Here is a 140,414-nt window from a genome sequence, read left to right on the forward strand (position 1 = left end):
TCCTCAAATGTCTATATCATTACTTGGTCAGATCATGCGCCCATTGCAATTGAAATAGCAGAACAGTACACTTCTGCACATCACTCCATATGGAGGCTTAATAATTTTATCCTGCAGAGTCCGCGTCACTCACCTGAACCCATTGAGTGTTTGCACAATTATTTTAAGGAAAACGATACTGGTGAAATCTCTGAAGGTATTCTGTGGTGTGCTATGAAAGCAACTCTCAGAGGTCATTTTATTAAGCAATCTTCCTATGATAAAAAATGCAGAACTCAGTTGTCACTCCCAATTACAATCCAGGCTAGCTGAACTGCACCGATTAAATAAGTCTTCCTACTTGCCTCTTAGAGCAGCAGAAATGACGTTAATTCAATCCCGTCTGCATGAACTAAATTCTTATCAGTACAACTTGATGCTAAGGAAGCTTAAGCTTCAACATTACTGGCAGGGTAATAAAGGGGGGGGCATTACTTGCTAAACAATTGAAGTCGCGCAGTGCCAAAAACAGAATTTCTTACTTATCCTGCTCTGATGGGTCTAGGGTGCTTGATCCGCAGGGCATTGCTGATGAGTTTGCTAAGTACTATGCATCATTGTACAACCTTTCAACTGACACGTCCACGCCTCAACCTTCTTTGCCCTCTATACAAACATTTCTAGACCATCTAAATTTACCCTCATTGACAGACAGTCAAAAGCTAGACACATCCTCTGTTTTTTCTCCGGAGGAAATTTCTGTAGCAATTAAAACCCTGAAAACTGGCAAGTCACCTGGGCCGGATGGTCTCACCAATGAATTGTATAAGGCTCATAGAGACCTACTAGTTCCTTACATAACAAGGCTATTTAATGATGCTGCATCCTCAGGCTCTCTACCTGAAGAAATGCTAAATGCATTGATAGTCACCCTGCCGAAGCCTGGGAAATCCCCAGATGTTCCCTCTAACTTTAGGCCAATATCACTTCTTAACGTGGACCTAAAAATCTACGTTAAGGTGATCGCGACCCGCTTGACAAGTATTCTCCCAACGTTAATTGATGCTGATCAAGTCTGGTTTGTTAAGGACCGACAGACAGTGGATGGCACCCGCAGGTTTTTGAATATTATGTCGGTGGTGGCTGAACGTCGGGCGCCTTCTCTGCTCCTATCATTGGATGCCGAGAAGGCGTTCGACCGGATCCACTGGGGCTACCTTGAAGCGGTACTGGGCAAATTTGGTTTTACACCAAGGCTTCTATCCTCCATTTTAGTGTTATATTCCAAACCCTCGGCCAGAGTATATTCCTCGGGAGCCCTCTCCTCGCCCTTTGGGATCACTAATGGCACAAGACGGGTGCCCCCTTTCTCCCCTCCTATTTGCACTAATGATGGAACCTCTAGCTCACCAAATCAGGTTATCACTGAACATTAAAGGTATTACTATTGGTGAAACAAAACACAAAATAGGCCTTTTCGCGGACAATGTCATTATTTCAGTTAAAGACCCCTTAACCTCCTTAACAGCTGTCTCAGATATCATTGATCAGCTTAGTCGGGTGAGTTAATATAAAATTAATTCTCATAAATCGCTTATACTAGGAATGTGGCTCTCGCTAGATACCAAAAGTGCCATCTCAGCCAAATTCCCCTTCAAATGGGCCGAAGGAAGTATTCCTTACTTAGGTATATCCCTCACATTCCCCCTAAGTAACCTCCAGTCTGTTAACTACAACGCTATCATTGCACAAATTAAAAATGACATAGTGGCCTATTCGCAATACCCTCTCTCCTGGTTCGGCCGAATTGCTGCATCCAAAATGTTTCTTTTGCCAAAGATTTTGTACTTATTTAGAAACTTGCCTGTCATTGTGCCCCGCACATATATTGCCTCGCTCCAAGCCCTTATATTACAATTTATATGGAAAAAACAGAGGGCAAGAGTAGCGGCTGATATCCTATACAAGCCTGTTAAACTGGGGGGACTGGGATGTCCATGCCTTCTTACCTATTACCAAGCTACTGTGCTCGACCAACTCAAAAGCTGGTGGATTAATGACACCGCGAAAAAATGGGTACAAATGGAAACTAGCTTAACTCGTGCACCCTCATTGCAGCACTTACTTTGGCAAGGATTACTTTCCAAAACGCCCCCTCGATCTCCATCTATCACTAGTCAAGCTGAAATGTCGTTGTGGACCAAGTGTCCCCTTATCCTGAAAATCCTTCCACTCAGGATTATGGATGCTCCGTTGTCAGCTTTCAGTGCCTGCTTGCCGGATACTGATTTCTCACAATGGGAATCTAAAGGAATCCTTTCAGTGTCCTGAATTTTAACCAATGGGGCCCTTATATCATTCACAGACTTAAGAGAGCGGTATCAAATCCAGTGGTCTGATTTTTATAAGTACCTTCAATTACACACCTCCTAGCATCCAAGAACATTAACACTCTAGACATTACGTCTATGTATGAGGCATATTTCAAGAACAAGAGAATACGGAAGGGAGGTATTTCTGAGGCCTATAGGGGGTTGCAGCTCTCAGTTACTATATCAAAATTCCCGTTCCAGACTAAATGGGAGAAAGATTTAAATAAAACTTTTGCGCCAGCACATTGGGCCTTTGTTTTCTCCCTGAGCTCTAAAACCTCGAAGTGTGTCGACCACCTGGAGGCCTCAAGAAAACTCCTTTATAGGTGGTATTATACCCCTTATCGCCTATCCATTATATACCCAACCACCTCAAATGTTTGCTGGTGATGCCTATCAGCAGTTGGCAACTTAATGCATATCTGGTGGACCTGCCCTGCTGTCAACCGTTTCTGGTCCAACATATTATCACTTATAGGTGCTGTAATAGGGAAGGTACTCCCCATATCCCCGGAAATAGCATTGCTCTCCTTGGAGCTGGAATGTTTAGATTTAGCAAACCTCACTATTGCTTTTCATATACTAACAGTAACGAGAGTCGCAATAGCTAAAAGGTGGAAGAGTAGGGACATCCCAACCATACCAGAAATCATTGCTAAAGTCCACTATAATTATGGCATGGAACTACTGATTGCAAAACAGCTTTGCCGGTTATCAAGTTTTTAGCGCCAGGTGGCGAAAATGGGCGTCTTATATATCCAAACACTATCCATCTTTGCCAGATCTACCAGTGTAGAAGATACATACCTCAATTCTACTGCTTGATTTTAAATGTGGCGCTGTGTTTATTATTGTTTGTTTGTTGGTCGTCCTTTCTCGGCCTTGTTTCTTTCTTTAATATAAATGAAAACTTTTCATCAGATGTCTTCTATCCTGAATACTTGTACTCTGATGAGCAAATTATACTGTAATTTACGGTAATATGCAATGTGGAAGATGTTGTATGCTCTAATTTTCTAATAAAAGATTTGTGAAATAAAAGGAAATGTACGTACGACCTATTAGCCGTTCAGCGGTGAATTGTGATTGTTATATTTCTTTTTGTGGGGTGTATTAAAAGGAAAAAGAATATGTCTTAAGTGTCGTTCTGCAGTGAACTTACATTGTACTACAGCCATTTAGGAGGTGTATTGTTCTGCTGTGAATTTTGATTGTTATTTTTTTTGAGGGGGTTTATTAATCGGAAAAGATATATATCTTAATTGTCGTTCTGCTGTAAAGTTACATTGTACTACAGCCATTTATGGGGTGTATTGAAAGGAAATCAACAAACGTCCTATTAGGCGTTTTGCAGTGAATTGTGATTTTTTTTTTGGGGGGGGTTTATTAATCGGAAAAAATATATGTCTTAATTGCCATTGTATTGCCATACAAGTTACATTGTACTACAGCCTTTTTTTCTGGTGTATTATTTTAATTTAATTATTTTATTATACAGTATGTCAGACAGACAAGTGACAAAAGGGGCAAAATGTTTCTGTCGCAGGCAGAAGTAGCAGCGAGAGGTCGTCCCATGACCAGCAACCCAGCGGTGCTTGAATGGTTAACTCTGTCTTTGACTTTCTCGCAAGTGACATCAGACACCCCCAGCCAAGAGTCAGTGGGTTCCTCTGACACGACGCTTAGTTGGCATGGCCCGGGAGTAGGCCCTGTACCCCCAACTGTCCTCAACCTGCCTCTGTCATTTTCTGTTCCCACAGTGTGAGAAGTATTATATGCTGTAGGCTCGGCTCCACTTTTCAGCAAGGACGAGCTACTAGAGGACAGTCAGCAGCAACTGCCCTCCAAGATCTGGAGGAGACATCCGCCGCTTCCTCTGGTAGGCGGGCAATTAGTGATGATGAGAGTTGCGTGGGAGCAGGTGTTGCGAGCGTTCAGACTCCTGGCCCCTGAGACCGTTGAGGGGGACATCAGTGAGGTGCAGACAGTAGCAGAAGATGATGATGTAGCCAATCGCACTTGGGAGCCGGGTGAAGAAGAGGCTTTATCATCATCAGGAGAATAGGGTGAGTCAGCAGGGTGGCAGCAGTGGGAGGTCAGTAGCCAAACGGGCCCAGGGTAGAACCTCCACATCTCAGGAGCCTACCTGCCCGGAAAGTAGCGGTCCAGGGGTTCACAGAGGCAGCGGCAGCAGGCAGTCAGCGCGGATTATTGGGGGGAAAATGCCATACTCAGTGGTGTGACAATTTTTTGTTAGGCAGCCGGAGGAGGTGAACATTTGCAGAATTTGTGGGCAGAAGGTGAAGTGTGGCCAGGGTGCCAATGTTGCCACCACGGCCCTACGTCAACACATGCAGCGTCACCATCAAGTGGCCTTGGAGAACCGTGGCTCTAATGTGGCGGTCCAGCCTGCCGTAGCAACCTCTGCATCACCCAGTGGCACTCACCCAATTTAATGCAGTTAAAGCTACACCACCTCAGCCGAAGGGAGCTGTCTGTCCTTCCCATCATCTGCTAGTCCTAATACTCCTGCTCCTCCTCCTCCTACTCCTCATCAGTCATTCTGTCAGCAATCGATCACCAAAGCTAAAAGTGCTCCTAGCCAAGTTGCTGGTGCTGCAGTCTCTCCCTTTCCAAGTGGTGGACTTTGCACCTTTCAGAGAACTGATGGCTTGTGCCAAGCCTAGGTGGAAAGTCCCAAGCTGTCATTTCTTTGTGAAAAATGCAGTACCAGCCCTGCACACATATGTAGAACAGAAGGTGGGCCAGTCCTTGAGCTTGTCAGTGCCTGCCAAAGTGCGCCGATGTGCGGAGATGAACTATGGTCAAGGACAATATATGTCCTTTACGGCCCACTGGGTAACTGTGGTTCCTGCCTAGCCACAGCAGCAACTTGGCCAGGTGACACAGCTTCTGCCTCCACGTTCTCACAACGTTCGTCCTGCGACAATGTCCACCTCTGCCTCCTCATCCTCCATTGTGTCCACTGCAGGGACAATTTACAGTGCTCCTACAGCATACACATGTGCAGGGCACGGCGGTGTCCCACTTTTCTGCACTTAGTTTGCCTGGGCGAACGGCGTCTCACAGGGGAGGAACTTCTCCTCATCCTTCATCAAGAAATCGAATCCTCAACAACTTAAAATTGGAAACATGGTGACCGACAACGGGAAGAATATGGTGTCGGCACTGCATCAAGTAGGGCTGAGCCATGGCCCATATGTTCAATCTGGTTGTAAAGCAGTTACTAAAGTATTCACCCTATTTGCAAGACATTCTGAAAATGGCCAGGAAACTTTGCATGCACTTCAGCCACTCGTACACCACAAAGCACACCCTCCTTGAGCTGCAAAGGCAGAACAGCGTCCCCCAACATAGGCTGATATACGATGTTTTCAGCCGTTGGAATTCCACCCTCCATTTGTTGGACCGATTATATGAACAGAGAAAGGCCATAAACGATTTCTTGATGATACAGGCGGACAGAGGTACTCCCATGTGCAACTTCGATGTTAGCCAGTGGCAGCTCATGTTAGCCAGTGGCAACTCATGCTCAACCTGCCGTTTGCTCGGGCCCTTTGAGGAGGCCACTTTATTTGTCAGTCGCCAGGACTACGAGATGAACAACATTATTACACCGATTCATGTCTTTGTACAGATGTTGCTAAATCTGGCTGGGCAGGGGACAGGAGACGTGGCGACTATATCTCACGGTCACATGAGCTCTGTGGGGGCTAAACTAGAGGAGGAGTAGGACATTTGAGCACAAGCAATTCATAGAGAAATGGATGTTTCTTCTACACAGATGACAGGAGAGGAGGAGCAGGAGCAGCCAGAGGAGCTACAGGGCGATGAGGAAGATGAGGCAGATGACCAAGACACACAGTGGCAGTATGCAGTGGAGATGGAGGCAGGGAGTCCCTCCGAATAACTTGCGCAAATGGCCCGATGCATGCTCAGTTGCTTGTGTAGTAACAGCTGAATTGTCACTATTTGGCAGAGGGATGGCTATTGGCTTTCCACCATGTTAGACCCTCGCTACCGGTCTAAAATGGGGGCGTTTGGTTGGCTGCTGCCTATGTGCTCCATTACCCATCCTCACGCAGGTCTGACTGGGGGGGCCTTTGCGCTCATGTTCCACTGCCATGGCTGCTGAGGAGGATGGGGGGCAGGAGCAGTACCAGCTCCATCAGCAGCAACTTTAGTCTAGAGTCGTTGATGAGCAGTTTTCTTCACCTGCCTACTGAAGAAACTACTTAGCAGCAGCAGCTAGATATAGAGTAGAACCGGAACCAGCAGGTTGTGGCATACTTGGGGTGCACCCTGCCACGCCACATCAAAGATCCCCTGGGCTACTGGGCAGCCAAACTGGATTTGTAGCCACAACTGGCGGAGTTGCCCTGGACAAGCTTTCCTGCTCGTCCAGCATTGTGGCATCAGAGAGGGTGTTTAGTGCAGCACTGCAACAGTTACCCAAAGGAGAACTCGCCTGTCCACCCAAAATGTGGAGAAACTGACCTTTGTAAAGATGAATCAGGCGTGGATCAGCCAGGATTTTCAAACACCAGTGACTAATGCATCAGACTAGATCATCCATGGTGCCACACCTAAACTTTGCCAAAAGAGACCTGTTTTTTCTGGCTACCTGCTTCAGCTACTATTCTGATGCTGCCACCCGCCTGATGCCACACCTGCTTCCATGTGCTCCTACTGCCACCCACCATCTTCAGCTGGTACTGGTATTTATTACCCCCCACCTCCCCACTCTCTCACTGGGCAACTCTGTGATCTCATGCTGCCGCCACCTCACCATTATGTCACTGGTCCACTCTGTGGTCTCCTCATGTTGTTGCCACCTCACCACTCTGTGGTCTACTCATGCTGCTGCTACCTCACCACTCTGTCACTGGGCCACTCTGTGGTCTCCACCTTCCTGCTGCCACCTCTCCATTATGTCACTGGGCCACTATGTGGTCTCCTCATGCTGCTGCCACCTCATCACTATATCACTGAACCACCCTCTGGTCTCCTCATGCTGCTGCCAACTCGCCACTCTGTGGTCTATTCATGCTGCTGCCACCTCACCACTCTGTGGTCTTCTCATGCTGCTGCCACATCACCACTCTGTGGTCTTCTCGTGCTACTGCCACCTCACCACTCTGTGGTCTCCTCATGCCGCTGCCACATCACCAATCTGTGGTCTCCTCATGCTGCTGCCACATCACCAATCTGTGGTCTCCTCATGCTGCTGCAAGCTCACCACTATGTCAATGGGCCACTCTCTAGTTTCCTCATGCTGCTGCCACCTCACCACCAGTGTTCCCTCTAAGCCTTGGCAGCTGCTGAGCGGGGTCTGCTTAGAGATGGGCAATGCTTAGTCAAAGGTTGGTAATGGGAAAATCAAACAAGAGATAATCGTCAACATATTGGCCAAACATTGTATCTAGTGTACTAGGTATCTCCTGTATATACAGTAATAATATATATACATGTACAGCCAGTATAAGTCATACATCTAAGTTATACATCTTCTTGTATATAATGATATGGAGAATGCTGGTATAACCTGGGCATCTCCTGTATATAATTATATATGTGCAGCTGGTATAAGTTACACATCTTCTTGTGTAAAGTGGTATGGACCATGCTGGTATAACCTGGGAAAGTGGGCATATTCTGTATAATACAGGCAATACCTAGGTTATACCAGCATGGTCCATATAACTACAAGATGTATAACTTGTACCAGCTATACATATATAATTATATACAGGAGATGAGATGCCCAGGTTATACCATCATAGCCCATATCACTATATACAATGAGTGGGCCATCATTCTAGTGCTAGCAGGGAGGAACAATGCGGCCGGTGTAGTGCTGCTGAGTGCATTCTAACTCTTATTGCTGATGCTGAGCTGACAGCCTGGCTGACATTTCCTCATACGTTTAACCTGAGCTGAAGGGAGAAGAAAAACACCACAAGTCTTTAGAGACTCACTCTAGCCTCTAATATGGAAGCGCCGCCTTTTCCTTGTTACCTTGCACTGCTGCTGCGTGCTCTGCTCAGTTCTCCTCTTCTGGTCGGAAAAAGGAGGAGGATGCAGCAGCAGCGCGGCAGTATGGGGTAGGCAGCGCCCCTCTGAGCAGCACACAGAACATCCTGTAGGACGTAGGAGAAATTCAAATGTGTAGACATTTTGCCAGCAGCCTGTCAGCGGACATTAAAAACTTGTAAGCGGGGGCACCATAATTGCTGCGCGGCCGCACTCCCGCCCAGCTTAGAGGGAACAGTGATCACCACTTTGTGGTTTCCTCATGCTGCGGCCACATTACCACTCTGCGGTCTCCTCATGCTGCTGCCACATCACCACTATGTCACTGAGCCACTCTGTTGTCTCCTCATGTTGCTGCCACCTCTCCAATATGTCACTGAGCCACTCTGTGGCCTCCTCATGCTGCATCCAGCTCACCACTCTGTCACTGGGCCACTCTGTGGTCTCGTCATGCTGCTGCCACCACACCACTATGTGACTGTGCCTTTCTGTTATTTCCTCATGCCGCTGCCACTTAACCACTCTGTCACTGGGCCACTCTGTGGACTTCTCATTTTGTTCCCAGCCTCCCCACTCCATAACTGAGCCACTATTTTTCCTTTTTGGCCTGGTTGACATCATCATTTATTTGACCCTTCTTATGATCTGTCAAAAGAATGAGACGCACAATGGATCCTGTCTATGTAGCTGCTGTAAGGCCTATGTGACATGGTCCGTATTGCATCAGAATTAGCTTATGATTAGTTAGCCAAAAGCAGGAGTGGGTACAAAACACAGAAGACATGCAAATATTCTATTCACGTGTTATCTCTTTTTTGTCTTTAGTAATACTGATGGATTACTGACCAAATGCTGACCGAGTGAAGACAAATGCCTAACAGACAGGATCCATTTTTGTGGGGTTATTGTTCTGACGGATCAGAGGAAGGGTAAAATAATCAGTGAAATCAACACAAACTTACTGCTGACACCCTCTCCACTCTGTCAGGGGGACTCTAAATGTATAAGCGTTAAATAGAACAGGTTCTGTAGAAATCTACATGAAATCAGCTGACGACGGTGTAAAAAGAGTGCGCTCTTTATAGTAGGATCTCGGTCCTCTGCACGGTTCTATATAGCTGGCGCTAATATTGACCTGTAAGTTCAAACTTTAGTTATTGGGTCAGTTTTGGCCCCATAACTGCCCAAATAAGTGAAGTGTGCAGTGATTCTTAGGCCCCTTTCACACGGGCGTTGCGGGAAAATGTGCGTGTGCGTTACGGGAACACCCGCGATTTTTCTGCGCAAGTGCAAAACATTGTCATGCGTTTTGCACTCGAGTGAAAAAAATCGTGCATGTTTGGCACACAAACCCGAACTTCTTCACAAAAGTTCGGGCTTGGGATCGGTGTTCTGTAGATTGTATTATTTGCCCTTATAACATGGTTATAAGGGAAAATAATAGCATTCTGAATACAGAATGCATAGTCAAAGCGCTGGAGGGGTTAAAAAAATAATAAAATTTAACTCACCTTAGTCCACTTGTTCGCGTAGCTGGCATCTCCTTCTGTCTCCTTTGCTGAAAAGGACCTGGGGTGAGCATTAATTACATCAACAGGACCTGTGATGACGTCACTCCGGTCATCACATGGTAAGTCACATGATCTTTTACCATGGTGATGGATCATGTGATGACTGTGACGTCACCAAAGGTCCTTGTTGTTACACAAAGCTAAGATGAAGACAGAAGGAGATGCCGGGCTACGCGAACAAGTGGACTAAGGTTAGTTAAATTTTTATTTTATTTTTTTAACCCCTCCAGCGTTATTTTACTATGCATTCTGTATTCAGAATGCATTTATTTTCCCTTATAACCATGTTATAAGGGAAAATAATAATGATCGGGTCTCCATCCCGATCGTCTCCTAGCAACCGTGCGTGAAAATCGCATAGCAGATGCTATGCGATTTTCACGCACCCCATTCACTTCTACACATGCACAATATAGAGCATACTGCGATTTTCACTCAACGCACAAGTGATGTGTGAAAATCACCGCTCATGTGCACAGCCCCATAGAAATGAATGGGTCGGTATTCAGTGCAGGTGCAATGCGTTCAACTCATGCATCGCATCCGCACGGAATACTCGTCCGTGTGAAAGGGGCCTTAGGCCCCTTTCACACGAGCGAGTTTTCAGCGCAAGTGCCATGCGTGACATGAACGCATAGCACCCGCACTGAATCCTGACCCATTCATTTCAATGGGTTTGTGTACATGAGTGTTTTTTTTCACGCATCAGTTCTGCGTTGCGTGAAAAACGCAGCATGTTCTATATTCTGTGTTTTTTGCACACCCCTGGCCCAATAGAAGTGAATAGGACCTTTGTTGAGCATTAATTACAGGAACAGGACCTTTGATGACGTCACTCCGGTCATCACATGGTACGTCACATGATCTTTTACCATGGTCAGATCAAATCAAATCTTTTCGAAAAATTCGGCGAACCGACCGAATCTAATTTTTGAGAAATTCGCTCATCTCTAATAGTGATCAATCACTAATAAATTACATATAATACCTATATACAAATTGGTTGAACAAGAAGATGCAAGACAACAAATGAAACTATTTATCTCTACTCAGATTTCTTTTACTGAAATTATACTGATATTACAGTTCACAGGAGGTGGATATATTTACTTACCCTTAAATGCTACATTGTTATCTTTTCCCTGTGCGATATCACCTACACTTCCTGTTGAGATACATTGTAATTATCAACATTATCAGTTTTTTCTTTTACTTTTGGTTTCTTCATTCATGGGTAAATTGAGGTGAAGGTATTGGATTGTAAAGGTGATTAAAACCTTGCTGCCAGGGGCATAGCTAGAAGTGACTGGGCCCCACAGCAAACTTTTGTATGGGCTCCGCCTCCCCCTCCCTGCGGTTCACAACGCCCTACTCCTGTGTAAACCTCACTCCTTTGGCTAGTCACGATCTAGACCAGACCAGGCTGCCACGATAATATATATATATATATATATATATACACACACACACACTGTCTGTCATGGTTTTTTCACACGAGCGGATCCTGTGCGCGGAATCCGCTGCGTGAAAGAGAGCCAAGCCCCATTCCGGACAGCAGAGACACGTAGCATTAACATGATTGATAATTAGTGATGATCGTCAGGGGTCATATTCGAATTCGCAATATTTTGTGAATATTTTGTAGAATATTTGCAAATTCGAATATTTGTTATATTCTATGAATTTTTTACTCGAAAAATCGGCAAGGTAATGATCGAAAAAGCAAAGTTATAGCAATATAGCGAATATTCGGCCTAAAAAACGGTATTAAATAATAACTTGACTGACACGCTGCCGGGCCCCTTGTCAGCCGGGGCTCTGAAGCCGCCGCTTCCCCTGCTTCCCCAGTAGTTACGCCACTGCTTGCTGCTACGGATGAGCGAACCCATGGAAGTGCAGGTTCGCGAGGTTTGGGGGAACTTCAAGTCAAAGTTCGGGTGTGTATTAGTGGCACAAAAAAAAGTATTTGCTGTTGTGTGGTAAAGAGAGAAAATTACAGCCCTTTTTTGCATGTATTAGAGGCAAAAAATATATATATTATTTGCCTTTCAGTGGTGCAGTTATATGTTTTAAAGCCTTTTGTGGCGTGTAAGTGGAAAAAAGGGCAGTTATAAGTTCTAAAGCCTTCTTTTGCGTGTATTAGTTGGAAAAAGGGCTTATTAGCTGTTGTGTGGTGAAGTGAGAAAATTACAGACTTTTTTCAGGTGTTTTAATTTCCTTTTTATTTATTTATTTGATCTAACAGTATGTCAGACTGAGAAGTGCCAGGCCCTGCACAGGGGAGTAGCAGAAGCCTAAATGTTTCTGGCGCAAGCACAGGTCGCAGCAGAGTAAGGAAGCATGGCAGCAGGAGTCGCAGCGAGAGGCTGAGCTCCCAGTGTCATCTAGCGGTCAAGTGACATCAGACACCCCCAGCCAAGAGTCGGTGAGTTCATCAGACACAACCCTTAGTTGACAGGGCCCGGGAGCAGGCCCTGTGCCCTCACCTGTCCTCAAACTGCCTCTGTCCTTTTCTGTTCCCTCAGCCAGACAAGTATTATATGCTGTGGACTCAGCTCCACAATACAGTGAGGACAAGTTACTAGAGGACAGGCAGACCTGTGTGAAGTTGGCACCCCATGTTCTTAAATTTAAAAAAGAAACACACCATTCGTTTGTGCTGCTTTTGTGCTGGTTTGTGCCGCAAAAATGAACGTGCCGGTTCGGTTCCTGAGATATTGCGTGTTAGATTTTTATGAAACCCCGCCCATTTTCCACCCCATGTTCTTAAATTTTAAAAAGAAATACACCATTCGTTTGTGCTGCGTTTGTGCTGGTTTGTGGCGCAAAAATTAACGCTTGCGCTGCTTTGGTTTCCGAGATATTGCGCTCGATTTGCTGAAACCCCGCCCATTTTCCACCCCATGTTCTTAAATAAATAAAAAAAATACACCATTCGGTTGTGCTGCATTTGTGCTGGTTTGTGCCGCAAAAATTAACCTTTGCGCCGCTTTGGTTTCCGAAATATTGCGCTTGATTTGCTGAAACCCCGCCCATTTTCCACCCCATGTTCTTAAATTTCAAAAAGAAATACACCATTCGTTTGTGCTGGTTTGTGCCGCAAAAATGAACGTTTGCGCCGCTTTGGTTTCCAAAATATTGCGCTTGATTTGCTGAAACCCCACCCATTTTCCACCCCATGTTCTTAAATTTCAAAAAGAAATACACCATTCGTTTGTGCTGGTTTGTGCCGCAAAAATGAACGTTTGCGCCGCTTTGGTTTCCGAGATATTGCGCGCTTGATTTGCTGAAACCCCGCCCATTTTCCACCCCATGTTCTTAAATTTCAAAAAGAAATACACCATTTGTTTGTGCTGCACAAATGAACGTTTGCGCCGCTTTGGTTTCCGAGATATTGCGTGCTTGATTTGATGAAACCCCTGACTCTAGACCCCCCAGGTGTGCTGCAGCTTGCCCCCCTCCCACCCCGCCCCACAACTATTTTGGGGGCACAAGGATATTATTTTATTTTTTTCTGCGTACGCTGACTGTGGCCGGGACTCTTAGCGTCCGGCAACTGTTAGTGCATCGTACACCCCACCGCTGATCAACTTTGGACGGTTGATCATCAACTTTGGACGGTTGATCAGCGAGTTTAAATTAAAAAAAAAAATTTTTTGTCTGTTAGGTTTAGGGTAAGTTCGCGAACACCCGTACCCCAACACACACGAACACCAAATAAAGTTTGGTCACGCACACACACACTCCCCTATGGCCCGCCGGATGTTCTTGGCTAAGGAGGCATATGCCCAGCTTGCCTCCGAGTCTGAGAGCCCCAGTGAGGACGAGGATGACCTGACTTTCCTTTTGTCATCCGCGTCCTCCTCATCATCTAGCAATGATTATGAGACCCCAAGGCGGCGGAGACCGCCATGCTAGGGACCCCAGTACGAGCAGCTCGGGGGCTCGTACTAGTTTTCCAGCCCACCAGTTAAGTCCACCGGAGCCCCCTACCGGTGAACTTGTCTGGTATACCCCAGAGCGTTTTGAGCCCGTGATTCCTGATTTTGTAGGCCAACCAGGAATCCAGATTTCCATAGTGGGCTTCACTGAATACGACTACTTTAGTCTTTTTTTCAGTGACCACTTTGTGAATCTGATGTTGGAGCAGACGAACCTGTACGCCCAACAGTTCATTGCTCAACACCCGGGCTCCTTTTTGGCTAGGCCCGGTGGCTGGACTCCGGTCTGTGCAGCCAAGATGAGGACATTTTGGGGCCTCGTGCTGCATATGGGCCTAGACAAGAAACCTAGGGCCAGATTTATCATTAGCTCAGGTCAGAATAAAAGAGTGAAAAAGTCCCAAAAAAAGTCCCAAACGCTAAAACTGCGCACAAACTTGCACTTTTTTCTGCTCTGCACTATGCCTGCCAGTTTTCTGAAAGTGGGCGTGTTTTCTTATGTAAATTAATCTCTAGACAGATTTACTATTGGGACTATTTAAAAAGTCGCAAAAAAGTCGCAATTTCACTCTAGTGAGGACCATGCTTATCTTATGAGACTTTTTAATAGAACATGCGACTTTTTCATAAAAAACGTGCAACTTTTTCATAAAGATGTGCGACTTTTGTAAAGATGCTTACTGACGGATAGACTGCTACCGGCAAACCACATTTATTACAGTCTTAAAGGGCCGATCATAAATCTGACTTGGCTAAAACTGATTTTAGCCATATGTGAAAGTGGAGTGAGCTGTCAGAGTCATGATAAATCTGGCCCCTAGTGTCAGCCAATACTGGAGTGGGGACGTCCTCTACCAAACCCCACTTTACAGTACGGCCATGACACGTACCCGGTTTAAGGCCACCCGGAAATGCCTGCATTACGCAGATACAAAATCCGGTCAGTCATCGATCAGTTTGGGGCCAAATTTGTGCAGGCCTCTGTGACTGGAAGAGAGGTCGCGGTTGATGAGTCTCTCATGTCTTTCAAGGAGAGACTAATTTTCCGCCAGTATGTTCCCTCTAAGCAGGGGAGGTATGGCGTGAAGCTGTACAAACTTTGTGAGAGTACCTTAGGGTGCACTTACAAGTTTTGTGTGTACGAGGGGGCGAGATTGCCGTATTCAACCGCCAGAATGTTCCCCCACTCTGGGTGTTAGCGGGAAACTTGTGTGGGACCTTATGCACCCACTGCTAGATAAGGCTTACCACCTGTACCTGGATAACTTTTATACTAGTATCCCCTTGTTCCAGTCCCTCGCCGCCAGATCCACGTCCACTTTTGGGACCATGCGGAAAAATCAACGGAGCCTCCCTACCCACCCCTTCCAGGTACCTATCCCCAGGGGTGCGACCCGTGCCCTTACCAGTGGAATCCTGTTGCTGGTCAGATATAAGGACAAGAGGGATGTCCTTGTACTGTCCACAATTCACGGTAACAGCATCACCCCTGTCCCTGTGCGAGGTACCACGGCAACGGTCCTCAAGCCCACATGCATCGTCGACTGCAATTTGTATATTGGAGGAGTTGATCTATCTGATCAAGTCCTCAAGCCATATAAAGCCATGGGGAAAACCCGGGCATGGTACAAAAAAGTTGCGGTCTACTTGGTGCAGGTTGCCTTGTACAACTCTTTTGTGCTGTCCCGGAGCGCTGGCAACACAGGGACATTCCTTCAGTTCTATGAGGCAGTCCTCAAGGACCTGATCTTTTCTGACCGGGAAAGAGCAGGCCGGAGTACCTCGGGAACTGGAGGCGCCCGGATCGTCCCTGGCCACCACTTTCCAAGTGTGGTCCCACATACTGGAAAGAAGGGACGGACCCAAAAAAGGTGTTTACCACCTGTACGTGGATAACTTTTATACTAGTATCCCCTTGTTCCAGTCCCTCGCCGCCAGATCCACATCCACTTTTGGGACCATGCGGAAAAATCAACGGAGCCTCCCTACCCACCCCTTCCAGGTACCTATCCCCAGGGGTGCGACCTGTGCCCTTACCAGTTGAATCCTGTTGCTGGTCAGATATAAGGACAAGAGGGATGTCCTGGTACTGTCCACAATTCACGGTAACAGCATCACCCCTGTCCCTGTGCGAGGTACCGCGGCAACGGTCCTCAAGCCAATTGCATCGTCGACTGCAATTTGTATATTGGAGGAGTTGATCTATCTGATCAAGTCCTCAAGCCATATAAAGCCATGGAGAAAACCCGGGTATGGTACAAAAAAGTTGCGGTCTACTTGGTGTAGGTTGCCTTGTACAACTCTTTTGTGCTGTCCCGGAGCGCTGGCAACACAGGGAAATTCCTTCAGTTCTATGAGGCAGTCCTCAAGGACCTGATCTTTTCTGACCGGGAAAGAGCAGGCCGGAGTACCTCGGGAACTGGAGGCGCCCGGATCGTCCCTGGCCAACACTTTCCAGGTGTGGTCCCACATACTGGAAAGAAGGGACGGACCCAAAAAGGTGCAGAGTGTGTCACACGAAGGGGATACGGAAGGACACCACTACTCAGTGTTATTGGTTGCTTTAGGGAGTACCAGACTTCCATGGAGTACTAAATTTATGTTACCCTTCCCCAATTTAGCCACTGACAATTGGATAAAAAACTATGGTTCTCAGACTTGAGACCCTAAAACCAAAAAATATTTTTTCAAAAATATTTAGTAAAACTAAAATAAATTTAAAAAGTTGACATATTAGGTATCGCCGCGTCCGTAAGAATCTGCTCTATAAAAATACCCCATGACCTAACCCCTCAGATGAACATGGTCAAAAAATAAAATAAAAACGGTGCAACGGTGATGTAAGGTGACAAAAAAAAGTTTTTTTGCACCGTTTTAATTTTATTTTTTGACCATGTTCATCTGAGCGGTTAGGTCATGGGGTATTTTTATAGAGAAGATTCTTACAGATGCGGCGATACCTAATTTGTAAATTTTTTCATTTATTTTAGTTTTACAAATTATTTTCGTTTTTTTTCACAAACCAGCACAGACGAAGCACAAACGAATGGTGTATTTCTTTTTGAAATTTAAGAACATGGGGTGGAAAATGGGCGGGGTTTCAGAAAATCAAGCGCGCAATATCTCGGAAACCAAAGCGGCGCAAACGTTCATTTTTGCAGCACAAACGAATGGTGTATTTCTTTTTGAAATTTAAGAACATGGGTGGAAAATGGGCGGGGCTTCATAAAAATCTAACACGCAATATCTCAGGAACCGAACCGGCACAAACGTTCATTTTTGCAGCACAAACCAGCACAAACGCAGCACAAACGAATGGTGTATTTCTTTTTGAAATTTAAGAACATGGGGTGCCAACTTCTCACGGTAGGCAGGCAAGTAGTGATGAGAGTGGTGTGGGAGCTGGTGTTGTGAGATCAGAGAGCGTTGAGGAGAACATCAGTGATGTGCAGACAGTACTCGTTGATGATGATGTAGCTGATCGTACTTGGGAGCCAGGGTGAATTAGGGGCTTCATCATCATCGGGAGAAGAGGGTGGTAGCTTGCCCGTGCAGCAGCGGAGCCAGAAAGTTGCTAGCGTAGCCGGGAGTCAGCAGGGTGGCAGCAGTGGGAGATCGGGAGCCAAACATGCCCGGGTAGATCACCCGCTTTGCAGGAGCCTACCTGCCCGGAAAGTAGTGGTGTAGGGGTTCACAGAAGCATTGGAGGTAGTAGTCAGTGCGGAGTGTTGGGTGTAAAATCACCTACTCGGCAGTGTGGCAGTTTTTTGTTAAGCCGTCGGAGGGGGTGAACAGGGCCATTTGTAGAATCTGTGGGCAGAAAGTGAAGCGTGGCCAGGGTGCCAATGTTGGCACCACCGCCCTGCGTCAACATAAGCAGCATCACCATAAAGTGGCCTGGGAGAATCGTGGCTCCGATGTGGTGGTCCAGTCTGCTGCCGCAACCGCTGCATCACCCAGTGGCATGCACCCCATTGCAGGCAGTTAAGGCTCCACCACCTCAGCTGAAGGGAGCTGTTGGTCCTTCCCATCATCTGCTGGTCCTGATGCTCCTCCTCCTACTCCTCATCACTCATTCCGTCAGCAATCGATCACCGAAGCGATTACTAAGAGACAACAGTATGTGTGCACTCATCCAACAGCGCAAAATCTGAATGTGCTCCTGGCCAAGTTGCTGGTGCAGCAGTCCCTCCCTTTCCAAGTGGTGGAGTCTGCACCTTTCAGAGAACTGATGGCTTGTGCCGAGTCGAGGTGGAGAGTCCCAAGCAGTCATTTCTTTGCCAAAAAGGCAGTACCCAAGTGCACACGTATGTAGAACAGAAGGTGGGCCAGTCCTTGAGCCTGTCAGTGTCTGCCAAAGTGCACGGCAGCGCCAACGTGTGGAGCTGTAACTACGGTCAGGGACAATACATGTCCTTTATGGCCCTCTGGGTAAATGTGGTTCCTGCACAGACACACTAGCAACTTTCACGAATATTTGTGTGAATATTCGTCGTAAATTTGAGAATTCGAGATTATTTTCTTGATTGCGAAAATCGGCAATGTAATATGCGCGTATTGCGCGCGCAATACTGGCGTGGCTCACTATTGCTACATTTTTCAAGCTGCTAGAAGTTTCCTGAGACTGGAGAAAATAGTAGGCATGGTAGAACATTACAATAGCTTTATATGCAGATAAAGTGCTCCAATATATTCGCGATTGCTCAAATCGGCAATTAATGATGCGCAATACATTCAAATTCACATTTTAGCAGGTCTGACTACATATTAGTGATTGGTGCACTAAGTATTGGACAGCAGAACCTATCACACTACCTAACACCCTGCCACTGGAACCTATCAGCTACACTATATCACAAGCTAACCTACACTAACTATCTCCCACTAACTATCTGTATTATATATATAAGCTAACTAACTAACTATCTAATGTAATGACACAGCAAAGCACAGAGCACAGCAATGGCACTGCTGTCTCTCTCAGAACTGAAAAAAAAAATTGCTAGTGATGTTGCTAACCTCAGACAAAGACATTGCAGCCTTCTAATTGGCCCACAAGCATGAAGCAGGGAGGGATCATGGGTTCAGAGGGAAAAAAAAATCTAGAATCTTCGTGAATACGAATACATAGCACTATATTCTAAATCTTTGCAAATTCTCGAAGTGGCAATATTCGCAATTAAAATTCGTGATTCGAATATTCGCGTCCAACACTATCATCCATCCTGTCACAGGTCTGACCGGGCGGACCCTCTGCGCTCACGTTCCTCTGCCATGGCTGCTGTTGCTGAGTGACTGATGAGCAGCTTTCTTCACCCGCCTAGTGAAGAAACTACTCACCAGCAGCAGCAGCTAGACCTGGAGCAGAACCTGAACCAGCAGGTAGTGGCATACTTGGACAGCACCCTGCCTCCCCACATTGAAGATCCGCTGGACTACTGGGCAGCCAAACTGGATTTGTGGCCGCAACTGACAGAGTTTGCCCTGGAAAAGCTGTCCTGCCCGGCTAGTAGTGTGGCACCAGAGCGGGTGTTTAGTGCGGCGAGGGTCATAGTTACCCCAAGAAGATCAGCCAGGATTTCCACCCACTAATGCCTGATGCATCAGACTAGATCATCCATGGTGCCACACCAACACTTTGACAAAAGAGACCGGTTTCTTCTGGCTATCCACCTCAGCTACTATTCTGATGCTGCTACCCGCCTAATGCCACACATCTGATGCCAAGTGGTCCTTTTTTCACCCACCATCTTCAGCTGGTACTGGTATTGCCACCCACCTTCCCACTCTGTCAACGGGTCACTCTGTGGTCTCCTGATGTTGCTGCCACCTCACCACTCAGGTCTCCTGATGCTGCTGCCACCTCCATACTGTCATTGTGCCACCCTGTGGCCTCCTCCTGATGCTGCTGCTGCCGCCACCTCCACACTCTGTCATTGTGCAACTCTGTGGCCTCCTCCTGATGCTGCTGCCGCCACCTCCACACTCTGTCATTGTGCCACTGCGTGGCCTCCTGATGCTGCCACCTCTACACTGTCATTGTGCCACCCTGTGGCCTCCTCCTAATGCTGCTGCTGCCGCCACCTCCACTCTGTCATTGGGCCACTCTGTGGTCTCCTCATGCTGCTTCCACCTCACTACTATGTCATAAGGCCACTCTATGTACTTCTCTTTCTGTTTTCACCCTCACCACTTCATGACTGGGCCACTAGTGTGCCTTTCGGCCTGGCTGACATTATCATTTATTTTACCCTTCTTCTGATCTGTCAGAAGAAAAGAAAAATGAGACGCACAACATCCTGTCTATATAACAGCTGTAAGGCCTGCATGACATGGTCCCTATTTTGCATCAGAATTGGCTTATGATTTGGTAGCCAAAAGCAGAAATGGGTACAAAACACAGAAGACATGCAAAAATTCCATTCATGTGTCATCTCTGTTTTGGATCTGATGGATTACTGACCAAATGCTGACCGAGTGAAGGCGGATGCGCCACAGACAGGATCTGTTTTTTGGGGGTTATTGTTCTGATGGATCAGAGTAAGGGAAAAACAAGTGACCTCAACACAAACTTACTGCTGACACCCACTCCACTCTGTTGGGGGGGGGGGGGGGAGCGAGGCTCTACTTGTATAAGCATTTAATAGAACAGGTTATGTAGAAATCTATGTGGAATCAGTGAATTGATGTAAAAGGAGTGCACTCTTTCACACTATAGTAGGATCTTGGGCCTCTGCACGGTTCTTTATACCTGGAAATAACATTGTTCACACTTGAGTTATTTGGTCAGTTTTGGCCCCGTAACTGCCCAAATAAGTGAAATGCGCAGTGATTCTAAGAACAATGCCTGTCATCTACATTTCACTATTACAGCAGACTCCCTATGTGTGTTACTGCAAGGCACAGTGTTCTGTGTAAAGGCTCTCTGCAGCCAGAAAATAGCAGTTTTCAACGGCTTACATTTTTGAGAAATGTTCTCATCTCTAATTGTTATATTGGAAAATAATAGCATTCTTAAGACAGAATGCAAAACAATGTGGCCATTTAGGGGTTAAAAAACAACTCACCTCATCCACTGATTGCACTGCAGCAGTTTCTTCTATCTTCGCTGAACAGGACTTGCCAAAGGACCTGGGATATGCGTGATGACATCACCGTGTGGGACAGTAAAAAAATTAAATCACCCAAACCCCGAACCCGGAGTTCAGTGAAAAATGTCCGGATTCGGGTCCGGGTTCCCGAACTCGCAAAGTTCGGTACGAACCCAAACTTTGCAGTTACTTGCTGCAATCTTGTTTAATATATTGTCTTGCCCCTTCTCTCATATGCAAGCCCATGAAAGCTGTAGGAAAATTGTGAGACCAAATAAATGACCAAATAAATTATGTAGTTTTATGTAAAAAAAAAAAATTCAGTGGGCAAAATATGGGATGTTTTGCCCTTTGGGTAATTTGTACAGGATTAGTAAAAAATTGCAGGACACCCTTATGTTTCTGAAATAAAAAAGGAAAAGGAAATATCTGAATACTCAGCAGTTAATGGGTGAAAGGCCTATCTTTTAGGCCATGTCCGGAAACATCTTGAAAGCTGCCATATTGGATTAAGGGGAAATTTTTCCAACTGAAAGACGGTCATGTAGCATATGAAAGCAGACCAAAAGTTTCTCAGAAATCAATTGCCGCAGTCAGATTTGAAATATCTCTTGTTCAAAAGTTATCAACAACCGGGAATGTTCCCTTTGATGCACAGCTATTTGACATGTTTAGTGTGTTGTCTCTGGTGCTGACCAAAGAGCTGAAGGCTCAAAAGTTTTGAACTTTCTGTGTTGATAACAAAAACACTCAATATCTCCCAGCAACATTTAGTGAAAAGCACATTTTATCTGGATGCTTCCGCTTTTTACACAAGCCTCATTCACATCTATGGAGCCAGAGCTGCCCTTAGATTGGCTGGCCTGGGCATTGTTCGTATGAGTAGGAAGTGTCTTGGACTACCAATCCACAGCATTGAGAAGAGGTGCAGACTTTTTGGATGGCAATAAAAGAAGCCCAAGAATTAGCGAATCTACAACTAAAAATATGAAAAGAAGGGCACCAGGTAAGTATTCTGTTCATTCCCCAGTTAATGTGAATATTTTTTCTCGAACCAGAGGGTCACTTTAACTCTTCAGTGGCAATAGCGGGGTGGGATGTCCGGTCATCTCACTGTATTTTAAGTCAATATTTTTATACTGAATTGGTGTCTTCCTTTAAAAACTTAGGGTTCTCCAAATCCACACCAGAGAGACAAGGAACAAAAAAAGGAAAAAAAGTGCTGTTCTGCAGGATTCAAATGTAAGATTTGTTTTCTGGCTTTTAGATTTACATTGTGTTATCGCATTTTTATTATATCTTAACTTATGACTTGGCAACAGATACATTTCTACTAGGCCCATACTCTTGATGAAGGAGTATTTCTGTACATCTGGAACAAAATAAGGCAGATTAACTATGCATGTCTATTTTCTGGCGTATGTAGTCACTGCACCACTTTTACCAGCACATACATATATCAGAAATAAATGGTGGGATTCAACTGTTGTTTCAAAATTAACTTATTTTTAAAAACCTGGAATTGTTTTTAGCCTGCATTGTAATACTATATGTTCTGTTGATGAATGTGCTGCACTGGCGGAGAGACGGAGGTACTGTTTGTATATTACACCAGAATTAATACATCATCACATCATACACAGTGTAGGAAGGTGCAAGGGACCGTCATTGACGGAAGGTATGTGTCACCGAGGTTCCTGGCCTCGGTGAAGTAAGAGACGGTATTTGATATGTCAGCAGTAGCTATTGCTGTTTGACACCTTGCTATTTAGTATAGCTGTAATAGCTGATCCGGGATGGCTCTTACTGGGAGTAGTCAAAGTGCTGGGTGGGTGACTACTCCCCACATTCTAGGCCAGGTTTTGACTGGCCTAGATAAAACCCAGCCAGCAGTGTCAGCTGTTGGTGATGAATTGATTACCTCTCTTTCTGACAGAGGAGCTCTGGCAATCACTGGACTGGGATCTGAGCCGTGTGCTAGGGTGGAGGCCTGAGTTTGGGAGGTCTGCTCTGTCCTGAGCAATGCTGATCGGGTGTGAACTAACACCTAGGATAACAGGTCACTGTTTTGCTGTATGAACTGTCTAGGTGTGAACGAACACCAAAACGGCAAATGGACTGTCGTACTGTTTTGTTGCCATAAGTGTGAACAAAACACTGAAGATTTTGAGTTACAAACTGGTCTTTGCCTCTATACTGCGTCTGCTTGTCCTGTCTACCAGAGCGAATCCCCACAACAGTTAGAGACATCTTGTACTATGTGACCAGACACACAGGCTGGTGATTAATGGACTAATCCTCACCCCTACATTGTAAGTGTACAGCAGCTGTTGTACCTCATGTGTGGGCTCTCAAATTGATTGGGTCTTGATTGGCTCTTGAATTTAATTTAAAGGGACACTTCTATCAAAATTATTTATTGCATTAACAATCTATATGTTAATATTCTATTTTTATTTTTTTTATAAAAAAGGGTGGATTGTTTTTGATATATAATTTTTTGCCATCAATATATGTATTCTACTTCCTGTCCTGGCTCTTTAAAGGGAGTCTGTCACCTCCATATGGCCATATACAGTGCTTACATGGCTCTGTAGCACACCTATATAGGATTGTAATGGTACCTTTGTTCTTTTCTTTAGACTTGCACCAAAGTTTAATTCATATGCAAATGAGCCCTCGCAAGTGCCCAGGGGCGGTGTTCAGTGTGTAAGGGCCCAGGCTGCTCTGCCTTCTTTTCACTTTACTCCTCCCCAGCCTCTGCCTTTGCCCACCCTCCGAACCTATCGATGAGGCAAGAAACTTGGAGGGCGGGCAAAAGCAGAGACTGGGGAGGAGTAAAGTGAAAAGAAGGCAAAGCAGCCTGGGCACTTACACACTAAACTCCTCCCCTGGGCACTTGCGAGGGCTCATTTGCATATGAATTAAACTTCGTTTTTCCTGCTGGTGCAAGTCTAAAGAAAAGAACAAATGTACCATTACAATCCTGTATAGGTTTGCTACAGAGCCATGTAAGCACTGTATATGACCATATGGAGGCGACAGACTCCCTTTAACTTCCTCTTTGTTTGATGTTTTAGAATGGTAAACGGTCTCCCTCAGTCAGGCCATCGCAGTGATCAGAGTGGGGTGAAAGCGTGTAACTTAATCAGACATTACACCGATAAGTGAAAGGCTCTTCTGGAGGCCTCTTTTTCTAAGCCTATCAAGAGAACAATACAGCTGTCATACTGTTTGTTGTTCCAATTCTACACCTACTATTATAATATATGAAGATTATATTATACAATGAAGATTACATTGTAGATAACATGTTTACCCCACAGTTGCAGTAAACTGACAATAGGTTGGCTATCTTTGTAGGAGTTCTATATCTCTCTGTGTTAACTGCTACAGAAGGAAAGTATTTTGTATTTCATTTTCAATGGCTTAGCACTGCCAAAATAAAAAAAAAGGAAAACTGGCAAAAATTCAGAAAAATTTGTTTCATTTATGAATTTGTTTAAAATACACCCATTTCCGATACAACGGTGCTATGGTGTTTTAGTAAGGGCTCATTCAGACGGCCGTATTTTGTCTGCAAAAATGCAGATCCATTTTTTTTGCGGACAGTTCAGCATGTCTGCAAAAAAACGGATAGCATTTTTGCAGACCTATAGACTTCAATGGGGCCATGATTTTCTGCCAAGTGTAGGACATGTTTTATTTATTTTTCGTAGCCGTAGAATAGAAGAAAAGAGTCCCATAGAAGTGAATAGGTCTGCATCTAATCCGCAAAAAAATTTATCTGCATTTTTGCAGACAGCATACAGCCATCTGAATGAGCCCTAAATGGGAAGAAAGAGATTTCACTTTCTACCTTTCCTATTTAAAGTAGAGAAAAAAGACAATGCAACAACACTCTGCAAACCAAATAAAGTACATTCATGCCATAGTTATAAAAAAAATATTCAGGTGCTAATACTACGCTTATTTTATAAAGTGAGATGCTTGGCAAATGCATTTTGTACAAAACCATTTGGCCCGTCTGCCAAACGTCAAGGCGATCTCTGTAAGACGGGAACCTAACACTAAATACTACCTGTTATGCGCCATAATGATTTTAAGTAGTTTAAGTATAAAGCTGTGGCCTGCTCTCACTGCATTCATTGGAAGCCGTCTGGCACCAGGAGAGGTATGGAGTGGGTTCGGCATGCATGTTGGTACCTGCATCCCCTGGAAGTAATGGAGGCCATTTTGGCACCAAAAATTGTAAAAGGCAGAGTGGACCCAGCATGCATGTGGAACCAACACTTCCTGAACGTTATGGCGGCTATAATGGCGCATAACAGGTAGTATTTAGTGTTAGGTTCCCATCTTACAGAGATTGCCTTGACGTTTGGCAGACGGGCCGAAATGGTTTTGTACAAAATGCATTTGCCAAGCATCTCACTTTATAAAATAAGCGTAGCATTAGCACCTGAATATTTTTTATAACTATGGCATTATTCTACTTTATTTGGTTTGCAGAGTGCTGTTGCATTGTCTTTTTTCTCTATGTTTCTAGCCATGGCAGCGTGCACCTGTGCATTGGGATGTGCTGACTGCCCCCCCCCCTTTTTTTTTTTTTTTTATTATGCAGGTTTCCTGTTTTTTTTGCATGGGCTAGACTTCCCAAAGTCCACAGCATGGACTGATAGCCCGGATACAGCTCGTTATGTACATGTATGGGGTTATTCTATATGAAATGTCTCCTCTGAAGTGACTAATAGCTTGCAATCTATTGTTGACATGGCAATCTATGTTGTCACATAATGTTAATCAAGGACTGCCAGATCTCAAAGTTTGTTTGGCTGGCATAGTGTTATGGACCTGCCCATGGGGTGTATCTCAGTCCAATCATTGCTCCTCTTCCTATAAATGTCTGTGTGAATGGGAGTGTTTTTACATCAGAACTAAGGAGGTAAGTGATGCTCAGTATCTGCTACAATGACCGATCAATGAAAGGCTTGCATATTCATACTTTGTGTATCTTACCAGGTGTCTCACAATGAATCTTCTACATATTTGTGCTGTGTTAATACTAGCAAGTGTATTAACACAGACTAATGCTACTCCCAGCCAAGGTAATTCTCCTCCTTTTATTACTTCCAGCATTACACTGCTCTGTAGATGAAATGCAATGTATTTGTATGATCCCATTATTGAAGTCATTTTCTTTGTGTAATATATATATATATATATATATATATATATATTAATAATAATTTTAAAAAAAGGAACAGTACCTGCACAGATAATTGCAGGTGCAAGCTACCATAGCAACTATGTATAAAAACAAATAAGTAGCAGCACACCACTAAATGCACAAAGGGTGGGTAAATAGGTGCATGTGTGAACAGGGTCAAATACATGACTATCATACTTACTATTAGGTGGAGTAGTAGCTCTTAGCGCATATAATTGATCAAAAATATATCGGGCCCATTTGCCAAACGTCAAGTTGGCTTCTCATCAGATGGGACCTACTCTAACACGGAGTGTCCAGCTCCATTGTTACTCTGATTAAATGGGTTTTCTCATCTCAGACAATGGGGGCATATCGTTAGGATATGCCCCCATTGTCTTATAGGTGCAGGTCCCACCGCTGGGACCCACACCTATATCGAGAACGGAGCCCCAAAAGTGAAGGAGAGCGCACTGCGCATGCACAGCATTTATTTAAATGGGGCTAAGCCCATTGCCAGCTATTGCCGTCTGCCCCATAGAAACGATTGGGAGCATGTGCAGCGCATGCGCGGCACGCTCCCATTAACTTCTATGGGAGATGTGGGGATAAGCGCTTGGTGGTGGACGGACCCCGGGAAATCTGGAGTCCTCCAGCCACAGCGCTCCCCACTCTATTCTCGATATAAGTGCGGGTCCCAGTGGTGGGACCCGCACCTATCAGACAATTGGGGCATATCCTAGTGATATGCCCCTATTGTCTAAGATGGGAATACCCCTTTAAAAGCACCAGGCAGGTGGGCGGGAGTGCTAAGTTCCACAGAGGATGCCTACTCCTCTACTATATATACATAATAAAAAAAAGGAACAGCACCTCCACAGATAATTGCAGGTGCAAGCTACCATAGCAGCTATGTAGAAAAACAAATAAGTAGCAGCACACCACTAAATGCACAAAGGGTGGGTAAACGGGTGAATATGTGAACAGGGTCAAATACATGACTACCATACTTACTATTAAGCGGAGTAGAAGCTCTTAGCGCATATAATTGATCAAAAATATGTCGGGCCCATTTGCCAAACGTCAAGTTGGCTTACTAATACTCTGCTTAATAATAAGTATGGTAGTCATGTATTTGACCCTGTTCACACATTCACCCGTTTACCCACCCTTTGTGCATTTAGTGGTGTGATGCTACTTATTTGTTTTATATATATATATATATATATATATATATATTTACCGGATTCCCAAAAAGTTGGGACACTAAACAAATTGTGAATAAAAACTGAATGCAATGATGTGGAGATGGCAAATGTCAATATTTTATTTGTAATAGAACGTAGATGACAGATCAAACGTTTAATCTGAGTAAATGTATCATTTTAAAGGAAAAATACGTTGATTCAAATTTTCACGGTGTCAACAAATCCCCAAAAAGTTGGGACAAGTAGCAATAAGAGGCTGGAAAAAGTAAATTTGAGCATAACGAAGAGCTGGAAGACCAGTTAACACTAATTAGGTCAATTGGCAACATGATTGGGTATAAAAAGAGCTTCTCAGAGTGGCAGTGTCTCTCAGAAGCCAAGATGGGTAGAGGATCACCAATTCCCACAATGTTGCGCAGAAAGATAGTGGAGCAATATCAGAAAGGTGTTACCCAGCGAAAAATTGCAAAGACTTTGCATCTATCATCATCAACTGTGCATAAGATCATCCGAAGATTCAGAGAATCTGGAACAATCTCTGTGCGTAAGGGTCAAGGCCGTAAAACCATACTGGATGCCCGTGATCTCCGGGCCCTTAAACGACACTGCACCACAAACAGGAATGCTACTGTAAAGGAAATCACAGAATGGGCTCAGGAATACTTCCAGAAACCATTGTCAGTGAACACAATCCACCGTGCCATCCGCCGTTGCCACCTGAAACTCTACAGTGCAAAGAAGAAGCCATTTCTAAGCAAGATCCACAAGCTCAGGCGTTTTCACTGTGCCAGGGATCATTTAAAATGGAGTGTGGCAAAATGGAAGACTGTTCTGTGGTCAGACGAGTCACGATTCAAAGTTCTTTTTGGAAATCTGGGACGCCATGTCATCCGGACCAAAGAGGACAAGGATAACCCAAGTTGTTATCAACGCTCAGTTCAGAAGCCTGCATCTCTGATGGTATGGGGTTGCATGAGTGCGTGTGGCATGGGCAGCTTGCATGTCTGGAAAGGCACCATCAATGCAGAAAAATATATTCAGGTTCTAGAACAACATATGCTCCCATCCAGACGTCATCTCTTTCAGGGAAGACCCTGCATTTTTCAACAAGATAATGCCAGACCACATTCTGCATCAATCACAACATCATGGCTGCGTAGGAGAAGGATCCGGGTACTGAAATGGCCAGTCTGCAGTCCAGATCTTTCACCGATAGAGAACATTTGGCGCATCATAGAAACATAGAATGTGTCGGCAGAGAAGAACCATTTGGCCCATCTAGTCTGCCCAATATACTGAATACTATGGATAGCCCCTGGCCCTATCTTATATGAAGGATGGCCTTATGCCTATCCCATGCATGCTTAAACTCCTTCACTGTATTTGCAGCTACCACTTCTGCAGGAAGGATATTCCATGCATCCACTACTCTCTCAGTAAAGTAATACTTCCTGATATTACTTTTAAACCTTTGCCCCTCTAATTTAAAACTATGTCCTCTTGTAGCAGTTTTTCTTCTTTTAAATATTCTCTCCTCTTTTACTTTGTTGATTCCCTTTATGTATTTAAAAGTTTCTATCATATCCCCTCTGTCTCGTCTTTCTTCCAAGCTATACATGTTAAGGTCCTTTAATCTTTCCTGGTAAGTTTTATCCTGCAATCCATGTACCAGTTTAGTAGCTCTTCTCTGAACTCTCTCCAAAGTATCAATATCCTTCTGGAGATATGGTCTCCAGTACTGAGCACAATACTCCAAATGAGGTCTCACTAGTGCTCTGTAGAGCGGCATGAGCACCTCCCTCTTTCTACTGGTAATTCCTCTTGCTATACACCCAAGCATCATAAAGAGGAAGGTGCAGCAAAGGAGGCCCAAGACGATTGAACAGTTAGAGGCCTGTATTAGACAAGAATGGGAGAGCATTCCTATTTCTAAACTTGAGAAACTGGTCTCCTCGGTCCCCAGACGTCTGTTGAGTGTTGCAAGAAGAAGGGGAGATTCCACACAGTGGTGAAAATGGCCTTGTCCCAACTTTTTTGGGATTTGTTGACACCATGAAATTCTGATTCAACATATTTTTCCCTTAAAATGGTACATTTTCTCAGTTTAAACTTTTGTTCTGTGATTTATGTTCTATTCTGAATAGAATATTAGAAGTTGGCACCTCCACATCATTGCATTCAGTTTTTATTCACGATTTGTATAGTGTCCCAACTTTTTTAGAATCCGGTTTGTATATATTACAGATATATATACATGATTCTGTAATTTCAATGGATTATTTTAAACTATTATTAATCACAGAGGACTATAACAATTATCCCTCCCCAACAACTGCAGTCCTTAAAGGATTTGTCCACTGTAGGAAAAAATGTCTGCTCTCTTTCACTAGCCATGCCACTCAGGAATTCAGTTCCCTTGAAGTGAAGGTGTTGAAGTATGTCATTTTTTTTTTTTTTTACAGAAAGCAGCCATGTTTTTTTCTTACTTTGGACAGTTGTAGGTGGATGAGTGATATTGAGTTTCTCATGCTGTGTATTGTTGATAGATGTGAGGCGTAGCCACAGAGCCCCTCTCTGACTTGTCCTAAAACCTATTGTAACTCAAATTAAAAAAATAATAATACTTCAAATATAATTCTGATTGGATTTGAGCTTAGTTCAGCATCAGGAAAGGTAAGCAGTGGTTGATGTTACAGAGGTCATCTGACAGATTTAGCATAGCACAGGACTGAGAAATCTGCACGGTACTGTGTTACATGGCAGCTCTACAATTAAATTATAGAAAATGTTTTTTTAAAAAATCCAGACGCAAATCTCTTGTACTTGAGTATATGGAGTACATGGAGTATAGGAGAATATAAGACACTTTAGGAAGAATACTTCTCTCTCCTCTTTATCAGATTCTGCCCACTTTTCCCCTTCACTAACTCTCATTCACTGCTCTAATCTGTCTTCACTAAAGATGGGCTGCCTGCTCACTGAAGGATCAGGTAACATAGAAGTCTATGGAGAGGGAAAAGACAGAGGCAAAAAGACTGACACAGAGACTGTTGCTGATTTCATTTCACTGTTGGATATGCCTCTAAACTGCTTAGCACTGCCATATAATGTCTTCCATTACTGCTGCTGCTTCCAAGTGATCGAAAGCAGAATCTCCTGTTTCTCCATGTCCTGTGCATGGGCAGTCATGATGAGCAGCTAGTCTCCATCCACCAGCTCAGAGAAAATGTAGAATTACAGATAGAGATTCGACAGGGAAACTGCTAAAAGGAAATGCCACATAAAGTCATATGATGGCCAGAAGTCATATAATGAAAATAAAAAAAACCGGCATGCAGAAGTATTCGTCCAGCCAAAAGCCAGCATTTATGCAAGAAAATAATCGGATCCCTGTCGGATCTCATTATAGAATACTTAAAAGGATCTAAAAAGTAAACAATACTGGCGTCTTTCCTGATTCAGCCAAAGGCTCGTTACGTGTCCAAATGAATACAAATAGTAAAGTAAACTTGTGGTTACATGACCTGCACTTCACTTTTAATAACGTAACACCAATCCCGTTAATCAGGATTCCACACTTTAATAGTGTTTACGTTATGTACCTTGACTGCACTGCTACGCTGTATGCTGTACTGAATATTGTATTGCAGTATATTGGATACTGTATTGCTGTATGTTGCATTGAAATGACTTAATTTTTTCTTTACCAGGAGAATTTATTTTGCACAACGATGTTATTCTGAGTTCCACCAGAGAAGCAAAGAAGCTGGTAGACGACGCATACTTCCAGACTAGGACTAAGTAAGATTAATACAGAAAGAAGAAACTAAAAACTACACTTGTGTGCAGAGGGGAGGGTTATGCCAAGGGGCAATAACTGAAATCTTATAGCCATAGGAGCACATTTATTAACAGGTTTATGCCACAAAAGTAGAGTAAAAAAAAGTTGCAAATTATGGCGCACATCATATTTGTAGAAAAGTAGTGAGAAAAGTGGATGCAGATTAGCGATAACACACCTCATATTTACTATAATCTACATCAGAAACTCACATAAATCATAGTTAAAATCTACATCAACTCATAGCATATGTAACACTAGTATTAGTATATCTGCCGGTAAACCTGACTGTCTTAGATTTCAGGTATTGGAGGTGGGGCGTCAGTCACCAAGGAAAGGGGATTGGGACAGACGCATTTTACAGAAAGAGGCCCAGTGGATTCACAGGTTAAAGACTGTGAACCCACTGGGCCTAAATGAAAAACTGACCTTTGGCTGCTTCATATAGGCAAAATTGAGGGTTGGGGACATTGGGTAGAAAATTACCCACTAGAGTGATCTAGAAGGGATGATCCTGAGTCACTAATGAATGTTGACATGGACCCATCCTGGATACTACATTTTGGCCATAGACTTGAGATTAGAACCCCTCTGATGGTGGTGTGTTGACTCCTGGGTTCCCTTCTCTGGCTTGTGTTGCTCCCCTCCACTTCCAGGCACTCCTAATATTGTTATAAAATGACCTATCAATCCTGATCCCCATCTGAAAATTATTGGTTTCCCTCTGTGTATTAACTGTACATTCATTATTAATTTTTGATTTTTTTTAAATATATATATATTTGCACTTCTCCCACCTTATATCTGATCCACCTTTAGGTGCATTCCCCCGTTCCTCTATGGATGTGTATCCCATTTGGGAACACATCTGCAATAGTATTTCTCCTATGATGGAGCGGAGGTCCTTGCGTTCCACTGTGGAGCACAGGACATGGGTAGTTTATACTTGCTCCAACCGAGAAGCAGTGGTAGTAGGCTGGATGCTGGGCCTCTCTAGTGCGTGTCAGGCTGCAACGTACAAGGCCTTCACTTGCTTCCGCCTAGCAGGGCTGTGATTCTACCTCCGGTGGGCGTGCCATGCTGGAACGCATGGGTTGTGGCGCGCTCCCGGTGTAATGGAGGCTAAATACTGTGACACACAAAATGGTAGAAACTTAATGCACAACAATACCAATTTCATACATGCGACTTAGCCATCACTATAGAAACTGAAGATATCACTGTACAATATCCAGAGTTGCAATGCATCAATTGCATGTGCCTGAAGAATGTACTAGTGACAATATAGATTTATATGAATTCTCATTAATATCATTGAGTCAATCTCTATGAGTCAGAAAGTACAATGGGGGGAATTTATCATCCCTTTTATGCCTGGTGTAAAAAAGTTGTGACTTTTTAAATGCCATTGCTCCTAAATCTAGGGCCAGTGGCATTTTTACACCACTTTCGTAAAAGAGGACATGGTGGGGGCAGAGTTTGGAAGGGGCCATTGGCTCTGGCACATTTATCATCATTTACATCAGTTTTGGTGTGAACGATGACTTAAATCTTCACCAGCTACGGGTAGTATTTTTCAGTTTAGGCGCATGCACTACTAGAACATGCCCCTAATTAATGTCAAGGCTCATCATAACAACTTTCGGTGGTGCAGGGAATATCAAAGACCAGTGTACAATGCCAGTCTTTTATAAATCCAACTCCCACATATTTTGCATATTTTGCGTCAAACATTTTTGCAACCAATATATCTTCAACATAATTTTAGGTTAAAGACACGATCGAAAAGGGAAACTGCAAGATTTCAAGATGTAATGGCATTCTTCAAGCAACCTGTGGGAACAACCAGAAATGTTATCCGATCTGCAGATTACTTGGATGTGACGCTCCAGCTAATAACTGAAAAATTGAAAACTACCCAACCTGGCCCCTTCAATGTTTCAGGTATGTAAACATATTGTACAGTGGCAATAGAATAGAAGTCACACCCGGGCACTGGTTCCAGAGGTGGCACACAGGTTCATCTGGCACATAGGAATACATCGTAAATGGCACAGGGTAGGTGGCAGGTGCTTTTTTATTTGGACCGAGGAGCTTCTCGTTATGCCTCTGATACAATAGAACTAAAATCTACTTATAGAAAGTAAGAACTGCCTGCCTGTTGCTATATTCAATTCAACTATAGTGAAATATACTATAAGGAAGATTTATTCAAAGCAACCAGTCAAAAATACTGTCCAAGACTAATAAAGAGTGGCCAACCCGCGGTGGAGATCATACTTACCTGGTCCCTGCCTCTGGGGTCGGTGTCTATCACTCCCAGGCCTGGATCTTCCTCTCCCTACAGCGCTGAAAACAATATCCGTCGACGGGGGAACACAGTCTGCTATAGTAACCTTCTCCCCTTGCCTGATGTCACCAGTTGTCGTGACACAAGGGGAGCAGGTCACAGGTTTTCAGTGCTGCAGGGAGAGGAAGCTGGGAGCGACAGACACTGAATGTGTAGAGGGCTTTACAGTATTCATTTATTGCTGACCTAACCCCAGAATAGGCCGTCATTATCTGAATGAGGGGAGTCACACACCCTGTACTTTCTCCCATAAGATGCTGGGAAGTAGCCCAAGCGCTGGATGGAGGCACCAAAACTAGACAGGGTCGTCCATTGTGTATTAGACAGAGCTGTTTCCTTTAGTGCTGCTCCCATTCTCTGAATGGAACCAGTGTTGTAGTAAATAGCTCCATTCTCTACACAATGAATGGAGCAGTGTAGTCCCAGTGCCTATTTCTAGCCATAGGCAAAGCTACTCTCGAACAGATGATCAGTGGGGGTGCCAGGTATTTGACCCCTGCCAATTTGATATTGGTGGCCTATCCTGAAGATAGGTCATTAAATATTATGTAAAAATACTGGAAAACTCCATTCATTTTCATTTTATTTTTTTTTTAAACCTTTCCAACTAGTGTTGGACAGCTCCAAATTAAATGAATTGACTTTGATCCAAATTTAAGGAAAAATTTGATTTGCCACGAATCTGAATTTCCCTGCGCTTTATGGTAACGAATCGTTTTTTGTTTTTTTCCCTAAAATGGCTGCTGCATATGTTTCAAAGTGAAAGTAAGGAGCCCGGGAACACAATATGAGCCATAATGGCATGCAGCCAGCCAATCAACAGATAGCTATCCCCTGTGATGTCAGAGCTCTATGAATGCCTCATTCCATGCAGTCATCTCCATTTCACTGTGGACTGAGCATAGGGAGAGACGTGGCAAGCGCTAGGGACAGTATTGTAGAAAACTTTTAATTGTACAAAATTGGGAGAGTTTTTAGACACTGTAGGGAGACTGCAGGGACAGTGTAATCGACCTGTGCATCTGGTTCAACTGCTGCACCATTCATTCTTAATCTGTTCTGTTATGCAAAGACTTGTTATACACAGACTCAGTGTCAATCGGTGGTCTAATATATAGGTGTGGTTCTCTAGTACACTTGCTGCGCAATTAATACTTAAAGGGAACCTGTCACCGGGATTTTGTGTATAAGGCTGAGGACGTGGGTTGCTAGATCGCCCAGTCCCCATAGCTCTGTGTGCTTTTATTGTGTAAAAAAAACAATTTGATACATATGCAAATTACCTGAGATGAGTCCTGTCCCTGACTCATCTCAGGGACAGGACTCATCTAAGTTTAATTTGCATATGTATCAAAATGTTTTTTTTTACAGACTAAAAGCACACAGAGCTATGGGGACTGGGTATTGCGGATGTGCTAACGGCGATCTAGCAACCCATGTCCTCAGCTCTATACCCAAAATCCAGGTGACAGGTTCCCTTTAATCTGTTCTGTTATACATAGACTTACTGTGCATCAGACTTAGTCTCAACAATTGGTCTAATAGATAGGAGTGTTTATCTAGTACACTTGCTGCGCTATTAATACTTAATCTGTTGTATTAGGGTCCATTCACACATCCGCAGAAGGGTCTGCACTCGTTCCGCAATTTTGCAGAACGGGTGCGGACCCATTCATTCTCTATGGGCCCGGACATGAAGCGGAGAGCACACTATCTGCTCTCCGCTTCCGCATTTGAGGAGCGTGGCCCTGAACTTCTGGGTTTCGGCCCCGAACTTCCGGTCCGCAGCTCTGCAAAAGATAGAACATGTCCTATTCTTGTCCGCAGCTGCGGACAAGAATAGGCATTTCTATAGCGGGTGTTGGCCGGGTGTGTTGCGGATCCGCAATTTGCAGGTCCGCAACACACCACGGACATGTGAATGGACCCTTATACAGTCCTGATCAAAAGTTTAAGACCACTTGAAAAATGTTGGATCTTAACAAGGTTCCAAGTAGAGCTTCAACATGCAACAAGAAGAAATGAGAGTGAGACAAAACATTTTTTGAGCATTCAATTAATTGAAAATAACGATTAAACTGAAACAGGCTGTTTTTCAGCTGATCCAAATTTTAGGACCACATGCCTTTAAAAGGCCAAATCTATGCAAAAATGTGGATTCATTGACATTCTCTGTCAGGTAGTCACACGTTGTGATGGCAAAGGCAAAAAATCTCTCCCTTTTTGAACGTGGTCGGGTTGTTTAACTGCATAAGCAGGGTTTCTCACAGAGCGCCATCGCTGCTGAGGTTGGACACAGTAAGACAGTCATTTGGAATTTCTTAAATGATCCTGAGGGTTATGGAACAAAAAAGTCAAGTGGAAGACCCCAAAAAATTTCATCAGCACTGAGCCGGAGGATCCAATTGGCTGTCCGTCAAGACACTGGACGATTCTCGACCCAAATTAAGGCCCTTACTGGTGCTGACTGCAGCCCCATAACCATTAGACGGCATCAGACCTCGTCTCCTTAAACGAAACAGAACTGCTCGTTTGGACTTGGCAAGAGAGCACCAAACGTGGGACATTCAAAGGTGGAAGAAAGTTTTATTCTCTGATGAGAAAAAATTTAGCCTTGATGGTCCTGATGGTTTCCAACATTACTGGCATGACAAGCAGATCCCACCTAAGATGTTTTCTACGTGCCACAGTGGAGGGGGCACCATAATGGACTGGGTGCATTTTCCTTCAGTGGAACAAGTGCAGGGGCGTCAAATGGCCGCTGGCTATGTTCAGATGTTGCAGAGAGCATTCCTCATGACTGAGGGCCCTCGTCTGTGTGGTAATGACTGGGTTTTTCAACAGGACAACGCTACAGTACACAATGCCCGCAGGACAAGGGACTTCTTTTTCTAGGAGAATAACATCACTCTTTTGGCCCATCCTGCGTGTTCCCCTGATCTAAATCCAAATGAGAACCTTTGGGGATGGATGGCAAGGGAAGTTTACAAAAATGAACAACAGTTCCAGACAGTAGATGGCCTTCGTGCGGCCGTCTTCACCACTTGGAGAAATGTTCCCACTCACCTCATGGAAACGCTTGCATCAAGCATGCCGAAACAAATTTTTTAAGTAATAAACAATAATGGGGGAGCTACTCATTACTGAGTTTATGTTTGGAAGTTGGATTTCTGTTTTGGGGGGGTTTAGTTTTTTTTTTAGGTGTGGTCCTAAACTTTTGATCAGCTGAAAAACAGCCTGTTTCAGTTTATTCGTTGTTTTCATTAAATTGAATGCTCAAATTTTTTTTGGTCTCACTCCCATTTCTTTTTGTTGCATGTTGAAGCTCTACTTGGAACCTTGTTAAGATCCAGCCATGCTAAATATGATTTTTTGACATTTTTCAAGTGGTTTTAAACTTTTGACCAGGACTGCACATGTAGACTTACTGTGCATCAGACTTAGCATTAACAGGCGGTATAATATATATCAGTGTTTATCTAGCTCACCTGCTGCACCATTCTTATTACTAAGGGCTCTTTCACACTTGCGTTGTCCGGATCCGTTGTGTACTCCATTTGCCGGAATTACACGCCGGATCCGGAAAAACGCAAGTGAACTGAAAGCATTTGAAGACGGATCCGTCTTCAAAATGCTTTCAGTGTTACTATGGCAGCCAGGACGCTATTTAAGTCCTGGTTGCCAAAGTAGTAGTGGGGAGTGGGGGAGCAGTATACTTACCGTCCATGCGGCTCCCTGGGCGCTCCAGAATGACGCCAGAACGCCCCATGCGCATGGATGACGTGTCCATGCGATCACGTCATCCATGCGCATGGGGCGCCCTGACGTCACTCTGAAGCGCCCCGGGAGCCGCACGGACGGTAATTATACTGCTCCCCACTACACTTTACCATGGCAAACAGGACCTTAGCGTCCTGGCAGCCATGGTAACCACTCAGAAAAAGCTAAACGTCGGATCTGGTTATGCGCCGAAACGATGTTTAGCTTAAGGCCGGATCCGGATTAATGCCTTTCAATGGGCATTCATTCCGGATCCGGCCTTGCGGCAAGTGTTCAGGTATTTTGGCCGGAGCAAAAAGCGCAGCATGCTGCGGTATTTTGTCCGGCCAAAAAACATTCCGGTCCGGAACTGAAGACATCCTGATGCATCCTGAACGGATTTCTCTCCATTCAGAATGCATGGGGATAATGCTGATCAGGATTCTTCCGGCATAGAGCACCGACGACGGAACTCTATGCCAAAACAGAACAACGCAAGTGTGAAAGAGCCCTTATATAGTTACATTACTGATTCAGTTACTGTACATTATGGCCAACATACAGTCGCCTGGGCCCTCAAAACAAATGGGCAGCAGCAAAAATTTTGCTGTAGCGGCACAAGTAGCAGCAGAAGAAGGGGTGGTAGCAGCCGCAGTAACAGGCCAGGCCTGTCACTAACAATTGATCTGTACTGGAATGGTTGACTCACTTCAATATTATCTCAGGTGACAACAAATACACACAGGAATCGGTGGGTTCCCCTGACACCACCCATAGTTGTCATGGCTCAGGAACAATCTCTGTGCCGTCACCTATCCGGCAACTGCCTCTTTCTTTGCTGCTCTTTCTGCTCGGGAAGTAATGCATGCTGCCGGCTCTGCTCTGATTTTCAGTGAAGACGAGCTTAGTGAGGACACTAAGCAGCTACAAGCCAGCAAAGACTTAGACGAGCAGCTGAAAGTGCAGCTGTCCAAGTTGCTAGTACTACAGTCCCTTCTTTGAATATTGTGGACTCTGAACATTTAAGAGAACTGATGGCTTTTTCCCACCCAAGGTGGTGATTCCCAAGCTGTCATTACTTCTCTATAAAGCTGTACTAGTCCTGCTCTCATATGTTCAGCAGAAGGAGGATGAAGACTAGGAGGAGGACATAAACACCCAGGAACTTTTTACAGAACTAGGTGGTTTATCTGCCAAGTGACAGTGGAGATGCAGGAGGAGTATGAGATGCTAGAGGAGGATGATGCACATTACCCCGACAGACCGTGGAAGTATGCAGTGGAGATGGAGGCCAGGAGTCCCTTCGAGTTCCTTGCACAAATGGCCAGATGCAAGCTCAATTGCTTAAAGGGGTTGTCCAAGTTATATTTATTGATGACCTATCCTCAGGATAAGTCATCAATATCAGATCGGTGGGGGTCCGACACCCGGCACCCCCTCCGATCAGCTGTTTGAAGAGAAGGCGTGCGCGGTGTCAGCGCTGCCTCCTCTTCACTGTTTACCTTCTAGCCGTTGCATCTGCAGTGGTGAGCAGGTGTAGTTACACCCAAGCCTTCCTATTGAAATGAATGGGACGGTTTGGGTGTAATTACACCTGCTCACCACTGCAGATGCAACGGCTAGAAGGTAAACAGTGAAGAGCAGGCAGCGCTGACACCGCGCACGCCTTCTCTTCAAACAGCTGATCGGAGGGGGTGCCGAGTGTCAGACCCCACCAATCTGATATTGATGACCTATCCTGAGGATAGGTCAGGTCATCAATAAATATAACTTGGACAACCCCTTTAACCACTTCAGCCCCGCTAGCTGAAACCCCCTTAATGACCAGGCCACTTTTTACACTTCTGCACTACACTACTTTCACTGTTTATTGCTCGGTCATGCAACTTACCACCTAAATGAATTTTACCTCCTTTTCTTCTCACTAATAGAGCTTTCATTTGGTGGTATTTCATTGCTGATGAAATTTTTACTTTTTTTGTTATTAATCAAAATTTAATGATTTTTTTGCAAAAAAATGACATTTTTCACTTTCAGTTGTAACATTTTGCAAAAAAAAACGACATCCATATATAAATTTTTCGCTAAATTTATTGTTATACATGTCTTTGATAAAAAAAAATGTTTGGGGAAAAAAAATGGTTTGGGTAAAAGTTATAGCGTTTACAAACTATGGTACAAAAATGTGAATTTCCGCTTTTTGAAGCAGCTCTGACTTTCTGAGCACCTGTTATGTTTCCTGAGGTTCTACAATGCCCAAACAGTAGAAAACCCCCACAAATGACCCCATTTCGGAAAGTAGACACCCTAAGGTATTCGCTGATGGGCATAGTGAGTTCATAGAACTTTTTATTTTTTGCCACAAGTTAGCGGAAAATGATGATTTTTTTTATTTATTTTTTCTTACAAAGTCTCATATTCCACTAACTTGTGACAAAAAATAAAAAATTCTAGGAACTCGCCATGCCCCTCACGGAATACCTTGGGGTGTCTTCTTTCCAAAATGGGGTCACTTGTGGGGTAGTTATACTGCCCTGGCATTCTAGGGGCCCTAATGTGTGGTAAGTAGTTTGAAATCAAAATGTGTAAAAAATGACCTGTGAAATCTTAAAGGTGCTCTTTGGAATGTGTGCCCCTTTGCCCACCTAGGCGGCAAAAAAGTGTCACACATCTGGTTTCACCGTACTCAGGAGAAGTTGGGGAATGTGTTTTGGGGTGTCATTTTACATATACCCATGCTGGGTGAGAGAAATATCTTGGCAAAAGACAACTTTTCCCATTTTTTTATACAAAGTTGGCTTTGACCAAGATATTATCTCACCCAGCATGGGTATATGTAAAATGACACCCCAAAACACATTGCCCAACTTCTCCTGAGTACGGCGATACCACATGTGTGACACTTTTTTGCAGCCTAGATGCGCAAAGCGGCCCAAATTCCTTTTAGGAGGGCATTTTTAGACATTTGGATCCCAGACTTCTTCTCACACTTTCGGGCCCCTAAAAAGCCAGGGCAGTATAAATACCCCATATGTGACCCCATTTTGGAAAGAAGACACCCCAAGGTATTCAATGAGGGGCATGGCGAGTTCATAGAATTTTTTTTTTGGGCACAAGTTAGCGGAAATTGATTTATTTATTTTTTTCTCACAAAGTCTCCCTTTCCGCTAACTTGGGACAAAAATTTCAATCTTTCATGGACTCAATATGCCCCTCACGGAATACCTTGGGGTGTCTTCTTTCCGAAATGGGGTCACATGTGGGGTATTTATACTGCCCTGGCATTTTAGGGGCCCTAAAGCGTCAGAAGAAGTCTGGAATATAAATGTCTAAAAAATGTTACGCATTTGGATTCCGTGAGGGGTATGGTGAGTTCATGTGAGATTTTATTTTTTGACACAAGTTAGTGGAATATGAGACTTTGTAAGAAAAAACTAACAAAAAAAATAATAATAATTTCCGCTAACTTGGGCCAAAAAAAATGTCTGAATGGAGCCTTACAGGGGGTGATCAATGACAGGGAGATGATCAGGGAGTCTACATGGGGTGATCACCCCCCTGTCATTGATCCCCCCCCTGTAAGGCTCCATTCAGACATCTGTATGATTTTTATGGATCCACGGATACATGGATCGTATCCGCAAAACGCATACGGACGTCTGAATGGAGCCTTACAGGGGGGGGATCAATGACAAAGGGGTAATCAATGACAGGGGGGTGATCAGGGAATCTATATGGGTGATCACCCGCCTGTCATTGATCACCCCCCTGTAAGGCTCCATTCAGACGTCCGTATGTGTTTGGCGGATCCGATCCATGTATCCGTGGATCCGTAAAAATCATACGGACATCTGAATGGAGCCTTACAGGGGGGTGATCAATGACAGGGGGTGATCAGGGAATCTATGTGGGTGATCACCCGCCTGTCATTGATCACCCCCCTGTAAGGCTCCATTCAGACGTCCGTATGTGTTTTGCGGATCCGATCCATGTATCCGTGGATCTGTAAAAATCATACGGACATCTGAATGGAGCCTTACAGGGGGTGATCAATGACAGGGGGTTGATCAGGGAATCTATATGGGTGATCACGCGCCTGTCATTGTTCACCCCCCTGTAAGGCTCCATTCAGACGTCCGTATGTGTTTTGCGGATCTGATCCATGTATCCGTGGATCCGTAAAAATCATACGGACGTCTGAACGGAGCCTGACAGGGGGGTGATCAATGACAGGGGGGTGATCAATGACAGGGGGGTGATCAGGGAGTCTATATGGGGTGATCATGGGTGATCAGGGGTTCATAAGGGGTTAATAAGTGACAGGGGGGGGTGTAGTGTAGTGGTGTTTGGTGCTACTTTGCACAGCTACCTGTGTCCTCTGGTGGTCGATCCAAACAAAAGGGACCACCAGAGGACCAGGTAGCAGGTATATTAGACGCTGTTATCAAAACAGCGTCTAATATACCTGTTAGGGGTTAAAAAAATCACATCTCCAGCCTGCCAGCGAACGATCGCCACTGGAAGGCTGGAGATCCACTCGCTTACCTTCCGTTCCTGTGAGCGCGCGTGCCTGTGTGCGCGCGTTCACAGGAAATCACGGCTCTCGCGAGATGACGCATATATGCGTGACTCTGCGCAGAGCTGCCGCCTCTGGACCGCAGATCTGCGTTAGGCGGTCCAGAGGCAGTTAAGTAATGACAGCCGCATTATGACCATTCAGCAGAGGGATAACTACTGGCTCTCCACAATGTTAGACCCTCGCTACTGGTCCAAAATGGGGACCTATTTCACACCTTCTGACAGGGATGAAAAACTCAACTACTTTAAAGACATCCTTTGTAGTCAGTTTGTCACTGCCTATGTGTGCCATTGCCTGTCCTGTGAAGGTCTAAACAGGGGGGCCCTTTGAGCTCATGCTCAACTGCCATGACTGCTGGAGGGTGGTGGGGGGCAGGAACAGCACCAGGTATATAGGCAGCATCTTAAGTCTTGAGTCTCTGATGAGCACTTTTCTTCAGCTGCCTACAGAAGAAACCACTTAACAGCAGCAGGACATGGAGCAGAACCTGAACTAGCAGGTGACAGAATACTTGGACTGCACCCTGCCATCCCAGATCCAAGATCCCCTGGATTACTGGGTAGCCAAACTTGAATTGTGGCCACAACTGTCCGAGTTTGTCCTGGGCAAACTTTCCTGCCCAGCTAGTAGTGTGGCGGGTGGCATAGTTACCCCCAAAGAGAAATCACCTTTTAACACAAAATGTTGAGAGACTAACCTTTATAAAGATGAATCAGGCGGTGCCTAATGCAACGGACTAGATCATTTTGGCAGTAATGATCTGATTGTAGTGTGCTGCCACACCGGAACATTGTGACAAATGGCCTGTTACTTCTGCACACTTGTTGCTGCCACTATTCTGATGCTGTCACGCTCCTGCTGCCTCTACTGCCATCTGCTACTACTGTGATCTGCCACTAACTATTGCTGTTACTGCCACTGCTGTTGTACTCCCCCTTCCCACTCTGTTCCGGGGCCTCTATTGTGACTCTTCATGCTATCTTTACCCTCACCACTCTGTTCCGGGGCCTCTATTGTGACTCTTCATGCTATCTTTACCCTCACCACTCTGTTCCGGGGCCTCTATTGTGACTCTTCATGCTATCTTTACCCTCACCACTCTGTTCCGGGGCCTCTATTGTGACTCTTCATGCTGTCTTTACCCTCACCACTTTGTCCCGGGGCCCCTATTGTGTCTCTTCATGCTGTTGCCACCCTCACAACTCTGTTTTGGTGCCACTTCAGGCTGTTTTTACCCTCACCACTCTGTTCTGGGGCTACTATTGTGACATTTCACCAGAACACAGAACAGTTGAAAATATTTCCATCACATGGACCCACTCCTGTTTTGGCCTTACAAATAGTGATCACACACTGACCAAATACTAATGGTTTAAAGGTGGATGCTCAAAATACAGGATCTGCTTTTTTTGAGCTGTTCTTCTGATGGGTCAGAAGAATGGAAAAATAAACAGTGATGTGAACACAGCCTTACTGTTGACACCCTCCCCACTGTCATTCTAATGCACAGTACAGTAATAGTTTTGCTGCCAGAAAGGGCTAGCTATGCATGTTGCTGCCATGCACAGTTATGTACACCGAGATACATTCTCCCAAAAGTTTAACTGCAGGCCAGGATAGACCTGATTTAAAGTGCTTCATGACAAATTAATTCGGTAACAAAGAAAATTTATTGGAGATATTCAGCAAAGCGACCGAATCGAATGTTTTAAAGCTCCACTCATCTCTGCAACAATTGCACTAAAGCTTTAAAAAAAAAAAAAAAGAGTAATTCTTAATTAACAATATCTCAGCAAATATGTTAGCAATAGGTAGGAGTGACTGCGGGAACAAACCACATAATCACACAATGTATTTTTAATTAAGATTGTTTAAAAAGTTGCTTTATTTTTTTAGTTTAGAGACATATTGGAGCAAAATTTGCTTTGTATTAAAGTGGTTTTCCGGGATTTTGAAACTGATATCCTATCCTCAGGATAGGTGATCAGTACCTGATCGGTGGGCGTCTGACAACCAGGACCCCTACCAATCAAAGGTTTTAAAAGACACTGGCGCTCCTGTAAGTGCCACAGCCTTCTCCGTGCTTACCAAGCACAGCGCCATACATTGTATAGCGGCTGTGCTTGGTGTCGGACCACCACCGTTCAGATACTGATGATCTATCCTGAGGATAGGTTATCAGTATCAAAATCCTGGAAAACCCCTTTAAGTAGCAAGATTTTGGATCACAGGACACAAGTGCTGTACTGAAATATCTACCTAGCCTTGAAATAGATCATCTATGATGTGTTAACATTTTACCTATGTTGCTTATAGTATATTGACCATCACCACTTAGAAATTATACGTATGCACATTGTACTCAACAGATGTTCTAACAGAGGAGCAAAAACAAATTATTTCTCAGCTGACTGGATGTGCCTATCAGTACCTGCCAAAAGTGTGTGACCCTTCACCCTACAGTAGCATCACTGGACAGTGTAACAATAGGTAAGGAATCTCTCAATAGATACATGTAAACAGCCATACGAAACACTGATATCAGGTTGTGAGAAGTGTTTGATATTATAGTTGTCAAATGAGCAACTGCTTGATAAGTAAGGGGACAGTTACTTTTTCATTTAGGTGTTATCATAGCTCAGGCTTCTTTTTGTCTAATATTGCATTTTGTTTAAAAGACATACGGAAAAAAGGAACATGTGACAACACAAAAAACAGATTACAGCATGGGCAAAAAGGTCAATTACCCCTGTGACTCCTTCATCATCCATCCAACATGAATTTGAATTTAAGAATTTCAGGCTGAGGCAACAACTGGTTCACCCCAAAGACCCAACGCCTAAACATAAGATGGACAACATTGTGTACGCGGTCCAGTGCAATGAGGAATGCTCAGAACTGTATATCGGCGAAACAAAACAACAACTACATCAGCGTATGGCCCAGCATAGAAGAGCCAAAACCTCTGGTCAAGATTCAGCCGTGTACTTACATCTAAAAGGAACAGGTCACACCTTTGAAGACAGTCAAGTACGTGTTTTGGATAAGGAGGCCGATTGGTACAAACGAGGCGTGAAGGAGGCCATCTACGTAAAAATGGAGAAGCCAAGCTTGAATAGAGGTGGGGGGGTTAGACATCTATTGTCTGCCACGTATAATGCTGTCTTGACACCTTTTTCTGGGAAGTCTTTATCACCTACTGACTCCAATTAGGATAATGGAATCAACACCTTTGACCCAATGCTGGGTCTAATTACCAGATGTGGATTCAGTTACATATTTATTCCCAGAATTTTTTGTACAATCACTCAGAATTGAGAAAGCTCATTGGAAGAACGAGTGAAACGTTTTCAAGAAATCTACAGTACGTCCAGTTGCCTTGATGTATTCTTTACAGATATATGTACTTGTAAGTGTAGTGAACATTTAGAAGATGGCATACAATTAAAAAAAAAACATAAAATACCTTCAAATTTTTGTGTCATGGTGGTCATCTAATTTCCTATCTCTGTTGATCTGTCTGCTTATGATCTTGTGACATTTAGGCCCTATGCACATGACCATATCTGTTTTGTAGCCCTCAAATCGCAGATCCTCAAAACGCAAATGCCCTGTGTTGCATCGCATTTTTTTTTTTTACCTATTGACTTCAATGGGTCTGCAAACCACATTTTTCAGACAAATATAGGACAAGTTCTATCATTTTGAGGCATGCTTGAGGCCGATTGGTACAAACGAGGTGTGAAGGAGGTCATTTACGTAACAATGGAGAAGCCAAGCTTGAATAGAGGCGGGGGGGGGGGGGGTTAGACATCTATTGTCTGCCACATACAATGCTGTCTTGACACCTTTTTCTGGGAGGTCATTATCACCTACTGACTCCAATTAGGAAAATGAAATCAACAACTTTGACCCCATGCTGGGTATAATGAACTCTGACCCCATGTTGGGTATAATTACCAGATGTTGATTCAGTTGCATATTTATTCCCAGAGAATTCTTGTACAGTCACTCAGAATTGAGAAAGCTTGTTGGAAGAATGAGTAAAACGTTTTCAAGAAATCTACAGTACGTCCAGTTGCCTTGATTTATTCTTTACAGATATACCATGACCTGGAAATGAGAACCTTCACAGACACTTTGAGGCATAGACATATAAATTCGGAAAACACACAGATCATCCATGTGCTTCCATACATATGTCTGTTCTACAAAATGCAGACCACGGATTCATTAAAAAACAATGGGTCCACAAATAAAATGTGGACAGCACATAAACCTCATCTGTATTTTGACGAATCGCAATTTGTTGACTGCAAAACGGGTATGATCCTGTACATGGGGCCTTATGACTATATTGTTGTTCTGTAGAAGGATAAAGTATTTTTATTACAATTTTTGCAGAAAGAAGCCTATTCTTGGTGCATCCAACACTGGTTACAAACATCTTCTCAAGCCAGAATACGAGGATGGTATATCACTGCCACGAGGCTGGACTAAAAGCCGTCCCATTAATGGGTTTACTCTACCATTGGTAAATATATATATATATATATCCTTGCAAGAAGATATTTGCTTTCTAATAACTGCCAGTAGCTTGCAAGATAATTTGTATTCTGATAGTGATGTGAATTTCTATACTGTACCTCTCCCAGGGGGCTGTCCTCTTTGGGCAATACCTTTTTGTTAGAAGGGTCACCTGACAATAAGTTGATCACAAGGTCTACTGTTGCTGGGGAAAACCAATAATTATCTGTGTGTGAGTGACTGAGCAGCAAGTGTTCAAAATCCCTGCGGTTCTCCCAGAGGATAAATGTAGCATTACACGATTCACCTGTTGATAACTGTACTACAACCAATGCATTACTGAGTATATATATATATATATATATATATATATATACAGTGCCTTGCAAAAGTATTCACCCCCCTTGACTTGTTTTGCATTTTGGTGCCTCCCAACCTGGAATTAACATGGATTGTTTGAGGATTTGCATAATTTAATTTACAGAACATGCCCACAACTTTGAAGATGTTTTTCTTTTTATTATTATTATTATTGTGAAGCAAACAACAAATAGGACAAAATAACAGAAAAAGTCAATGTGCATAATTATTCAGCCCCCCCCCCCCCCCCTTGGGATTGCCACATCTTACCACTGGGATTTTCTGCCCATTCCACCTTGCAAAACTGCTCCAGCTCCTTCAAGTTGGATGGTTTGCGCTTGTAAACATCAATCTTTAAGTCTGACCACAGATTTTCGGTTGGATTGAGATCTGGGCTTTCAGTAGGCCATTCAAACAAATTTACATATTTCCCCTTAAACCGCTCAAGTGTTGCTTTAGCAGTGTGTTTGGGGTCATTGTCCTGCTGGAAGGTGAACCTCCGTCCTAGCCTCAAATCACGCACAGAGTAGTGCAGGTTTTGCTCAAGAATATCACTGTATTTAGCACCATCCATCTTTCCCTCATCTCTGACCAGTTTCCCAGTCCTGGCTGCTGGAAAACATCCCCACAGCATGATTCTGCCACCACATTTCACTGTGGGGATGGTGTTCTTTGGGTGATGTGATGTGTTGGGTTTGTACCAAACATAGAGTTTTCTTTGATGGCCGAAAAGTTTAATTTTTGTCTCATCAGACCAGAGCACCTTCCTCCATACATTTTGGGAGTCTCCCACGTGCCTTTTTGCAAACTCACAAAGTGCCTTTTTGTTTTTAGATGAAAGTAATGGCTTTCTCCTGGCCACTCTGCCATAAAGCCCAACTCTATGGAGCGTACGGCTTATTGTTGTCCTATGTACAGATACTCCAATCTCTGCTGTAGAACGCTGCATCTCCACCAGGGTTACCTTACGTCTCTGTGCTGCCTCTCTGCCTCTCTGATTAATGCCCTCCTTACCCGGTCTGTGAGTTTTGGTTTGTGGCCCTCTCTTGGCGGGTTTGCTGTTGTGCCATTATCTTTCCATTTGGTTATGATAGATTTGATGGTGATCCCGGGGATCATCAAAGATTTGGATATTTTTTTATAACCTAACCCTGACTTGTACTTCTCAACAACATTGTCCCTTACTTGTTTGGAGAGTTCCTTGGTCTTCATAGCAGTGTTTGGTTAGTGATGACTCTTGCTTACGTGTTGCAGCCTCTGGGGCCTTTAAAAAAAGGTGTGTATATGTAATAACAGATCTTGTGACACTTAGATTGCACATAGGTCGACATCATTTCATGTGACTTCTGAAGGTAATTGGTTGCACCAGAGATTTTTATGGGCTTCCTAACAAAGGGGGTGAATACATACGCACATGCCAATTTTCTGTTTTCTATTTCTAAACAATAGTTTTATTTATATATTTTTATCATTTCACTTCACCAACTTAGACTATTGTGTTCTGATCCATCACATCAAATTCAGATTAACAAAACATTGAACTTAAGGCTGTAATGTACCAAAATACGAAAAAAGTCAAGGGGAGTGAATACTTTTGCAAGGCACTGTATAACAAAAGTGGTGGGTACCCCCACAAAAAAATTTCAATGTCTCAATAACTTGTCATGTGGCTGTAAGTATCAATTACAACTTGACAACTACATCTCATGCTGTTCACAAGTCGAATTTCTGTATGCTGAGATATGGATCCCACTCTTCTTGAATTGCATCCAAGTAATTGAGGTTCTGGGGTATAGAGTTATGAGCCTCTACACGGTGACTCAGATGATCCCATAGGTTTTCAATGGGATTCAGGGCTGGAGAAAGTGCAGGCCACTCCATTTGAGGTACCCCAGTCTCCAGCAGCAATTCCCTATTGATGCTACTTCGATGAGCTGGTGCATTGTTGTCCATGAAGATGGAATTAGGCCTGTGTTGTCCATGCAGAGGCACAATGACTGGATTAATGATATTATTCAAGTAGTATGGGCTTGTCACTGTACCATTCTCAAAGTGTAGGCCAGCATCGTTGGCAGCTCTCATTTTTGATCATCGTTAATCAACTTTCATCAGTGAACAGCACTGAGACCTACTGATCCTTCGTCCAGTGTAGATGCTCCCTGGTCCATGCAAGACGGTGATGTCTGTGTCCGGTGGTGTGGTCAGGTACCCTTGCAGGTCGTCTAGCAGTGCACACAGACCACGCTGATGTAAACCGTTTCAAATGGCCTGACATGACACTTGGGTGCCTCTCATCTACCTTAAATGTGCCGGGCGTTGTGTGGTATTCATCATCCGGTTCCGCGGGTCATTATTCACAATAAAGTGGTCATCAGTGTGGGATGTGGCCAAAGGACATCCACTTCTATGCCTTTCAGTGACTCTCTTCATCTCTGTTGCATATATATACATGTTTAATGACAAAGAATTGGACTGAAAGATATAACAAATTCCCATGATTTACCATAAACGAACAAATTCTTCAACAGGCACGTGATGTGTCAAATGAAGTAGTGAAGTTCCACACTGAGTCATTGACATTGGATGAAGGTAGATCGCTCATGTTCATGCAGTGGGGTCAGTGGCTAGACCATGATACTGACCTTGCTCCCGACACCCCTGTAAGATCAACATTCTTTGAAGGCGTTGATTGTGAAAAGAGCTGCATGCAGGCACACCCTTGTTTCCCATTAATGGTAAGATTTTTATTTATGTTCTGGCCATATTATAATATATGTGGATTTGAATTGTTTGTAACCAAATTCATCAGTATGAAAGAAGTAACAACAGAACAACAACATTACACATATCACAACTGAAATTTAATTTTTTTATTTAAAATTATTTCAAACTCAATGACAACTTTTATGTTTGGGTGGATGTCATCTTTTGGAAAACTAAATTCTGAAGTTTAAATTAGTTTACTACAACATCGAATCATTTTCTGTAAAACATATGCACTATATCAGATCTACATTCACATTATTTTGCACGATGGAAGGTACACATCTAAAAAGTCTTGAAACTAATTAAGTATAATATTTTTATATTTTAGATCCCGCCAAATGATCATCGATATGTTAATGGGTGTGAATGTATCCCCATGTTTCGCTCAGCCCCAGTGTGCAGTTTGGTAACTCCAGTTCGTAGACAGATTAATGCCCTGACCTCATATGTTGATGGAAGCCAGGTGTATGGTAGTGACATCAAACTAGCCACCATGCTTCGTAACAACACTAACCAACTAGGTTTATTGGCAGTTAATCAGCAGTTTACTGACAATGACTTCCCCTTCCTGCCTTTTAATGGAAATACAGAAGACCAGTGTGCCAAGACAAACCAATCATTAGGAGTTCCTTGTTTTCTGGCAGGTGAGGTTAAGATAGATCCTTTGATGTGCTTGATGGAAATGAATGTGTAATCATTTATGTGTTAGTGACGGTGTAAATGGCTATTAAACTACTGGGATGATGTTTACAGATGGCTGCTTCAGCTTAAAGAGGACCTTTCACTAGAATAAAACTTCTAAACTAACTGTACAGACATGTAGAGCGGCGCCCAGGGAGCCCCCTGCACTTACTGTTATACCTGGGCGCCGCTCCATTCTCCCGGTATAGCCTCGGGTATCTTCATAGTTAGGCTCCCGGCAGGACCCCCTGGGTGGAGCCTAACTATGAAGATATCGGAGCCTATACCGGGAGAACGGAGCGGCGCCCAGGTATAACAGTAAGTGCAGGTGGATCCCTGGGCGCCGCTCTACATGTCTGTATAGTTAGTTTAGAAGTGTCATTCTAGTGAAAGGTCCTCTTTAAATACAAGGCCTTCTCATCTACTCTAGTAAGCCAATTAGTTAACTTGAGGGTGTTTAAGGTTCCCCTTTAGTTACAACGTGTGCTACTGGGGAATAAATGACACGTCTGTGCCTCAATCTGTAGTAATTGTCCCCAGAAATTGTCCTCATTGACATACTGTATGTCTGTAAGAAACTCTTCCACCAGAACAGAGTATTTTTTAAAATCAACTATGAGTTTTTGGCTGTTTTTCTTTTTCATTTTGGCAGTATTATGCCATTAAACATGTAATATAAAATACTGTCCTTCTGTAACAATTAATGTAATTGATTAAACCTTCTACATTGATAAGTCCTCTATTTTCAGTTTACTGCTGCTGTGAGTGATAAGATAAGGATAAAATAAAAGTATGTTAGCTGTATTCTTTTGATAGGCTTAGATAGAGATGTCAACTTTGATTAGTGCAATGGCTGATGACCTAAATCGAGTAACACCCCCTCTCTCTGGCCGCAGTGAATGGCCAGACTGAAATAGTTAAGCAAAGAAGAGGAAATTAAAGAACCAGCACAGGAAGCAGTATACATGGAGTGACTACAAAACATAATATCTAGAAAACCGTCCAACGTTTTTATACAGGAAATGTTACATAGTTTATTCACATAAAAGGCTGATAGGTGTCCCTTTAACACCCTTTTATATCAAGGTTCATTCAATTGCTCTGAAATGATTTATTCCACTCAATGTGCTGTTTCAATTTTCAAAATGAGCTTGGCTGAGCTGCAGTGCCCGTCCATGGGTAGGATTGGCGCTGTTTTGGGTGAAAAAAAGGTGAATATTTTTTTCTAATCATGGGCAACTAATTTAAGATGCTTCTAGACATATGATGCCACCAGGCTAGCACGGCTTCATTCACCTAAATAGTAGGTGAAGCCAGGGTCAGAAAATCTGCATTGAAGGTGGCTTGTGATGACAGACTTGTGATGACAGACTTGGACAGTGGGGGCACTTCTCTGAATAGCAGCTCAACCAACTGTAACTCTATACAGACATGGGAATGCAGCATTCAAAGCTAATTTTCTGCACGATGGCGAACCTTCAAGCGCATAGAAAAACATTATTGGAAACCTGTTCCCATCCTATATAATAGGTTGGTGTCCATTTCGGGGCCTAAATTGAGCTACAAAATTCTCTTTAAGGTCATCTTCACAAATACATATTATTTCAAAATTGTTTTTATTTTTAACTTCAGTAGGTCAAAGACAAGAGGTTAATCCTTCCATGTACACAATAGCCACAAAGGAGTAATCAAATATTATCCCACAATGTATGAGAGAACAATCTTGGTACAGTTTGGTGATGACTTAAATTTCTTTCAGGGGACAGTCGAGTTAATGAACAACCAGGAATGACAGCATTCCATACCCTCTTCTTGCGAGAACATAACCGTATTGCGACTGAGCTGCATGAGTTAAACCCAAGTTGGTCAGGAGAAATATTATATCAAGAAACCCGAAAGATAATGGGAAGCATCCAGCAGGTGTAGTGTATATATATAATGCTGCTGTTCTCTCGTGTGGCACTGGGGTCCTCCCAGGAGTGGAGGTCCAGTTGTGAATGCAGAACATGCTTCACCTATAGCTACACTACTGTCTAATCTATCTTTCTAAATATGTATATGACACTTTTCTTTTTGGTTGACAGAAAATAACATACAAAGATTGGCTGCCAATGCTGTTGGGCAGTGAGATGTCAAAAGTTCTTCGCAGATATAAATCTTACAATGAGGATGAAGACCCTTCAATATCAAATGTGTTTACCATTGCCTTCAGAATGGGCCATACCCTAATACAGCCATTTATCTACAGATTAGCAGATGGTTACAGACCCTATAATCCAGAACCAAAAGTCCTGCTCCATAAAACCTTCTTTACCACATGGAGGGTGGTCAGAGAAGGTGAATTATTCTAAATTTGCTTCTCAATACTCATAATTCTATATTTTTTCATTGTTATTGTTATTGTTCATGGACCTGTATCAAGTCATTCAGCACCATACTCTGTTAATGTATATTATACCGTTCATGCAGGTGGAATTGATCCTCTACTCCGTGGAATGATAGCCAATAAAGCCAAGCTAAACTGCCAGGATAAGATGGTGGTTGATGAACTAAGGGAGCGTCTCTTCGAGATGATCAATCACACTGGTCTTGATCTAGCTGCTCTTAATATACAGAGAGGACGAGATCATGGTTTACCAGGTAGAGTAAGAAATTTGCAGTAGCATTCTTAGTTTAGAAAAAGGCTAGACAATTACAGAGAAGATGGTAGAAAGATTAATAAGAATCAAAACCCCCAGTTCACCCTAATTTCACACCAGAATCCCATATTTGTAACCGTTGTAGCCAATAACTGGCATTAACAGTTAATTGCCCAGAGCGGCAAGTTACCGCTTTGCCTCTGCTGTCATGTGCTGTTCTTGTACAAAGTATCGATAAGACTAGTGATTGGCTGCAGTGATCTCATAAGTAGGAGATCTGGTATGATGGGGACAAAAATGGCAGAGATGGACGCCAAGATGCTGCAACTGTGGCACAAAGGTGATTAGTGTTTTTTTTTTGGTTTTTTTACATAACCTTTTTCCAGTAATTAATTTTAAATTTTAAGCCCAACCATAAATCAATGACAGTATACATTCATCCTTACAAAGCAAGGGGCCGGATCAATATTTTGTATATTTTTTTATATTTTGTATATTAAGTATTGTGGAGATATATGGATGGGATTTGGCTTAGGGAGGGCAGGTTAAAAAATCAGAACCCCTTTAATGAAATTTTGCCCAGTATCTTCTCGTCCAGTCCTGGCAAGGTATGAGTGTCATCACTGATGTTATATACATTGTTGTCAGGAAGCTTTGGAAGGAGGAGAGGCCAGCCTTCGGCCGGGTTTGGTTTGATAACTGCATCTGGAAAAAGCAGAAACTGAAACTATGACTTGTTAACATCCGGGGCTGCAGTGGTGATTGCAATAGGAGAGGACACAGTAAAACAAAATCAAATATTCTGGGGATATCTAGATGTAGTTTTGCTTAGAGTGGGCAGTTTAAATGAATAAGGGTCCCAGATATATTCCCTTTAATGTAACTCAATACCCTCCTAGCCTTTTTTATCTACTGTATTAGCTATTTTGATGTCTTGTGGTCAGACAGATTTACTATATTGTTACTATAGTGAACCTATTCCTATATTTCCTTTTCTTTACCACACAAGGATACAATGCATGGAGAAGGTTCTGTGGCCTTTCTGCTCCACGAAACGTAGATGAATTATGTACTGTACTGAAAAATAAGAAGCTTGCCGAAAACCTAATAAAATTATATGGGACGCCTGAAAATATTGATGTCTGGGTTGGAGGAGTTTCTGAACCTTTGGTTCCCAGAGGAAAGACTGGAAAGTTGCTTAGTTGTTTAATTGGAGAACAGTTCCGTAGAACTAGAGATGGAGATCGGTATGTATCAATTCTCAGTAAAAAAACAATACAATAATGCCTCATTCTCACGTAAGTGTCATGGTCAGTGATTTCCATTGATTATTGTGATCCCAAACCAGGTGCGGCTCTAAACACAGAACAGGTGCAGATCTTTCCCTTATACCTCATGTCTGTGGAGGCTCCAATCCTGGTTTTGGCTCCCAGTCACTGATGGGAATCAAAACCACTGATGTGTAATTTAGGCTTCATCAGATCAGTAAGATCCAGTCACTGGTATCTTATTGGTTTGGATGTCAGGGTAGATAAAGGCTTTGGTTAGTATTCCAAAAATGTACATGGCTTGCTGTCTCAAAGTCAAAATACTCGAGAATAAATTATTACACAGACTATCAATATGGCACCCATAAGAATCTATGGGCCAATACATTACCAATGCACAGCCGTATAAAACGTATCTAATCATAATGCAGAACAAAAAAAAAAAGGAAAAGTAAATTGGGCTAAACATTTAAAGGGGTTCTCCGGGAAAGATAAAAATGAAAATAGCGAAAAAACATGTTCCTATAAATAAACTCTTAAAGGTAGTCTGTCACCACATTTGAGCATATTAGACCGATCAAATAGCGTTATATGTGCCACCTAGAACTTAATATACCTTTGTTGTATATAATGGAGTTTTCTTTCAGCCAAAAATGAACTTTTAAGATTCTGTAAATGCTCCCTCTCAAGTGCCATGGGCGGTGTCTCAATCGTCCGAGCCCCAGGCAGCACCTCCTCAATGGCTCATATCTGCCCGCCCGTTTACTCTCCTCCTCTCTCTTTTTCCACTGCGCCCGCTACAAATTTGACCGCGCAGCCGCAGTGGAAAAGGAGAGAGGAGAAGAGTAAACAGGCGGGCAGAGGCACATGGAGGGCGGGGTTATGAGCCGTTGAGGAGGTGCTGCCTGGGGCTCGGACCATTGAGACGCCGCCCTGGGCACTTGAGAGGGCGCAGAATCTTAAAAGTTCATCTTTGGCTGAAAGAAAACTCCATTAGATACAACAAAGGTACCGTTTTTAAGTTCTCGGTGGCACATATAACGCTATTTGATCAGTCTAATATGCTCAAATGTGGTGACAGATTCCCTTTAAATGTTTTTAATTGTTTATAATGGCTCCTTTAGTCTAGGGAACAATCAGTCAAGTAGCTAAAATGACGGCTCTTGGATCTATGATCATAAAATCCATCCTTCACGTGACACTGCAGGATGGCCGGTGTGAGAAAGCAGAGCACATAGCCCTATGTAAGGTCTGCCGGTATCGGCACTGTTACGCTGTATATTATGTGCAGGTGACAGCTGAGATAACTGCTCTGTAGAGATGTCCCGAACTATTCACCGGCGAATAGTTCCCGGCGAACACAGCTTGTTCGCGTTTGCAGCTGCGGGCGAACATATGCGATGTTCGGTCCGCCTCCTATACGTCATCATTGAGCAAACTTTGACCCTGTACCTCACAGTCAGCAGACACATTCCAGACAATCAGCATACCCTCCCTCCCACCGCCTATCAAAAAGCAAGGACAGCATCCATCTTAGATTAATTGCAAAGCTGCAGTGTCACAAAGTTGTAATCGCAATGCGAGCAATGCAGGTTATATTAATTGCATTGCGATTACAACTTAGAGCCGGGATCCTAATGGTTATATTGATAGAATATAACGAAGATTGAGAATATAGTGCTATATTCGTTGTCAATTCTAGCAATACAACCATTAGGAACTCAGATCTAAGTTGTAATCGCATTGCGAATAATGCAGGTTATATTAATCGCATTGCGAATGCAAGCTCAGTTCCTAATGGTTGTATTGCTAGAATTGACGAATATAACGAATATAGCACTATATTCCCCAATCTTCATTATATTCTAGCAATACAACCAGCAGCTCTAAGTTGAATTTGCAATGCGATTAATATAACCTGCATTAATCGCATTGCGATTACAACTTTCTCAAATCCGACAGTACATTCTAGCATGGAGCCGTTCCCATGGTGATGGGGACGCTCCATGAGCACGGAAGTCGGCAGAAGCTCTAAGTTGAAATCGCAATGCGATTAATTCAAGTTCTATAAATCGCATTGCGATTTCAACAGAACTTCTGCTGACTTCAGTGCTCATGGAGCGTCCCCTATCACCATGGGAACGACTCCATGCTAGAATGTACTGTCGGATTTGAGAAAGTTGAAATCGCAATGCGATTAATTCAAGTTCTATAAATCGCATTGCGATTTCAACTTACCACACTCTGCGTCAACTACGTAATTTTCCATGGGAGTTTTGCCATGGATCCCCCTCCGGCATGCCACAGTCCAGGTGTTAGTCCCCTTGAAACAACTTTTCAATCACTATTGTGGCCACAAAGAGTACCTGTGGGTTTTCAAATTCGCCTTCCTATTGATGTCTATTGTGGTTCGCCCGGTTCGCACGTTCGCGAACATTTGCGGAAATTCGCGTTCGCTGTTCGCGAACGGAAAATTTTATGTTCGCGACATCACTGCTGCCCTGCTGTGTGTCTGTGCTTCAGAAAGGACCTCATGCCATACTCGGAGACTGAAGGGTAGGAATGAGGAGCTGATGCGCTGCTGTTGGACAGGAGCATCTCTAGAAAAAACCTCAGCCTGCCAGTACGGGATGAGGAAACTTTGCTTTCTCACACCGGCCGTCCTGCAGTGTCACGTGAAGGACGGATTTTATGATCATAAATCCAAGAGTCGCCATTTTAGCTACTTGACTGATTGTTCCCTAGACTAAAGGAGCCATTATAAACAATTAAAAACATTTAAGAGTTTATTTATAAACATATTTTTTCACTATTTTCATTTTTATCTTTTCCGGAGAACCCCTTTAAAGATGTTGTAAAGCTGTTGCCATACTGTGAGGCATGTTACCAGTTGATACTGTAGAACAGGGGTGGCCAACCTTACAGACACAAAGAGCCAAATAAAAAAACTATCAGGAGCCATAAGCTATACATTTACACACATATTTTTCACCCTACAAGATGCACCCAGGTTTTAACAAATAAAAATAAGAGGAAAATTTTTTTTCATCTGATCTGAGGTCTGATAAAAATATTATTTTCTTATTTTTCATTAGCAGAGAAAAAAAAGAAAAAAATGATTTTTCATCAGACCTCAGATCAGACTCCTAAATCAGATCCCAAATCCTCATCTGATCTAAAATAAGATCCCCAAACCTCATCAGACCTCCAAATCAGACCCACAAAATATGACTCCCAATGCTCGGATCAGACAACACAAATCAGACTCCCAGTGTCAGACCCCCAATGCTCAGATCTCCCCTTCATGCTCAGATCTCCCCCTTCTCAGATCTGACCCCATGCTCAGACCTGGCCAACACATGCTCAAACAAGACCCCCCCATGCTCAGATCTGCCCCCCATTCTCAGATCCCACCCATGCTCAGATCAGACCCCCATGCTCAGATCAGACCCCCATTGCTCAGATCAGGACACACACCCCCATGCTCAGATCAGAATCTCCCATGCTTAGATCAGACCACCATGCTCAGTTCTATCATTTTAAAAAATCTCTTCCCTCTCCTGATCAGGCACTGGGCTCCTGCTACTCTGCAGCTCTGACACGTCAGGTCATAGTGCATGTCTCCACGTACTAGGTTCTCACACTGTGTGTATCATGACGTAGTAAAAGGTGACAGCTAGAGCCGCACTTGAAGAAGCAAAGAGCCTCATGCGGCTCAAGAGCCACAGGTTGGCCACCCCTGCTGTAGAATAAAATAGCATTTTAAGAAGTTGCTTCAAAGAGCTGAAAACTAAATGTCTGACTGTTCCATCCTTGTTTTTCTAGGTTTTACTATGAAAATCCTTCCGTATTCAGTGAAGCCCAAAGAACATCAATAGAGAGAGTGACTCTTGCACATATCATATGTGCTAATACCAATATAAAAAAGGTCCCTCGAAATGTCTTTATGGGCAATCAGTACCCAATCGGTTTCATTCCATGTTCCTCTTTAACTAAGCTGGACCTGCGACCTTGGAAAGGTGTGGTCACAAATAGTAAGTAGACATGCAGACAAATGTTTTAGATTACCTGTCAACTCTCTGGGCATGTGTTTCATATAGAACTGTATTCTCCATAAAACCCCAATTCTAGAACACCTTTTCTTATGATTCTGTGTTGTGCTATACTTTGTTAGCAGGGGTGCACTACCATTACGGCCAGGCGAGGTGATCGGTAGGGGCAAGAGGGGGGGAGGGGCAGCCGAAGGGCCATGGGTTAAAGGGTAGGGGTTAGGTTAAACAATTGGCATTTGGGAGGGAGGGGCGCTGATTTAGTTTTCTAGTTTTCACCTCAGGCAGTAGAAAGGCTAGGTGCACCTCTGTTTGTTAGGATCTAATCATACAAAGAGATCTGTTTCAGAAATTTCTCTGACTATACATTTGGATGGGGTTTGTAAAATTCCATGTACAGAAACAACTCCACTCAAATATATAGAACAGATTTTCACTTTGTGAAACATCTGCTACAGATGCCTGAATATGTCCTTATTCCTTCTGGAAGTATATGAATAAATGGACAAACTGGATGTTACCATTCTCCTGCCAGGCAGTGCTGACAGTGTCAGAATGTGCAGGGAATAAATCACAAACAATAGAGGTGCTGCACTCTCCACATCACAGTGGAAGGATATTAGGATGGGACACTCCTTTTCCGATATTCCAAAGATGTAAAACGCAACAGCACGTGCAGCGACCCCTGAGGAGCTGATGCAGAGGATGGGAGTGGTAGTGGCCCTGAGGTCGTTGCTCCCTGGGGATCAGTGCATTGGAAATGTTGTTTGAATAATCAGGCCAGAAGTAACCATATAACAGTCTGTCTTTACTTGTGGCACATCCAGCAGCAGTAAATATAAAGTGTAGTTTCTTTGGCACCAATAAGGATGTATGGTGGCATGTTGGATGGCAATTGATTGGCATGAAAAGGCATTTATAGGCATAAGTGTCCACCATAAGATTCAGACTCAAGCTTTGTATAGTCTACTGATTGTTTAGGTGATGGGTGTCTGACCTGTAGTCCCTCACCATGTAGCAGTGTCTGTAAAGCAGTATTTCACTGAACGCTGTATCTCTGATGCTTTCTGGAAGCAGAATTTACTGATCTCCCTGGAGTGTTGGTCTCCCAGGAGACGAATATCAGATTCCTAGGAGCAGGAGCTCTGGCATGTGCTTCTTATTCTCTCTCTAGCGAGACTGGAACTTCCCCTCCTGGCAGGAAGTAGGACCATCCCACTCCTACCAAGAGGGGAGGAAGAGGATGGTTAGCCCTGTTCCTGTCAACCTTTGCCAAACTTACCCTCCCCTGCTGGAACGCATGGCCAATTCATGAAAAATACGTAACGCTACATAACTTCTCATAACTTTCTCAGATACCCCCAGATAAGGGCACTGCTCACTCAGCCTTCTCTTTAAAAGGAAATGAGCCGGTTTATCCACCACATGTGCTCACACGATGTTTCGTCTCACAGCAGAACCTTTCTCAAACAATTATAGGGGGCCATGTGTCACATAGAAATAGCAATGCACCACAATAAACATATTGATAGAGATGATCGAATCAATTCGAAATTAATCGAATTTGACACAAAATTTACAAATATTCAGGTCAAATCCTCAGTTAAATTTTTAATGATTCAATTCAGATGAATTTTTCCAAATAACATCACCAATTTTACAGATCAGAAGACAGGAAAGGTGTAGAAGTATAATTACATGACCCAGGCGATGCATGTGTATACACAGTGGCAGGCTGTTTCTGTCAAAAAGCGAACATTTTTGGACCACTTCCAAATCCCACAGGCTCAGGCTGTTTGTTACCACCATCAGCCATGCCCTTACCCATAGCCATATAGGTCATTGGCGCATAGTAATAATAAATTTATAGTGCAATGTGGTTCCACCTACTTCAGTTAAAGTACCCCTAGGAGACATCTGGCATGGAGCTGTGCCTTTTTAAAAAGTCGTATGTGACACAAAAGTAATCTGAAATTATTACCAAATTTTCACTTCAAATCTGTGGGTGGCGTTGGAAGACGCAGTGCTCAAACAGTCACAGAATTGTAATCCGAAGAAAGTAAAGAAAATACCCTACTTGCGACTTTTTGAAGCCAGAATTCTGGTATACAGAGCTTTTTCAATGGGTTGTGATGTTGATGACTAGAGATGAGCGAATTTCTTAAAAGTTCTATTCGGCTGATTCGCTGAATTTCGAAAATAAAATTGGCTTTGTGACTAAAAACTTTGTCACGAAGCGCACTTTTTTGTAAGTACCGGGTGCAATGAAAGCTGCAATAGGGCCCCCCCCCTATTGTACCCCTCAGATGCCGCGTTCATACATGATCGCAGCATCTGAGTGTAAAATTAACAATAAAAAAAAATTCTATCAAACTTTACTCGCAATGGGCCGGCCGCGGCCATCTTGCTTGAAGATCTCGACCAAAATCCTGTGCGGATCATCAAGTGTTTGACTCTTTCATCAGGTGATCTGCGGCACCTTTAGATGGGTAGATAATCAGGAAAAAGCATTAAGGAGTGAACTGCCATAGTCCCTACAGAGAAATTTCCCAGCGGGCTGATACCCAGGGGGTCGAACCAAGCCCTCCTCATGGCCGCTGGCTGGGTACATAATTAATTATTTAATGCTGGGAGTATCATGTACTTATACACCTGGCCAACAGCTACAGCTCCTGAACTCAAAAGTATCACCATCCTCAGGAGAGTGATACAGTAGAATACTGTGGCGAGGGCGCCAGTATTTTATGCTGCACTTGTCATATTTGGATCCTCTGGGGCTGTATTCTGTGCTTCACTATGGTATTACAGGTCCCGCCTACTTTTGTATTTCCGTTCTACTTCTGTTGCCCTTCTTCTATAAATTTGGACCTGTCTACAATATGGTGCCACTTTTAGGTTTATTCCAGGGCCACTTTAAGTTCCCAGTCCACCCGTGCGGGCTGGCATACAAATGTTCATCCCCGATAATCTGCCTGAGAATCGGGCAGTGAACATCCACCTTAAGAAAGGGAGTCCCCCTATCAACCCCTTCTTCACGCATCTTTGTGCGTTGGTGTTGGCAGGAGTAAAGTAGAACCCCTTTCATGTGGTGCATGGACAATTAACCCCTTAGTGACCACCCATACGTGTTTTTACGGCGGTCACTAAGGGGCCTTAGGCTGGGCCGCCGCGTTTTTACGGCGGCCTGGTCTAAGCGCTGCACGGATCCCCCGTGCAACGGGGAGTGCGGACCCGGCTCTCACATGAGAGCCGGGACCCTGCTCTAACAGCCCGGACTGGCAGAAGTGCCAATCCGGGCTGTTTAACCCTTTACATGCCTGGCGCAATGGCGCCTGCTGCATGTAAAGTGGTGACAGAGGGAGCGGACTCCCTCTGTCTCCCATCAGCACCCCGAAAATAAGATTGCGGGGTGCTGATGTGTTCGGAAGCTTACCTCACTTCCGATTAGGGCCCCGAGCCTGTCTTCAGTTCTCTCCAGCAGGCTGTGCCTCTCTGGCGCAGCCTGCTGGTCAATGTTTGAAATGCATTGCTATTGAAATGTAATGCTTTATAGAGATAATGCATTACATTTTAAAAGCAATCAAAATACTGTATATTATAGTCCCCTTGTGGGACTTTTAAGTAGTAAAAAAAATAGAAAAAAAATATACATTTATTAAATAAAAAAATTGCCATAAAATAAAAAAATATGCTTTTTTTTCCATTGAAAATACGCTTTTCAATGAAAAAAATTGCAAAAAGTAAATATCCCCCATATGTTTGGTATTGCCGCGTCCGTAACGACCCGGACTACATAAATATTACATAAATTATCCCCTATGGTGAACGCCGTAAAAAATAAAAAAAAGACAGAATTTCTAATTTATTCTTAGTTTCCACCGAAAAAAACGTAATAAAAAGCGCCATTTACTCCAAAATTATACCAATGAAAAATACAAGTTGTCCCTCAAAAATCAAGCCCTCACACAACTCCATAGAAAAAGAAAAAAAAAGTTATGGGTCTTGTGAAGTGGCAATGCAAAATCATTTTTTTGGTTAATAAAAGGGGTTTTATTGGAAAAAAAAAGTTGTAAAACGTAAAAAAAATTATAAGTATTTAGTATCACTGTAATCGTACTGACCCAGAGAATAAAGATATTATGTTATTTGTACCGAAAAATGAACGCCGTAAAATTTATCATGTAAAAACGCAGTGGCAGTATTGCTATTTTCCCCCATCTCCCTCCCAGAAAGTTAATAAAAGTTAATCAAAAAGTTATGTGTACCCCAAAATGGTGCCATTAAAAACAATAACTTGTCCCGTAAAAAACAAGCCCTCATAAAGCTATATAGACGAAAAAATAAAAAAGTTATAGCTCTTGGAACGAGACCATGAAAAAAGGAAGAAAATTGCTTGGTCATAAAGGCCCAAACAGGCTTGGTCACTAAGGGGTTAATCTATATGTTGAAGTTGTAGGTGGGTACACAGGTTTTGCTGTAAAGAGTCAATACAGCAAAACTCATGCCCCCACCTGTAAATTTATATGAGGTGCAGGTAATATCTGTTAAAGTCGCGGGCAGGTGAGTGCCTGGGTTTCTTGGGGTTGGGTCCAGCAGTGTGGATAGTATAGCTTATACTATTGCTTGAGACACCCTTACTAACCTGGTGGCAGCATAAGGTCAAAAAATGTAGGGAGGGGATCAGACGCACATTTAGGACGGGGAGCTTAAAGGTATACTGTACATGCTGCTGTTCCCTAGCATGAAGGACTTTGCTGGTGCATATCCCTAGGGCTGCGCAGTGTATTCCCAGTTGTACACATACCGTACATTGAAAAAAACAGTAGAGTTGTCAAAGTATAAAGCCAGTTCCTTCACCTGTTTCCTTCAAATACAGTTTGTCAATACTGACATCACATTCAGGACTCTGGATTAAAATCTAGTTCTATGCTGTTTTTTTTTTTGCATTGGGGGTAAACTGGACCGTTTTGAACCATTTGTGAGATCCCTGAAACGGATCTCACAAACAGAATTCAAAACGCCAGTGTGAAAGTAGCCTTAGTTGAATGACAGATTACAGTTACATCCATTATAATTGACTATGATCTCAGAAACTAGAATACAATTCCTCTACACAGTGTCGGACTGGGGTACCTAGGACCCACCAGTAAAATGTATTTTGGGGGCCCATCGTAGCGATATATTCAAATATAATAAATAATCTAACAAGTTTCTTATATGAACATATGCTGGTTGAGGTTCTGTACATTGAATATATGTATGTAGTGTACTAAATCTAATGTGTTATGTGCCACTTGTGCAGGGGGTGGGAGACTAGGGGCCCACCTTGCTCTAGGGCCCACCGGGGGATTCCCCTGTACCCCTGTGGGCCAGTTAGAGCCTGCCTCTACATACACACTGCTGATTTTTTTTGTCTTTTTATCTAAGCTGCTTCAAAATTTCTTGATGTATCTTTAGAGCAGTAAGACCTTTGTTTTTCTGATACAGAGCTACAAATCTCCTGCCTAGCTTTCTGACTACCTGCAGGTACCATTAGAGGGCGCATGGGAGTTTACATATGGAACCAACAAGGAGCAGCAGACAGCTCTCACACTCCCTCTGGTGGTGACTTCAGAGAATGTCATGTTCACTTTTGTAATAATAAATACAAATATTTTGTTTTCTCCTCTCATTTCAAACTCTGCACATAAAACAGTATATACATTACAATAAAAAGACAAATTATTTGCAACAACCTTCCTGCCTCCAAGATATAACATTTGATGGTACTGCAAAAAAGAAAAAAAAAAAAAAGAGCCATTTGCAACAGCAAAAATGTTAAACACCTTGTCCGGCCTCTACTAAGTGATGGTTTATCCTCAAGAAAAGACATCGCTAGCCAGAACTGCACAACTTTGTCAACCTTGTAGTGAACAGTGTTTGTCACTGCAGCACTGCTTCCACTTAACTTCATTGATTTCAATGGGAGCGGCGCTGCAATGATGAGCATTCTCCACTGCGAGGTTGGAGGAGCTGTGTAGTTCCTGCGCTGACTTTTGACGGAGTTACACCCGAACAGCTGATTGTTGGGGTGCAGGACATCCCTTTAAAGAACTGCGTTAAAAATGCCCCTACTACAGAACTGACTGATTACATTCTAATAAGGTTTTATCATTGGACTTTATTTACTGCATTGATGTTTTTATGAATTATTATTTCTTTCAGGTAAAACAAATGAATAATCTAAGAATTTTCATGCCATTCAAGTGACTTGTGGATTTGGCGGTTCTCCTCCTCTGCTATTACAGTTTCTACATATTTTCCTACTTTGACTAGAAAGCTATTTAAATATATACAGTATTAATACATAAATCCCCTTACACAAAATGTTTCCTTGACTTTTAGACACGTACAGTATGCATAAATACAGTATATTCTGTAATTGTGCCGATTTCACAGAATATACAACTTATTAGGGACTGTCTCGGTCTAATAAACACTGCTGTACACGTGTATGTGCTTTATTAATGCTTTACATGTCTGGGAAAACATTGTATTACTTTCATTTACTATTAAGCATACGCACAATTCTTGAAACCTTAGGTTGTTGACAGGGTTTGTTGTACCCCCATTCAGTGCATGTACAGAGGTATATGGAAAGTTTTTTTTTTGTCAGATTCTGTGAGAATCCAGGAGAACAAAGACTATTGTATGTTCCATCAGATGCCACGTGATGGGAGGGATTCTCCGCAAGACGCTTTTTTGATGATTCTATGAATCTAGCACTGTGTGGTGCACCATATGAATTATTCAATTTTTAAATCTTGTGTATTTGTGGAATATAAATAAACATGATTGTATGTAAGTAATTTCCTATGAATAATTTAGTGCGGTTTGCCACACTATGAATACCCAGATGCCCCAACACTCATCATAATACACCCACCCTTTTAAGCTCTTATGGATATACATGGATATGTGCTTATTCAGTAGCATGGACATGTGCAGCTGATGTAGTTAGGTTGTAGAAGAACAGAAGAATGTGAGAGGCATAGAGCACCACAACAATATTCCAATTCTTCTGTGCCTGAACCACCTCATAGCATACGGTATATACAGTACTAGAACCAAGCTCATTACATATAGACAGCACCAGAACCAAGCTGAATTGATGTGAATTGCTAAATCAGGTTAGTATTTGCCATATAAGTTTATACACTTCACAGTATGATATTAAAGGGGTTGTCCCCTTGAAAGAGGACCTGTCACCTCTCCCGACATGTCTGTTTTAGTAACTACTTGTATTTACTCTGTGATATCAATTCTTATGACTCTAGATGTGCCATTCCTTTATTATCGCTTCTTGAAGATTCGAATGAGGGTCCACATGGGTGTTACCAGTTAGAGGTGTGTCCCTGCACAGTCTGACACTGGCAGCACTGATTGGATAGAGTCAGACTGTGCATGGACACAACTTGAAACACTCATCTGGACCTTCATTGAAAACTGCTAGTAATTAATTCATAACTTCAAGAAGAAATTATAGAAATGCTACAACAGAAAGTCATTGCAATAGATGCTTCAGAATTATTACAAGGAGGATGCAAGTAGTTCCTAAAACAGATCTGACATTAGAGGTTACAGTTCCTCTTTAAGGCCATGACTATCTGATCGTCAGGGGTTTGACGCCCTGCACCCCTGCCAATCAGCTGTTTCAGAGTAGCTCTGTAGAGGACGGAGCTGGTTGCTGCTCTAATTGAAAGGATGAAGCTGTGTAGGTACGGTGCTGGTGCTACATTAAAACAGGGGTGCTGGACCTCTGCTGATCAAACAGTGCTGGTCTATCATGAGGCTAGGTCATCACTTGTAAAAAGCTGGATAACCCCTTAACCTCTTCAGGACACATGACGTACCGGTACGTATTGTTGTCCTGGTACTTAAGGACATATGACGTACCGGTATGTCATGTATGGTTCCGATCACTGCCACCCGGCGGGTGGTGATCGGAACCCGGTGCCTGCTCAAATCATTGAGCAGGCACCTTGGCTAGATGCACTGGGGGGTCCTGTGACCCCCCCCCCATGTCGGTGATCGCAGCAAACCGCAGGTAAATTCAGACCTGCGGTTTGCTGCGCTTTCTGCAGTTTCTGATCCCCGCGGTCCCTGACGGCGGGGATCAGAAACTTTAAAATGTTGAAAATATATATTTTTCGCACCCCTGAATCATTATTATGCCAACGGGTAGTGCAGGGGGGGTGTTGCAGGCAGTGCGGGAGGTGGGCGGTGCGCAATCACCCGCCCACCTCCTCTTGAATATTCATTGGTGTCCAGTGGTTATACCAGAGTGTCAGCACACTCTGGTATAAACGGCTGACATCTGTGCTACCGGACCGCGGTATGGAAAGGGTTAACAGTCAGGGAGCTCCCTCCCTCCCCTGTGCCTTTGCAGCCCCCAGACAGGATGGGGTGACAGAGGGAGGGAGCTCCCCTCCTTCCCCTTCCGCATCTGCTCAGTTGTGGCAGACCGGGAAGGTTCCCATGGCAACAGGACGCCTTCTCAGGCATTCTGCTGTCCATGGTGCTGAACAGATCTGTGCTAAAGGCATAGATCTGTTCAGACAAAGTGTAAGTAAAATACAGTACAATACACTATATAGTGTACTGTACTGTATTATACAGACCCACTGGATCTTCAAGAACCAAGTGGGTCTGGACAAAAAAAAAGTGAAAAAAAGTGAAAAAAGTAAAAATCAAAAAACATTTATCACTGATTAAAAATGAAAAACATAAAATTCCCTACACATGTTTGATATCACCGCGTAACGAACTGATCTATAAAACGGTCATGTTACTTTACCCGAACGGTGAACGCCATAAAAATAAAAAACTATGATGAAATTGAAATTTTGCCCACCTTACTTCCCAAAAAAGGTAATAAAAGTGATCAAAAAAGTCGTATGTACGCCAAAATAGTACCAATCAAACAGTCACCTAATCCCGCAAAAAAATGAGACCCTACCTAAGATAATCGCCCAAAAACTGAAAAAACTATGGCTCTCAGAATATGGAGACACTAAAACTTTTTTTTTTTTATGTTTCAAAAATGAATTAATTGTGTAAAACTTACATAAATAAAAAAAGTATACATATTAGGTATCGCTGCGTCTGTAATAACCTGCTCTATAAAAATCACATGACCTAACCCCTTAGGTGAATACCATAAAAAAACACGGTGTAAAAAAAGCTATTTTTTGTCAACTTACATCACAAAAAGTCATACGCACGATCAAAAAGTCATACGCACCCCAAAATAGTGCCAATCAAACCGTCATCTCATCCCGCAAAAATCATACCTACCAAACATATTTGCCCAAAAACTGAAGAAAACTATGGCTCTCAGACTATGGAGACACTAAAACATGATTTTTTTTGTTTAAAAAATGAAATCATTGTGCAAAACTTACATAAATAAAAAAAACACAGTATACATATTAGGTATCGCTGCGTCCGTGACAACCTGCTCTATATAAATATTACATGATCTAACCGGTCAGATAAATGTTGAAAATAACAAAAAATAAAAACTGTGCCAAAACAGCTATTTCTTGTTACCTTGCCTCACAAAAAGTGCAATATAGAGCAACCAAAAATCATATGTACCCTAAACTAGTTCCAACAATACTGCCACCCTATCCCGTAGTTTCTAAAATGGGGTCACTTTTTTGGAGTTTCTACTCTAGGGGTGCATCAGGGGGTCTTCAAATGGGACATTGTGTCAAAAAAAATGGTCCAGCAATATCTGCCTTCCAAAACAGTATGGCATTCCTTTCCTTCTGCACCCTGCCGTGTGCCCGTACAGCGGTTTACGACCACATATGGGGTGTTTATGTAAACTACAGAATCAGAGCCATAAATATTGAGTTTTGTTTGGCTGTTAACCCTTGCTTTGTAACTGGAAAAAAATTATTAAAATGGAAAATCTGCCCAAAAAGTTAAATTTTTAAATTGTATCTCTATTTTCCATTACATCTTGTGGAACACCTAAAGGGTTAACAGAGTTTGTAAAATCAGTTTTGAATACCTTGAGGGGTGTAGTTTTTTAGATGGGGTCACTTTTATGGAGTTTCTACTCTAGGGGTGCATCAGGGGGGCTTCAAATGGGACATGGTATAAAAAAAAACAGTCCAGCAAAACCTGCCTTCCAAAAACCATATGGCGCACCGTTCCCTCTACGCCCTACTGTGTGCCCGTACAGTAGTTTACGGCCACATATGGGGTGTTTGTGCAAACTACAGAATCGAGGCAATAAATATAGCATTTTGTTTGGCTGTTAACCCTTGCTTTGTTACTGGAAAAATGGATTAAAATTGAAAATTTGCCCAAAAATTTTAATTCTCAAATTTCATCTCTATTTGCCAATAACTCTTGTGCAACACCTAAAGGGTTAACAAAGTTTGTAAAATCAGTTTTGAATACCTTGAGGGGTGTAGTTTCTTAGATGTGTCACTGTTATGGAGTTTCTACTCTAAGGGTGCATCAGGGGGGCTGTAAATGGGACATTGTGTAAAAAAGAAAAACAGTCCAGCAAAATCTGCCTTCCACCTTTCCCTCTACGCCCTACTGTGTGCTCATATAGTAGTTTACAACCACATATGGGGTATTTCTGCAAAGTACAGAATCAGGGCAATAAATATAGCATTTTTTTGGGCTGTTAACCCTTGCTTTGTTACTGGAAAAAATTGAAAAATTTGCCCAAAAATCAAAATTCAGATATTTTATCACCATTTGCCATTAACTCTTGTGGAAAACCTAAAGGGTTAACGACGTTTGTAAAATCAGCTTTGAATACCTTGAAGGGTGTAGTTTCTAGAATGGGGTCATTTTTGGGTGGTTTCTGTGACGAACTGCGACCGCCGCGGCCGCAATACGTCACGAAACCGTCACAGCGCCCCTAGTGGTCAATCCGCAAACAGGCCTCCCAGCCACTTTCAGCACACCGACAGTCTAACTTGAGTCTGTACAGTCGATAGGCTGAAAGCGCAGGGAGTGGACCGCCGACCGACCGCAAGTAAGCGTGTGACGAACTGGACCGGAACCACACACAGGGTAGTTTAACTGCCACCACCTTGCAATTTATGGGAGCAAGGACCCCACTATCTAAATAACACAACCGAGTAGCTTTCCCTTCGGAGAGGCTAGGGTAAGTTTTTGCAGTGTTTGAAAACAGGCATATGGCTAGAGAAATGACTTGGAGTTCATTTATGATATATCTATATACAATACAAATTATCAAGATGCACAGTAATTATTAACACAATAATAAAGGAAAGTATAGTCCAATAAACAAAAGGGAGAAAAGAAAGAAAATACTTAGTTTCCGCAGAAAAGATGTCTGTTGGTGAAATAGTCCGTTGCAGGGGTAAAGTCCAAGAAGCCTTTGTCCAGTGTAATATGCCTACAGCCCACAGGTTCTCTGGCTGAGGTACTTTTCAGGTGTTGTTAAAGTGGAGAACACCTTTAGCAGATTCTAGGTCTTTGTTATAAAGGCTCCCAGAATCAAGGCGGGGAATTGAGAGTCCGCCTGCTGGGCAGGCTGTATTCCTGAGGTGAATGTCAGTTCTGAAATATGGCATGTGCCATATCGTGGGATGTCTCCGCTGTACACAAGTAAAAAGCACATATTCACATTCCCCACAAAATATGGAGTTCAGGGATACCAAATATTACTATTATAACTGGTTCTATGATGGGGTAACACCATAACTTTACCTGGGTACATCTTAGAGTTATGTTTGTCCTATGTAAACGTCCAGTGACTTCTGAGTGACACGATGATGTAATTTTTACGTCCGTAAGATGCATGGTCTCTCTTAAAAAGGTAAAAATCATATCTCAGATTCATGTGTCAATCTGGGAACCTTGGTGCCGGCCTGTCTGAATCAAGTTATCTTACAGACCCTTATGGCAGCGACACCAATCGGCTCCCCCCAGGTGCAGTCTTCACACCTAGCTGTGATATCTCTTCAGAAAGGGAAGTTCTTTTGTCAACCTGAGGAAGCCAGCTGTAATTGCGTTATCTGCTGGGCATCTATTGACTGACTTGAACAAAAAGACTATGTTGTTCTCTGGGTACAACAGAAGAAGACGCTCTGAATAATCAAATTGTAGGTTCTGGGGCCTAGGGAAATAATTACTGTGTAATAGACCTACTGATCAATAAGGCAGAGTAATATTGATAATATTGGGAGGACAGTTCAATATTCTCGCGGATCATCCGTGACAGTTTCTATTATGTAAGTCTCACAAAGTGACTTCAGACTTGAACTGGTCCCTAAAAAGTGGGTTTTTGAAAATTTCTGAAAAATTTCAAGATTTGCTTCTAAACTTCTAAGCCTTGTAACATCCCCCAAAAATAAAATATAATACCAAATTGATCCAAACATGAAGTAGACATATGGGGAATGTAAAGTATTAACTGTTTTTGTAGGTATTACTGTGTATTATAGAAGTAGAGAAATTAAAACTTGGAAATTTGCAATTTTTTAAAAAAAAATTGGTAAATTAGATTTTTTTTATAAATAAAAATGATTTTTTTTTTACTTCATTTTACCAGTGTCATGAAGTACAATATGTGATGAAAAAACTGTCTCAGAATGGCCTGGATAAGTCAAAGCGTTTTAAAGTTATCAGCACTGAAAGTGACATTGGTCAGATTTGCAAAAAATGGCCTGGTCCTTAAGGTGAAATATGGCTGTGTCCTAAAGGGGTTAAGGACCTCTGCTGTACATGTACGGCCGAGGTCCGGTCCCCGAACATGGTGCCCACTCACACGTGCATTGGGCGCCATAGCCGGGTTTCTGCTATTTTAAATAGCAGAGACCCGCGGCACATTTATGCGATCAGCCATAAGGCTTATCCCTACATTTTCCCTTTTAGATGCCATGGTCAAATGTGACCATGGCATCTGCTCAGTCCAGAAGTGGAAGTTGCACACTTCCGCTCTGGTAACAACATTACCCTGTTGAGATCGGGGAACCTGTTACCCTGCTCTAATAGGCTTAAGCCTCAAGCAGGCTTCAGAGCCTATTAGATTACTATACCAATACAGGCCAAAGGTGGCAGCATTGTATTGGTATAGTGCAAATGAAGTCTTCAATGATGGCTACATAGACATCAATGAAGACAATGGGCAATCTAATGATTGCAAAATATCAGATTGCTCCCACTTGTATAAAACAACTGACTTCAAGTCTCACTCCGACTCTGTGTCAATCCTCTCAATACAATTCAGTTGTTGTAATGATTGCCAGTTATTGTCACCCAAGGTGACTTAAAAAAAGTTTAAAAAAAAGTTAAAAAAAGGTTTTACTAATATAAAAAAAAGTTCAAATCACCCTCCTTTCATTAAAATAAAAATAAAACTACTTAAATAATACACAAAATAAACATCATGGGCATCGCCGCATGCGAAAATGTCCATACAATTAAAATATAACAATATTAAATAGAATGGAAATATTCTCCTTTCTTCTCGACGTGATCTAAGCCATTATTAGGATTTCACCTGGGCACTACTCATCTCTGCAGAGTTTTCAGTCAAGATGTTAGAAAACATTAGGGATGAGCGAATCGACTTCGGATTAAGCATTCAAAGTCGATTGGCATACAACTTTGTTCTAATACTGTAAGGAGCAGGAGCTCCGTACAGTATTAGAATGTATTGGCTCCCATGAGCCGAAGTTATTGCTTCACGAAGTCTCGCGGGACTTCGTGTAATAACTTCATAAATTTAATTGTACTGTAAAAAAAAAACATTTCCCGAACTCGGGTTTGGTTTCAGGGTACCACTTGGAACTGAACTCGAATTCGGGAAATGGTTATTTACAGTACAAATTAATTTATGAAGTTTTTACACAAAGTCTCGCAAGACTTTTTGAAGCAATAACTTCGGCTCATGGGAGCCATTACATTCTAATATTGTATGGAGCGCCTGCTCCGTACAGTATTAGAACGAAGGTTTATGCAAATTGACTTTGAATGTTTCATCTGAAGTCGATTTGCTTATCCCTAGAAAACATTCTCCAACTGTACCCCCTTGCATATAATAGTGTCACACACTTTGGACCCTAAATATAATATTGCTACACACTGTGGCTTCCTGAATATAATGCTCAGAAAGGCCACGCCTTGCCTGAACAATCAGGTTCTTAGACCCTGTTCTTTTATGAAGCTGTTTGCTATGTTATATTTACCAGGACTGTTCCCTGACTCTGTCTTTAGATTGCTGACAGTCACTGTCTGCCATCACTTAAATCTGTCTTGTGATGTTGTAATCACGCAGGAAGTGCCAAGTAAGTGTCATGTCAGGACCTAGATAAATAGCAACAAAATATCTTTCTCTGTTCTTACAGGGTTTACTTACAGGGGGACCTGTGAAGGAGGTAGGTATGCTTGCCTTTACAGGTGTCGCAGGGAGGAGGGGATTTCAAATAGAAGGGAATCCTGGACAATCCCTTTAAAGCACATTTCAGTGTCTGTGCCTTCCTAGACACTTTCCAATAGTGTCTACTGTAGAAAATGGGTCACGATTCGTCGAGTTTTAAAATGCACCATATTTCTTACTGGCTTGCGCCAGTTTTATGGCCTTTAATAATGGTCCAATATAAGCCAACAATGAATTGGTGTATGTACAAGGGCATAAACAGATCTTATTAAGCTCCATAACAAATCTTAGTATGCCCCCCACTATACGTGTGCCAAACATTCCTAGGAAATGCAGAATACAAAGTAAAATTCCTCAGATTTCTGACGCATTTAAAAAATTATTATCTTAAAGAAATTGTAGTAATAAAAAAAAATCACCCTTTACCATATTCCAACTTTTAGATTGGAATAAATTGTAACAGGTGCTTGATCAGAGGAAGACTAGTAACCTTTAGTGGCCCTGGAAAAAAAAAACTAAAAAGTGGCCCCATGTTGCAGGAGGGTGCAAACCGACAGAAGGAGGCACAACACGCTAGTGCAAAATACCATCCCAGCAGAACCAAATACCATAGTGCAGCACAATATATTTCCCCAAAAGCTGTCCTTCTGTTGTGGCCATCAATAGCTGACATTTTGTTGTGTGTCTGAATAAGATATGGAGCAGGGGGCTTAGGAGATGAGATGCGGGCCACAACAGTTGAATTCAGAGGGCATGTGTGGTTGGGCATCACCCACCGGGAAATTTCCATGTAGGGTCTATGGCCAATGAGTCCATGTGCTTGATAAATATGGGGCTCATTCTGAACACCATACTGTAATTCTCAATACATTGATACCAGACAACTGGCATAAATACATTGATGAAATCCACAGCCAATCTTGAAAACCAAGAGGAACTGAAAGCCCAGAAAGCAACAAACCTTTGGAAGCCCCGACAGTGTCAAGTCCCAATTATGATATAAAAATGCACAATCTGCTAATCAATGTTTCAATAATTTATTAAAGACCATTAACACAGCATTACTGACTTTTAAAAAGAAAACTGCACATTATATCAATAAAATTAAATTAGGTTCACACATCGATTTTTGGTGATGTTTTACTGCAGTTTTGCATGTTAGTGCCATCTTATGTACCTGGGTTTTTTGCAGTACAAACGCCAGTTCCAGATGTCAACTGAAGTTCTATGGGAAATATGAAACGCAGTGCACACATTGGGTTTTTTTTGTTAGTTTTTTTTGCTTCTGATGTTTTTGTTCATTATGTGACATTTTTAGTGTTTCTGCCTTCTTTTCAAAAACACAGCATGCTGGAGCGCTTGGCATTTTTTTTTCCACAAGTGGAGGTGTAGAAGAGGGTAGGGCCAGTGGCCCAGCACATTTATATTCTTTTATGCCAGTTTTCAGAAGACTAAAATCTTCGCTATCTAGGGGCTGGCATAGATTTCAGTTTAGGCACACATACTGCCAGAGGTTGTGCCTAATTTATGATGAGCCATACGTCTCGTCTTAAATTAGGCGAGCCACAAAAAGACACCATAAAACTGCATGTAGGATCGAAAAAAACTTTTTGGGTGAGAAAAAAAAAAAGACACTGCAAATTTGTGTGTGAAAGTGCAATACGACTTCCTTCACCTGACCAAATAGCAACTTCACAAAATACGGATGTGGTCCGTGTGCATCCTGTAATTTTTGTGGGACCCACTGTAAAAAAGCCCATTCTTGTCCACAAAACAGACAAGAATAGGACAGGTTCTATAATTTGTGTGGTTTTTTGTACCTCTTCTGTGTTTTTGACAGACAAGAATAGGACAGGTTCTATAATTTGCGTGGTTTTTTGTACCTCTTCTGTGTTTTTGACAGACAAGAATAGGACAGGTTCTATAATTTGCGTGGTTTTTTTGTACCTCTTCTGGGTTTTTGACCCACACTTGGTTTTGGCTCACAATCACTAATGCAGTCATTGAACAAATCACTGAAGTGTGAACTAGGCCTTAGCGGTATTTTTTTCTAAGTCACAAAAATACCGGAGTCAATGCTTGTGTGCTCTGTGTTTCAAATTTCCCATAAACCTTCAGCTAACATCTAGAGCTGCGGTTTTTCCCCAAAAAAATGCAGGTGTAAAAATCACCACTAAAACAGCAAAAGAGAAAAAAAATGCTGCTAAAAGCCTATGTAGGAACCCACCCTAATGGAAATATTTCATCCATATATTTTATAGGCAGTAAGAAAACCCAAAAGTCATTAGGACATATTTTTGACAAGTGTTTTAAAGCATGGAGGTTGTATGGGATTCTATGTGCTGCCGTACAATGCTTCATCGGGTGCCATATGTAGGATGCTATTTACCCCTAAATGCAATTTTCCTGAGGGAAAAACGTCATACATATGGGAACATGCCACAATTTCTTTGTATGAATATGGAGGTACAGTATGTCCCAATGTACTTCAATGGGTGCTCTATTGCCTATTATGTATGTAATACCACCATGTGCATGAGGCCTTACTGAAAGAATTGGTGCATCACTTGAAAACCCAGCCAATGATAATCTACAACAATGAGAGGACATGAAATATGGACAAAATATCAGCCTTCATATTCACAGATTCGATTCTGCCAGTGATCTCCACCTTCGAGCAGCCGTCTTAGTACTCCCGAGGCAGTAAGCAACAGACGTCCCATTCCATTCAGAGCTGCTGACAGAAGCCGCATTAGTTCCCTGTTAGAGAAAATATCCCATAAATACATGAAGTCCAACAAATAAGGCCTCATGCACATAACCGGATTTTGCAGTCTGCAAATTGTGGATCTGCAAAATACGGATACCGTACATGTTGCATCTGCATTTTTTGCGGACCCATCGACTTCAATGGGTATGTGGTCCCTATTTTTTCCAGCCACCATTTAGGAAAAAAACATTTGCAACCATGAAGTGCGAGGAAATTTGGCTTCGTGGCAAATAAAATGTTTCCTACAATTTGGATCAAAGTCCACTAAGGATACTTCGATTCGCTCAACACTAATCATTACATTCACATAGATAAAGTTTCATTCGATTCCAACAATTCCTTCTTGGTACGTTATATATCTTTGTCAGTGAGTGTATATTTATCTTTGTACTCACCTGACCACTTTCTTTGGTCCTAAGAACTGGAAGTCACAGCTCATAGAATACAAGCCATAGAAGGTGGCCTTTATATTAAGACTGCCAAACACATCACGGGGGTTTAGCTTGTATACATCAAATGTGATTCGTGCAATATCCCGGCTGTTCTTTGGTTTCTCTTGTTGCAAGGAATAAGACAACACGCCCTGTAGGAAAGACAAAAGTATAAGAATTATTATTAATACAAGTTATCATTTTTGCTAGTATATGAATTCAATTTATAGTTGGCTGTCAAGGCACATAAGTTATGATAGAAGAAAGATTAATATTTTACAGATATATAACATAAGATCCAAATTCTTATAATGCAATCAATGCTTTCATATTAATAATACATATTTTAATATTACATTATCTATTAGGTATATATTTTTATGGTGTTTTGTTTTGTATTTTTCATTGATTTATTGCATCATTAAGATTTGTTTTTATTTTATTGTGTATTTATGTAAATCTATTAAATATTTATCTTTCTCCTAAATGCCAGAGGCTTGAGAGCCAACTATAAATTGCATTAATATATATACAGTTTTTTTACCCCAATAGTACAAGAAACTCATAATGGTAATTGTAGACGCTAAAAAGAAAACTAAAAAGTCTTTATTTCACATTACATGAACTAAAATGGGCAAGAGAAAGGAACCCACTTGTTTGAAAAAATAGCAAATGCTGATGCCTCGTTTGAACCAGCTATGTCCGGAGCCCCTCTTATTATATTTACATTAATTACTTTATATTACCCTCATGTATCTTATTTCACCAAAGGTATAGGCGGGGAAAGCAATTACTGGGATAACTGAGATCACTCATAATAAAACTGTTTGAGGGAGTAGATAGTCAGACTGGGCATCAGAAATGCATAAATAGGATATAGATGCTTGCCCCCCCTTTACTAGTTAGCAGCGTCCCATCCAGCAATTAACAAAATATGAAAACGAGAGGCACTGATTGAAACTAAGTAACAGCTCCCTCCTCATTAGGCCTCTTGCACACGACCGTATGTATTTTGCTGGTGCAAAAAATGGATCCACAAAAAATGCAGATGACATAGTAACATAGTTAGGCCTCTTTCACACTGGCGTGTGCGGCCCGTTGTCGTATTGCGGGCCGCAATACACGGTCGCCGTTCCGTGGGCATTCCGCAGCACGGATGCGAACCTATTTACTTGAATGGGTCAGCAAATCCGGAGATGCGGAATGGTGCGGAACGGAACCACGGAACGGAACCCTACAAAAGCGTTACGGAGTCCCATACTTCCGTTCCGCAAAAAGATAGAACATGTCCTATCTTTTTGCGTAATGGGTCTGCGATCCGCTGCGGCTGCCCCACGGACTGTGCTCGTGCATTGCGGCCCGCATTTTGCAGGCCGCAACACGACTACGGGCCGCACACGTCAGTGTAAAAGAGGCCTAACATAGTATATAAGGCCGAAAAAAGACATTTGTCCATCCAGTTCGGCCTGTTATCCTGCAAGTTGATCCAGAGGAAGGCAAAAAAAAAAACTGTGAGGTAGAAGCCAATTTTCCCCACTTAAGGGGAATAAAAAATTCCTTCCCGACTCCAATCAGGCAATCAGAATAACTCCCTCAACGATCCCACTCTAGAAGCTATAACCTGTAATATTATTACGCTCCAGAAATACATCCAGGCCCCTCCTGAATTCCTTTATTGTACTCGCCATCACCACCTCCTCAGGCAGAGAGTTCCATAGTCTCACTGCTCTTACCGTAAAGAATCCTCTTCTATGTTTGTGTACAAACCTTCTTTCCTCCAGACGCAGAGGATGTCCCCTCGTCACAGTCACCGTCCTGGGGATAAATAGCTGATGAGAGAGATCTCTGTACTGACCCCTGATATATTTATACATGGTAATTAGATCTCCCCTCAGTCGCCTTTTTTCTAAAGTGAATAACCCTAATTTTGATAATCTTTCAGGGTACTGTAGTTGCCCCATTCCAGTTATTACTTTAGTTGCCCTCCTCTGGACCCTCTCCAGCTCTGCTATGTCTGCCTTGTTTACAGGAGCCCAGAACTGTACACAGTACTCCATGTGTGGTCTGACTAGTGATTTGTAAAGTGGTAGGACTATGTTCCCATCACGAGCATCTAAGCCCCTTTTGATGCAACCCATTATCTTATTGGCCTTGGCAGCAGCTGCCTGACACTGGTTTTTGCAGCTTAGTTTTTCATGTCAGTGTTACCGAGTGTTTTACCATTTAGTATGTACAGGTGACTTGCATTATTCCTTCCCATGTGCATAACTTTACATTTGTCAGTGTTTAACCTCATCTGCCACTTATCTGCCCAAGCCTCTAATCTATCCAGATCCCTCTGTAGTAGTATACTGTCCTCTTCAGTGTTAATTACTTTACACAGTTTAGTGTCATCTGTGAAAATTTATATTTTACTGTGCAAGCCTTCTACAAGATCATTAATAAATATATTGAAGAGAATAGGGCCCAGTACTGACCCCTGAGGTACCCCACTAGTGACAGTGACTCAAGAGTGTGTACCGTTAATAACCACCCGCTGTTTTCTATCATTGAGCCAGTTACTTACCCACATACAGACGTTTTGTCCCAGTCCGAGCATTCTCATTTTATATACTAACCTTTTATGTGGTACAGTGTCAAATGCTTTGGAGAAGTCCAGATATACGACATCTATTGATTCGCCGCTGTCGAGTCTAGAACTTACCTCCTCATAGAAACTGATTAAATTAGTTTGCCATGACCGATCCCTCACGAAGTCATGCTGATATGGCGTTATTTGCTTATTTCCATTGAGATGCTCTAAGATAGCATCTCTCAGAAAACCTTCAAACAGTTTACCCACAACAGATGTTAAACTTACTGGCCTATAGTTTTTAAGCTCTGTTTTTGGACCCATTTTGAATATTCGCACCACATTTGCCATGCGCCAATCCTGTGGGACATTCCCTGTCAGTATAGAGTCCGCAAATATCAGAAATAAGGGTCTGGCTATGACATTACTTATTTCCCTTAGGATACGGGGGTGTATGCCATCCGGTCCTGGCGATTTGTCTATGTTAATCTTTTTAAGTCGCTGTTCTACTTCTTTCTGGGTCAGACAGGACACTTTTAATGGGGAATTTATTTTTACATTCAGCATTTCATCTGACAGTTTATTTTCCTCAGTGAATACAGTGGAGAAAAAAATATTTAACAGCTTTGCTTTCTCCTCGTCGCTCTCTGCGACTCCCCTCTCATTACTCTTTAAAGGGCCGACACCTTCAGATTTATACTTTTTAACATTTATATACCGTATTTTTCGCCGTATAAGACGCACCGGCCTATAAGACGCACCTAGGTTTTTGAGGAGGAAAATAAGAAAAAAAATATTTTGAACCAAAAGGTGCACTTTTGGTGGGTTTTGAACTAATTGTGGTCTGTGGGTGACGCACTGTTATGGGGGATCTGTGGGTGACACTTATGGGGGATCTGTGGGTGACTGTTATGGGGGATCTGTGGGTGACACTTATGGGGGATCTGTGGGTGACACTTATGGGGGATCTGTGGGTGACACTTATGGGGGATCTGTGGGTGACACTTATGGGGGATCTGTGGGTGACACTTATGGGGGATCTGTGGGTGACACTTATGGGGGATCTGTGGGTGACACTTATGGGGGATCCTCTCTGGATGGCACTGTTATGAGGATGAGGATCTGTGAATGACAGTTATGGGGGGGATCTGTGGATGACACATATATAGCATCTTATGCTGTCATCCACAGATCCCCTCCATAAGTGTCCCTGTAGTGAATGGGGGTCGCATCTGCTTTAATAATGACAGCGGGGCCCGTGCAGTGACTATTCTACTACACGGGCCCCGCTTACTGTATAATCATATCTCTCTAATAGTTAATTGTTGTATGCATGTAATCGCATAATGAGCGCTAATGAGCGCTGTGTATTACCGTACTTAAAACTAGCAGCGCTCGCCGTTCGGAGCAGAGAGGAGGCAGGAGGCAGGCCGGGAGGACGGGCGCTTGCAACGTGAGTCATACGTCACGCGCCTGCGCCGCCTGCTTCATTCATAAGTGGGCGGTGCAGGCGCGTGACGTATGACTCACGCTGCAAGTGCCCGTCCTCCTGGCCTGCCTCCTGCCTCCTCTCTGCTCCGAACGGCGAGCGCTGCTAGTTTTAAGTACGGTAATACACACTATTAGAGAGATATGATTATACAGTGAGCGGGGCCCGTGTAGTAGAACAGTCACTGCACGGGCCCCGCTGTCATTATTAATGCAGATGCCGCCCCCAGCCCCTCCTCCCTCACAGCTGATACACCCGCCGCGCGGCATCGCGGCGGGTGTATCATTGAAAACTGGGCAAAATCAGCTACATTCGACGTATAAGACGCACTGCTATTTTCCCCCCACTTTTGGGGGGAAAAAAGTGCGTCTTATACGGCGAAAAATACGGTAATTGAAGAACATTTTAGGGTTAGTTTTACTCTCTTTGGCAATTAATCTCTCGGTCTCTAGTTTAGCCGCTTTTATGTTTTTTACATGTTCTATTTTTTCCTTATAGTTTTTCAGTGCTTCCGTACTACCCTCCTGTTTTAGTGATTTATATGCTTTCTTTTTTTCATTTATTGCTTTCTTTACAGTTCTATTTATCAACATTGGTTTATTTTTGTTCCTTAACCTTTTATTCCCATACAGTATGTACCTCTCACAATGAGATTTTAGGATGCTTTAAAGATATCCCATTTTGTGGCTGTATTTTTATTTTTGAGGACTTTGTCCCAGTTAGTAAGGCCTATGGCTTCTCTTAGTTGGCTAAATTTTGCTATTTTGAAGTTTGGTATTTTTGTTCCTTCCTGTAGAAACGCTCTTTTTAATGATAATTGGAAAGGTCTTACTTTATTGTCACTATTTCCCAGGTGTCCCCCAACCTAAACTTCTGTTGTTCTGTCAGGCCTATTGATTAATACTAAGTCCAGTATGGCCGTCCCTCTAGTCGGGTCCTGAACCAGTTGGGAGAGGTAATTGTCTTTGGTTATTGCCAAGAACCAGTTTCCTTTATGAGATGTACAGCTTTCAGTTTCCCAGTCTATATCTGGGTAGTTGAAGTCCCCCATAATAACCACCTCATTATGATTTGCCGCCTCATCTATCTCGTTTAGTAGTAGATTTTCTGTGGACTCTGGTATATTAGGTGGTTTATAGCAAACTCCTATTAGTAATTTATTATTGTTTTTAGCTCCATGTATCTCTACCCACAGTGACTCCACATGTTCATGTCTCTCACTTATATCTTCCCGGAGTGTGGGCTTTAGACAAGACTTTACATAAAGGCAGACCCCTCCCCCTCTCCGGTTTTGACATTCCTTTCTAAACAGGCTGTAACCCTGTACATTAACTGCCCAGTCATGGCTATCATCCAGCCATGTCTAAGTTATTCCCACTAGGTCATAGTCCTCCTCACACATCACTAATTCAAGTCCCCCAGTTTTATTAGTCAGGCTTCTGGCATTAGTATACATACATTTGAGAGGTTTATGTATATTTTTTACCCTACACCTTTCTTTCTGAACTGAACTGTTCTAGTCCCTCCTTCCGTTCCTCCCCCAGTCTCACTACCTTGCCCCCGGTCTCTATCTGCACTATCTTTCCCTTCTATAATGTAATTTCCCTCCCCCCCAGTTCCTAGTTTAAGCACTCCTCCAACCTTCCAGCCATCTTCTCCCCGAACATAGCTGCCTCTTCCCCATTAAGGTGCAGCCCATCCCTACGATAGAGCCTGTAGCCGATAGTGAAGTCGGCCCAGTTCTCCAGGAACCCAAACCCCTCCTTTCTACACCAGTTCTTGAGCCACTTGTTAATCTCCCTAATCTCCCGCTGCCTTTCTTGTGTGGCCCGTGGTACAGGCAGAATTTTGGAAAATACTACCTTTGAGGTCCTTGCCCTAAGCTTTTGACCTAAATCCCTGAAATAATTTTTAAGGACTCTCCACCTACCTCTAACTTTGTCATTGGTTCCGATATGGACCACGACCGCTGGATCTTCTCCTGCCCCTCCCAGTAATCTGTCATCCGTGTGCATTCCGTATTTTGCGGAACAGATAACTTTTTTTTGCGGACCCATTAAAGTGAATGGTTCCGCATACAGTCCCCCAAAAACCCAGATCGGACATGGAAAGAAAATACGTTCGTGTGCGAGAGGCCTTACTTGGAGTCATTACACACACTTCCCTCACTCCTGCTGTAAGTCGAGCAGCTAAGGAATGTGACTAAATGCACATGTCTCTCAGGGTCACATTATAGAGACACAGTTGCTAAAGCACTCCGCTAATGAATTAGTTATTTATCTCCCTACACTACACAGGCTCGACGCGTTTCTCCATCACACGATGTGTCATCAGGAGCCGTGACATATGGTAATATAAGATACATAATGGTAATATAAGTCAATTAATGTAGATATATCAATAGGGGCCCTGGACATGTTTTAAACAAGGCATCAGAATTTGCTATTTTTTCAAACAGTGGGTTCTCTTGCCCATTTTAGTTCATGTAATGTGAAATAAAGACTTTTTTGTTTTCTTTTTAGCGTCTACAATTACCACTGTGAGTTTGATTATTATCTTTTGTGACGCGAACTCACACAGTATCCCGAGCTGTGAAGTGCCCGATAGTACAAGACCCTAGATATAAGTATTTGCCTTCAAAGTCAGCTACAAATGAGGTTGTTTTCTACTGGACCTTTTTAGCCCTATTGTATTAAAGAGGACCTTTTTATTCTAGATGCCACCCTGAATGTTTTTTAAAATATCGCTACTGTGCCCTGCTGTGCCCTGCTGTATTTTTCCCGCTAAGTATGTTAATAACATACTGAAAACTACAGGGGGGCACAGCGGGACACAGGAGCGATATTAAAAAAACAGGCAGGGTGGCAGGTGGGGGTACCACACAAGTTAAGGTATTTATCTAGAATAAAACAAAACCGTGAAAGGTCCTCTTTAAAGGGCTAAAGGATTTTCTTTTGTCCCTGAGCATGCAGTACCTTTGAAGAGATCCATACTCAACTGCTCCTCGGCGCTCCAATCCAGCCCTGCGGCTCCTGGGCTGTGGTTACTGGACTTCCAGTCCCCGTATGTTATCTTCCGCAAATAACTGGACACAGCCATGGCATGTCCTCAAGCAGCATACGGCTTGGCTTACTTTGCACAATTTTAAGCAAAACGTATCCCTCTAAGCTTGTCTAGTGAGGTGTAAAAAGTGTCTAAAACAAATAATAAAAGTTCTACAGGTATGAAGGCCAGTTGTACCTTCAGCCAGAACTATTGCTCATTTAGCTTAGTAAACTACATTATTTATAAGAAGTAAATGAAAATTTAAACTGTTGGTAATGTTTAAAAAAATAAACAAAAAAAACACCTTTCTTGGATTCCATTTTTGTTGTTTTTCCAAAACCATGACCACTGAACCATCTTCCAGGGTGTCAAAGTATTCTTCTGTATCCAATAATGTCCCATCTTCCTCCAGTACTAAAGTTACAATACCTGTTAGAAAGAGCGCATCCATAGCCTGGAAGACAGAGAAATAATGTAATCGATATGTGAAAAGTAATTTGTGAAAGCCATAATTATTTTATGTGCTTTAGGGCTCATGCACATAATCCGCATTTTCTGCGGATCGGATACAGGCCCATTCATTAAAAAAAAATAGAACATGTCCAATTCTTGCCGTTTTAGGCAGTTATAACATAGGGCATGATGCAAAATGCGGAACGCACGCGGCCAGTATCTGTGTTTTGCGGATCTGCAATTTGCGGACTACAAAATGCGGCAATGGCCGTGTGCATGAGGCCTTATTCAGTAGATACTGTCACCATTCGAGGTCCCTCTTTAGCATGAAACAACAGTTTTCATGTGCCCTCTATGAATCCATAGTCAGTTCATGGCTCCTTGCTCTTTGTTATTTTTGGATTTTGTACCCACTGCAAGGTGAAGGCGCAGGTGCGGGATTTCGGCAGCGATGCGGCATACCGTGCCATCAATCAAGATGAGTGGGGTGGGCAGAACGGAGGACCTGGGTGGGACAAAGGGTGAGTAGACGGAGCCTCTAGGTGCTGAATCTACGCCCACATAGCACCTAGAGGCTCATTAGCATATTATAAAAGTGTGTATTTTATCAGAACGGCTGCAGGGAGAAAGGTAAAAAACATACTGTTATGTAGTGCTGACATTAGCACATCACTAATGTCAGTCAGCTACATAACAGTAATTCTGATGGTAGAAACCCTTTAAAGGATATGAACACCTTTGTAAAATGTATTTATTTTGTAGAGAAAATAATTTCTCCAATTGGTTGAGTTTATTTATTTATTTTTTTCGTTTTTGTTCTGCAGCCTGCTGTGCTTCCTATGCACAGCAGACTGCTCTCAGTGAGTTTACAGAGAATTCTTCAGGGTGGCTGAGCGGTAGCGGGGCAGAGTGTTAGCTGTAACATACAGCTGACACTCTGCTTGAAATAACTGTTTAACCCCTTTTATGCCGCGGTCCTTAGTGACCACTGTCTGGAAGGGGCTAACCATCGTACTGCTGCTCTGCCCTGGCAGCGGCCCGATGCTTGAAGGGTTAATGTCCCCCCTCCTTTATAGATGGGCGAGCGGTGGCGATGCCACCCCCCACTTCCCCAATTCAGGATGGTAGAGCGCACACAACATGCCCACCCCCCATTTCAAGATGCAGAGCAATCAGGTTCGCATTATGTAAGAATTCCGTTATGGATTCTGCTACCACGGACCATAACTAATAATCCATTCACATGTCCGCATAATGGGTCTGCATCCGTTCCGCAATTTTGCGGAAGGGGTGCAGACCCATTCATTTTCAATTGGGCCGCAAAAGATGTGGACAGCACACCATGTGCTGTCCACATCCACACTTCTGTTCCGCAGCCCCGAAAAGGAAATAGAGCATGTCCTATTCTTGTCTGCAGCCACGGACAAAAATAGGCATTTCTATCATATTGCTGGCCACGTGGGATCTGAAAAATGCAGCACGCACATGGCCGGTGTCTGTGTTTTGCGAATACGCAATTTGCGGACGTGTGAATGCACCCTATGGTTCATGGTAGCGGAATCCATAACGGAATTCTAAGGTAACCTAAACCTTGTACGCCGAACTTGAGACACAAGTTCACTCAACACTAGTTGCAACGTTTTAGCTCATAGCTTGAAAAGAGACTCTGTGAATGAGCTAAAAACAGTGCGACCACAGGGGTGAATAAAGTGTTTAAGAGTGCTGTCATTTATTTATCTCTGTCTCTCTCTCTGTCTCTCTCTCTTTATATTTATATATATATATATATATATATATACTAGCAGAGAGGTCCGGCTTCGCACGGGTATATTTCATCTATTTCATTTAATGTTTCTGTGTGTCGTTAAAAGATAGATATACCCATGCTGGGTGAGAGAAATATCTCGGCAAAAGACAACTTTTCCCATTTTTTTTATACAAAGTTGGCATTTGACCAAGATATTTCTCTCACCCAGCATGGGTATATGTAAAATGACACCCCAAAACACATTGCCCAACTTCTCCTGAGTACGGCGATACCACATGTGTGACACTTTTTTGCAGCCTAGGTGGGCAAAGGGGCTCACATTCCAAAGAGCACCTTTAGGATTTCACAGGGCATTTTTTACACATTTTGATTTCAAACTACTTCTCACGCATTAGGGCCCCTAAAATGCCAGGGCAGTATAACTACCCCACAAGTGACCCCATTTTGGAAAGAAGACACTCCAAGGTATTTTGTGATGGGCATAGTGAGTTCATGGAAGTTTTTATTTTTTGTCACAAGTTAGTGGAATATGAGATTTTGTAAGAAAAAAAAAATCATAATTTTCCGCTAACTTGTGACAAAAAAGAAAAAATTCTAGGAACTCGCCATGCCCCTCATTGAATATCTTTGGGTGTCTTCTTTCCAAAATGGGGTCACTTGTGGGATAGTTATACTGCCCTGGCATTTTAGGGGCCCTAATGCGTGAGAAGTAGTTTGAAATCAAAATGTGTAAAAAATGCCCTGTGAAATCCTAAAGGTGCTCTTTGGAATGTGAGCCCCTTTGCCCACCTAGGCTGCAAAAAAGTGTCACACATGTGGTATTGCCGTACTCAGGAGAAGTTGGGCAATGTGTTTTGGGGTGTCTTTTTACATATACCCATGCTGGGTGAGAGAAATATCTCGGCAAAAGACAACTTTTCCCATTTTTTTATACAAAGTTGGCATTTGACCAAGATATTTATCTCACCCAGCATAAGTATATGTAAAATGACACCCCAAAACACATTGCCCAAATTCTCCTGAGTACAGCGATACCACATGTGTGATACTTTTTTGCAGCCTAGATGCGCAAAGGGGCCCAAATTCCTTTTAGGAGGGCATTTTTAGACATTTGGATCCCAGACTTCTTCTCACGCTTTAGGGCCCCTAAAATGCCAGGGCAGTATAAATACCCCACATGTGACCCTATTTTGGAAAGAAGACACCCCAAGGTATTCAATGAGCGGCATGGCGAGTTCATAGAAAAATATAATTTTTGCCACAAGTTAGCGGAAATTTTTTCTCACAAAGTCTCCCTTTCCGCTAACTTGGGACAAAAATTTAAATCTTTCATGGACTCAATATGCCCCTCAGCGAATACCTTGGGGTGTCTTCTTTCCAAAATGGGGTCATTTGTGGGGTGTTTGTACTGCCCTGGCATTTGAGGGTCTCCGCAATCATTACATGTATGGCCAGCATTTGGAGTTTCTGCTATTCTCCTTATATTGAGCATACGGGGCTGAAAGAAAAAATGAACAGCACAGATTTCTTCATTCGCATCGATCAATGTGGATAAAAAAAAACTCTGCCCCCCCAAAAAAAGGAGGGGAAAGGCGTCTGCCAGGACATAGGAGCTCCGCCCAACATCCAAACCCACTTAGCTCAATCGATGTGGATGAATAAATCATTGCTTGGATTTTTTATTTTATTTTTATATACAAAGTGTTTGCCAAAGCATATGAACACCGCCGCCCCCTCAGCTCATATGCCTCGGCAAACGTATCTTTTACTGCAGAGGAGAAATCTCGTCTTGCAGCGCCGCATACACCAACTTTTGTGTAATCTGACAGCAGCGCAATGCTTCTGTCAGAATGCACATCAGTGCTGCAGCTAGTCGATCGGTTGGTCCACCTGGAAGGTAAAAAAAACAAAAAAGAAAAAACCAGGCCGCAACGCAATAAATTTATTAACTTTATAATAACATTTGAACGGAACATATAAACTTTATTTAACTTTTTGAACAGAACGTTAACTTTTTTGCTTACCGGTCGACCAAAGATGTGGCGAAGTACATTATGCACTTTGTCCCAGGTGAAAGGAGAGGTTTGCAGCAGCTCTGTGTGAAAGGGCCCTGTGTGCCTATCCTGTGAGATGCAATCCCTATGCTGAGTGTACCTGTGTGTGGTACTTTCAGAAACACTCCCCAAAGCATAGGGCAGGGTGGTCAGGGCAGTCAGGACAGAAATAGCGGGTGTCACGCCTTATTCCACTCCTGCTACAGACACGACATCTTTTTTGGGGTGACGGTTGGGTTGAGGTACCAGCAACGACATTGGGGAAATGTCGCTCATGTAGACGGCTCACTACACTGGTGGTTGGGGCCACGGAACCTCCTGGATACAGGAGGTTCTCGATGATCTCTTCCTGAAATTTGAGGAAGGATCCTGTTCTCCCAGCCTTACTATAGAGAACAAAACTATTATATACAGCCAATTGTATCAAATATACAGACACCTTCTTATACCAGCGTCTGGTGCGTCGGGAAACTAAATAAGGAGCCAACATCTAGTCATTGAAGTCCACCCCTCCCATGAGCGAATTATAGTCGTGGACACAGAGGGGCTTTTCAATTACATTGGTTGCTCGTTCTATTTGTATTGTCGTGTATGTGTGTGAGGAGGAGAGCATGTAAACGTCATGCTTGTTTCTCCATTTCACCGCGAGCAGTTCTTCGTTACACAAGGCAGCCCTCTCCCCTCTTGCAAGACGGGTGGTAACAAGCCGTTGGGGGAAGCCCCGGCGACTAGGTCACGCGGTGCCACAGCAGCCAATCTGTTCTAGGAACAAATGCCTGAAGAGGGGCACACTTGTGTAGAAATTGTCCACATAAAGATGGTACCCCTTGCCAAATAAGGGTGACACCAAGTCCCAGACTGTCTTCCCACTGCTCCCCAAGTAGTCAGGGCAACCGACCGGCTCCAGGGTCTGATCTTTACCCTCATAGATCCGAAATTTGTGGGTATAGCCTGTGGGCCTTTCACAGAGCTTATACAATTTGACCCCATACCGGGCGCGCTTGCTTGGGATGTATTGTTTGAAGCCAAGGCGCCCGGTAAAATGTATAAGGGACTCATCTACGCAGATGTTTTGCTCAGGGGTATACAAATCTGCAAATTTGTTGTTGAAGTGGTCTATGCGGGGCCGAATTTTGTGGAGCCGCCGGTCAAAAGCTGGGTGGCCTCTGGGACGAGAGGTGCTGTTGTTGCTAAAGTGCAGGAAACGCAGGATGGCCTCAAATCGTGCCCTGGACATGGCAGCAGAGAACATGGGCATGTGATGTATTGGGTTCGTGGACCAATATGACCGCAATTCATGCTTTTTGGTTAGACCCATGTTGAGGAGAAGGCCCAGAAATTTTTTTAATTTGGAAACTTGGACGGGTTTCCACCGGAAAGGCTGGGCATAATAGCTTCCCAGGATGGCAGCTATAAATTGAGTGGCATACCGATTTGTTTCTGCCACGACTATGTCCAAGAGCTCCGCAGTCAAGAACAGCTCAAAAAATCCAAGTGCCGAACCGATCTGAGCTGTCTCAACCCGAACTCCAGACTGGGCGTTGAAAGGAGGAACTAATGGTGCGGCTGAAGTTGGGGACTGCCAATCAGGGTTTGCCAGCACCTCAGGGACTCTAGGGGCTCTACGGGCCTGTTTGTGTTGTGGCTGCGACGGGGTAACTACTGCACGTGCCACCGTACCAGCTTCAACTGCCCTTCTGGTGCTCGCCACTTCACCATGTTGTACAGCAGTGCTGGTACTAGGTCCAGGGTGGGCTGCGCTGCTGGTTTATGCCTCACCACGTAATCTGTCAGCTCCAGCCCCACTCTGCTGCCCTTGAAGCGGATCCTGCGCAACCTGTGGTGTAGAAACACGGGGCCAGGTACGCCTGGTGGTATCAGGGACCTCGACCTCCTCGTCTGAACTTTGGGTCAGACTGCCTCTGCTTTCTACAGGTTCATATTCTGACCCGCTGGATTCGCCAGATGAGGGTTCCCATTCCTCATCCGACTGGGTCAGAAGCCTGTAGGCCTCTTCAGAAGAATACCTCTTGTTTGCCATTTGGTCAACAAAATTTAGGGGGTATTCCCTGAGACTTCCCAAGAAAAAAAGCAAGCCTGTCTTACAAATGGGAGGCTAGCAAAGTACCGGAGGCCGCTGCGATTGATAAAAAATATCAAAACTGATTTTTTTTATCGCCGCAGCGCTTGTGATGTGATTGTGCAGTGATAAAAAAAAATAAAAAATTTTGTCACTGCGGCAGGGCGGGCGTGGGTGAACGCACGTGTGGGCGACCGATCAGGCTTGGGTGGAGGGCGAACTAAGGTGACACTAATACTATTATAGATCTGACTGTGATCAGTTTTGATCACTTACAGATACTATAAAAGTACAAATGCTGATTAGCGATACGCTAATCAGCGAATCAGTGACTGCGGTGCGGTGGGCTGGGCACTAAACGATCGCTAACTACCTAACCAAAGGGCCTAAACTATCCTAAAACCTATCGGTCAATACCAGTGAAAAAAAAATGTGACAGTTTACACTGATAACTTTTTTCCCTTTCTCTAGGTGATTGACAGGGGCGATCAAGGGGTGATCAAGGGGTTAATTGGGGTGATGGGTGGTGATCTGGGGCTATGTGTGGTGTTTGGTGTGTACTCACTGTGATGTCTCCTCCTCTGTTGGTACCAACTGATGTAAAGGACCAGCAGAGGAGCAGAGAAGCCATTTAACACCTTATATTTATAAATATAAGGTGTTATATGGCTTCTGATTAGATTTTTTAAAAATCATCAGCCTGCCAGCAACGATCATTGGCTGGCAGGCTGATGATGAAATACTCCTCTAACTTTTGCTGGCCCGCGATGCGCATGCGCGGGCCAGCTGTGAGCGTAATCTTGCGTCTTGCGAGATGATGCATAGCTGTGTGACTCTGCCTGAGACAGCCGCCTCCGGACCGCGATCCTGCGTTAGGCGGTCCGGAGGCGGTTAATTTCTCTCCACTGAAATAAATAATTTTTGCCATCACTAGGGGGAGCTCTTTAATAGGAGCATTTAATAGGAGCTGTATATTATTCCTATGCAGTGAGTTCCATCTAGTTGGAGCTGTAGGCCCAAATAATTATATAATTCAAATGGGTGCTCCCATTTTTTGCGGATCAGATGCAGACCCATTTATGCAGACTTACATCCATAAGTCTGTTCCACGGCCCTAAAAATAAATTGATCATGTCCTGTTCTTGCCCATTTTGTGGACAAGTATAGGACATTTGTAAAGGAGTAAAAAAAATGGCAGCAGGTTCTCAGGCAGTATCTATGTTTTGCAGATTTGCGGACCGGAAAAAAATGATACACACGTTTGCATGAGCCCTTAGACATCCATAGGATAAGCCTAAGTGTCTCCTTGATGTGGGTACCACCTCTGGGCATCTAACTCAAGAACAGGGATGTTGGGACTCCCTTCCCGCCTAAGGGCCCCAGAAGTGGGCAATACTTCCTATGTTGATCACCAGACACTCCCATTTCAATGGTTCCCAGATCCCCTGCCTGCCTTTTCTTCCTGGGCCCTCTTGATGCAGGAAATGGCCACTCAGTCAACCACTACTCATACCAATGACATGCCTCAGGCAGTCATTGGTCAAGTCATCATTTTTTGAGTGCCTGAAGGAACCAGGGAGAAGAGACGAGTGAGAGGAACCCAGAAGTGTTGGGATTTGATTGGTAGGGGATTGGTGAAGTGAGTTCTGCTTCTTTTATTTTTTTTAACCGATTCTCAGCCTTCTACAGAAATTTTTTACCATTGGGACAACCCGACCACTAAACCAACGTAGACCTCCAGGCAGGCATGAGATTCAGCCAGTTCCCTCCAGTTCTCCAGACCCGGTTGTTAAAATTACAACCGTGTTACTGGCTGAGTCCCTATACGGATAGCTGGAGATGTTCGCTTCCATTGCTTTGGGGGCCGCTGATAGTTTAGCTCTTTAGTTGGGTGGTATGTGTGTGTAGTGTATATTTGGTGTATTTATGTGTATGTGTGTTGCATATAAATGGTGTATGCATATATAAATGTGTCATGAAGCCATGTGTCCACTGTTGAGTAGGGAACATGTTAAAAATTTTAATCCCACCCCTGCCTCCAGGGATATTAAACATTAACCCATAGTCACACTATATCACCATAGATAATCGACATGATTTACCTTCATCAATTTCAACTACATTGTTATTAACTGCTGACGCAGTGCTAACTCCTAAATCACTGTATATAATTGTGTGATATAATGCATGCACAGAAAATTGTGTATAATTGGGGAGGGGGCACCAACACACGTAGATTCTATAAAGACTCCTCCATTAACTCACCTTTGCTATGAGCTCTCGCAGGGAGCCAGCGGTAACTCCTTTGCGCACGGATCGGTCATGACTACATACACGGAAAGGTCTCTGTGGTGGTGCGGAGACAGTTTTCACTCTTCGAGATATCTCTGAGCCTACTGATGAGACAGACCTAGAAATCACAAATACATGAGTGCAACAGAATTCCGCTAAGACATTTGATTATACTGTATAACCCATAGAAAATCAATTGTCAGATTAAATCTGTTTCATAAACTGGGTAAAAAAATAAATCCACATCAGACGTATAGGTCTGTAAAAAAAATACATAACACATCCATATACTGTAATCCACCTATAGGTTCCTATTGTGCCATTGTTTTTGTGGCACACATTTGGCATGTTTGTATCCAGACCCTTTTTCTTGTAATAACGTTTTTCCATCAGAAAAAGCACGGGCCTCATGCACTCCCATGGTCCCGGCAACCAGAGAGGCCGCTGCTTTTTCCTATAGTGTGCATGCACGACTACCACTGCTGTATTGCACAGTGGTCATAACCATGGAAACGAGCAGTGTATAATGTATACGGCCAGCAAAGGAGGCAATATGGGCAATCACAATACATTAGTAAGTGCCTGGTATTAACTTTCTCTACATGATAAATGCCATTTCTGAAGTGAGAGAACCATTGTAAAGGGAATGTATCATCAGAAAATGACCTAGTATTTAACTCATGTTTTTATATTAAACATATTTTTTTTATTTAAAAAAAATGGTTCCACGTCACTATATTTTAAAACATTGCAAATAATCCTGTCATTTACACACTGGCTACTTGGCCTAATAATAGGACACCATTTCCTGTTCTGTACAGGTAACTTTTCAGTAGCCATTATCATTATCACCACAGGCAGAATTACAATGACAAGTACCACCTCACAATAGGTAAAGTCACAGCTTATCAGCTCCCTCCTGACTTCTGCACAGGTCATGGAGCATGCCTAGAAAACTATCCCATAGAAGTTAATGGGATCAACTGATCATTGTGCCTATGGCCCAGGTATGTGAGCTTCTCTCAAAAGACATGAACTCCTAACATATTTTAGGCCTAGTGGCCTAGGAAATTTCAGGATTACGGTATATACTATTTTTTTCTAATATAGTGACATGGGAAAATGAAATAAAAAATGATGTTTAACACAAAAACTTTATTTTCTTATGACACCAGCGTACATAGATCCATAACTTTTTATTTTTCTGTTCACATAGCCATATGAGGACTTGTTTTTTGCAGGACAAGTTGCCCTTTCTAATGGCATTATTTAATATTGCATACGATGTAGTGGGAAGCTAGAAAAAAATGGCTATTCTGCTACAGTTTTGTTATTAAGGCGTTCCTTATGCCGTAAAACTGACCTGTTACCTTCATTCTCTTTCTTGTGTTTTTATATACATTTTTTTTTAACTTTTTAAAAAACTTTTTTTTATACAGACCCCTGTAAGTTTTTTAGATTTATATCTATGGAGAGGTGACAACTCATTTTTGCAGGATGATCTGTAGTTTTTATTACAACTTTTTAATCACTTTTTACTCAATTTTATTTTTTGGGGGGAAGGAGAAGCTGCAAATAAAAGTCAAATTAGCCATTTAAATATTTTTTTTTGTCACACCATTTGCTGCACAGTATAAATATTTTTATATTTTATTTGCATGGGCATTTTTGGACATGGCAATGTTAATGATGTTTTTTTATTGTTTATTTTTATTTTTTACTTTTTTCGCTTATTTGAAGTCCCCCTAGGGAATTTGAACATGCAATCATCTGATCACTTTTCCTATATACTGCAGTGATTTAACGTTGCAGCTTTTGGGACATTCACTGTGTTCCTATGGAGACCCGCCAAAGGTAGGACTGTATAGGAACCTCTCTGTGGTAGGCCTGTGAGCCTTCGGACGGCCCGAGGCTGCCATAGCAACTGAACGACTCCCTCGATCTCGGCATGTGGGAGCTGTTTGGGCCCCAGGATTTGACTATTCAGATGCTGTGGTTGCAATTGATCATGGCATCTGAGCATTTAAAGTCCATGATCGGCGTGGTCGCTGATCAAACGCTTTGTCTCTGGGAGTCTGCTGTATAAAAAAACAGGCACATGGTGGCTATGGCACCAGCTCTGATTCTGAACAGGTGGCATCTTTAAAGATCCAATATCATCCGTACATGTATGGCTGATGTTGGGAACGGATTGACACATAGTTGCCGATTTATTTACACATTATCAGTAGGAATAACAGAAACTTAATAAGAAATGGCAAAATGCAGACTTGTAAGGGCTGTTTCACACGAGCGAGTTCATTGAGGGAATCGCACTCCGTGTGCGAGTGATCCTCTGCTCTGGACTTGCAGGAGCGCACGGCATTATCATGATCTATAATGCTATGTGTCTCTGCTTGGCCTTATTTCTACAGAATCATACTGACAGCTTTATGTCACTATGATTCTGTGGAAATAGGGTCAAGCAGAGACACATAGCATTATAAATCATGATAATGCCGTGCGCTCCTGCAAGTCCAGAGCGGAGGATCACCCTCAGGCCTAGTTCACACGAGTGTACGGGTACGGGCGAGTGTACAGGCCGTTTTTTTGTGTTCCGTATACGGTTCGTATACGGAACCATTCATTTCAATGGTTCCGCAAAAAAAAAACGGATGTACTACGTATGCATTCCATTTCCGTATTTCCGTTTTTCCGTTCCGTTGAAAGATAGAACATGTCCTATATTTGGCCGCAAATCAAGTTCCGTGGCTCCATTCAAGTCATTGGGTCCGCAAAAAAAATGGAACACATACGGAAATGCATCCGTATGTCTTCCGTATCCGTTCCGTTTTTTCTGAGCCATCTATTGAAAACTTTATACCCAGCCCAATTTTTTATATGTAATTACTGTATACTGTACATGGCATACGGAAAAACGGAATGGAAAATCGGAAAGGAAACGGAAACACAACGGAACTCAAAAACGCAACAACGGATCCGTGAAAAACGGACCGCAAAAAACTATAAAAGCCGTACGTTCATGTGAACTAGGCCTCACACACGGAGCGTGATTCCCACAATGGACTCGCTCGTGTAAAAACAGCCCTTAAAGAAAGATTGTTCTAAGTATAGACTCTAAAAACTTGTCAGGATTGATGACAGAGTTTTTACTTTTAATAAAACGGACCTGGGTATTTTCACATAGTATATGCTTTACAATGTGTAACAACTATTATAACACACAATCTGATCTGACAATGAGGTCATAACCTGTCAATGTAGGGTGGGAATAGTGGGCTTTAGATGCTTGGATTGATACCAATTTGAAGAATGTATCTGGATTTAAATCTTTTTTTGAGAACTAATGTTGGCACATAGATGTCCCCCCTGCCCTTCGTTGTCTGTCTGGTAGAGGTATACTAGTTTACCCAATAATCGGTAATATTTCAGAAAGTTATTTTTTTACCTGGTTTACCCTCTAAAGTTGGCTGACTAACTTTGCACATACTAATATAGTAAAATTTGCAATATCACGCTGGTTTATTATAATTAGTACCATGTATGTCCATCATAAGGCAAGAAAATAGTGAAATAATTATTATATAAAACAGTGAAACAAGACCCGTGATACACATTTAACATTACATTTGACCAACAAATTACAAACCTGAAAGCCCCAGCGCCGAGGTTAGATATAAACTCCATTACGATCCACCAACGGAAGGCAAGCCCTTGCTTCTTTGTAGCCCAGTGATTTTTCTGCAGAATGTCATGGACTATGAAACTTTCCACCAGACAAACACAGGAGCAAAGTTCAGGAGAACTGAAACGACTCTAGATTGCAACACTGGGAAATAAGGACTGACATCAGACAGATGTTAGGAACCTGGTATCTAGGGGCACAGACAACTCTTCAGAGATAGTAATGCTATTACAGTATATGGCAGGGTCCAGTATAGCTACAGAAAGCTCGAAAGAAATTCATTTTGAGAGTCTTCAATTTAGAGCAGCCGGGCAGTGTAAAACAATTTCCTTACAGGATTAGTAATTCTCCCAACATAGTATGTTTATACTAAGGCTACTTTTACACTCGTCAAAACTGCCTGCTGGATCCAGCAATCTGTGTTCAAACGGATACTATTTGTAGACGGATCCAGATGCGGATCCGTCTCACAAATGCATTGCAATACCGGATCCGTCTCTCCAGTTGTCATCCGGAAAAATGGATCCGGTATTTATCTTTTTCACATTTTTAAAGGTCTGCGCATGCAGATCCGTTTTTCCGGAACACTTGGGGCTGGATCCAGCATTAATGCATTTCAATGTAAAATAATGCCGGATCCGGCATTCCGGCACGCTGCGGTATTTCTATGGTGGTGCCGGCCGGGTGTATTGCGGATCCGCAATGCATTACGGACGTGTGAATGGACCCTAACCATAACTTTTTTTATTTTTTCGCTCACATACCTATATGAGGTATTTTTTTTTTGTGAAACACGATGCATTTTTAATGCCACCATTTAATTTACCATATTTTGTATTAGAAAATAGGGAAAAAATTATTTGTGTGGCAAAATAAAAAAAATAAAAAAGAATTCCACCAAGGATTTGAGGTTTTGACGTCACAGTGTTCACTATGCTCTAAAAATGAAACTTGCATAGTTTATTTTATTTTACTACTTTTTTAAAATAAAAACCTTTAGGAAAAGGTCTACAGAGCTATATGAGGGCTTGTTTGTTGCGTAATGAACTGTATTGGTACTATTTTTGTGGTATGTCAATTTTTTTGATCATTGTTATTTCATTTTATGGGGGGAATAAGATGACAAAAAAATGGCGAATTGTGCGTTTTTATTTTTTTCCGTTACGGCGTTCACAGTACAGGAGTTTTTTTTACAAATATTTTAATAGTTCCGACATTTTTAATTGTTTATATATTATGGCCTCATGCACACAACAGTTTTTTTTCACGGTCCGCAAAACGGGGTTCCGTTGTTCTGTCATCCGTTTCCGTTTTTGTTTCCATGCGTCTTCCTTGATTTTTAAAGGATCACCAGACATGAAGGAAAGTGAAAAAAAATCTAAGTCAAGTTTGCCTTGCAAATGATAGGAAAAAAACGGACGCGGACGCAAGGACGCGGATGACAATCTTGTGTGCCTCCATGTTTTTTCACGGCCCCGCTGACTTGAATGGGTCCGCAAACCGTTGTCCGTGAAAAAAATAGCACAGGTCATATTTTTTGGACAGACTGGAAACACGGATCACGGATGCGGATGACAAACGGTGCATTATCCGAGTTTTCAACTGACCCATTGAAAGTCAATGGGTCCGCAGAAAGTCACGGAAAACGGAACAACGGACACGGAACACAACAACAGTCGTGTGCATGAGGCCTTTATATGTAAAATTGGGAAAGGGGGATGTAATTCACAGGTCAATAGCATTCCCTGTATACTGTAGATCTTCTCACTTTCTCACTAACTAGGCATGTATGTCTATGAGACCAACAGTAGGTAAAATACAATCACATTAAGAATTGGTAAAGATGAGCAGGCACACTCAATTTGGGTACAAGTGAATAATTTATTAGTAGGTAAATAGTAGGTAGTTGTTTTTAAAATATGTTTAAGGGTATGGTTTTTTCATGTGATGGTGGGGACCACCTACTTAATAATGAGTATTTTGTATATAAAGGAATAATAAGTATTTTATATATAAACAAAAAGTAACAGAAGCAGATAAAAAATCAAGTAAAAAAATCAGGTAAAAATCCGGAATAAAATGCAGTCTGTAACGGCTTTCAAAAATATGTGCAGTCTGTAAAAACTTTCATAAAAATAATTCCATATACAAGTGGCCACTATTTAGCAAAAAAATCATCAATGAAATAAATGGATGGAATTGATGAAGGTATTCTCAATGATGAGACGGTCCTTTGTGGAGGAAAAAAATGTAATATAAAAACAATTCTGAGCAGAGAGTGATTTATGCCTAATCCAGGATAGGTATTGTGATGTTGCAATATATTTCACATGGAGTAGTAGGCATAAATGTAACTTTCACATGGAGTATGCAATATATTTCACATGGAGTAGTAGGCATAAATGTAACTTTGTACTCTTGTAGGCAGTCTGGTAGGTTGTAAGATTTATGTGCCAAGCTGTGGAGTGAAGCGGAGCTCTGTGCCTGAGTGCGGCGTCCCGCACTGTCTCTGGCTTCAGAGTTCACTTACCCCTCCCAGCGCTCGTTGTATTTCGTCCTCCGGCAATGATCAGCAGTTCCTGGAAGGCTGTGGAGGCGATGGCGTCCCTCGTGTTGCCTAGGACGCTGGGGGCGTGGTTCGCGCGTCTGGATGGATGACGTCAGCGGACTTGTGATCGCGATCCTATTCAGAGTATGTTCTCCGTGCCTGCTTTGTTTCAGGGTTGATGCAATAATCCTCTGCTGCTTAAACGCGTTTCGGGACGCAGTCCCTTCATCAGTAAGTGGAGGATTAAGGTGTCTAATGTGATATTTATAGGGCGGCAGTGATTAGCTCCTATTATTGGCTCATTCTCTTAATGAGGTGGATGTGCTCAATTAGTTGCTTTTATGCCTGTCTTATTTGGCATATTTAGTTTGTGATGGGGTGAAAAATTAGGTGATATAAGAAGTGGAGTAAAACAAAAGAAAAATAGGAATTTATTCTTATATATATGATCCTATATTTTGGTATTGTGTGTAGGGGTGAAAATATTGAGAAATCATGATTAGGGATATTTGATTGGAATCAGTCTTTCATCTCATGCAGTGGGTAATTGTCAGTTAATTGAGTGTACAATTGTTCTGATTATATTTGAGTTTTATCTGTCTCATAGGTCAGAGATCTTTATTTTGGTGGTGTCAAGGAATAGCTTCATTGGTTAAATGTGTACCATCTAGATATTTGTTGGTTGGTAGTGTCTATGATATTGATTGTTAAATAGATGGGGAGCTTGTTTTGATTTAGGATATAATTTAGTCAATTTTTGAAGAATTTAATCATACCGTAATCTTGGTATTTCATATTGATGGACGTGTAGTGGTCTTGATGTTTCTTAATTCTAGGTATACAATGGGATGGGCCCATTGTGCTGCTGGTCCATTGAGTAGAAGACACAGCAGTTATTTTGGCTTGGTCATTCCTTTTATGTCAAAGAGGAATATAGTGTGAGTTATAGCAGGGTAGGGGATAGTGTTTTTGGTGTAGGGTGATGGTGTCTATGACTGATGATTATTTTTGTATCTCATGTAGTCTTGGTATTTTCTAATATTTGTATTTATACTATTTAGTATATGTGTAGTATTACCTGATTATAAAAAATGGTGGGAGGCATTCATTGCATTACTGGTCCATATTGTGATCCAGAGATTAATTGGATTCGTCTCCCTGTGTTTTTCAAATAAGAGTCGTACATTCTTAGACAACATGAAGAAGAGAGTCTATTTCAGTTTAGGACAAATACACGCCTATGAGTAGGGTCAATATGGCAGAGGTGTTCTATCTTTGACATATCAGATGCTTTGTAGGTATGGTGATAAGTTAGGGAAGTTGGGGCTCAGGGTCCCCAGTATTTCTTAGGGTTAGTTTCTCCTTATATTTTCTTTATAATTTTCTTTGTTTCTAGGGGGCGTTGTAGACTTATATTTATTTTAAGGGGGCGTTGTAGTAATTCTAAATTATTGGAATATAGTTGGAGGTATTCATTGCATCACTGGTCCGTAGTAAATAGACCCAGAGATTACTTAGACTTACCTCCCTGTATATTACAACATGGGGGGAGGGGAATATGTATTTCTTGGGTACAGCAACCCACAGAGAATAGGATTGACAAAATTTTTGTAGGTTTGATTCAAATTGTGATATATACTGACTTATGGATGGGGTCAATGTGGTGGAGTCACATTAACATTTGTAGTGGGATACTGCAAAACGACCTATTGTTTAACCCCTTAAGGACTCCGCCCTATTTCACCTTACGGACTTGGCCATTTTTTGCAAATGACACTGGTAAAATTAAGTCCAGAAAATTCATCTTTATTTATAAAAAAATACCAAATTTACCAAAAACTTATAAAAAATTGCAAATTTCCAAGTTTCAATTTCTCTACTGCTATAATACATAGTAATACCTCCAAAAATAGTTATTACTTTACATTCCTCAGATGTCTACTTCATGTTTGGATTATTTTGGGAATTAAATTTTATTTTTTGGGGATGTTACAAGGCTTAGAAGTTTAGAAGCAAATCTTGAAATTTTTCCGAAATTTTCAAAAACCCAATTTTTAGGGACCAGTTCAGGTCTGAAGTCACTTTGCGAGGCTTACATAATAGAAACCACCCAAATATGACCCCATTTTATAAACTACCCCCTCAAGGTATTCAAAACTGATTTTACAAACTTTGTTAACCCTTTAGGTGTTCCACAAGAGTTAATAGAAAATAGAGATGAAATCTCTGAATTTAAATTTTTTGGCAAATTTTCCATTTTTCCCAGTAACAAAGCAAGGGTCAACAGCCAAACAAAACTCAATATTTATGGCCCTGATTCTGTAGTTTACAGAAACACCCCATTGTGGTCGTAAACAGCTGTACGGGCACACGGCAGGGCGCAGAAGGAAAGAAATGCCATACGGTTTTTGGAAGGCAAATTTTGCTGGACTGTTTTTTTTTACACCATGTCCCATTTGAAGCCTCCCTGATGCACCCCTAGAGTAGAAACTCCAAAAAAGTGGCCCCATTTTAGAAACTACGGGATAGGGTGGCAGTATTGTTTGTACTAGTTTAGGGTACATATGATTTTTGGTTGCTCTATATTACACTTTTTGTCAGGCAAGATAACAAGAAATAGCTGTTTTGACACCGTTTTTATTTTTTGTCATTTACAACATTCATCTGACAGGTTAGATAATGTGATATATTCATAGACCAGGTTGTCACGGATGCAGCTATACCTAATATGTATACTTTTTTTTATTTATGTAAGCTTTATACAATATTATTTTTTAAGCAAAAAAAATAATGTTTCAGTGTTTCTGTAGTTTGATAGCCATAATTTTTTCAGTTTTTGGGTGACTACCTTGGGTAGGGTATGATTTTTGTGGGATGAGATGACGGTTTGATTGGCACTATTTTGGGGTGCGTGTGACTTTTTGATCGCTTGCTATTACACTTTTTGTGATGTAAGGTGACAAAAAATGGTTTATTTAGCACAGTTTTTATTTTACATTTTTTACGGTGTTCATCTGAGGGGTTAGATCATGTGATATTTTTATAGAGCCGGTCGATATGGACACCGCAATACCCAATATGTATACTTTTTTTTAATGTAAGTTTTACACAATGATTTCATTTTTTAAGCAAAAAAATAATAATCATGTTTTAGTGTTTCCATAGTCTGAGCCATACTTTTTTCAGTTTTTGGGCGATTACCTAGGGTAGGGTATAATTTTTGCGGGATGAGATGACGGTTTTATTACCACTATTTTGGGGTGCGTGAGACTTTTTGATCGCTTGCTATTACACTTTTTGTGATGTAAGGTGACAAAAAATTGTTTATTTAGCACAGTTTTTATTTTAAATTTTTTACAGCGTTCATCTGGGGGGTTAGGTCATGGGATATTTTTATAGAGCCGGTCGATACGGACGCGGAGATACCTAATATGTATACTTTTTTTTATGTACGTTTTACACAATAATATCATTTTTGAAACAAAAAAAAAATCATGTTTTAGTTTCTCTATATCCTGAGAGCCATAGTTTTTTCAGTTTTTGGGTGATTATCTTAGTTAGGGTCGCAGTTTTGGCGGGATGAGATGACTGATTGGCACTATTTTGGGGTGCAAATTACTTTTTGATCGCTTGCTATTATACATTTTTTGTGATGTAAGGTGACAAAAAATGGTTTATTTAGCACAGTTTTTACTTTTTACGGCGTTCATCTGAGGGGTTAGGTCATGTGATATTTTTATAGAGCCGGTCGATACGAACGCGGCGATACCTAATATGTATACTTTTTTAATTCATGTAAGTTTTACACAATAACAACTTTTTTAAAACCAAAAAAATTATGTTTTAATGTCTCCATATTCTAAGAGCCATAGTTTTTTTTATTTTTTGGGTGATTGTCTCAGGTAGGGGCTCATTTTTAGTGGGATGAGGTGACGGTTAGATTGGTACTATTTTAGTGGGCAAAAGCCTTTTTGATCACCTGCTATTGTACTTTTTGTGATGTAAGGTGACAAAAAATTGTTTATTTAGCACAATTTTTATTTTTTACGGTGTTCATCTGAGGGATTAGGTCATGTGATATGTTTATAGAGCCAGTCGATACGGACGCGGTGATACTTAATATGTATACTTTTTTTCCCTTTATTTTTTTTCTAACTTTATTTGGGGAAAATGACGTTTTTGTTTATTTTTACTTGAAACTTAATTTTGGGGGGGGGGGGGACTTAATTTTTTAAACATTTTTTTTTTTCATTTTTTTTTTTTCCCACTTTGGGACTTGAACTTTTGGGGGTCTAATCCTTTACAATGCATTCCAATACTTCTGTATTGGAATGCATTGGTTGTATGAGTAATACTGTGTGTATTACTCATACAGCTTCCGGCCTGTGAGATCCAGGGGGCTGGATCTCACAGGCTCGTCACCGGAAAGCAGCGCAATGCCTTCCTTAGACATCACGCTGCCTTCCATGCCATCAGATCCCCCCCACAGCCGCATTGGGACCCAATGGCACTGCCGACCCCCGCCGCCGCAACAGGTAAAAGCCGCAAACCGCAGGTTGTGACAGGATGCCTACTGAATGATTTCAGCGGGCATCCTGTCACAATTAACCCCCGCCGCGCCGCAATCTACTTACTTAGGACGTACCGGTACGTCCTGAGTCCTTAAGGACTCGGCAAACGTGGCGTACCGGTACGTCCTAAGTCCCTAGGGGGTTAAGGCCTCATGCACACGACCGTGGTTTTGGTCCACATCCGAGCCGCAGTTTTGGCAGCTCGGATGCGGACCCATTCACTTCAATAGGGCCGCAAAAGATGCGGACAGCACTCTGTGTGCTTTCCGCATCCGTTGCTCCATTCCGCGGTCCGCAAAAAAATATAACCTGTCCTATTCTTTTTAGTTTTGAGGACAAAAATAGGCAGTTATATTAATGGATGTCCGTGCCATTCCGCAAATTGTGGAACGCACACGGACGCCATCCGTGTTTTGCGGATCCGCAATTTGCGGACCGCAAAAAACACACAGCGGTCGTGTGCATGTAGCCTAAGTGAAATTTCTATGTTAAATATATTTTCAAAGAATTTTTTATGTAAAATTTTATTTTACAAGTCAATATCAATATGTAAAAAAATTCGAAAGTCCCTAAACTCCTGCCACTAAGGTCTTATAATAGACATTACTTATTTTTGTGTACAGATCATGTTTGAGTAGTCATCTCACTTTCACAAGCAGGATTAAAATGACAGATATCACCTATATACAGATAACACAAGATAAACCATTCACAATACATTATGGTCACAACTTAAAGGGAACCTGTCATCAACGTTATGCTGATCTCACTGAGGGCAGCATAAATTAGTGACAGAAATGCTGATCTCAGCGGTGTGTCACTCATGAGCTAATAGTAAGTGCTTGCTGAGAACCAGCATCATAATGATTGCAGCCCAGGCCTGGAAAAGAGTCAAACCTACTTGAGAAGAGTCATGGTTATTGAATGTATTCAAAATTCTGTCCCAATGGTGGCGGTGCCAGCAGTGTTAGGTCCACACTGTGTTAGGTCCAGTGTTAGGGCCCCCAGTAATTTATAAATGAAAATAAATTATTGCAGCACTCTCTGTCTTCAGTCATATATGGTTTGTTCACCAACCATGCAACATCACAGTATGGGCAGCATAAAGTTGATGACAGGTTCCCTTTAACTACTCCCTCCCTGTAAGATAGAATACTCTCCCATAAGAGTCAAAGGTTTCCTCTCTGTCCATTGTGTCTATCGACCATGCTGGCTGCTGTAGAGCATATCTCTAAATAATGTTAACAACAGTTTGGGAAACATGGCCGCCCCCATAATTATGTTCAGAAAATAGAATAAAACATTTACAATAGCAAAATAAAAATGGATTAGGAAAAAGGATATGTGTCACTATCTGGTTTTAAGAGGCCCCCGTTTTCAGGTTCATTTTTTCCCTCCGCCTTTCATGAGCCATAACTGTTTTACTTTTCCATTCACATGGTTATATAAGGGCTTGTTTTTTGCAGGACCAGTTGTATATTCTAATGGCACAACATAATTTTCCATATAATGTACTGGAAAATAGGGGGACATTTTTGTCAGGTGAAGTTGAATAAAATGACAATTCCACCAATGTTTTGGATTTTTTTTATGGTATTCACAGTGCACTGAAAATGGCATAGTTCTGCAGTTAGTACAATTATGGCAATACCTACTGTTTGTTAGTTTTAATTATGTATTACTACTACTTTTAAAAACATAAAAAAAACTAAAAAAAACTTGCTTTGTGTCATCATATTAAAACACCCATAACTGTTCTATATTTCTGTGGGTACTTATTTTTGTGGCGCATGGCGCAAACTGTAGTTTTTATTGATACCTTTCTGAGGTATATATGACATTTTTTTAATCACTTTCTATCCTTTTTTTTATCAATCTGGGGGGGCGAGGAGATAAAAAAAAGAGATTCTGGCATTTTTATTTATTTTTCTGTTATGGCATTCATGGGATAAATATTTTATAATTTAATAGTTTGGACATGGTTGAACACAGCATTACCAATACCAGTTATGTTTATTTTTTATTGTTTATTCATTTTCATATGTAAAATTGGGAAATGGAGAGATCTGTATTTTTAGACTTCATGTTTATATTTAAAAAAACACTTTTTCACTTGTTTAGTCCTTCTGGAGGACTTGTTTGATCACTTATACCATAAACGGAACTAATTCAGTATTGCAGTCTACAGTATTGTTTTCTGTGGTGAGGAAGATTGCAATGGCAAAACTGTCTGCCATGAAAACTGACTGCCATACAGCTATATACGTGCTATTTGCACATGCCCCGTGCAGCTAGCACGTGTATAGACGTCATGGCAGCTCTTTAATCCAAGCGCTGCAAAACGCTTGGATTAAAGCTTCTGCCCCTGCCCTGGTGCTGTCACGGACAGCATACAGTGCAGTAATGCCGGCAAGGGACCCATCCGAGTGGCCCCTTGCCGGAGATTGACCTGATTGGTTAGTCTGTGCAGACTAACTAATCGGATCTCCGCAGTGTAAAGGTGCCTGTTTCAGGCTCTGATCTGCATTTTGCAGATCAGAGCCTGAAGTCAGGTAGTGTGTGCTCCATGCCCCTTGCATCATCTGTTCCGTTCCTGAGTCGCTGCCATCAGCAGGGAGTGTCAGCTGTATGCTGACACTCTGCTGTAACCCGCAGCGGCATACATGGGGTTAATAGAGGGAGGGGGCTCCCTCTCTCAAACATCAGGGCTGCCGCGCTGCGACAGCAGCGGCCAATAGTTGCCATGGCAACCGGGCGCCTTGCAAAGGCGTCCTGTGTTGCCATCTTCCTGATAGTACTATACTTTGCTATGCAAGAGCATTGCAAAGTATAGTACAGCCATCAGCCCCACTGGATCTTCAAGATCCAAAAGAGACTTGCTAAAAAAAAAAGTGAAAATAATAAAAGTAAAAAAAAATAAAAATATGTAAATTAAAAATAAAATAAATAGCTTTTTCCTATAAAAATTAAAAATAAAAATATTTTGTATCACCGCATCCATAACGACTGGCTCTATAAATATATCACATGATCCACCATCTATCAAACACCATAAAAAAATAAAAACTGTGTAAAAAAAAGCCATTTTTGTCACCTTACATCACAAAAAGTGCAACACCAAGCGATCAAAAAGGCGTATGTTGAACAAAATGGTACCAATAAAACCGTCACCTCATCCCGCAAAATATGAGACCCTACATAAGAAAATTGCTCACAAAATAAAAAAACTATTTTTACCTAAATACCTAAATACTCAAAGGACTCAGAGGGGTCTCATTGGGGAGTGCAATTTTATCTAAGGACGTAATCATATTATCCAATGGCATGAGGGTAGTTTTTTCCCAGTTTACATCCAGACCTGAAACTTCTCCAAAATGATTTATCGTTTGAATAATATTTAACAAAGTAGATTGTGTCTGTTAAATATAAAATATCATCTGCATATAAAGAAATTCGGTCTTCCATTCCTAATACCCCAAAACCTTGAATCCTATGATCTTGTCTAACTCTAGCAGCCAAGGGCTCAATATAGATGTCAAATAAAAGAGGAGAAAGTGGACATCCCTGGTGAGTGCCTCTAGTAATAAGGAAACTTCTTGTAAGATGACCATTTATATTAAGTCTTGCGGTGGGAGATCTATAAAGAAGTTTAATCATATTGATAAACCTAAGGCCGAAGCCCATCTTATGAAGCACTCTTCATAGGAACCCCCATTCAACTCTATCAAAGGCCTTAGAGGCATCTATGGACAAAATAGATCGTGAGGCCCCTCCAGACGTCTGTAGATTAGCAAAAAGACAATGTAGATTATAGTGGGTCCCTTTATTAGGAATAAAACCATTTTGGTCTGGATGTATAATTGATATTGACACTAGATAGCCTCATAGCTAGGATTTTAGACAGAAGTTTGACATCTGTATTAAGAAGAGAAATAGATCTATACAACCCCAAATCATTAGGGTCTTTACCCCTCTTTAATATTACTGTAATCACTGCCTCTGTCATTGTTTCTGGAAGGATTCCCTCCTTTATTGAATCAGAGAGTGTTCTCCACAGGTGAGGAAGAATAACCTCCCTATATTTACAATAAAACTCATATGGGAGTCCATCCAATTCAGGAGAGGAGTTACCTGAACAGGTCTTGATTGCACCCTCTATCTCTTGAAGACATAAATCCGGCTCCAGACGTTCTTTTTGACTATCTGTAAGAACTGGAAGGGAAATAGAATCCAAATATGAGTCAATCGTGGCCTCTGAGAGGGAACTCTATGATTTATATAATTCACAGAAATAGTTTATAAATACTTCTATTATTCCCTCCTGATCTTCAATAATAGCACCATCCGGCGCACAAATACTACGAATCTCTTTCTTTGGATCCTGGCTAGCTATTACCCTAGCCAGCATCTTCCCTGGACGCCCTGCCTCGGAAAAATATTTTTGTCCTCTAAAAAATAGCCTCTGCTGAGCTTTATCCAAAAGGAAGTCAGAAAAGGCCTGACTTGTCCTCTGCATAATCTCTCTACCTTCCTCTGTTTTTAGCTTGGCATATCTAGCCATTCCAGCAGCAGCTGCTTCCTCTATTTCTTTCTCCTTCATAGCATTGTGTTTACTCAAATTAGCAATTGTACTGATAAAGATCCCTCTCATAAACTCTTTAAACGCATCTCAGACATATTGAGATTTAGCTGAAGCATAATTCCTATCCCAAAAGGAAGTAATCTCATTTTCTATCTGGTTATCATTATCAATTATTAATAGCCAATGGGGATTCAATCTAAATGGGGGTTTCACTCTAAGGTTATTCCTGACCATACATAGCTCTGTTAAAAAGGGAACGTGATCTGAAACGAATCTTGCCTCGTATTTCATCCGTTTAATACAGTTTAAATATTCTTTGTTTATCAGGGCCAGATCAATTCTAGACATAGAGCTTCCAGATTTACTAACACAGGAATAGGCTCTTTTTCCTTTGAATAGGTATTCCCAAACATCCACGAGGCCCACCTCTTGGCAAAACCGAGCCAAGGGAGACCCCTGGGTTGGGGAATAACTATTCCCTCCCATAGAGATGCTATCCACGTCTGGATTAATCACACAATTGAAATCCCCATGGACTATAACCAAACAATCAGGCCACTGATCCACAAAAGCTATCAACCGATTCAATATTTGCATAGAGAAAGGAGGGGGAACATAAATAAAAGCCAGGATACATAACTTCCCATCAAGCCTACCGTGGAGAAAAACATATCTCCCCTGTTTATCAATAGAAGATGCCAAACATAAAAAAATAATCTGTTTGTGGATTAATACTGTGACTCCTCTAGAGTAGCTAGTATATGTGGAATTATAAACCTGTGTAGCCCACCTCCCCCCAAGTCGAAAGATCGAATCCTGTGTAAAATGGGTTTCTACCAGGCTAACAATAACTGGTAAATGTCTCCATATCAAATCTAAAACCGCCTGCCTTTTTAGCTTCTCCCCAAGGCCCCGAACATTCCACGTGAGTATTCTTGCAGTCATTAATTAATCTTGAAGTACCTAGATACTAAACTCCTCAAGCCTCACTCCGTTCCCCACCTCAAAGGAAGACGCATCGCATTCCACCCTCCCCTCGCTTAAGATCATATCTCTATCACAAGCAGCTAGCATCTTGATTATTACAGTCCTTGGCAACCACCCCGGAATAGGTTTACCACCAGGAATTCGATGGGCCCTTTCAATTAGAAACAATGATGAAAAATGTTCCTTCCCAAAATCATCAAAAATTATAGATTGTATCGTTCCTACTAGATTTTTTTCATCAGAAGTTTCTATTAAGCCAATAATTCGTACATTGCATCTTCTATCTTGACCTGTCTTCTAGGTCCACAGTTTTTTTTTCTTCAGGTAGTTGTAATCTATTTTTACTGTAGTGTTCTCCGCCTTTAATACTTTTACTTCTTGCTCCAAGTTATTCATTGTGTTTTCTAATTCCTTAATTCTATCACAAATCTTTATCTAATTGTCTTTTATAATAAGGACATCTGACTGTACTGACCCCAATTGAACATCAATATCTTGTATCGCTTTTCCATTGTTTTTAACAAGCAATATAATCTCCTCTAATGGAGAGGAGTTTTCCATAGGCGTCTCTCCGTCTCCAATATGAGGGTCCCCCTCATGTGTCTCCTCCTATCTGGATTCAGAAGTGTTTTTTCATATATTAGTATGCTGCCTCCCTTTTAATCCAGACCTGGTACTTAAATTTGGTGATCTCAAAAATTGGTCAATTTTAGAAGACTCTATTGGTTTCTGTCCTGACTTAAACAAGGTCAAATCCGTTGAACGTCTATTCTGTTTAGGGGCCATCTTCCTGTTTTTTTTTTCTATTCTCTTTTCCCCTGTATTTATTTAGTTATTTTTATTTATTTTTATTTTAACTCCTCCGTTCCTTTTTTTTTTCTTTCTTTCTTTCTTTCCTTCTTCCTTCCTTTTTTTTCTTTTTGCATTTTTTTCTTCTTTTCCTTTTTTTCTCTTGTTTTTTCCCCCCTCTTTCCTTCCTCTTCTTAAATTCTCCTTTTTAGCCTCTTCACTCTCTCTCCTCACCGTCTTTTCCAATCCAAGTAGGAAGTAATAAGGGGTTAGTAATTAGTTGACAAAACTAGGGAATAGGGATTAAGACTAAGGTTAGGCAGAGAGATGAGCACAAAACACGAGGCGCAAAGGAAAACAAGAAGTCGAAACTGGGGGGAACAACAGGGATAGATCTCACCAGTCCATGATCTTCCAATCTGGTTCAGCTCACAGCACGAGTCCAGAAGAGTCCTACAGGACAGCCATAGAAGTAGGATAAAGAGACCAAAGAAAAAGGAAAGCAATCCACCGATAAAGCAGTCAGGGAAACTGAAGACCAGGAATCCAGACAGGATCAGCGCCTCAGCAGGGAGACAGCACCAGGAGTCCAGGAAGCATCATAGTCACGGCAGGGAGACAGCTTGGCAGCAGACTGCCCTAACCAAATAAAAAGGCACACGGAGGGAACGCCACCATACACAAGCAGGGGGGGGGGGGCGGGGCAGCGCCCAGAACGGCCACACTTTCACCCCCCGAAGCAAACAAGTGATCCTCCACTCCCAATGTGATTACAGCACCAGGGAACACAGCAAAGTGGTCAGCACATACTCCAGGACCGCGATCTAGCACGGTGTCCGCTACATGCTACGGAGGTAAGCCGGCATTGAGGCAGGAGGGAGAGCGCGACGCTACACAATCACGTTATCACATCCTCCGTCATCCAAAAAATGAGACTCTAACTAAGACAATCGGTGAAAAAATAAAAAAGCTATGGCTCTCAGACTATGGAGACACTAAAATATCATTTTTTTGGTTTCAGAAATGCTATTATTGTGTAAAACTTAAATAAATAAGAAAAAGTATACATATTAGGTATTGCCACATCTGTAACAATCTGTTCTATAAAAATGTCACATGCTCTAACCCCTCAGGTTACTGCTGTAAAGATAAATAAATAAAAACTGTTACAAAACAACCAATTGTTTGGTCACCTTGCCCCATAAAGTGTAATAATGAATGATCAAAAAATCCTATGTACCCAAAAAATGGTACCAATAAAAACCTCAACTCGATCGGCAGAAAAATTAAAAAAAATGACGTTCAGAAAAGGAGACACAAAAACTTTTTTTTTTTTTTAAATGCTTTATTATGTAAAACTGAAACAAACATAATAGAAAGTAGACATATTTGATATCATTGCGTCCGTAACAACCTGCTCTATAGAAATAGCACATGATCTACCCTGTCAGATGAATCTTTAAAAAAAATAAAAAATAAAAACGGTGCCAAAACAGACATTTTTATTGTTACCTTGTCTCACAAATAAACATAATATAGAGCAATTAAAAATCATATGTAACCCAAAATAGTACCAATAAAACTGGCACCTTATCCCCTAGTTTCCAAATTGGGGTCACTTTTTGGGAGTTTCTACTGTAAGGCTGCATCAGGGGGGCTTCAAATTGGACATGGCATCTAAAAACCAGTCCAGCAAAATCTGCCTGCCAAAAACCATATGACGTTCCTTTTCTTCTGCGCCCTGCCATGTGCCCATACAGCAGTTTATGACCACATGTGGGGTGTTTATGTAAACCGTAGAATCAGGGTATTAAATATTGAGTTTTGTTTAGCTGTTAACCCTCAATGTGTTAAAGAAAAAAATGGATTAAAATGAAAAATCTGCCAAAAAAGTTAAATTTAGAAATTTCATCTCCATTTTCCTTTAATTCTTGTGGAGCACCTAAAGGGTTAATAAAGTTTGTAAAATCCGTTTTGAGTAACTTGAGGGGTGTAGTTTCTACAATGGGGTCATTTATGGGGGCTTCCACTATGTAAGCCCCACAAAGTGACTTCAGAACTGAACTGGTCCTTAAAAAATGGGTTTTGGAAATTTTCTTAAACATTTTAATAATTGCTTCTAAACTTCTAAGGCTTTTAAATGTCCTTAAAAAAATGACAATTACAAAATGATGCCAACATAAAGTAAACATATGGTAAATGTTAAGTAATAAATATTTTATGGTATCGCTTTCTGTTTTAAAAGCAGAGAAATTGAAATTTTGAAAATGGTGAATTTTTTAAATTTGGGGGTAAATTTGGGATTTTTTCCTAAATAAAGGTAAAATGTATTGACTCAAATTTATGACTGTCATGAAGTACAATGTGTCACGAGAAAACAATCTCAGAATAGCTAAAGCGTTCCAAAGTTATTACCATATAAAGTGACGCATGTCAGATTTGTAAATTTTGACCTGGACACTGGGGCATCAATGACCCTTGGTCATGAAAGAGTTAAACTAACAGCTCAGATGCTGCAGTCACTATTTGAGGGGTTAAATGTCTGTGATCTCCATCATGCAGAGTGCCCATAGCCCTGGGTGTCAGCTATATGATACAGCAGCCAGTGGTTGGATTTGACGCTGAGCTTGTGCCTTGTTTAAACTTCCGACATGCACCATATGATACATGCACCAAATGTTCCAATGTTCTGTCAACCAATGGATTTGGCTTTGGGCAAAACCTAAGGGCATTATCCTCGTGGCTCTCTGGTTTTCACCCTTTAACGTCCTATACAGAGATCTGGTGTTCGCTGTAGGTAATGCACCAGGCTGCTACTTCTTGAAGTAGTCTCTGTGTAGTTAGCTGCTGACCCAGGGGGGTCAAAAGAGACTGAAAGGCCAGCCAAATTCAAAATGAGCAACAAGCTGAGATCAGGACAGGCAGAGTACGTACAAATACGAGAAACAGGTGCAAGGTCAGGGCAGAAAGCAAAGAGTCAATACAGTAAACAAACACAGGTGGGGTCACGCAGCAGAGGGTCAGATTCCAGGAATCAGGCAGAAGTTGGTACACGAGGAAGACAATCAGATCAGAACAGCACACCTTAGTGGGAACTAGCAGACTAGTGAACCTATTGCTAAGGAGGATTTAACCTTTGCAATACCGGAGAATGAGGCGAGGTTCAATGCAGAATATCAGATTACATTTTCCCCTAAAGACACATAAGACACTGGTACAAAAGCGCTAGACCTATGACACAGACAGGGTGAGTGGAATGATGCCCATGCCCACCTGAAGTAGTGGGGCAGCAGAAGATCTGGGCTCCTGACATAACACTATACATGTACAGCAGAGGTCACCAATAGGTTTAAAGGGGTTGGCCAGGCTTATAAAACAAAGAGAGAAGCTGAACTCACCTGCCAAAGATCCCTCCAGTCCACCGCTGGGGAGTTCAGTCCCTGTCAGACCAGAAGTGATGAGATCATGTCCATCATTCTTTAGTCATTCATGAACTAGTGACCACCAAGAGCAATGACTGGGTAAACATTCTCACATGACATCATTACATCTTGTCCAACAGGGATGAAAATTCTGGACTAGAGGGACCTTTAGCAGGTGAGTTCAGTTTCCTTCTATGTTTTATTAGTCTGGTTGCTCCTCAAATTTTACAAAGTGTTAGACAACCCCTTTAACAAATGAAGAACCAGCAAAAATATTCATTAGCAGAGGTTTAACTAGGAGTGGCGGCCATCTGTGCATTTGTCCTAACTGCTGAGTGCCAGTGAAGTTTTTATATATAGGACTAGGGCAACAAATTGGACCTTTGCCCCAGGTGAAAGAAAGCCTAGTTACAGCTCTCTCACTAGGAAGTATACAGGACTCTCATAATGAATAAATGTAAATGAAAACCACAATATTAGCAATTTTCTTTAAGAAAATTACGGTGAAACATATTTTGTTTAGTGAACACTAGAGGGCAGTGTAATATTACTCTTTTCTCCATTATATACAGGTCATGCTAGGATTTGTATGGCATAAATTACCGCATATGTGGGAAGTTGGAACCTAATCCTGTTAAGGTTTGAAAATCTTGTATTTACTGCACAGTATATGTAGCCCATGCTTTATACTCCTGGTCCCTTACATCTTCAGTGTTAAATTATACTGAGGAGACTTTCTACAAACTGTCTCGATTTCTATAGGATCATATTATTTTTGGAGCCAAATGGTTCGGCCCTTAATGAGAAATGATTGTTGTTTAAAAAAAATGGGCAGACTGAAGCAGAGGTCCATTTAGGCTCGGACTGGCCTACAGGGGTACAGGTGTATCCCTTGGTGGGCCCCTGAGCAAGGTGGGCCCAATGTATTCCACCCCCTGCACAAGTGGCACATAACACTGTAGACTTACAGTGTACAGCATCTCAACCTCAAAGTTCATATAAAAAATATATACACATGATCATGAGGCTGAGACGACTTCTAGGTACAGAGGCAGGACAGCCAGAGACCTGAAGGGACCCCATAATCAATCATCTTGTAGCATCTTGCTGCTGTCTGCTGCTATGTGAGCAGGTAATATTTTGATGTATCCGCATTGTGGGCCCCCAAAATAAATTTTACTGATGGACCCTGGACAGCCCAGTCCAACAATGGGTCCATTCCATAAGTTGCACTAAATTAACATCCACAGTCACAGTACATTACCCACCACAGAGATAAGTAGGGCTAACCGTGCATATGTTTCCCTTAAGTAACAATGTTAATTGGTTTCAGGATAACCATTGTATGTTCAAAGTATGTACCTTGAGTCCGTAATGCTATGGAAAGCTAGTAATTGGTTCCAAAGCATCAAATCCCAATGAAAGAAAAGGGCATCTGTCAGCAGATTTGTACCTAGGAAACTGGCTGACCGGATGCATATGTGATTGGCAACTGAAGGCATCTGTGTTGGTCCCATGTTCATATGTGCCCACATTGCTGAGGAAAATTAAAGTTTTAATACATGCAAATGAGCCATCTCTGCCATGCCACGTTGCTCCTAGAGGCTCATTTGCATATATTAAAACATTATTTTTCTCAGCAATCCGGGCACATATGAACATGGGACCAACTCAGATGCTTTCAGCTGCCAAACGCACAGCCAGTTTCATAGGTAAAAATCTGCTGACAGATGCCCTTTAAGAATAATAGGCAGATAACTAAAACAGATAAACACGTCCTTATGTATAGCAGTCAGGAGTAGATGCTGGAAGCTGTAAATAACTTTATACTGTGAGGACAGGGGCTTCTTCAGGGTCCTATATAGTGCGTAGAGTACCTAAAAAATATAACAGAGCCGCCTTCACCAGACATCCAAAGGAGCGGTTCATCCTCGCAGAGACATGATGTAGTTGCAGATGAACAGAATAACTGTATTTTTCACGACAGGAGCATAACCTTCCAGAGCAGTCCTTGCATCGAGGTTGGGGACCTCATCTTATGTTGGAAGTTTAACTAAGTTGTACTCAGCAATTTACTGGTATGCACTCCTTTACTGGAAAAAAGACCCCAATATGTGACAAGCAGGGAGCAAAAATGCTCTCTGATGTGAGAAGGAGGTTGATAACATGCATGTTATCCTCCCCCTGGGATCAAAGGGAGAGAGAAAGCTCTGCGTGTATTTCTCTCTCCCTGTCTAGATTCAGCACTCCCCCACTGGCCTCCCTCTCCTCCACGCTGGCTGACATCTTAGCCTGCTGAAGAGGAAGGGCTGCTTTTTGCTAGTGCTGTGTAACAATTCATGATGTTTTTTTTAATTAAAGCTGACAATCTCAGCTTTAAAATAAGACCAAGATCTAGGCTCTAGCCAGGATATATGAGGAGGTAGCACATGAGTCAGGAAAAGCTGGTAGTAACCTTGACATCTTTTATCATCAAGTATTAAAAGATATTAGAGCACTGTTACGGTATATCCTTTGGTTGAAAGTAATATCAGTAGGGAAGAGAAAATAGGATTGGAATGGATTCACTCTCTGGAAGATGTTGTGGTAAAACCAGCAGACAAGGTAGGCAATGATGTACTGTTGATGACCAGGGAATTTTATATTAAAGAGGCATTGAGACAGTTAAGGGATGGGCAGACGTACGAGATGTTATTGGGCAACCCGGTGGGGAATATCCAGCATCGTCTTAGGACTTTGTTACATAAATTTATCATGGCAGATTTTTTGCCTAGTCGCATGATTGAAAAACTTCTACCATTGTATCACACTAAACTATCTTGGTATTTTTTGCCAAAAATTCATAAGTCACTGAGCCAGCTCCCTGGCCACCCTATTGTGGCGGGGATTGGCTGAGTGACAGAACCACTATCTAAATATATTAATTGTTTACTGAGACCTCTGTTCAGTGGTGCCCCTGCTTTTTTACAAGACACAAATTACTTTCTCCTGAGCTTGAAGGATTTTCACTGTCAGGGAGAGATCAAGTTGGTGTCTCTGGATGTAAAGAGTTTATATACTCACATACCACATAAGGCTGGTGTTTCCGCAGTGATTAATGTTTTGAGGAGGACAGACAAGAGTGGTCTCTATTGTGATTTTACTAAAGAAGCTTTGGAATTTGTTTTAACCAATAATTTGTTACGGTTTGGGAATCAATGGTATAGACAGAAGCATGGTACCGCCATGGGGAGCCCTGTGTCTTGTACGTTTGCGAACTTCTATTTATCAAGTTTTGAAGAGAAATATATATTCTCTACTGGGAATCCATTTTTATGTTATACTCAGCAATTTTGAGCTATGTGGATGACATCTTTATGGTGTGGTCAGAAACAAAAGATCAGTGTGAAGAGTTTGTAACCTATCTCAATGTAATCAATGATATGAACATGAAATTTAACTTGAATTTTGGAGGTACTACATTGTAATTTTTGGATGTGACTGTTATGGTGGAGGGTGGAGACTTGGTCACCAGGGGTTATCGTAAACCCACGGCGACAAACTCTCTACTACACCATGACAGTTTCCATCCTCAGAAGGTAAAAGAATCAGTCCCCTATGGACAATTTATTAGGTTAAAGAGAATCAACAGCACCGAAAAAGGGTTCAAAACACAAGCTATAGACCTAAAGAGACGTCTCCTAGACAGGGGTTATTCTGAGAGAATGTTAGAGATAGAGATTGAGAACGCAGAGTAGTTTTCACAAGGGGATCTATTGAAAGGGAGAAGGAATAGAATAAAAAAGGATTAGGAAAGATTTACCTTCTCCTTTAAATATATGGCAGACACAATACAAAGAATCTATAACAATTGGGACATCTTAAAAAGTGACAGTAGTCTATCAGACCGTGTTAAAAATAAACCATTGATCACCTTGGAGTCATACTATAAAGGATAGGTTGGTGAGAAGTCGCTTTGTGGAAAAAAAGAAGAATAGTTGGTTGCAGGAAAGGAGGCCAAAAGGGAACTTTAGATGTGGGAATTGTTCTTTTTGTCATTACAATTTGCAAGGAAAAACTCTCAGTTTTGGAGGTACCCACCATAAAGTCTCTGATTTCATCACATGTAAAAGCACTTTTGTAGTGTACTTAGTGCTATGTCAGTGTGGCAGATTTTATATTGGGAAAACGATAAGATGCATATATACGAAAGATTCAGGGAACATATTTATTGTCCCAGATTGATAGAGCATATAAAAAATGAATATGTTGGGGACCTTAAATCCCTTAATTATGCAGGTCTTGGATTGGTACCGCATCGCCTCCTGTTGCAAAGAGAAGCAATGTGGATCCTACTTTTTGAAGTCATGGGCCTTCTAGGGCTTAATGATAACAACGATCTTAGTGTATTTCTTTAGCTTACATACATAAACCAAGGTGCATGTTTTTATGTTTATTGTTGGCATGCTGTGTTTAACATGGAGATATGTCCATAACCTTTATGGTGACCCCGTGTCAGTGATGTATAGGTGGGACGTGTAGATGCGTGCTGACATTAGTGGTCTGAGGAAGCGCGTACTGCGCGAAACGGCCGTCACTACTTTTGTACTCTGTGTATGAAGCTGTCTTTAAAATAAAGGACTTCGTTTATGCAGTTGGTGAGTGCCGCCTTATTACTTTTCTACATATACTTTAAGCATTGAGGTACTCAGCATAGGTCATCAGTATCTGATCTGTATGGGCCCAACCTTTAGCACTCCCATGAGCTGCAGTACCAAGCACAGCCATGATACCATGTACTTTGTTGTGTGGACCCTTAAAACAGCAGATTGGTGGGCGTGCTGGGAGTTGAACCTTCACCGACAAGATACTGAAGACCCATCCTGAGGATAGGCCATCAATATTTAATTCCCCTTTAACTCTTTATTTATAAGCAATTTTCAAATAGCAACACAAAGTAAGAATTAATTTCTCGTTGGCATTCAGTCTAACTTTAAAGGGGTTCCGCCAAGTTATTAATTTATGCCCTGTCCACAGGTAGCAGATAATCATGTTACCAGTGGGAAACCTACTGCTGGGACCCCACTGATCACAAGAATAGAGGTTCTGTTCCCCTCGAATGAATGAAGCTACAGGTTACGCATGAACACTGCCACTCTATTAATCTCTATGAAAGTGCTGTAAATAGCAGGCGGCAGTGCTATACAATAATAAGGCCAGGTTTAGTGCAACAAGTCTATTGTACTTTTCTCAGACAGGTCAATAGATGGTTCACACAGGCACTGATCACATTAAGTGCAGTCTTTGTAGTTGGCAAATGCAATTTCCTAAGGCTGTGTAGGGGAGACGGTTAGCATAGTAAAAGTTCCCATTAAGTATCTTTCTTATAATCTGTACAATCTTCCCAAATTGACCAACGGGTGCAAATTTTTACTCTCACTATGCTGATATCTCCTCAGTATTCCCATCGGAATACAGTCTCTCAACAGATGGCCAGTCTGTTCTTTAAGTGGGATTGGGAGCCTGACGTTTATTGCTCCCACCAACAGGCATGGAAGTCGGCAGCCTCAATGTAAGTGTGTTACTTCCCTGACAGGTTTTCTGCACTATTCCTTATACGGCTGCTGAATGTGCTTGCTGAATCCAGAACTTCTTTCCCTTGTGGGGTGGCACATATACTGTCACTTTTTCTGCTCTTAATCCACAGGGTAGGAGGTTTCCCTGTTCAGCTGTGCTTCTTGCTGCTTATACATTCATAGCTAACCCTACACTGAACTGCTTCCACCTACAGAGGAATGGGTAGTGCCAGTCCTGCCTAACAACTCTTGTTAGGGTATTCCTTCCATGCCCAGACATAGCTTATGTGTGGGACATCCAGTAGATTGTGAGCCCTTGCAGGCAGGGCCCTCTCTCCCTCTGTACCAGTGTGTAACTTGTCTTGTTCATGCTTATCGCAATTTTCTGTTATAAGTATGTAGACCCCTACAGCTCCATGGAATGAATGGCGCATTAATAATAAATTATAATAATACAGTGCATAAAGTACAGTCACATTAACCTCTTGAAGTGGAGCACTGCATAGTAGTGGGACACTGCACATGTACGGCAGATGTCCACACTTTACAGATAGCACCCGTTCAGAATTTCAGCCACCTTAGCTGCTAGGTGCCTGCTGTTTTACACAGCAGACACCCAGAGGTATTGTCCATGATCAGAGATAATGACAATTACAGACTTTTATTTTGTGACCATGGCATCTGAGCTTTAAAAAAAACCTGGAACACTGTGCTCCCAAGTTGCTATGGCAGCCTTCTGACGCCTGCCATAGCAAAGTTCCTATAGAGCCCTGCCTGCAACAGGGTTCCATAAGAACACAGTGCATCTCTCATAGGCTGCAATGTTAAATCATTGCAGTCTACGGGAGAAGCAATCAGAGGATCGCATGTTCAAGTCCCCTAGGGGAACTTGAAATAAATGAAAAAAGTCAGAAAATGTTTAAATCCCCCCCCCCCCAAAAAATATAAATACTATATTAAAAATAAATAATAACAAATAGGTATTGCTGCATTCCAAAATGTCCATACTATTAAAATAAAAATGCATTTATCTGTGAATGCGTACCACAAAAAATTAAATGGTTGAATCAACATTTTTTGAATAAAAAATGAGCCCTCACACAACTTACATAGCTCCTTAGATGTAAAAAAAAGTTATGAAGACCATGCAAAAAAAAAAAAAATCTAAGTATTTAAACACAAGGTCAGTTTAATAGCATATGGAACACCGTAAAACTGCAACCCATAAACTATGGTGGAATTGCTTTTTTTTTCCAATTTCACCCCATTTTTTTGCCAGATTTCCACTACATCATATGTGTATGCAATATAAAATGGTGCCATTAAAAAGCATGTTCATGTGAACTGGAAAAAATGAGAGTTATCCAGGGAATGCAGGAAGGTAAAAACGAAAAAGAAGAATCGGTTGACCCTCTAAAGGGGTTGTCTCATTTTGCCATTACTAAGGCAAGATGAGACAGAGTCCCGACGAGGGGGAGAGGTCTGCCTTTATGTAAAGTCCTGTCTAAAGCCCACACTCCTGGAAGATATAAGTGAGGGACATGAACATGTGGAGTCACTGTGGGTAGAAATACATGGAGGAAAAACAATAATAAAATACTAGCAAAAATACAAATGCTAAAAATATATAAATATAATAAAACCAATGTCTGGGCAGGTAGGTCTCCTAAATAATGTTAAAAGGGGGGGGGGGTTAGTCAATGAATATAAGGAAAAGTCAGAGTTACTAAATGTTTTTTTAGCTCTGTATATACAAAATAAGAGAAAGGAGCTGATATCTGTGGTGCTGGGGCTGTTAGTACATCCAGTGATATACTCAATTGGCTAACTGTAGATATGGTCCAAGATAAGTTAAATAAGGTAAATTTGAACAAGGCTCTGGGTCCAGATGGATTACACCCAAGAGTGCTTAAAGAGCTCAGTGCAGTCATTGCTGTGCCCTTGTTTATAATTTTTAAAGATTCTGTAGGTACTGGTACAGTGCCAAGTGATTGGCCAGAGGTGGGCAACTAAGGAGGAGGGCAACTAAAGTAATAACTGGAATGGGGCAACTACAGTACCCAGATTATCAAAATTAGGGTTATTCACATTAGAAAAAAGACGACTGAGGGGAGATCTAATTACTATGTATAAATATATCAGGGGTCAGTACAGAGATCTATCCCATCATCTATTTATCCCCAGGACTGTGACTGTGACGAGGGGACATCCTCTGCGTCTGGAGGAAAGAAGGTTTGTACACAAACATAGAAGAAAAGATGGAAACTGTTTAGATTGTATCCTTGAAAACATGTACTTATATTTGTTTGAAATATAGGGCATTCTTGTCTTTGATCGCTTTGGTCTGTACACATGCTACTGCATATTTTTGCCCTATATAGCATTTATCATATTAGCATCTGCATCTGTCACTACCAGCGCATGTAGGTCCGATTCTCCGCATACTTGCCAACGTCTGGTTGCCAGGGAGACAGTCTGATCTCCCACGTCGGGTATTCTGATGTCACGTGATGCCGGGCATTGTCACGTGACCAGGCAGTGCATTATGTGACCAGATAGTGTGGGGTATTTAAACAGGCAATCTGTTGGTCAATCTGAATGGATCTATATACCTCACCAGCACTTTGGATTGTGGATTTTTCTGACCTCCTGACTTCTAACTGACTACTACTTTTGACCCTGATTCTGATTTGGCTTTTCTGCATTAGTTCTTGGACTCGCTTCTGCCTGAAGTATTTGGACCTGGACTTGACCACTTGTGTATGACCTTGGCTTGGTATTGTTTAGTAATCGGCTTTCTGATTTGACTTCATTGTTCTCTCCAGTGATGAGTGGCAGGGGCAGTATTCAAATTCGCAATATATCACAAATATTAAGGGGAATATTCGCCAAATATTCGTGATTTTGTGATATTCGTGATATTTTTTGCGATTGTGCTATTATGCGCGCACATACGCACGCACTATTAGCTACATAAGTGATAAAAATGGTTGGCAGCAACTTTCGAGATAGTGAGGAAGAACTCCTGATCACGGTAAGTAATTGTACATTACAATTTTAATTATTAGCAGGCAGGTAGACTCAATAAAATTCGGATAAGCAGCATGAATAAATTGATAAGCAGCATTAATAAACTGATAAAATGTATCCTAATTGTCCAGTTCCAGATGAATCAAATAGCATAAATATCAAGATGTCAGTCAATGGGACCGCTGTAAACGAATATATAAAGGCGGTACTGGAAATGTCCAGAATGTCTATCTTCGATTATTGCTTCTCAGATGGATGTCAAAAGTATCACTCTATTCAGGCTCACTATATAACTGCCGCAACTTGTAATGTCACAATCAGCACATTAAAGAAATTGTATGTAGGACTTATGTACAGGGGGAAAGAGGTTGCTGGCCGGTGTACCTAGACGCGGCGTCCCGCAAGTTCTTTGGTACTTAACGGCTCTTACTTGTGAGTATGTTCGCTTTGTCCCCCTCCTAGTCCCGTATATTGTCCTGTGCTGAATTCGACTGTGTGCGGGTGTCTGGCGTTCCACGTGGAGTACGAGCGCAGCGTCGCCTCTATTTGTGAGAGCTGATGTCAGCCTTACCTCATTGGATTTCCCTCACATGACCCGTGTTGTAGCGGTGTGAAGTGAAGCTGTCTGGAAACAATGTAATGAATTGGATCCGGTGCTTCTGCGGCTGTTACTGCGGCTATAATTTTTGTTCACAATAAAATTGCATTGAAATCGCATTAAAATCGCAGATATAAGAAAATCGCATGAAAATCGCAGATATGTCATTTTTATCAATATAATTGGATTAGATTTATATTGAGTTATTTTCTGTATTAAATGAGATTTTATTTATTTATAACAAATCAAGTTTTATATTGAATGGATCCAGCACCCTAAGATTTACTCTCTTTATAAACCAGTATGGAACATACAGTCCCCACTCACTGATGAAGAGACTGTGGGTCCCGAAACGCGTCTGTAAAAGTTGGGGACTGCAATATCAGCTTGAAAGCTTGCAAGCAAGATATAACCATAATCTGGACTCTTAAAATACGGAAGAATTTAGAAAACTCACAGTAACAGCCGCAGAAGCACTGGATCCAATTCATTACATTGTTTCCAGACAGCTTCACTTCACACCGCTACAACACGGGTCACGTGAGGGAAATCCAATGAGGTAAGGCTGACATCCAGGAATTTGTGTTGCCTTATGTGTGGTTTTATAGAGTTTTATATTTTTATATCCATATAATAATAAATAATATGTTACTCCAATTGCAAGAGTGCCTGCTAATAATTAAAATTACATTTACCTATTAGACCGGGTGAGTCGTCAGCAGTTGTACCTTTACCATTCTACCTCCGGTTGAGCAACCCAATCACATTCTTCTTAATTGTACATTACAGCACTGTTTTAGATTAAAATTCCATGCATGTCACAACAATAGCTTTATATGCAGATAGAGTTATTAAAATTATTCGAGATCATGCAAATAGCCTCTATTGATTTGAATATTTTAGCGCTATAAATACAACTTAACCTTTTAATCAGGTCTGACTGATTGTTATGCTTAGTATTGTTGGGACATCACAGCACTATGTCTGTAGCATGTATGTATGGACAGCAGAGAAACCTCTCTCACATGCACATGGCACATTTATTTTCCTGCCACACACTATAACCTATACTATCTAACACTAACTATATGGATTATACATTTCAGCTAACTATCTCTATAACCTACACTACTCCCTGCACTGGACCCCATCCGCTATTCAGCTACACAATTCCCTATTCCTATCTAACACTATCTATCAGGATTATTTATATGCGATTTGGAATGTAATTAGAATCCAAGCTCCTCTCTCTCTCACATGAAACTCCACAAAATGCCTGCTGGGGAGTGTCTCAATTTATATAGTGAAGGGGTAAGCAACTTTTCTATTGGTTGCCAGGGATGTTGCTAAGCTGTGACAAAGCCCACAAGCTAGAAGAAGTGAGGGATCATCACTTGATGTGTACTGTGTTAAAAAAAAAAACAACACGAATATTCGTCAGTACGAATATATAGCACTTTATATTCTCGAATTCTCGAAGTGCCGATATTCGCGATAAAAATTCATAATACGAATATTCGCGCTCAACGCTAGTTCTCTCTTGGTTTTGATCCGGTATTTCTTTGGTTCAGTTTTTTTCTCAGTATTTGTATGCCTGCTTGTCACTTGTGACTTTTAAAGAGAGTTGCAAATTGTATTTTTGGTTACGCATCTATTCCTCTGGTTCTGCAAATGTGCTTTATTCTGTGCTTTAATGTGGGATGGGCCGTTTTGCTTCGGTTGACTCTCCTAAACTGGTATCTATTGATACATGTTTTCAGCTGTGGGTCTTCCTTATGATGAACCTGATAGATGGACATTTGCGGAATTACAGTTAATCTCTCTTAAACAGTGTCGACAACCGGTTGAGGATTACTGTGCTGATTTTCGCAAGTGGTGTGTGGCTTCTAAGTGGAATGAGATGTCAATTTTGTCAGAGCCTCTCTGGTGAATTCTCCTCCTGACTCACTTGACAATACCATGACTTTAGCAGTGCAGCTTGACAGATGTCTCAGGGAACGACTATCTTCACCGGTGCAATTTTCTAGTTCTGAAAGCTCATATACACGTCCTAAAGTCACATACTGAGATGGGGCCTATGCAACTCGGTGCCACTTGTTCTCTGCAAGACCGCAGAAATCTAAGAAAGAAAAGAGCATTGTGCTTCTACTGTCGAGGAGCTGATCACTTTCTAAAAACTTTTCCCATTACAGGACTACCCATTACAGACAAGCTTCAATACCTAGGTGGTAATCTGGAAGACCACATACAGTGGATATAAAAAGTCTACACACCCCTGTTACAATGTCAGGTTTCTGTGCTGTAAAAAAAATGAGACAAAGATAAATAATGTCAGAACTTTTTCCACCTTTAATGTGACCTATAAACTCTACCACTCAATTGAAAAACAAACTGAAATAGTTTAGGTGGATGGAAGAAAACAAAAAAACTTAAATAATGTGGTTGCATAAGTGGCGATGTAGATGTGTTCAGAATTAAGCAATCATATTCAAAATCATGTTAAATAGGAGTCAGCATACACCTGCCATCATTTAAAGTGCCTCTGATTAACCCCAAATAAAGTTCAGCTGCTCTAGTTGGTCTTTCCTGAAATTTTCTCAGTCGCATCTCACAGCAAAAGCCATGGTCGACAGAGAGCTTCCAAAGCATCAGAGGGATCTCATTGTTAGAAGGTATCAGTCAGGAGAAGGGTACAAAAGAATTTCCAAGGCATTAGGTATACCATGGAACATAGTGAAGACAGTCATCATAAAGTGGAGAAAGTATGGCACAGTGACATTACCAAGAACTGGACGTCCCTCCAAAATTGATGAAAAGATGAGAAGAAAACTGGTCTGGGAGGCTACCAAGAGGCCTACAGCAACATTAAAGGAGCTGCAGGAATATCTGGCAAGTACTGGCTGTGTGGTACATGTGACAAGAATCTCCCATATTTTTCATATGTCTGGGCTATGGGGTAGAGTGGCAAGACGAAAGCCTTTTCTTACGAAGAAAGACATCCAAGCCAGGCTACATTTTGCAAAAACACATCTGAAGTCTCCCAAAAGCATGTGGGAAAAGGTGTTATGGTCTGATGTAACCAAGGTTGAACTTTTTGGCCATAATTCCAAATGATATGTTTGATGCAAAAACAACACTGCACATCACCAAAAGAACACTGTATCCACAGTTAAGCATCGTGGTGTCAGCATCTTTCTTTTGGGCTGTTTTTCTTCAGCTGGAACTGGGGCCTTAGTTAAACTAGAGGGAATTATGAACAATTCCAAATACCAGTCAATATTGGCACAAAACCTTCAGACTTCTGCTAGAAAGCTGAACATGAAGAGTAACTTCATCTTTCAGCATGACAAAGACCCAAAGCATACATCCAAATCAACAAAGGAATGGCTTCACCAGAAGAAGATTAAAGTTTTGGAATGGCCCAGCCAGAGCCCAGACCTGAATCCGATTGAAAATCTGTGGGGTGATCTGAAGAGGGCTGTGCAGAGGAGATGCCCTCGCAATCTGACAGATTTGAAGTGTTTTTGCAAAGAAGAGTGGGCAAATCTTGCCAAGTCAAAATGTGCCATGCTGATAGACTCATACCCAAAAATCAAAAGGTGTTTCAACAAAGTATTAGTTTAAGGGTGGGCATACTTATGCAACCATATTATTTTATTTTTATATTTTTTTCTTCCCTCTACCTAAAAGATTTCAGTTTGTTTTTCAATTGAGTTGTACAGTTTATAGGTCACATTAAAGGTGGAAAAAGTTCTAAAATGATTTATCTTTGTCTCATTTTTTAACCTGACATTTTAACAGAGGTGTGTAGACTTTTTATATCCACTGTAGATGATCAGGCATTTCCTACAAATTCTAAAAAGGTGTTGATCCTTGTGTCAATTTCCTTTAAGTCATGTAAAAATTTTGGGGTGGCTTTTGTTGATTCTGTTACATCCGAAGTCGCTTCGTTCATATCTTTGGGTTAATACTGTACGAAGATCTGTCTCCATACAGTATTAGAATATATAGGCTCCGATGAGCCAAAGTTAGTACTTCGGAACCGAACTCGAGTTCAGTTTCCAGTTTTTAAGTGTTTTTTGAAGTTATTCAACGAAGTCACGTGCGACTTCGTGAATAAATAACTTTGGCTCATCGTAACCCATACATTCTAATACTGTATGGAGACGGCTCTCCATACACTATTAATCTGAAGTTATGAACGAAGCAACTTCGGATGTAAGATTCAAAGCTCTCTTCACTTATCACTAGCCACTATTATAGGTATTCCCTTATGTAAACTCCCGGGCCCATTCGGGGATGCCACTGCCTTGGCTGAATGGTTTATTGAATTTTGTACCCCTTGTATCTCTTTAACGGTTGGGGTGATTCATAATGAAAAATGTTTTTTTATTTGTAATAAAGGGTTTGCCAACAACTATTATTTTGGGTCTGTCATGGCTCCAACAACATAATCCAGTGGTCAACTTGACTTCCTGTGATTTCAACAAATAGGGACCCAAATGTTCCTGTTTGACTTTGTGTGTGGCTAGTGTTGCAATAGAATCTGAGCCTCTTCTAGAATATATCCAGGATTATGCAGATGTATTTTCTAAAGTTGACTCTGAAGTTCTTCCACCTCATAGGCCATAAGACAATGTGCAATAGAATTATTGCCTGGGATAACATTTCCCAAAGGTCATACTGTATATATAATCTCTCTGGTCCTGAACGCCAGGCAATGTGAGATTATATACAGGAGTTTATGTAAGGGTCATATTTGTCCTTCGGTGTCTCTTATGGGAGCAGGATTATTTTCTGTGAGTAAGAAGGAGGTCTTAGGCCATGCTTAGATTATCGTGAATTGAATAAAATCACCGTTAAAAATCTGTATCTTCTGCCTTTGATTCCTGATCTATTTAATCAGATCTTGGGGGCACAAGTTGGATCTCAGTGCCTATAACCTTATCCGCATCAAGGAGGGGGGGTGAATGGAAAACTGGATTCAACATCCCGGAGGGTCATTAGAAAAACTAGTTATGCCATTTGGGTTGAGCAACGGCCCTGATGTGTTCCAGAATTTGGTTAACAATATCTTTACAGAGTATATCGGAAAATTTATGGAAGCCTATCTAGATGATATTCTAATTTATTCTACTGGCTGGGCACCCTTGATGGGGAGGTACATTTGGCAGCTAGGCATTACTGTGGCAGAGGCAACTGTACAAAGCCTGAAATCTCATCCACAAAGCTTGTATACAGTAGAGGCCTCAGACCTTGGAAAGTTGTCTGGTCATCAGTGACATCTGATCTTCTGTCTGTCTTTCACCATCAGATTTAAACTTTTTTAAAGAACATCAGCACAAGAGGTACCTTAATATGGCATTATGGCATTGCATCATAACTGGTTTTTGAATAATTGCTTTCAACTTTTTAGACTGTACATCATATTCCAATTATAATAATAACTGTAGGCCTTGTTTTTGACATTGTCTACTTAATATTATAAAACCTTTCTGGTCTATTAACCAAATAGGAAGTGAAGTGGCAGAACATGTTAATGTGGAATGAGGACAGTGCTGCTCTCCACGGGGTGTTCTCTCCCTCACTTGAGTGCCAAGGCACGTCGAGATGTACTGCTGCACTCTTATAAGGTTTGTCTTGGTTTACAAGTACAGATATTGTGAATCACATTCCACCCAGTTAGATTTCCTTGACACCATTGAAATCAGCTCATAATAAGAGCTTTCATGTCCTAAGCAATGAAGAGCAGCTCAACAAAGCAACCAAACGTCTGGGGCCTTTCTCACAAATGTGACGGGGGAAGGCATTAAGAATCTGTCCAAGTACACCACTGAGACTAAAAGGCAATGTAAAGTGAGAGGCACATACTCCAACCTTCAGAGGCATCAACAAGATTTCTACATTTTCTAAAGGTGAGTTATGTCTGAGATGCTAAAAAGTCATAGGAATGTTTTTTCCTAGATAATCTATTATAGTGCAGACAGCTTATATAGGTCTTGTACAGGATATGATGCTTCAGAGCTTTTTACATGAAGTTCCTTTCAGTGTTCTTGCCATTTTCTTTAAACTTATAATGTAGCAGAGCTAGGTAACTTGTAACAGTTTTTGTTATAAAGATGAGTTACAGAGCTAAGATGGTTTAGTAGAATCTCCTGCAGACCTAAGAAACCAGAGATAACACATTGTCTTATCACATTGTTTATTGCAATTTATGTACAAGTATGAAGGGCAGCAGTACAGGTAGGTTACTGGATATGGTTTAAAACCATAGCTACCTTTGTTGAAAGTTTGAAATGCTACTATTCCTTTTACACTTACAGGCATTGTAGCGATATGTTGTCAATTGTCTCAGGATGAGTTTGTCATTCGGCACAGCTCATTGTGATATCAGCTGCAGATAAACTCGCAAGTTCAGCTCTGCTACTTCTGTGCATGTTCAGTCAGACTACGATTTTGTTTAAAAGAAACCTATCATCATGAAAAGTCCGTGCAATCTGCAGGCACCTTGTTATAGAGCAGGATATGCTGAGCAAATTGATATATAGTTTTATGGGAAAATATTTAGTAAAACTTTCAATTTATTCATTTAGACCTCTCCTTTTTATGCTTAGGAGACAGGTTTTCTTTATAATGAATGACCCACTATACAGTATATACTAGGGCAAACCAACACAAAAACTGTAAATAAGTAGAAGTTATAAAACACTTAAAGGGGTTTTCCAATACTATAAAAATGTCCCCCATATGCCAGGCCCCTCATAGTGAATATACTTATCCCTCTCCCTGCGCAGCTTCTGGTCCACGCACCGCCGATGCAGCTAGGAGGCTTATCCCTGTCCCCGCCTGCCATTGACTGCGCTCCCCCCGACACCGGATGCTTTCATCCTATCATGGGGAGAAGCAGCAGCGGAGGTGCGGGGACCAGGAGTGGCGCAGGGAGCAGGGAGCCAGGTAAATAGATTCATTGTGAGGGACCCGGCATATGGGGGACATTTTTATAGTATTGGATAACCCCTTTATATTTTACACATTTCCTAGGCATTCTATATAATACCTAAAGGCAATCCAGCAAATTACAGTATAAAATGCTCCCTTCCAAAGGTCACCATCAGGCAAACTGGTAAAGTATAAAATACCCACTTGTAGAGGTAGTCGCACAGCACCGTAAAATCAACTATTGCAGTAAAATCACTGCCATACTGCAACAGCGCCATAACACCAGTGAGGACACTATGCAGAGGGCACCAGTGGGAGCCAGTGTAGAGGAGTGTAGGTTCGTCATGGTGTCCTACCTCAGGCCAGCGCTCCCTGGGGTCCATTGCTGTTGAATTTGTAGCATTGAAGAAAGAAGCCCGAATTGAATGTAGCAGTCCTCTACCTAAGTGCTACATAGAACTTGAAAATACAAACAGTAGCAGCAGGCATTAGTGCAATTCTCTTCAGGCACTGAGGAGGTATGGCAGCAGGTTGGATGGCTGCAATCCTGCACTTAGATGATACTGGCCTAGTGGTGGTCTGGTAATGATCTCTTTGGTCCATTTTCTCTCACCTCAGGGTCAGCAGAAGCTGAATGTCACAGTTCCCTCTTCTGTCTCTGATTCCAAGACTACACTTGAGTCTCTACTTTAATTCTAGAGAGTGGGTGCTCTAGGAGCTGCTTCCGCACTGTCCGGCAGGAGAGGGTCCTCTCTCTTCTCCTCTCTGACTCTCCCCTAGTCTGATTCTCCCTAGCTTGGCCCCACCCTACCAAAGGTGGAGGAATGGGATAGTAAATTCCATTCCTATTACCGAACATTGCCAACTCCATCTGCTAGTAAACAAAGTGTATTACATGTCATTACATTCACATTGCATAAGAAATATACTGTATATAATACAGTAGCCAAAATACTAAATAGTAATGCCCCCAACTCTGGGGTATTACAAATACTGGTCTCTTTCTCTTGTTTTTCAAAAGGAAAGTTCTGTTCTTCTATTATTTTATACCAAGTGTAGTTTATTTAGCATTTCATTTATTTTGTCTTTCTTTATTCCCTGTTCACATGAATAAAGGCTTCTTAATATTTCATACTTGTTAATAGTTCATACTTTGCCTAAAGAGTACAAACCAGATTCCAAAAAAGTTGGGACACTAAACAAATTGTGAATAAAAACTGAATGCAATGATGTGGAGATGGCAAATGTCAATATTTTATTTGTAATAGAACGTAGATGACAGATCAAACGTTTAATCTGAGTAAATGTATAATTTTAAAGGAAAAATACGTTGATTCAAATTTTCACGGTGTCAACAAATCCCCAAAAAGTTGGGACAAGTAGCAATAAGAGGCTGGAAAAAGTAAATTTGAGCATAACGAAGAGCTATAAGACCAATTAACACTAATTAGGTCAACTGGCAACATGATTGGGTATAAAAAGAGCTTCTCAGAGTGGCAGTGTCTCTCAGAAGCCAAGATGGGTAGAGGATCACCAATTCCCACAATGTTGCGCAGAAAGATAGTGGAGCAATATCAGAAAGGTGTTACCCAGCGAAAAATTGCAAAGACTTTGCATCTATCATCATCAACTGTGCATAACATCATCCGAAGATTCCGAGAATCTGGAACAATCTCTGTGCATAAGGGTCAAGGCCGTAAAACCATACTGGATGCCCGTGATCTCCGGGCCCTTAAACGACACTGCACCACAAACAGGAATGCTACTGTAAAGGAAATCACAGAATGGGCTCAGGAATACTTCCAGAAACCATTGTCAGTGAACACAATCCACCGTGCCATCCGCCGTTGCCAGCTGAAACTCTACAGTGCAAAGAAGAAGCCATTTCTAAGCAAGATCCACAAGCTTAGGCGTTTTCACTGGGCCAGGGATCATTTAAACTGGAGTGTGGCAAAATTGAAGACTGTTCTGTGGTCAGACGAGTCACGATTCAAAGTTCTTTTTGGAAATCTGGGACGCCATGTCATCCGGACCAAAGAGGACAAGGACAACCCAAGTTGTTATCAACGCTCAGTTAAGAAGCCTGCATCTCTGATGGTATGGGGTTGCATGAGTGTGTGTGGCATGTGCAGCCTGCATGTCTGGAACGGCACCATCAATGCAAAAAAATATATTCAGGTTCTAGAACAACATATGCTCCCATCCAGACGTCATCTCTTTCAGGGAAGACTCTGCATTTTTCAACAAGATAATGCCAGACCACATTCTGCATTAATCACAACATCATGGCTGCGTAGGAGAAGGATCCGGGTACTGAAATAGCCAGTCTGCAGTCCAGATCTTTCAGCTATAGAGAACATTTGGCGCATCATAAAGAGGAAGGTGCAACAAAGAAGGCCCAAGACGATTGAACAGTTAGAGGCCTGTATTAGACAAGAATGGGAGAGCATTCCTATTTCTAAACTTGAGAAACTGGTCTCCTCGGTCCCCAGACGTCTGTTGAGTGTTGTAAGAAGAAGGGGAGATGCCACACAGTGGTGAAAATGGCCTTGTCCCAACTTTTTGGGGTTTTGTTGACACCATGAAATTCTGATTCAACATATTTTTCCCTTAAAATGGTACATTTTCTCAGTTTAAACTTTTGTTTCGTGATTTATGTTCAATTCTGAATAAAATATTAGAAGTTGGCACCTCCACATCATTGCATTCAGTTTTTATTCACGATTTGTATAGTGTCCCAACTTTTTTGGAATCCAGTTTGTACTTGTCGTTCCATTTATTGCCTAGGCAATGTATATAAAAAAATGAAAAACACAGACATTTCATACTTTTCCTAAATACTTTAGTTCTAGGCATTTTATAGAATACCTGCATTTCATACGTCGCTTGTAACTTACCTATATATTTTCATGGAACAAATGCTTTCATAATTTCCTGACTAGGACCGGTTGGGAAAAGATTAATATGTCAATACTGGAAAGTAGCCTGTTGCTGTCAACATATTTCAGCAGTGGACACAATGAATGATTGTGCTGATATTGGACACGATCGACTTTTCATGCTTCAGTTCTGTGCATGGTTTTCCTTAGAGACAAAAAACAATAAATGTTTGGATTAGGAGGTAATCTACTGCTTATGCTAAAGACATTTATGGTGACAGCCATTGTTGATACAAGCAGAAATTGAATGTTGAAGACAGTGGCAAGTTATGACATAATATTTTTTGTGAGAAGGCACAAAGTGCCATAGAAGACGATAGATACGTGTCACCGAGGTGCCTGGCCTCGGTGAAATGAACCAGTAACGTTTTGTCAGTGACCCTAGGTTACTGACACTTGTTAGTAGTAGTTTAGCTGCTGGCTGCAGCTGATCTGGGCCGGGTTTCATTGGAGTAGTCAAGGAATAGGGTGGGATGACTACTCCCACGTATCCATGTAACGTGCCAGTCTGCAGGGGTAGAACACGTGAGATTCATGGTGGGCCGAAATGTAAAAACAGTTCATCGGTTACTCACGGTTTAGCAGACGCCTCCCTTGGCCAGCAGTGCAGTGAAGGGGATAACAGCACTGGATTATCCGGGGCACACTCTATTACAGGGGACACCGGCCAGGTGGAGATCGAGGTGCCCTTGATGGTGATTGGGTTTCTGAGTGCTTGTGCGGCTGGGTCCCTGACTTAAGTATTGTCGTGATGCCAGCACCTTGATGATGCAAAATGTTGAGAGTTATAGTAGCAGTGGCGTAACTACCGGGGAAGCAGGGGAAGCAGCTGCTTCGGGGCCCGGGCTGCTTCGGGGCCCGGCACCCGGCAGCGTGTCAGTCAAGTTTTCAGTGCAGCGCCGTCAACATTGGGGGCCCGTCCTGTCCATCATCGTTCTCCGCCCCTGCCACGCAGTGCATCATATTGCCCGAGCCAGACAGTACTGGAATCGAGCTGGTACATCCAGAAGCGCGCTGTTTAAATTAGGACCGCCCACCGAGTTCCCCCAGTCAGTGCGAGGCAGAAGCAGAGCTCGGGCCGGGAGGCCTCTCCGGGACCCTCCGTCACCCAGCTGACACTGCCAGGCCGGACAGGTATATCCTCCCTACAATCCTCCTCCCCCTGCCCTCAGTCAAGAGGTTTTGCAGCATCCTCCCCCGAATGCAGCGGCGCTGCAGTCAGGTGTGATGCTCTGCAGCCTGTGGGGACCTAGGGTGATTCATACTTTCTCCATGAAGAGCCGTCTGCTGTGCAGCAATGATAAGGATGCGGACCGGGCTCACTCCGTCCTGCCTGCAGAGCATCAGAAGGGATGGATCCTTTCTACCTCTGCAGAGCATCTCTTTTCTAGGTAGTTTATAAGGAATAGGGACAGAGAAAGTCTATAGACGGACTAGTGGAGGCCATTGTAATGGAGCCGGGACAGATCTGTGCTGACCCATATGATGTTTTATGATGTTGCTCTACTAAAATTTCATAGGGTAATCTGAACATATCATTGATCTTCTTCTGTGTGTGACAAGGAGATAAGGTGTTGGAAATCAGAAGTCTTAAGCCTCATGCAGACGTCCGTGGAACGCGGTCTGTGAGATACTGGACTGGCATTGCAGGAGCGCACGGCGTCATTGGTTGCTATGACGCTGTGCGCTCCTGCAATGCCAGTCCGGTATCTCACGGAACGTGTTTCACGGACGTCTGCATGAGGCTCAGGCCGAATGCACACGGCCGTGTTCCGCGGCCGAGAGCGGTCCGTGGTAACGCGGCCTGGATTCCTGTTCAGAGCAGCGCACGGCGTCATTGGTTGCTATGACGGCGTGCGCTTCCTGCTACCACCGCAGTACAGTAATACACTGGTATGATCTATACCAGTGTATTACTGTACTGTGGCGGCAGCAGGAAGCGCACAGCGTCATAGCAACCAATGACGCCGTGCGCTGCTGCTCTGAACAGGAATCCAGGCCGTGTTACCACGGACCGTTCTCGGCCGCGGAACACGGCCGTGTGCATTCGGCCTTAGGGTGCGTCCAGACAGTGCATTAAGGATCCGGCCACATCAATTTGCGTGACAAATGGCGACATGTGTGGAGTGGCAAGAAAGTTGTACAAGATTTGATTTGGTGTTGCTGTGGGACATGTAAACTGCAATCACATCCTCTCAGTCTCTCGCTCTCTGTGCTATCAGTTTCCCTAGAATGAGAAAGTGGGAACAGAAGGTGACAAATCTTTACTAGTTTATTGAAAAGTAAAAACTTAAATCTCACATTGACATACGTCTTCCGCCCCTTCACTCGGAGCATAAGTCTTCCGCCCCTTTACTTGGGTATGGTCTAGATCGTGACCAACCCAAGGGAGTTGGGTTTACACAGGAAAATACGGTTGTGTAGCCGGGAGAGGGGGTTTGGGAGCAGTTGGGGGGGGGCCCATACAAAAATTTGCTGTGGGGCCCAGTCACTTCTAGTTATGCCCCTGTATAGTAGTATGAAGTTAGAAGAACGAGGCAGGTTTAAATCCAATTGGAAACTTTACTATAACCAAGTTCTTGATAACAGTTTACATCCAGTTATGAAACAGTCTCTGGTATACATGCAAGTTGGATGTGATGAATCCCAGTAACAGGCTGTACTTGTAGTAATGTGTCAGGCTAGGGTAGTTAGTTAAGTACTCACTGATATTCAGCTCTTTGCCTTGCTTCAGTCTCAGTTTAGATAGTTCAAGTCTTTATCTTCTACACAGAAGTGATGCAACAGAAATATTATCTGTTCTTAGAATATCGGTGAGGCTGCCGGAAGTTAATAAGTCCTTCACCTAGATACAAAGGCGCCTAGAGCCCAGAATAATGGCTTTGTCCTTCCTTTGTCTTCATCCAACAATAAACTTGACAAAAATTCACTTGCTACTCCTGAAGAGTGAATGGTAGAATATATACTTCATCTCTGCCTATCTTCCTGGCTTGATACTGAGATACACGATGGCTCCTCTGGGCCGTGGAGCCCAAGAGAAAGCTGAGAGGAGAGGAGACCTCTCCTTCCTTCTCCACACTCTGAACTCAACCACTACATCTTCCCAACTCCCCTAAATAGGCCTGACCTGTCCTATATATACTGTGGTGCTATCCCCATGTAGTGGTGGTATGTATGTAGTGCACCTGACAGCCTGGTAACAGGGATTTCACATAAGAAAACAATACAGCATGATATTACATGTGACACAATAAGCTTTTGCAGTGCCCACGTAAGCTATTGGGACGCTGCATCCAGACCAGGTTTTGGCTAGCCTATATAAGCTACGAAGCTAGGGGTGTGGTTCCTAGTCTGGAAGTGTGATAGACTGGGAGTACAGCTGTGTAGAGTATTTCAGCGGAGTAACCTGCTATTGACAAGTCTTTTCCCCCTCAAGCTGGTGGTAGAAACCAGGAACTACAGAGGACTGTGAGTCAGATCACTTCACGTGGACAGTTTTTTGTGTGTTTACATGCTAAAGTAAGTAAGTATTTGTTGAATCCATTTTGGACAAAATAAAAAGACTATTGTTTGAACAATATCTGAAGTCACCATTTGAGCTGATCATCACACTATTTACAAATTTTATCAACTACACCTACAGGTATTAGCTGAGGTTTTGGGTGGATTGATGGTCCTTTTACATGGGCCGCTTATCTGGAAAGAACAACGTACGTTTCTGATTATTGTCCCATGTAAGCCAATTGCCTGGCTTGTTGGGCGATTGCATGTTTAATGCAGCACTAAAAAGCACCAGTCAACTGTACTTTAGATCGAAGCTTATTAATGGGCAGAAATATGTCAATGTAAAAGGACCCAGATGCTTTTAAGTGATAATCCTGCAGCATCCTACTAGCTTATGTGGGAACTGCAAAAGCTTTCTGTTGTCTTCTGTAATTTCATGCTGTATTGTGTTATCATGTGACATCCCTTTTTACCAGGCTGTAAGGTGCACCACATACATCTCACCACTAGATGGGGGTAGCAAAACAGTATATATAGTGCAGTTCAGGCCTAGTTAGGGAGTTTAGAGTTGTGAGTTGTGAAGGAGAAGGAGATGGAGTGAGGAGCTAAGGGGGAGGGAGAGGCCCCCTCTCCTCTCAGCTTCCACTGGAGCTTCAAGGCCTAGATGAGCCTTTGTACACCTCAGTATCAAAGCCAGGAAGACAGGCAGAGGCAAGTCTACATTCTACTATTCACTCTTCAGGAGTAACAAGTGAATTTCTGGTCCAGTTTATTATTGGATAAAGAGAAAGGAAAGACAAAGCCATTAGTATAGGCTCTAGGCGCCTTTGTATCTAGGTGAAGGACTTATTAGCTCTGGCAGCCTCACCGTTATTCTAAGGACTGATAAGGGTTCACTTGTGTAGAAGATCAAGACTGGAACTACCTAAACTGAGACTGAAGCAAGGCAAGGAGCTGAATATCAGTGAGTACCTAACTAACTACCCTAGCCTGACACATTACTACCAGCACAGCCTGTTAATGGGATTCATCACATCCATTTTGCATGTGTACCAGAGACTGTTTTATTACTGGATGTAAACCGTTATCAAGAACCTGGTTATAGTAAAGTTTATAGTTGGATTTAAACCTGCCTCATTCTTCTAACTTCATACCACTACCACTCTCAACATTTTGCACCATCAAGGTGCTGGCATCACGACAATACCTAAGTCGGGGCCCAGCCACAAAAGCACTCAGCACCCATTCACCATCAAGGGCACCTCAATCACCAGCTGGCCGGTGTCCCCTGTAATAGAGTGTGCCCCGGAGAATCCAGTGCTGTTATCCCCTTCACTGCACTGCTGGCCCAGGGAGGCGTCTGCTAAACCGTGAGTAACCGATGAACTGTATGTAAATTCTGACCCACCGTGAATCTCACATGTTCTACCCCTGCGGACTGGCACGCTGAAATCCAGTTGTGACAAGTTATCCAATATCCACAGAATAGGGGATACCTATTTAGTCGATCGGGGTCCGACTGCTGGGACCACCACTGAGAACTAAGCTCCCAAAATGAACAGAGTGGCCCCCTCAGGGAACCCTGAAATGAAGAGAGTGGCAGGTCAGACATAGACATTGCAGTATCTGCTGCTCAAACTCTAAGGGCCAGAGATAGATGAGTACAGCGCTGAAACTCCCATAGAGATGAATGGTTTCACGCACTTACCGGCTCGCACTAACTCTCTGGGCGCAGTTTCCGATCTGCAGTGCCACCAGCATCCAGTTACTGGGACAACCAGGGTGGGCTGCCTGTGATTGGTGCTTTGGTGCCATACTAGCCATTCTACTGTGTTTAAACTCCTGACCCGCTGACTCCCTGCTTGGTTGTGATTTTGCTCTATTATCTGACTATTTAAATTTTGATGTGATCTCCTGGTATCTGACTCTTGGCTTGGTATTGTGACTCTGTATTTTGTTTTTGTTTCTGCCTCTGTTGTGACCCTCTGCGTATGAGCTTGGCTTGTCTGATCTAATTGTTGAATAATCCATTTTTCTTTTATTCCGTCTGTTTGGTAGTTTTCCCCCTAGGTCCTATGCAATTAGCTAGGAAAGAACTGTCATTCAGTTGAGGACCATTGATTAGGATGGATCGTCTAAGTTGGCAGGGACAGTGGTGCTGTTTTCAGTTCAGGGCTGCACTTCGCTCTACTGATGTGACAAATTGAGTGGCAAAGTGCATGCCTCATTCCTCGTTTTATTACAGAATACCTCTGTGTCATATCTGTAAAGAATAAATCAAGGCAACTGGACGTACTGTAGATTTCTTGAAAACGTTTCACTCGTTCTTCCAACGAGCTTTCTCAATTCTGAGTGATTGTACAAAAATTCTCTGGGAATAAATATGTAACTGAATTAACATCTGGAAATTATACCCAGCATGGGGTCAGAGGTCATTATACCCAGCATGGGGTCAGAGGTCATTATACCCAGCATGGGGTCAAAGGTGTTGATTCCATTATCCTAATTGGAGTCAGTAGGTGATAATGACTTCCCAGAAAAAGGTGTCAAGCCAAAATTTATGAATTGTCCTTAAATACTTTCAGGGCTAGGACTGTAATTGTATCCTACTGCAATGGTCAACATAGTAGTCCTTTGATCTCAATACAGTTGAACATTGTATGCTGCTGCTGTATTGTTTGCACAAGTTATTATTCCAGAGGAGAATATCCACATTTTGTTTGATCTTGAAAAATTCAAGATGGCGTTGGGGGAGAGAAGGAATGGACAAAGTAAAAATTTTGTCCAGTCCTTTTGTTCTCTCCAGAAGTGCCTGGCAGTGGCTTTCTCCTCTCTTTCCCAAGTAGATGGGTGAGTCAGAAGAGACAGCGATCGTTCAGCAGGCAGCTATTGACTGTGTATGGCTGCCTTTAGTCCACAAGTACTATCCCCAACCAGGTAGAGGTTCCTTGTGTAATGGATTGATTTTATGATGGCAAAAGAATGCAGCCAAACACAGTATAAAAAAGCCTTATTAAATGAAATGATACTTAGTTTTTCTATAATGAAATGGGGAGGCCCGTTCCATCTTGTTTAATGACAATCAGAAGGTTGCTGGACACCTCTTCATGGTCCCAGCTGAGGCTAATTACATAAGCATTGTTACATATATATGTACAGTGCTGCCCATAATTATTTATACTCCTGGCAAATTTTGACTTAAAGTTACTTTTATTCAACCAGCAAGTAATTTTTTGACGGGAAATGACATAGGTGTCTCCCAAAAGATAATAAGACGATGTACAAGAGGCATTATTGTGGGGAAAAAAAACATTTATCAGCTTTTATTTACATTTGAGCAAAAAGTGTCCAGTCCAGAATTATTCATACCCTTCACAAACTGGCACAGTCTGTGGGAAAAAAAATAAAAAATCTATACCATTCCAAATTGTCCAAGCTGTTCTAAAGCATCCTAATTACCCTGATTAATTGGGAACAGCTGTTTTAATCAACTCAACAGGTGAAAAACAGCAGCTCTCTGCAGTTGGTTTGTGGACAGTCATGGCTAAGACAAAGGAGCTCAGTGAGGACCTACAGCTGCACATTGTGGCTGCTCACAAGTCAGGAAAGGGCTACAAGGCCATTTCTAAATGTTTTCAAGTTCCAGTGGCTACAGTGCAAAGTATTATTAAAAAATACAAGATGTTCCACACTGTGGAAAATCTCAGAGGAAGTGGTCGGAAGCCAAAAGTAACACCAGTGCTGGCCAGAAGGATAGTTAGGGAGGTGAAAAAGAATCCAAGGATCACCACCAAGGCCATCCTGGAGAATCTGGGCTCTACTGGTGGCAATGTCTCAAGGCAGACAATCCAATGGACACTGCACACTGCTGGGTTCCACGGATGCAGACCAAGGAGGACGCCACTTCTCCAGATAAGGCACACAAAAGCTTGCTTGGCCTTTGCAAAAGCTCATCTGGACAAAGAAGAAGACTCCGGGTCTTCTGTGTTATTGTCAGATGAAACAAAAATTTTATTGTTTGGTCACAATGATGTTTCCTTCATTTGGTGTAAAAAAGGAGAAGCCTTCAACCCAAAGAACACCATTCTCACTGTCAAACATGGTGGTGGGAACCTAATGCTTTGGGGGTGTTTTTCAGCCAATGGACCAGGGAACCTAATCACAGTAAACGGCACCATAAAAAAAGAGCAATACATGAGGATTCTCAACGACAACATCAGGCAGTCTGCAGAGAAACTTGGCCTTGGGCCAAGTGGACATTTCAGCATGACAATGACCTGAAAGACACAGCAAAAGTGGTGAAGAAATGGTTAGCAGACAACAACATTAACGTTTTGGAGAGGCCCAGCCAGAGTCCAGACTTGAATCCAATTGAGAATCTGTGGAGGGAGCTAAAGATCAGGGTGATGGCAAGAACCTCCAACCTGAAAGATTTGGAGCTCATTGCTAAAGATGAATGGGCAAAAATACCTGTGGAGACATGCAAAAAGCTGGTCTGCAATTATAGGAAGTGTTTGATTGCTGTAATAGCCAATAAAGGCTTTTCTATTGATTATTGAGAAGGGTATGAATAATTTTGGACTGGACACTTTTTGCTCAAATGTAAATAAAAGCTGAGAAAAGTTGTGTTTTTTTTCCACAATAATGCCTCTTGTACATCATCTTATTATCTTTTGGGAGACACCTATGTAATTTCCCGTAAAAAAAAATTACTTGCTGGTTGAATAAAAGTAACTAAGTCAAAAGTTGCTAGGGGTATGAATTATTATGGGCAGCACTGTACATTGAGGATAAGTGAACTTGTTATTTTTCACACGGCAGACAAACCCAAATCTTTCTGGGTTTGTTTCAAATGAATCCACAAAAACGGCATGTAGCGCTATTTTAGTGTACATCAGGGGGGAAAAAACACTAGGGAGGAAGATGAAGGGGTCTCACATGACCCGGAGAGGAGGTGGAGAGGATAACTTGCCCAGATTGGTTCCCAGCATGACAGACCGCCTGGATGAGCCAATCAATGTGGCAGCAGGCAGGGACGTGCTCTAGCAGAACGAGCAGAATGCCTTTGTGTGCTGGACTGTGAATGAGGGTGGTTGAGTACTACAGTGTCTGCCAGGAAAACAATCTTAGGGAGTCAGGGAGAGTGAAAAATCAGAGACAGTCAGAAATCAATCAAGCTTATTGCCAGGGAAAGTGAAGGGAAAGGCTAGGATTCCAAAGAAGAATTGTGTGTGTTGTGTACAATAGAGAGAGGTAGGGCTGCTATCAGAAGTGCGGGAGCACCTCAAAAGTAGCTACCTGCAAGCCAATACTTTTCTTTTTTTGTGTGTGCGTGGCTCAATATAATTAAAGGGAGTCTGTCACCACCATATGGCCATATACAGCGCTTACATTGTCCTGTAGCACATCTATACATGAATATAATGGTACCTTTGTCTTTTTCTTTACACTTGCAGAGGCAGGGAAAAGAACATTTAATTCATATGCAAATGAGCACTCGCAAGTGCCCAGGGGCGGCGTTCACTGTGTTAGAGCCCAAGCTGCTCTGCTTTCTTTCATTGTTCCACCGCCCCAGCCTCTGCCTATGCCCGCCCTCCTATTCCCTTGAGTCATCCTTCGGTCCGGCCGAGATCCCACGCCTGTGAACT

At 42.2% G+C, this 140,414-nt stretch overlaps 2 protein-coding genes across 2 annotated transcripts; one reads left to right on the forward strand and one right to left on the reverse strand.

Annotated features, from left to right (window-relative positions):
* Positions 1 to 361: 361 nt before the first annotated feature.
* LOC122931840 (myeloperoxidase-like) lies at positions 362 to 64,462 on the forward strand. Its single transcript, XM_044285895.1, has 15 exons — positions 362 to 452; positions 691 to 1,057; positions 26,028 to 26,113; positions 31,133 to 31,223; positions 33,032 to 33,207; positions 44,321 to 44,441; positions 46,356 to 46,485; positions 49,367 to 49,573; positions 49,933 to 50,248; positions 52,045 to 52,205; positions 52,370 to 52,622; positions 52,755 to 52,925; positions 53,934 to 54,171; positions 58,018 to 58,226; positions 64,446 to 64,462. The coding sequence occupies exons 1-15, from the start codon at positions 362 to 364 to the stop codon at positions 64,460 to 64,462; spliced, it is 2,634 nt and encodes an 877-aa protein (XP_044141830.1).
* A 9,222-nt stretch (positions 64,463 to 73,684) lies between these two features.
* Positions 73,685 to 95,413, reverse strand: LOC122930737 (cell death activator CIDE-B-like). Its single transcript, XM_044284312.1, has 5 exons — positions 95,267 to 95,413; positions 91,591 to 91,735; positions 83,275 to 83,424; positions 75,829 to 76,016; positions 73,685 to 75,423 (listed from the first exon to the last, which is right to left on the reverse strand). Exons 1-5 carry the CDS (start codon positions 95,302 to 95,304, stop codon positions 75,291 to 75,293), a joined length of 654 nt encoding a protein of 217 aa, XP_044140247.1. The 5' UTR covers positions 95,305 to 95,413; the 3' UTR covers positions 73,685 to 75,290.
* Positions 95,414 to 140,414: the final 45,001 nt, after the last annotated feature.

Source organism: Bufo gargarizans, chromosome 3, assembly GCF_014858855.1.
Source record: "Bufo gargarizans isolate SCDJY-AF-19 chromosome 3, ASM1485885v1, whole genome shotgun sequence".
NCBI classification, from domain to species: Eukaryota; Metazoa; Chordata; class Amphibia; order Anura; family Bufonidae; genus Bufo; species Bufo gargarizans.

Coding starts and splice junctions, on each gene's coding strand:
- LOC122931840 (XM_044285895.1), top strand. CDS start 362: ATGACGTTAATTCAATCCCGTCTGCATGAACTAAATTCTTATCAGTAC. Junction 46,486..49,366: donor ATGGGTTTACTCTACCATTG/GTAAATATATAT, acceptor ATTCTTCAACAG/GCACGTGATGTGTCAAATGA. Junction 54,172..58,017: donor AGAACTAGAGATGGAGATCG/GTATGTATCAAT, acceptor TTGTTTTTCTAG/GTTTTACTATGAAAATCCTT.
- LOC122930737 (XM_044284312.1), bottom strand. CDS start 95,304: ATGGAGTTTATATCTAACCTCGGCGCTGGGGCTTTCAG. Junction 91,736..95,266: donor CTCGGCGCTGGGGCTTTCAG/GTTTGTAATTTG, acceptor TGTGATTTCTAG/GTCTGTCTCATCAGTAGGCT. Junction 83,425..91,590: donor TGCGAGAGCTCATAGCAAAG/GTGAGTTAATGG, acceptor TCTGTCTTCCAG/GCTATGGATGCGCTCTTTCT.